The sequence below is a fragment of the Thalia democratica genome, chromosome 4, assembly GCF_965202585.1.
Source record: "Thalia democratica chromosome 4, ktThaDemo2.hap1.1, whole genome shotgun sequence".
Classification (NCBI taxonomy): domain Eukaryota; kingdom Metazoa; phylum Chordata; class Thaliacea; order Salpida; family Salpidae; genus Thalia; species Thalia democratica.
The window spans coordinates 40,605,837-40,750,015 of NC_139168.1; the positions used below are offsets into that span (position 1 = coordinate 40,605,837).

The 144,179-nt window shown below is 26.0% G+C and overlaps 6 protein-coding genes across 7 annotated transcripts; 5 read left to right on the forward strand and 1 right to left on the reverse strand.

The window, feature by feature from the left end:
- Positions 1-13,219: 13,219 nt before the first annotated feature.
- On the forward strand, positions 13,220-22,705 carry LOC145834954 (serine hydroxymethyltransferase, mitochondrial-like). Its single transcript, XM_082942482.1, has 13 exons — positions 13,220-13,346; positions 13,641-13,763; positions 14,614-14,686; positions 15,006-15,128; positions 16,235-16,319; positions 16,595-16,676; positions 17,724-17,846; positions 18,737-18,897; positions 19,071-19,215; positions 19,309-19,408; positions 19,772-19,927; positions 21,268-21,378; positions 22,021-22,705. The coding sequence occupies exons 1-13, from the start codon at positions 13,275-13,277 to the stop codon at positions 22,146-22,148; spliced, it is 1,482 nt and encodes a 493-aa protein (XP_082798608.1). The 5' UTR covers positions 13,220-13,274; the 3' UTR covers positions 22,149-22,705.
- A 22,803-nt stretch (positions 22,706-45,508) lies between these two features.
- On the forward strand, positions 45,509-47,446 carry LOC145834790 (histone acetyltransferase p300-like). Its single transcript, XM_082942303.1, has 3 exons — positions 45,509-45,692; positions 46,654-46,770; positions 46,905-47,446. Exons 1-3 carry the CDS (start codon positions 45,573-45,575, stop codon positions 47,106-47,108), a joined length of 441 nt encoding a protein of 146 aa, XP_082798429.1. The 5' UTR covers positions 45,509-45,572; the 3' UTR covers positions 47,109-47,446.
- Positions 47,447-51,910: 4,464 nt separating this feature from the next.
- On the forward strand, positions 51,911-64,828 carry LOC145833953 (peroxisomal bifunctional enzyme-like). 2 transcript variants are annotated; one of them, XM_082941233.1, is made up of 15 exons: positions 51,911-52,029; positions 54,434-54,538; positions 54,693-54,793; positions 56,864-56,991; positions 57,822-57,976; positions 59,273-59,435; positions 59,649-59,816; positions 60,186-60,352; positions 61,120-61,281; positions 61,460-61,588; positions 61,749-61,850; positions 62,177-62,322; positions 62,539-62,731; positions 63,844-64,003; positions 64,420-64,828. In XM_082941233.1, exons 1-15 carry the CDS (start codon positions 51,922-51,924, stop codon positions 64,578-64,580), a joined length of 2,148 nt encoding a protein of 715 aa, XP_082797359.1. In that variant the 5' UTR covers positions 51,911-51,921; the 3' UTR covers positions 64,581-64,828. The 2 variants fall into 2 exon arrangements, with proteins under 2 accessions (XP_082797359.1, XP_082797360.1); XM_082941234.1 differs by lacking the exon at positions 64,420-64,828 and having other exon boundaries at positions 62,539-62,735; positions 63,844-63,984.
- Positions 64,829-71,711: 6,883 nt separating this feature from the next.
- On the forward strand, positions 71,712-93,423 carry LOC145833363 (peroxisomal bifunctional enzyme-like). The gene is made up of 10 exons (XM_082940544.1): positions 71,712-71,775; positions 73,884-74,044; positions 74,218-74,379; positions 74,619-74,747; positions 74,894-74,995; positions 75,112-75,170; positions 75,698-75,896; positions 76,644-76,803; positions 78,122-78,200; positions 93,225-93,423. Exons 1-10 carry the CDS (start codon positions 71,712-71,714, stop codon positions 93,421-93,423), a joined length of 1,314 nt encoding a protein of 437 aa, XP_082796670.1.
- An 8,280-nt stretch (positions 93,424-101,703) lies between these two features.
- Positions 101,704-111,819, reverse strand: LOC145832909 (solute carrier family 15 member 2-like). Its single transcript, XM_082940111.1, has 15 exons — positions 111,711-111,819; positions 110,576-110,660; positions 110,044-110,278; positions 109,646-109,745; positions 107,695-107,884; positions 107,077-107,237; positions 106,436-106,570; positions 105,683-105,886; positions 105,221-105,337; positions 104,805-104,960; positions 104,203-104,357; positions 103,840-103,954; positions 103,518-103,634; positions 102,393-102,571; positions 101,704-101,866 (listed from the first exon to the last, which is right to left on the reverse strand). Exons 1-15 carry the CDS (start codon positions 111,753-111,755, stop codon positions 101,713-101,715), a joined length of 2,148 nt encoding a protein of 715 aa, XP_082796237.1. The 5' UTR covers positions 111,756-111,819; the 3' UTR covers positions 101,704-101,712.
- A 17,302-nt stretch (positions 111,820-129,121) lies between these two features.
- LOC145834965 (uncharacterized) lies at positions 129,122-138,427 on the forward strand. The gene is made up of 4 exons (XM_082942494.1): positions 129,122-129,219; positions 136,265-136,447; positions 136,993-137,077; positions 137,831-138,427. Exons 2-4 carry the CDS (start codon positions 136,265-136,267, stop codon positions 138,325-138,327), a joined length of 765 nt encoding a protein of 254 aa, XP_082798620.1. The 5' UTR covers positions 129,122-129,219; the 3' UTR covers positions 138,328-138,427.
- Positions 138,428-144,179: the final 5,752 nt, after the last annotated feature.

Here is a 144,179-nt window from a genome sequence, read left to right on the forward strand (position 1 = left end):
TTATTTTATAAATTAAAACAACTTTCAAAAAAATATAAAGAGGTAAAGTATACACATTAACTTGTTACATAAAATACTAAACTAACTGCTTAGTTATAAAGAACTCAATTATTTACTTAAACAATGAACACTTTGATTCTAAAATTATGCTAGATAAACTTTTGTGTATATATCAGTTTCACTATGGAAGTGTCCTTGCTACAGATCATCAATAATAAAAAGCTTACAAAATCTGCTTGTTCAAGAAGGGTACTTGTTCAATATGTTAATAGAAAATTTTTGCAGTTTTGTAAAGGATGTTTTACTAATTTATATCAGATGAAGGCATTGGAAATAAAATTAAATACTTTTGTAAATTTCTAGGAAAATTTTAGATTTTTTTTCAGACATTAAAGGACTTTTAATTAATTTTTACCATTTGAAGGCTTTGGAAAACAAGGAATTTTGTAAATTTAAACAGACAAAATCTGAATTTTTTTTTTAATTTTATCAAATTTCCTGACTTTTCCTGACTTTTTTTCAAAACCCCCCATATTTTCCTGACTTTTGTCATTTTTAAAAATTTTTCTGACTTTTCCTGACCGAGTGGCAACCTTGCTCCTCTTATTTAAGCAACCTTCTTTTTTCAATGCATACACAACGGCTGTTGATTCTTTAAATTCACCATACATGAATAACTAATTTGCATATTATGTTTCTTAAAGATTAATGATAATGGGCTATTTTTGTTGAAATGTTTTTTTTTTCAAGATTTATAAATTCTCTACAGATATTTGTTTTGACTGAAGTACAGAATGGGGGATAAATTATGTTTAGTTTTCTCTTATTTTTATTGTAGGTTTAAGTTCTTTGCTCCATTGTTTCAAAATTAAGTTTATCATTGTAACCGAATTTTTTCATTATTAATTTGTAATTGTGTTTTGTCTTTAAAAAGATTTTCTTAGCTCTGTTATTTAAACTTTGATTAATTATATTTGGTATTTGTTTTATAATATTTTATGGGTGGCTAAAACATTTCTTTATATATATAATTTTTGTGTTTTGCTTTTTTTTAAGGCATATAGGAGAAATAATACAAGTTGAGCTTCACATCCAGGTTGTAATTTGTCAACATTGGTGATTCAACAGTAACTCTTAACCCATAGACTTGAAGAAGGCGTGCGTTTTTTTTTTAATTATTCAACAGCAAACAAAACTTTATATCAATTACACTACTGCAAAATAAAAGTAATTAAAAGTTTCATTAGTTCAAGTTTTATTAGTTGATTATAAATAAATTTAATTCTGTTTATGAATTTATATAGCTTGTTTAAGAAAAGTATCTTTTTAGACTAAACCTATTGTTAGGCTTAAATCATTGAGTTTTAGCATAAGTTTATGATTAAAAAACATCAAATACAATTTCAACTTGATATTGTAAGGGTAGGAAGTACTTGGGTGGTGTTTGCTAGACTTATGAGTACATATGATTTGGATGTGTTTTTTCTTCATTAAGAAAAATCTGAAAATAAAAAAATTCAAAAAAAATGTTGCTGCCCAAAAAGTGTTTCAACCCCAAAAATCACATATTTTTGGATTTTTTGACTTAAACAGTAATAACATTACTTATACATGTCCTAGATTTATAGTTTATATCTTAAATAAAAGCTTATAATTATAGGCATAAATTAAAGACATTTCAACTGCATTTCTCATATTATGACGCAATTATTACACTAAAGATGCAAATTTTGTTTGTAAAATTATACTTTATTTTCTAAAATAAAAAATGTGCTAAGTCAGCTAGGCAGAAAGATATTACTGATGTAATGTCATTTCAATTGCATGTTGATATATATATATATATAATACATTTTAATTCACTTTTCGTTATTAGAAATTATAATTATTGAGAGCATTTTATATAAGTAAATTCAATAACAATTAACTGCTATGAGTTTAAAACTAAAAAAGATTTGATAAAAAGCTTTGAATTTAGAGAATTAAAACATTTAAACAGACTAACAAATTAAGTTTTTTTTTTTCAAATGTTCAATACTTTATATACTTTAACTAATAGTAATTTGAAAACAAAAACGTACTTAAAGCTAAAAATAGTTAATACAGTTAAAATTTATTTTGGTTGGAATCTGTTTTTTGGGCATCAACTTTTTAATTTGCAAAATTATCATATTTTCAGATTCTTTTTAACTAAGCAAAAACACATCCAAACCATATGTACTTATTTGAATTTTACAATATGACCAAAAAAATGTGCTGTACTCCCTACCCCTACATTGTACAGACAAATTTTGCACATTTATTGATAATGACGTTACAATACATCAAAAGCAGTTAATATATTCTTAAATATATGTCAATAAGTATAAGCTTTCATTTAAGACATAAATTATAAGTCTAGGACATGTATAAGTGATTTTATTACTATTTTTGTCAATAAATCAAAAAGTATGTGATTTTTGGGGTTGAAATTAGTTTTTTGTCCTGGACATGACGTTAAAAGGACGTTTCTATCGTTAGCTGAATATTTGCAACCTTAAATTCATATTTATATCCTAAGGCACCAAACCTCAAATTGAGGTTGTATTGTTTTAATACTTTAAATATATGTTCTTGTAAGTCTTCTAAACCTTAATTTGAAATTAAAATAAAAAAAAGAAGCATTTCTGACATCATAATCGACACTTGAAGACAAAAAAACCGTAAAAACCGTCTAGTTATGAATATCTTAAGGCACTAAATCTCAAATTGAGGTTGTATAGCTTTAATACTTTCAATATGTGTTCTTGTAAGTTGTCTAAACCTTATCCAAGTTGTGTACAACTCGATAACTGAAAGGTTTTTTTGTGCACCAGGTCCTAGGACCAAATATTTTGAGCGCTCTTTTTTTGTTGTTCAATAAACAATATTTCGGGCGGCTAACTTTTTTTTCAAAATTTTTTTTTTAGATTCTTCTTAATGATGCAAAAACACATCCAAATCATATGGACTTGAATGAATATTACAATATGACCAAAAAAATGTGCTGTACTCCCTACCCCTAGATAATGGTGCAACATCATTCTAGATAAATACCTAATCTTCTTATTAGCTTAAAAGTGGGTTTAACAAGCAAATGGTGGGCAGCTCGATGGTCAAAGATATTTTAGCACACCAATTGACAGTTTCGAAGTTAACATTTTTCTTTATTTTCTGTAATGTAAAAGATAGTATTTATGAAATTTATCCCGCGACTATAAATGGGGGTGTCCCTAAGTAAAATTACAATTTGAAAATTTTTAGTAGTCTTACTGGGCTCGTAACAATTATCCTGAAAGTATTAGTTTGAATCAGTTAAGAACTATTATTTTAGAACGGGCACCTTTTATTTTCGATCTCTATTCAAGTTCTATTTCAATTTACTGAATTCTACATAGCTACCGTCTAACAAAAATTTGTTTATCCAAGTATTTTCTATCCATTAAAATTTTGAACGTTCTGCAAAATCAAGGCGTTTCTGGCTTGCTAAAAACTTATTCTGTTAAATTAGTTGTTTTGTTTGTTATATGCTTGGGTAAAGTTGGCGAGGGGAAATGTCTTAAGTGTAAATTTTAAGTAAAAGTTGTTAAATAAACGGGTATAAAAGTTTTTAATATACTGCTGAGTGCTGTGTTATTATTTTGTATCATTTACATATTACTATACATATAAGAAAAAAAAAACTAAACCCTATTACTGCAGCTGACACGATAAAATTTGTACAAACTTTTATTCACTAGATCAATTCATATTTAAGTATTTATTTTATCAGTTCATTTCTTATTCAAATTATTTCCTACCCGACTTATTTTCGTACAAAATTTTCCATTTAAGTCAATTACAATTTATTAAACTCTACTTATGTACATATTTCAATAAAAATTGGAGACAGAAATTCATTTTGCAATTTATTTTTGTAAACTTAAAATTTTTCGATCTACGCTTGTCAAAAGATTATGTAGATAACTAAACATATTTTATAAAACAGTAAACTTAATAAAATTGTTACATTATGCGTCATAATAAATAAATAAAATTATAGGTAGAATACAATGCTATTATAAAGTAATTTTAAAACTATGAATGGAAACTTAAACACATCCATTTATAGAAAACCAACTTTTGTAGGCCACTATACTCTTTGGTAGTCTTTTTGTCCCACCTTACAAAAAACCAATTTAATGTCATGCTTAGTTTTTCGAGCTCATAAAAAATGTTACAAGTCGAAACTAAATGAAAAAATTAATAACATTAAAAGTATTTTTGGCTCCGTAGGTTACCCTTTCAAAGTTACCCAAAAAACAATTAACATCACTACAGAAAAATTTGTCAGCCCTATGAAACACGGCCTAAATAAATACTTAACATATTCAAGACTTCCATGTTTAGGAAAGGAAGCTAATCTTTTGGAAAACCAAATTAGAGAAATTTTAAATAATACTTTTGGGGCAGTAAATTTAAGAATAAATTATCCCACCAGAAAACCTCTTAATGCGATTGTTAAAGATCTCACTACTGATCCGAAAAAATGCATCATAATTTATAAGTACAAATGCCACTGTGATAGTGTGTATATTGGGAGAACTTCGCAACGGTTCCACATAAGAAAGGACCAGCATGTTACCAACGCCTTAAGAAACTGGATGACCTATGGGACAAACAAGCCAATAAAAAGTCAATCGGCAAAAGGTGAACATCTGTAACATAACTTAGAACGCTCAAAAAACTATAACAATAATATGTTTTCCATTGTTTGAAAAGGACGTAATATGTATCATTTAAGTGTTTTAGAATCTTTATTTATAAAAACCAATAAGCCAAGTTTATGCAAACAAAAATTTGTTTATTATTTTATTTTGTTTAAATTATTGTAATTTTGTAATTAAGTTTCGTTTTTGTTGTTTAATTTTTTTTAAGTTTAAATAAGATTGTTTCATCTTATTAAAACTATAATTAATGCTTTTAATTTCTATCACTTTATACTTTAAATTTTGTTAAATAAGTTTCTTTTTTTTTTACGCCGTATTAAATCTTTGTAAAGCTCGTATCAAGGTTAAACTATAATGTATTTTTTATAGATATTTTCCTCACTATATAATTTGTTTAGTAGCTGATAATTTAGTCTTGTGGCTAAAATTACTTTACAATAACGTGCGTCAACTTGGCTTAAATGGATTTTTTTGTAATTTTTTTTAACCAAACTTTTAAAACCAACTATTTTTAATTTCTTTACTGCTGACTTGGAACTTTTTTTTATTCTCAAGAACGTTCTTTTACTTAGTTTTTCACAATAATTTTCATAGAATTGGGGTTTTAGTTTTGTAGTAGGGCCCCTTTAAAAGTTTTCATTTTTATACTTTACAACGTTCTTCTCTAAATCTTTTTTTTTTATGTTTTTATTGTTAAGATACTTATTAAATTAAGTTTTAAGACGTTATTAAGTTTTTTCTTAAAATAATTTATTTTATATAACATATGCTTAAATATATTTTTCAGAAAAGTTCCAAATTTGCACTGCTTTGGTTTTTTTTTTACAAATTCTTAGCATTTGATCAAGAAATCCCTCAAATTACGTAAATAAAAAAAAAATAGGTATAACTAGTATAGAACATATATTTGAAAAATATTAATAATATGGGAAAAAATATAATAACGTTATAAAACTTAGTTATATAAGCCTGTTAAAAACAAAAATTACTAAAAAAGTATTTTACTTTTGCTATAAAACCATGTAAGAAAAAAACCCAAAACCGTGCAAATTTGGAATTTTTCTGAAAAATTGATTTAAGCATATCTTATATAACAAAAAAAATTTAAAGTAAAAATTTATTAACGTCTTAAAATTTTATTTAATAAGTATATTAATAATAAAAAAAGTTGAAAAAAAAAATTTGGAGAAAAACGTTGCAAAGTGAAAAAAAAGCAAAAAAAAAACAAAAAGTTTTAAAGGGGCCTCACTACAAAAGTTAAATCCCAATTCGATTAAAATTATTGTGAAAAACTAAGCAAAAGAACGTTCTTTAGAATAAATAAAAAAGTTTCAAGTTAGCATTAAAGAAATTAAAAAAAATAGTTTAAAAGTTTAGTTTAAAAAAAGATTACAAAAAAGCCATTCAAGCCAAGTTCACGCTCGTTTTACAATATCATTACATTCTGCATATAATTTTATTTACCTATTATGACGCATAATATTACAATTTTATTAAGTTTACTGTTTTACACAAATATGTTTAGTTATTTACATGAACTTTTGACAAGCGTAGATCGAAAATTTTTAAGTTAACAAAAAATAAGTTGCAAAATGAGTTTCTGTCTCCAATTTTTATTTAAAGTTAGTACCGAAACGAAGTTACTTGTGTATTTACTTTTCATTAATGAATATAGTCAAGTTCAGTTACAAACTTTAAAATTTTATCAGTAAAACAAAAAATTAGACATTATTAAAATAAACAAAAAAATTAAAAACTAAAAAGTTTTTATTTCAGAATTGACGGTTTTTAACTACATTGATAAAAAATTAAGTATAGGTTTTTTATATGTCTCTAACTTATTTTTGGTTTTAATAGTTTTAAATCTTATCTAGTAGTTAAAATTTTACATATCTAACGTTGGAGCAGCTACTAGAAAACTAATCTTTAACTTTTTGTATCCTTAAAAAGTTTAAAAAACTTAGCTTTGTTCGAACAGTATCAACTACAGAAAGGTTTAACTGTAACAAAAATTGTATTTAGTTTTATAAAGTAAAATAGTTAGAAAATATTAAAAAATCACTCGCCAAGTAAATACATTCTTTTTTTAATTTGGAACTACATAATCTTGTAAAAAAATTTACGAAAACTTTATAAGTGCATAAAGAATAACATCAGGAAGAACTTTAAAGTAAAATAGTTAGAAAATATTAAAAAATTCACTCACCCAGAAATAACATATTTTTTAAAATTTGGAACTACATAATCTTATAAAAAAATTTACGAAAACTTTATAACTGCATAAAGAATAACATCAGAAAGAACTTTTAAAACTAATGTGACATCATATAAAGCAAAAAATTTTAATGAAAATAGTATGGCATAATTAAAGTTTAACTTACAAAAAACTTTATATACTAAGATGTTTTAGTTTTGACTTAAAGTTATAAAGTATGTGTTAGATTAGATATCGACAGCCTTTCGTAATTCGTCTGCTAATCAAGTTGGAAAAATTACCCACGGGCCGTGTCGGTAGTAAATCGAAATAATCGTTTTAAAATCACTATTTTATACCGCTAATATGATAAACTAAGCAATAAGAAAACACTAGTGATTAGTAGCTTTTAAATTAAGAGACTATATGCAACTTTTTGCTAGATTTTTTATTAACTACAAAAGTATTTTATTTGCTTAAACGTAACTCGCGGACTGCAGGTTTATTGTGCTTTGTTAAGTTTGTCGACTAGTGTATGGTTTAGGAAAATTCATATAAACCCTAAGGATCAAAACATACAGAACCCGTTTAATTCAAAACAACTTTTTTTTGTAGGCAATAGACATTTAGTTTACTTATTATTGTGACGTAATGTTCATTGTAACTTATATACATCTCAACTTTTAAAAGACTTTAATTATTCGAAACTTACTTTATTGTTGTTTATATGTTTTTATAAGTCTTTATAAACAATAGTACTTTATTATAGTGAACATACAATAACTTTTTACAGTAAATATATTTAGCACATAACTTTGCATTTTTTTCCTAATGTACATTGTACATTAATATTTTACAGACTCTGTAGAACTGTTCATATATAAGCAGCATATTACGAAATAATTATAAAAAATCATATACGTTGTCAGTCAATAAACATTTTCACACGAAAGCAGTTATTAAAAAAAAGTTAGATTGTAACTTTTTTTTTTCTCCTAATTTAACTTTTATTACTTTTGTTTGCCTTACTTCTATGTTTGAGGCTGGTTATTTGTATTCCTGCCGACTGGGGTTAAGCAGCTATTTTGTTATGGTTTAAATAGCTTCTATAAATTAATTTGAGTAGTATAGTTGCATTTTCACAAATAGTTCGTTAAACTGAAAGAAAGTTTTGTGTTTTATTTTTTTATTCCAACCATTTTCATTACTTCATTAAGAAGTTTCGGTTGGTTTAAGTATATTTTTTTAATATTTTCTGCATGCATGAATTATTTTTAAACAAATTTTACAATTAAAATTATATTAGCATTTGTAAATTTTTAGGCGTAAACTACTTAAAGCTTTACTTATTTTGCTTAATCTTTCTCATTAAGATAGAAATAAAATAAGCTTTAATTTATTTTTTATTTATAGCTTACTGACTACATACGTGATTCGTGAATAAAGAAGTTTGTAGACTTTATCGGACGAAAGTTGAATTATTAACTACATTTTGCCATAACTAGATGTACTTGTTAATGAAGATAAACATAAATTTTTTATGAGTATTTATATAAAAATTGTTCAATGGTGACTAAATTACAATCATCTTGTTCAGTCTTATACCAAAAAAAAGAAATTTTATCAAAGGTTTTATCAATAAAGCTCTCAATCGAAATAGTATAAAAAAAAGGTATAAAAAATGTATAAAATATTATTTTCATTTTAGCTTATCACATTGGTCTGAAATGTTCTAAAGATTTAAAAGAAAAAAAAGTAAAACAACCCAAAAGATTCGAAAAAACCTTCAGTGAATTAAAAAATGCCGTAAACTACCAACCAGATCTTAGAGAATTGATATGTTTTAAGCTTATACTTTAACTTTTCGTTCCTGGTTAACTATCGTTAGAATTTTTATCGTTTTGTAATTTTTTTTTGTAGTAAGAGCAACGTTAAGTTTTTTCAAAAATTTTCAAATAATTATTAAAATTGCAGCCCAAAGAATTCTCATGGTAGCTTGCGGTTTTTACAGCCTGTATTGGCCGTTAGATACAGAAAAAGAAATTAGCATTAATCATATTAGTAACATTTGTAATACTCTGAATAAACTATTTTATTATTATAATTATAATTCATTGAACGAAAAAAAAAGCGCTCAAAATATTTGATCCTAGGACCTTGAGAACGAAAAAACCCTTTCGGTATTCGAGTCGCACATCACGGATACCTTTTAACGTCTTGTCCAGGACAAGTTATTGTTTTCAGGTGCTTTGTCCTTTTTTATAAGTTGTTATTGTTTTAAACGGTTTTTAAACCCCAATATTTTTTATTTAAAATGTGGCTGTATTTTTTTAAAGATGGAGTTTGAGTAAAGGCTTAAGGAATGCATTTGTTAAAATTTAAAGTTGACAGTTTACAAGTTATGCACTAGGTCTGAGTCTGACTCTTTAAGTTTATTTAACTTCTGCATTCTATATGTTGGAAACCAGTTTTCAGTACAAAAAGTTATAATTTGTTCTGTTATCATTAATGGTTTCTTAACAAAGTAAAAAAATGTGTTAAAAAAACACTTTGAAGCAATTAGAAATGCTGGTTAATTTAACAAAAGTTTTGCTGATAAAAAATATTAAAGGTCGTTAAAGCTAGATGAAATTTCGAAGCTCAGCAAACCGTTTTTCTTAAACTACTAGTTCAATTTTTAAATATAGCAACTGTAATTGTTTTACAATGGTTTAGTGAGAGTATTTTTTTAGAAAAATTTTGTAAACAACTATTTTTACTTTTTAAAATTTAAAGGAGTTTCGAAGTTGAAGTAGGCAAAAGAGGGAAAGATTAAAAAAAAGTTACGTTTTAAACTAAAAACATTATTACTGTATTTTCTTTTTATTACCACTTTGTGGTAAATTAATGTCTTTTGTTTTAAAGTTTACCTAAACAATATCTCCTTTATTTTTGAACAATACTTAATTATGATCAAAAAAACTCAACTTTGATTATTTTTTTAAGGAACTAGTTGTTATTTTACTTATATTTCTTATCAGTTGTCAATAAAAATTATAACAGAGTTTTTTATTATTTCACATATAAATTCTGACTTCTTAAAAAGTTGTTAAATATTTCATGATTTATATCTGTTTTAGTAGTTATTAAACTTAAAGTTGTATACTTTAAAAGTATCTAGTTTCAGTTTTGCTAGTGCAACATAATTTTGTCAAAAATTTGCATTTCGATGCTACAATGTTTGTTCACAAAAGCAAGTCAGCAATGGGAATTTTATTTTACCAGTTTCATTGCAGCAGCTGTTGTAGTTAGACATTATGATATTAGTAACTTAGTTAGTTCTATTCACTGTTTAGTATTACAATGTAGATAACATAAATTAAGATGTTCATGTAAAGTAACAAAATGTTAATGATAGTTTTATAATTACATTAATTTTATTCTATTGTTCAATTAATGTTTATTGCTGTAGAGGGAAGAGTAAGTCTGATGTTTTTCTACCAAAAAAAGAAAAGGAAATAAATTTACTTTATTAAAAAAAGTTTATTATCTTAATCTAAGTTAATTTTTTATAAATCAGATATCTAAACTACTTAATTGTGTTTTAACACTTGTTTGATTATTCATTAAATTAAAAATATATTGTAGTAGTTAAAGTTAGCTACAAACTTTTAAATTTTATGTTTTTTAAATAAAAGTTTCTGTTGTATATATTTTAATGGCTGGGCACTAGAGTGCTTAAAAATACACAGTTTCTGGCCAGAAAAAATTATGTTTGGAAATATCACGAAAACATCGTTTAAGATGATTTAAATAAACTATCACCTTGGCAGAATTCAATTTTTTAAAAACCACTCCAATGCAAATTGTATTGGATCGAAAAATGCAACCTAAGAGTTTTTAGCTGTTTTTTTTACACTTGGCATATTTTTGCATTAAGATGTTCAATTCAAGTTTTTTAATTTTATTAACAAATCAATTTTTTTACTCAATTGAACTTAATCAAACAACATCATCAGTTGAATAAAATCTGTATTTTTTAAATATGAATATGCAATGAGACATTAGGCTAAACTAGAAGTAAAAGTAAAACTAAAGCCGGCATTTATGTGTAAAAAAAAAAAATAAAACTTATAGGTTTTCAGAAAAGCCAACTCTGCCAAGGTTAAAATTTCTTCAAACCATCTAAAATTATGCACAGGGTGTTTTTGTAGTATTTCCAAAACATAACATTTTTCAAGCAGTAAACTTAAAAGTTGCTGTATTTATAACCACCCTAATGTACACTTTAGCTGGCTCATGTAATCTAACCGCTACCAGGAAGCCTGGTATGGTGGATGGAGGGTGGAAACTGTTCCACTGCTTGTTCTTAATTAGGTTACTGCAGTAAACGACCTTGGTATTGGCGCCCCTTTCAATAGAGATACATGTTTCATTAATAAAAGTTCTACTTAAAAACCAATGTCACAGTTTTTATGAAGTAAAACAAACTTAAGTAGTAAAATGAAATATTTTTTTGTTGAACTTTAACTGTATTCTATTAGTTATACTTTTTTACAAGTTAAGTAATATCAACAAGCTTATAAAAAAATAATATGGTTTATTTAATGAATAAAAAAGATTTTTTTTTACACTTAGTAACTGAAACAAAAAAAAACAACATCTAGATAAAATGCTCTTTTTTGTTTAGAAAATCTCATCAGAATTTTTCCTCAATTGTTTGTTTCCTATTCCAATCAATATTTATCCAAATCAGTTTTTACCTGATTTACTCCCATCCAAAACTTATTCTCATTTGTTCAGATTTCATCAAAATTATTTCTTAACTAAGTATTTCTGTTCTGAATGATTCTTATATAGAGAGTTACAATTGAAAAAATTGTATATGTATGTTAGTATTGAAAAATAGTTTATCAAAACAAAAATAAGACTAGATATATTTTTTGTGATGTCATAATTATTAAATGAATGATCTTAAAATCAGGCAATTTTTTTAAAATTTTCTTTAATAGCAATTTTCCAAGTTTTAAAACTTTATGAGCAGTGTTTTTGCTAAAAATAAAGTTTTAATCAGAACTGTACTCTAACTTTCCTCCAAAAATAGTGTATACACTAATTACCATGTTATACAAATATTCAGTCTGAAATTAGCAAAATATAGCATTTACTATTATGAAGTATTATTTTATGCATTTAAAGTTTTTCAATTTTATGTTAAACGTCAATTTACCAAAGTTAAAGTTAGACCTTGAAGCAGTTATTGTGAATTAAACTTATGTACCTACACAATGTTTATCTCCCTGTTTATTCTTCTTTTTAAATTATAAGTTTAGTTAAAAAAAATCATATGAGTTGAGTTAACTTTAAAAAACCTACTAAAATTGGGTAGAAGTTATTTTGATGGATAATTAATTGCATTCAAATTGTTCAGGTGGATTTTTTTTTGGAATAGAGTTGATTAGATATAAAATGTATATAGTTAAGATGTGAAAAAAAAACTTTAATTGGAACGGTTTCAAATGTAAACTGTTTTAGTTGGAAATGAGTTCTTTTTTTTTTTTGCTAAAGTATCTAGTTGCAGGGTTGTCACACACTCAAAATAACTCAGACTATTTTTAAAATCTCACGAAAACTCATGAAAGCTCAGAATAACTCAATATATTTTGGATTTTAATTAAAACTCAGACTGACTCAGGATAGTTTTGTTTTCATGAAAAACTTAGGATAGTTTTAGGATTTATTGATAATCCCAAGATATATTTTTTCTAGATTTGATGAGACTTAGTTGAATTTAACATTTTGTTATTTTACACCAAATTTTTTTTGAAGAAATTGATAGTTAATTAATACTGAAAAACTTTTTTTAAGATTTGAAAAAACCCAGGATGACTCAGGTCAGTTTAAGGTCACTCAGGACAGTTATTTTGATTCAAAGAGTGGTAACCTTGTGGCTGGAACAGTTGTAATATTTAGTAATTTGTACTTATGTTGTATAAACAATATAAATAAACACTTTGTGAAACTAAGTTTTGCTCAAAATATCTTTTACTATTTTTAGAAAATTAATTATTTATTTTCTATAAGGCTGCGTAAATAAACTTTTTACCAAATTAACAAAAATTATTAATTTGTTAACTAATATTAATTGTTAACTTGGAAAGTCTAAATAACCTAGTTTTTCAACTTTCAAATCAGTTAACTTTTTGTTAAAACATTAACTCTAAACATAAAACAAGCAAATAATATTAATTTTTTTATTTGATTATTTAATCAGGTTAAGTCTAACCTTTTTAGTGTTTTTCTTATTAGAATTATAGATCAGCAATTAAATAAACAGCATTTTATTTTAAGAAAAATTAATCAAATAAAATAAAATGCTCAAAAAAGCTTTGTCTTCCGTTTCTAGAAGCTCTTCAAGCTATGCATTTATAGTTTCAGCATCAAAGGTATTTTAAAATACTTATTATATGTGTTTTAGTCTAAAGTTCTTACTTTTGATTTCATTTAAAGTAAAAGATATTTTTTAGTGGTAATAATATTTCACTTAACAATATAAAATGTTTTAAGTTTTTTATATTAAGGGTATAATTGGGGTCTGGTTTTTTTTTTTACAAAAATTAACATCGGCTCTTATAATATATATATAATTAAAATTAAAAGGGTTTAAAACTATTATAGTTGTATTTTTAAAATAATAATCATTTGGTTCAACTTATTTAACATTTTTATTCGTTTTACAGCGTTGTGCTTCTACCAAATGGACAGGAACTGAGCCTTTGGAGCAAGAAGATCCACTTATGCTCTCACTTATTCAACAGGAAAAAGATCGTCAAAGAAGAGGATTGGAACTAATTGCTTCTGAAGTTTAATTTTTTCTTTGTTGAAACTAAATATATCAATAAACTTTTTTTTATTATTACATTGATTTTAGTTACCAGTAAATGGTATGTAGTTAGAAAATAATCTAAACATTATAAAGAATACAAAAGTTTTTGTAAGAGTTATTATCAGTAGGTGCATAATGATTTATATTCTGAACTTAAAATTAAAAAAGTTTTGATAATTCTGAGTTTTTGTGAATCATATTGTTTTATTTAAAATTTTTTTATCAATGATATTATTAATTTATTAAATTATTCTTCTGCTACTTTTCTCTTTTGTTCAATTTAAAGTTTATTTTGTGATATTGTACCTTATAAAAATTTGTAAGAATTCGAATTGTAATGTATCCACTTTAGTTTGCAGTCTAAAACTCAAAATAACTTTAGAGAAAAAGACAGTATTGTGTTGAAATAATTGATATATCTAATTTAAATGCTTCAGCAATTAAAAAAATAGTTTTTTATACTTTTTTTTGTAAAACTTATAGAATCCTAAGTTATATGATATAAAATTTCAAGAAAGTGTAGTAATATTTAGTTAAAGTTTTAATGGTTTTGTAAAGTTTTCAGATTAATATCACAGGTTTTGTAAAGTTTAAAAAATACTTCACTACACAAGTCAAGGCTAACTAATTTTCTTTCAACACTACTGAGAACATAAAAGTTGTTATTGTTAAAATTTTTGAAGATAACTTAATATAAAACTAATATTTTTTTGTCTTTTAAGACATATATAAATTTCTTTATTATTTCTTAATACTTATAATAGTATCATAGTAGTACTTGAGTTTTGAAAAGCTCTAGAATCATGAAAACAAAAACAAAAAAACAGAATTTCTGCCCAAGAGCACCATTAGAGGTATCAGGATCGTGCCTTATCAATAAATATTCTGAAGGGTATCCAGGTAGTTATTTTAATGCAGTGTCTTAAAGTCTGTATTCAGTTTACGTTTATCAAACTATCATAAATAACATGTCTTTAAATCAGTGTTAACATTTCCTTTGAGTACTTTAGTATTTATCTATTAATATATTTTATCATCAGGAGGTAATAAAATTAAGATACTTGTAAAATATTATTTATTTTTATATTATTAACACTTACTAAAAAATGTATTTTAGCTAAATAATAGACAACTTTTGAAAAATATTTACTTACAAGCATTTTATTAATAATCGAATTTGTTATATAGTGGTATCTGTTATAAATGAATATAAAAATAGGTCAACGTTATTATGGAGGCACTGAAGTAATAGACAAAGTAGAGCAATTGTGTAGAGCTCGTGCTCTTGAGCTGTACGATTTAAACCCTGAAGAGTGGGGTGTCAACTGTCAACCTTATTCAGGTAATGTTATTTTTAGTGTGACAATTTTTCACTAATCAATTAACCTTATCTGTTAATAAACTAGTACGTAGTCAAAATATTCTACTTTTTTAATAGTCATTCTAAAATAAAAAAGTCTTGTTTTTTATGTTAGACACTAAGTTAAATAAAATAACTGAAATTAAAGTACTAATACACTTGGTCACACTATTTCTGACAACATTTTATAAAAATTACAATCGTATTAGTGACATTTCTACTTGTTGGCACTGTTAAATAGCTTGTAGTTTTTATACAGGTACACACTTATTTCTGATAAATGAAATGTATGATAAGTTGTCTTAAAGTATAATTTCTTATTACTCATTTAATATAATTAGATTTCTTTTAACTATTTTTGTGTTTCTTAAATTATTTTCAGCTAAATTTAGTCAATGATATTTGAATTTTTTGAAGATTTTTCGTTAATAATATTTTAGTAATAAAATAACTGGTGCTTAAATAATTGTTTTAATATAGTATTTATATTACAAGTAGGAATTATCAAATGTACAAAGTATAATACAAATATGGTTAAAATTATTAGTCAAAACATCAATAAACTAATATAATTAAACTTTTAGTTTTTTGTATAATATCTAGTAAGATAAACTTTTCTAGAAAAAAGTAAGACCTAAGTGTTTTACAATGAAATATTAAAAACTCATTAAAAAAAAATTGAAATTTCACAAAAATATTTGTACTGTTATTATAAAAAATATAGTAATCTATGAGAAAAAAAAGTTTTAAACCAAAAATTTTATAATATAAACAATATTAAAGCATTAGTAGATACTAATTATTAGATTAAGAGCCTAATTGTAAGTTTTTACTACAAAGACCTCTTTTTTTTAATTTGTGTAAAAAGGTTGTTTTAGCTATAAAGTACACGTTATTGTTGCAAGTTGTATTGGTTTACAGTGGACTATTGTTGTAAAATAAATCCAATGAACACCTGTAAGTAAACAACTCAATGAAAGGCAGCAGTTTTTATGTGTATTTTGTGGTTGTAAATTGTAAAACTATGTAACTTTATAAAAGTAGACAGAAGTTTATGTTTAACTATAATACAATTTTGTAACTAACAGGATCAGGAGCAAACTTCGCAGTGTACAATGCTTTGTTGCAACCTCATGACAGGTTGATGGGTCATGATCTACCAGATGGTGGACAGTTAGTTGCATTGTTTCTGTTGTTTAAAACATTTTACCGTCGGTATTGATTTGTTTACCTTTGATATTTAAATTGCCTTCAAATTTTTTGTTTAAAGTAAAGTTTTTCTTATAGATTACTACATTTTTATGATAACAGTAAAAAGAATACATGACAAATGTTTAATAAAGGAAATTATTTGAGACAAATGCAATGTTGTAAAACATTTTTTTATTTATAACCTAAATGTTTAACATGTTTTCTGGATATCAAATAAGTAATTTAAAATTGAACAGCTTAACTCATGGATTTAGAACAGACAAGAAGAAAATTTCAGCTTCTAGTATTTATTTTGAAAGTATGCCATATCGCCTTGATGTAAGTGTTACATTTTAGTTTATGATGTAAACTGTTTTATATCAAGAAATTATTAAGTAGAAGAAATATGATACATTTTAACAAAAAATTATATTGGTTATAAAAAATATAGTATTTACTTGAAATGTTTTTCTTAAACAAAAAAAGTAGCTATGCTATTTTGATTTGTATTTTTATTAGAAAATTATCTTAAATTTATGAATGATTATGGTTTAACTTTTGATTAAAGTTTGAATATTTTTTTACAAACGTTAAGTTTATTTTTGAAATAAAAAAAAAAACTTTTTTTTTACTAAATTAAAAATTACTGAAATAAAATAAAGATTCTTGTTAAAAAAAACTATTTTGTATTGCTGTGAATGCAAAATTGTGCCCATTTTTTTAAGTATTAAATTATAACAAAAAATTGACAAAAATTTTTTCTAAGTTTTATTTACGACCTTGCTTTTGTGGCTTTTCACAGACCTTTTTAAGTTTTATTTTTAAACTGTTTAGTTGTTTATAATTAAAAATATTGCTATGGTCTATTGTACCACATTTTAAATTTATATTTATTTACTAATGTAATACAAACTCGTATTTGTTACAATGCTGCTATAACTTTTTTGTCTTTGTAGTTTGTATTCAACAATAAAATTTGATTAAACTATTTATAAAGCTGTATATAAAGAGAGAAGTTTAATTCTAATATACATATAGTTTAAAACTCAGGAGAACTTGGTGCATAAAGCAGCCAGTTTAAAACACTTGTAATATAGTGAATGTTTTATTTAATATATATGCTTAAAAAAGTTAGTATTTAATTATGTCTTTAAATTTTTATCATGTTTGTTCGCCACGTTTTGAAGATTAAATATGTTTAGTCAGTTCAAACTTTTTTTTTACTAAACTAACAATAAAACAAACTAAGTTCTTTAGAAGATAAGGGTTAGATAATATTTAAACCAAAGTTTTGTAAAAAGTATTTAATTTCAATTTTATAACCTTTTATGTTAATTTTTTCTTAATATGTTAGCCATGTGAAAATACTTTTTTTAAATTTTCTAGCAATCAACGGGCTTAATAGATTACGATACATTAGAAAAGACTGCAAAGTTGTTCAGGCCTCACTTGATAATCGCAGGTGCAAGTGCTTACTCCAGAAAAATTGACTACGCAAGATTCCGTCAAGTTAGTGTTGATATGAAAATAAATCTATCCTTTTTTATAAAACAATTGACTATTAAAAAAATTGATCTATTGAGTTATCCATATTTAATGCTAGTGATATTGAAAATTTGCAATTGTTTTTGAATTTTTTTTCTTCCTTAAAAGGAAATTCTCAAGATGAGTGAGATACAGCCTTTTTTGCTTATTTTCTTAGTCGTCTGCTGATCTCACAATTATTTTAAAGTTTTTTATTTATGATAATCAATGTTTAATCGTTTGTTACTATGTTAGTTATTTTAAGGAATGAAATAAATTTTAAGTATGTTGTTTTAAGTGAGTTGCTTAATATTTTAAAAGAGATACTCTTTTATACGTTTAATGACTCATGATTTTAGTAGTTTTGATTCAAGTTATTCAAGGTTTTTGTTAGTTTTGCAAAGTTTTTTCTTTTAAAAAGCAATTATTTTTATTTTGTATTTAGCAAACAACTTAGTTTGTAATAATAATAAATATAAAAGTTTTAAATACTGTGTAAAATATCTAAGAAAACTGTATTTATATACTTAGCATTCCCAATATTGATCTGAATTCTTACCTGAAACAGCAAAATTTATTAAGCATTTTGAATAAACTTACCATCAAAAAAATTTCAAACAGTTCGAATCTAAATTTGTTAACTGTGCAGATTTTAGACAATTAAATTTAGTATATAAATAAGTTTCTAAAACTTAAAACATAAATATTTCAAACAAAACGTAATAAATTGTTAATACAAATATTAACTATTCTAAAATCTGTTTCAAACGTAGTTTTAGTTTATTTAAATTAATATGATTTTAAGAGTAGTGTTTTCTAAAAAACATATAAATAGTTATTTTTGCTATTATAAACACATAATTAAACCAACACAGATAGCAAATGCCAACGGTTCGTACCTGATGACAGACATGGCCCACATAGCCGGATTGGTGGCAGCTGGCCTCATTCCCTCCCCGTTCGAGCACAGCGATGTGGTCACCACAACCTGCCACAAAACCCTCAGGTGCCCCAGGCTCGCCCTCATCTTCTTCAGGTATTCTTTTATTTAAAAAAAAGTTAAATTTCACTTATTTGTTCAAGTAATTTTTATATTTTCAATATAATAGATGAATAAAGTAAAAAAAATATCATGCTATTATTTTTATAATGGAATAAATGTTTTTACTGGTAACAAAGTTTTTTTTTACATATGGTTAATTATTACAGGAGGGGACAAAAAGGCGTAAACAAGAAGACAGGAAAACCGATCATGTATAACTTGGAGGAAAAAATAAATTTTTCAGTCTTTCCAGGATTACAGGGCGGACCCCATAACAACAACATTGGTGGCGTTGCTGTTGGACTCAAACTGGTATTTTTTAATATTAAGTTTTAAAACTTATGTGTCACGATTTGTCAATTTGGTATAAATTATTAGTAATCTTATCTGAGAATTGTGTTTCAGGCAAACTCTCAAATATTTAAAGACTATCAAGTACAAGTTCTGAAAAACTCACATGCCATGGCTGAAGCTCTTGTCAGAAAAGATTACTCGCTAGTGTCAGGTTCGATTTATTAAAGTAAAATTATTAAGACGCTAAATTCTAGAGATCAAAACAAGAAAAAAGCTTATCAAAAAATTGAATTAAATGTTTTTGTAAAAAAATACTTAACTAGACTGACGACGCTTCGCTATCATCAAAATATTAGCAGCCCTACGTTCAAACTTATACCCAGCGAAACGTTCTCATTTTAGTTGAATACTTGTGTACAAAAACAGTTTAATACTTTTTATTTCAAAGACAAGTTTACCAAATAAAAATGACTTTGTATTATTGTAAGAGCATTAGAAATTTTTTTTTGTTGAATAAATTATTTCAAAACTGCAAAAAGACAAAAAATTAAATATTGTAAACCTTTACAAATAGGAGGTACTGACAACCATTTGGTGTTGGTGGATTTAAGACCTAAAGGTATCGATGGAGCGAGGGTTGAGAAGGTACTCGATCTCATGTCAATCACTGTTAATAAAAACTCCGTTCCCGGTGACAAGAGTGCTTTGGTTCCTGGAGGGTTGAGACTTGGTTATTTTTTGTTTACGTCTGTTACTAATTTGTTTTCAAATACTGTTTTAAGTTTTGTTTGGTTGTAATTGGATAGTTTTAATTGAAATAGTTTATTGAATGGAGTACCGCTATTGTGTAAAGTAGAACATCAAAACTGTAGATTGGTTACGCATAATATAACTGATATATTTTTTTTGTACAAAACTAAATTTATAATTGGAGTGTATCTACTTCAGTGATTAATATTTATTATTAATAACTTTTTGCTATAGTTATTGACTTATAAAAGCTTAATGAAAAGAAATTATTTTTGTTGATTTCAGACCTACGTTAAATTTTAAATTATTAGTTTTTTGTAAAGCTTTTGGTTATATCTATCTCAGAATAATCTGTTACTTAGTTCAAAAGTAAACTCTCTGAAATTACTATTTTTTTAACATAAAATTGTTTTAAATTATACCAAAACTGAAATTAAGCAGTATGTACTATTTTACCTCTTAAAAAGCTGAAAACTTGTTTTCAAAGAAGTTCTCAAAATATGTTAGAGTTAATTATAAATAAAATTTATTAAGTTGATAGTATTTTTAAATAGTTTCATAAATTGTGCTACACTATATAATATTTTTTTATGACATAAATTTTCGTTTTACGTGTATAAGAAGGTGTACAAAAATACTTAACATTATTATAATAGTTTCGTTGGTGAACTATATTTTATTATTAAAAATAATTATTAGATTGAAGGTGTAATTGATTACAAATCTCTTGGGTATATAACAGCTTCTTCACTGTTGTACACGCGTTACTTTGTTGTTATTAAGTACTAACCGTTTTTCGTTTAGCTTATTTAAAACTGTGTAAAGTGAATTTTAAGTGAACATTAGATGCCGATGACAACAAATCTATCTTGTTTTTATACTACTTAAAAAAAAAATTAGTTAAAGACTTGTTTTTTTTTTGTTTTTACTTAAATGTTTCTTAGCTTAGAATACTTTTAGACATATTACGTGTGTTTTTATTATAGCTTTTTTGATTGTTATATAACTAATTAGTTTTTTAACACTCGTTTGTTGTATCGAAAAAGCAATAAATTATTTTTATACGTAAATAAGAGTTTAAATACAAAAAGCAAATATACTATCTTAATCAAAATTCAAAATTTGTATCTGTGACACAGTTTATTGAAAGTATTTCATTGTACCGTTCTAAAGTAACTCATTCATTCTCTTTTAATGAGTTTAGGTTTAATTACAAACAATAAACGATATGTAAAGAATAACTAAACATATGAAATTTACAAAATAACTCTAATAAATGGAGCTAATAACTATACAACAATCAACAATTTTCTTGTTTAGGCGCACCAGCATTGACTTCAAGGAGTTTTGAGGAAGCGGATTTTGAGAAAGTGGTTGAATATATTGACCAAGGAGTGCAAATTGCTGTTGAAGCCAAAACAAGAGCTCCTAGTTGGTTTTGTAGTTTTATTTATTTTTTGTTAAGTTTTATTAGTTTTGTAAAGATAAAGTGATAGTTACCAACTTAAGATACTTGGTTTCATAGAAAACATCAACAATGCTTAACTTTAGCTAACAGTTTCTGTTTGAAATTTAACTATTTACGATACTTTGTTTAGTTTTTAAACTATTTGTATTAATGAAAAAATAATATTTGATAACTCAAGTTTTTATTTATTTCCTTTTTTTGTGATGTAGTAGTTTTGTATTTATAAATAACTACATTCTATTAACTTAACAACGTGAAAGAAGGGAACAGTAAACAAAAAGTACAGAATACGAACTAGTGATTATTTATATTTAAATTACAATTAAAGTTTTTAACAATTTAGTAGAGCTTAATATAACTAAATTAAAAAAGCACTGTTTTATTTCAAAAGTAAATCGTTTAAAAAAATATACGTAAACCGTTTGAATAATGAGTTTTTGAGTAATTTGAGTGTTTAAAAAAATATTGTAAGAAAAAGAATTAACAAGTTACACTACATTTAGAATTTAAATACAGTTTTTCACTGTAAGTATCAATTTATTATTATAAATATTTAAACAACAAAATAGCTTACAACTCTAACTCAACTCATAAATTATAAACAGAGAAACTAGCAGAATACGTAAAGTTCATCAAAAGCGACCCAGAAACTCTGGCAAAAATTAAACCAGTACAAGAAGAGGTCCAAAGCTGGGCTCGCTCTTTCCCCATTCCTGGATTTGAAGAAAAATAAATTGTCAACAGTTATGTTAAATAATTATTTTCAATTGTTTCTTTATTAGATACAATTCGATTTTTAATAATAAAGTTTAAGTTTTTGACATTACAAAAAAATATATTGTATCTATAAAAATACTTTTTTTAATAATTGTTTGATTTCATGATAAGTACGAATCCTTCAAGATAGTTTATATGTTGTATGATTTTATCATCAGGTTTATTATTTTATTTTGTCCTAATTGTTAAAATACTTTTTTTTTGTTTTAGTCAAGTTAATTCCAATTCTTTAGTGTCGATGCTTTTGTAAACAATGTCTCATATTTACACATCATATAAACTTAGGCGAATCAAAGTACACATTGAACTTATTGTACTACTTACACAATTTTTTTTTTTTAGTTTAATTTGGTAAACGTATAATATACGAAAATATAATGCGTGCCAAACAAAACTAAAAAAGTATTTATGTGAGTTAAAGTTTTTTAATGTTATTTTAACTGTGTCTGTGTTTTTTAATGCACATATGTTGTTTTAGCTCATCACATGTCATCAATAAAATCAATTAGTGTTTCAAGATAGTTTTTTTTACTGTTTGATTGGTTTTACAAAACTGTTAAGTTTTTTTTAAATATATTTGATTAGCTCTATACGCAAAAAAAGTTTTATGTTTAAACTGTTAGCTATAGTATGTTAAGTTAAAAAAAAAGTATAAATATTGAAACGTTACTTTTATATTTTTTAGCAATGTTTAAAAAAAAAATTTGGAAAAATCTGTTTTAATAAAAAAAAAGTGATAAATTAGACGCTCCCAAAAATTATTTGAGGTTTTTATATGCAGTTTTAGAAAATATTCATAAAGGCATACAAATTAAATAAATAAAAGTTTTAAAAAGTATTTGTTTAAGTTCTTCAAATATTACGCCTTACAAGCAAGTTGAAAAACTTTTGTAAACTTTTACTAAGAGAACGCATAGTGGAAAATTACTTAGACAATTCTGTGAGCATATTATGACGTAGCAAAGATATATTTGTTTCATCACTGTGATGCAGTGTGTTGCAAGTGCTTGTCGTTACGTAAATTGTTTTTAGCATTTTACAAATTCTAACCCCTAAATTTCATGGATTTACCTAAAACTTGATGTTTCTTGTAATATATGTGTACAAAACATTCATAAGCAAATAGGACAGTCTATGAAGTTTCGTTAATAAAGGGTTTGAAATATTTATTTGCTAAGCAATATATAAAGACAGAGAATTAAAAAATGTTTGTCTAATTTTACTTAAACATACTTCTAACAATTTTATTCGATCTATAGTTACAGTACAATTTTTAAAACGAAACATAAAAAAACTTGTCAATATGAGTATATCAGATAAGCTAGTCAGTAATTTGTCGACTCCTGCTTTAAGTAGTAAAGTATAGAGATTAAATGAAGTCAACTGGGCTAAAAATTTTGTTCAAATTATTTTTTGATAAATTTAAAAGTAATTTAAAATTCAAGGTCAAACATTTAAGCTTTTGAATTTAAATTAGTTAATTTTTATTGATTTCCACTTAGGCAATAAATTAGGATTTTATAATTAATTTTTATAAAAACTTCAAAACTATTTAAAATCTTAACTTATATTATTTACCAAAAAAAACTTTGTATTTCAATGTAATTGTTAACGAAGTTTGATATTTAGAGATTTTGAATTAATATAAATATAGCTTTTTTCAAGTTAACTATTTTTGTTTTACTTCTACAAGTTTAGTAAATGAATTTCAATTGTAGTTTAGTCTTTATGTTTATTTCTTTAATAAAACTACTAACTTTACACATTTTTAGTTCGCACGTTTAATGTAATTCGATAATTCTTCACTATTTTATTTTTATTTTTTTACTTTAAATTAAGCTTTTTTTCTAAGTATACATAATTTTTTATTGCTTTTATACTTTAATTGTTAGCAATTAATATTAATGCTACATTGTACTTTATGTACTTAGAATCGTTTTTAAAATGTTTTTTTTTACGGCAAAAATTTTGATCTAAAATGCGAGCAAATTATTATAACTTAGTTTTTATATATTTTTTAATAAACTTATTTAGTTTCAGGGTATTCAATAATGGAAAGGGGTCATTTTTGTATCTAAAGTGCGGAGATTATTACATGATTTTTGTTTTTGAATTTATTTAATGTAAAAAGTTGTACCAAGACCATTTTACAAAAACATGTAAAAAAGAAACAACATTTTATTTTTTTAAAAGCAGCAATATTTTTACAACAAAAAAAAAACTGTACAACAACATTTTACTATTTTAAATATTTTAGAATTTTACGGTTACTTTGTTTTTAGCTTTATTTTGTTTACTCGACATTAACTTTTAATTCTAGAAACGGTTTATTCTATATCTTCTTGTACAGAGACTTTTTATTTGCTTTATTTTGAAATTTTAGTTTTAGTGTACATTTAGATCAAGGGTTTTCCAAACTTTATTTTATAAGACCCCCTTTAAAGAAATAAAAAAGCTAAGGCCCCCTCCGACAAGATTTCTTAAAAAACAACTCTTAAATACACCTAAGACCTTTTTTTGCTCTTCATCATCAACTCAAGAATGTATAAAGTAAGTTTTAAGTTATGGTCTTGTGGCTCCCCCTTTTACTGCTCATGGCCCCCTGAATCTCTGAAATATTCTTATAGTATCTAGTATAAGTTTTAAAACAACTCTTAAATAAACCAAAGACCTTTTTTTTGCTCTTCATCAACAACTCTAGAATATATAGTTTAAGTTTCAAATTATGGCCTCATGGCCTCCCTGTGGCCCCTTTGCTGCTTACGACTCCTAAAGTTCTGTAATGGCGCCCAAGGGGGCCATATGGCTCACTTTAGGAAACACTGATTTAGACACTTGTTCTTATTTAAAGATGTTGATTAAAACTTGAAAAGTTAATGTAGTGCGCTATTTCCGTTCAACTTTTAATAAAATTCTTTGCTTTTGTTCGTTTACGAAAGATGAAATGTGAACTATTGACCCGATATAGAACAAGTTTATATTATTGATCTTCTATTTTTGCTTACGGTGTATATACGATTAAGTAGGAAAAAATTACTATTTATATAGCTGTGTTACTATTATTGTTTTGTAAATACAAATGTATGTGCTACTATATTTACTTTTAATTCTTTAAATATTTGTGAAGTTATATAATATTTATACTGTACTGAGAAAATTGTTTTATTCAACGTAAGTATTTTTAATGTTAAAAGATAGTTTTGCACGGTTTAATACCATCTTAGATATTAAAAACAGGTTTAACGAGGGTTGAAAAATAAAATATAGTATTTTTTTGCTACTTCTCATTATGAAAGTTTTATACTAAACTATATTCATTATCAGTTGAGTGATAAGTACTTTCTATACTTAATTTTTAAATTGTAAAACGATTCTTTTTTGTTAGATTTTTTTAATAATTTTCGGTTATTGGTTTTTTTATTGTTATTTACGATGGTTAGAATTGTTGAGAGTTTGATTTGTTGTAGAGTCGATAGCCCAAGTCTAAAGTATTACAGGATACATCCTAAAGAAAACACAAAAATGTTATTAGAGAAATTGTTCCAACTTTGATGAAAATATTTATACATTTATGGAAATATAAAAACATTGAAAATATTTCAAAAACCCATTTTAAACTACTTTTTTATCAAAGCAAAAAAATGTTATTATATAATTTTTAGCTTTACTGTTAACGATACTAAAAGTTTTAAACTACTAACGATTCGTCAGTGAGGTGTATAAAATCAAATTTAATTTAAATAGAATTATTTTAGTATGATTGATAACTAAAAATTTCAATAGTTTTATGAAAATTTAAAAATATATATACAGCTAGTTTACATGCAGATTTATAAAACATTTATAAATAAAGATTACTCGTATATGATTATTCGGTATGTTTTGTGCCACAAAGGTTTGAATACAAATTTTATATGAAAAATAAGAAAAAAAAAGACAAACAGAAATAGTTATTTTTGTTTAATTTCTATAACTTTATAAAACTTTAAAAATTAAAGTCTTTCTGTATGATATTCATTTAACTATATAAAACATTCCTTGTTCGAAAAAAACATTATAAAAATAATAATTGTTTATTGTATATTCTTATATTACGGGTTTTACTTGTATAACTATATAAAACTGAAATTTTATTTTATGTAACTTTGTATTTTAGTTGAACAATGTTTAATAAAAAAACGAAGTCATAAAAGATTATCATGTATGGTGTTACATATTAGAGAAAACTTTTTTAGATTGAGCAAATAATATTTTGATATAATTGAAAAAAAAGAGATAAATTGGCACATATGAGTTTTGAAAAGATAGATATCTGATAAACATACAATAAAAACTTTTTTTAGAGATACTATACATGCTGTTACACCTGCAATCTTGCAACTACGCTTTCTAATAACGACCTCATTAAAAAAAATAGACTACGAGTATTTAATACTGAACTAGCTGATATCTTTTGAAAAATCCAATAAACTAATTACAAGAACCTAATTTCTTTCAAGTTAGATACTATAAATTTGTTAAGAGAATAAAAAAACGGTTGAGTATTTAAAAGGCTGGAATGGACTCAACTTCGTTTGTGAATAATTAAAAACTAATTTATAATTTCTCACCTTAGTTTTTAGCTCATTTTGAAATGAAACAATCGGAAGTTAATTTTAAGTTTGTCAACCTTTGTTTTCTAAACAATAAAATTAAACATATATTAAAAAAAAATAAACTAATATAATGAAATTTTTGAGAACTTATCCTAATGCAAAAGTGTTTAAATTATCATATCTAACTAATTTTAACTCATTGAATTTTTTACAAAATGTAAAAATGCTTGTTTCCACAACTTATTATTATTGGTAGCAAAAAAAGTTATATTTTTTAACAAAAAAAAAAGAATTAAAAAATTAAGTAACACTTTGTTTTTTGTTATTAAACTTAAAAGTTAAGAAATACTTAAACGCCATTGTGATAGATTAAATTAAGGCCAAAACAGTTTGATTCGATTAAACAACTTTTTAATAAAACGATTATAGTTGAAATACTAGCAACACTTTACATAAGCAGAATAGTATACATTTTTTAGATATGTTTTACCTAGATCGAGATGAAAAAAAGAACCAAAATGTCATTAACTATAAAAAAGTAAGCTCACGATGCCAAAGGATGTTAATAAAACAAAGTAAGCAACTAAATAACTAAAAAGGTAAAGTTATAAAATAAGTACAATTTATCAGGTACAATTAGTACAATATTCGCTACAATAAACTAAAAAAGTATAAGCTGTCTGAAATTTCTAATTTTTTTTTGTTTTTAACCCCAGCTTTACGGCTCTATAATTTTTCAAACAAAGTTGTACATTTTTATGGTTAATAAATCCGTTTAGATAATAACCATTTTTCAGAGAAATCGCTTAAATGACGCGTGGATTTTGTTGATGGTTGTGATAAGCTTACTGTATGATTGCAAAATCATCTCAATTTTGCTGGAGATAGTCGAAACATTACTACTACTAAAACGAGTCTGAAATGCTACAAATTTCTTAAATTGTTGCCTGTAATTTAATTTTTTAACTTGTAGTATAATAAGTTATGAAAACTAAATACAAGATCATCCTAAACTAAAAGTATAAATCAAAAGTACTTTTGTAAGAAAGTTGTTGAGTTGCAAAACTTTTTAAGTTACGTACGTGTTTGTAGTACAGTTTAAGTTTAAGTAAAAGCTCTAACTTAGACACCGCAAAAACATGTTGACAATACGTTCATTATACGTTTTAAAAGTAATTTTATAGTTATTAAAAACATTCTAACTTACAAAAAAAGCATTATTATTTTTTACTTATGCACAACCTTATGTAGATAACAATAATAATTATAAAATAAAAAAAAACAATAATAATAATTTACGGATCAATCCCAGTAGAAAATATCTTATTATTATCAGGAAATTTAGTTAGCTCGCTGAAGTTAGTTCTTTAACTTGTCGAGCAAAAATAAAACAACCCTTTTTGATCTTAGAGGTTTCAAACAATAACTTCCAACCGTGCAAAAAAAAAAAAACCGTGCAGACTAATTTTACAAATGGAAATCAGTTTTTTTCAACAAAAGTGCGGTTTATAAGTCTAATGAGATTCTTTAATTGGTCTACGGCTTTGTTTAAATATTTTAAGAAGCCTTTAGTAGCTTAGACGGAAATTAAAAAAAAAAAGAGTATTAAATGCAGCTCTAAAAATTAAGAATTTTTTCCCTGTATAACAAAAAATCAGCTACAATAAAATTTTTATGGTTCCCGCAGTTAAAATATATATTTACTTAACTAAATAACCCTATAGATCAATTCAAAAACGTACAAGCTGCAGGAAAATAAGGCTTACTACAATAAACGTGGAAACAAAAAAAAAAAAATACAATTACAACGATTCATGCATTGTAAACTTCGTTGTAAAAAAGGTGCGGTTACTCGTATATCAGAAATGCAGTCATAATCAACCTCTACAAAAGAAAAAAACCAAAAGGATGACTGCTCAAACTAAAAAGAAGTTCTCCAGTTTTTTTGTAGAAAGCACAACTCTCACCAGATTTCTTCTAACTCACTTAGCACAGTAAATTGTAGTTAACATCTTTATATCAAATTAATATATTATGAGAACAAGTCTAGGTACTACTTACTTACTTAAGAAGACCCAGATAAAAACACAGATAATTATTTCTCTCTTTTCGATTTTACAATGTTGTTCGACAAAGTCATTAAAAAGGTTTTGAAAAACTGTAACATGTTTGAGAAGCTAAATGTTTGCAATTGAAAATGCATGCTAAAGTCATAGCTGTGCTTGGCTAGACGTTTAATGCGCCTATAGTATAAGACTAACGGTTATCAGAGGTCGTACTGTGTGGATAGTTGTTTAGCCATCTACGAGAAGTTTTTTTTTAGAAAACTCTCTCAAACTGATTACCTCGAGTGTGCAGAAACTGTTTACAACCATTTGAGTCGGAAAATTTACAAACTACAAACTTAACCGGGACAAGACGTTAAAAGACATTCTTGGCGTGCGAACCTATAATTGAAAGGTTCTTCGTGCACCAGGTCCTAGGACCAAATACTTTGAGCGTCTTTTTTTCGTTCAATAATAACTACCACTTTATTTTTTTCAAAGCTACGTTTCACACTTTGTATAGTAAAGAACAAACAAGTATATACAATTTTATATGTAATGTATTCATTGTAGCAAGATATGTCTGTCATGCTTTTAGTCATTAATATTTTGAATTGTCGTAAAGTTGTGCGTAACAGTTTTTTTAAGCATAAAATTTTAATTATTTATCCTCTATTTGTATCTTATTATTATTATTGCAAATTTATTCTTCATATGATGGACCTAGGCATCAAAATTTAGGCCACTTAAACAGAAAGACACATAACGAAATAAATCAAAAGTAAAAATAACACAAAAAGTTTGTTGTTTAAAACAAAGACGTAAACATATTTTAATAAAATATACACAAACTTATATATTATCATAAAAAGAAAACTTTTTAACCACAAACTTATACTTGTTTACGCTTTGATGTAGAACGATCAATCATGAAACATTAAAAAAAAAAATAACAACAAAAATAAAAACCTAAAGCCCCAAGCACATTAAAGATAGACTAGCCAGATAAATAATAACTTTGCATATTGAAAAAAGACTCATCATTATTGATTAATAGAGGAAAGGCGCTGCTTTAAAAATTGAACTATGGAATAAGTTAAATCTCAAAATTAAATCAACGGTTGATAAAAATTTCTTATTAACTTTACTAACAAACATTTTATTTGAATCAAACTTTTCTAATTTTAATCGAAATTTTTCAACTTTTTTGGAAGAAACTAATTAATTTGGAAGTTTGTTCCATATTTGAACTGACAAATAAAATAACGAATTATTACAAGCCTCATTATTGAAATTATGTTTGCATGTAAACTTTTTGCTATTTCCTCTTAGTAAGTATTTAGTTCTATAAGGTTAAAAAATGATTGCATATTAATTGTAGTAACACCACCGTTGGCTAGTTTAAAAAAAGTAATGAGGTCAAATTCAAGTCTCTTGCATTCTAAAGATTTAATATTAAGTTTTGTTAGTCTATCAAGGTGAGACGTATAAGAAATATTGCAGCAGTTGAAGATTAATCTGGTATATTTTCTTTGAACAGATTCTGTATGATTAATATCTTTTTTTAAGTCTGGAGACCAGATTGGTGTGTTATATTCCAACTTAAGACGAATGTGTATAAGAAACAATTTTTTAAGGATGTTTATATCTGTAGACTTAAAGCTTTTTTAAACTTGAAAATATTTAGTTGATGCAATTCGGTAAAGTTGATTAATATGGTGTTTCCATTTTAAATTTTCAACAACAAAACTTCCGAGATCTTTAAAGATAAGTTTGTATTGTTTATTTTAAATTTAAAAGTATAGATAGTAGCGTTTTTTAGAACTTGATATTTACTAGGGTTTAAGTTTAATTTTCTTTCCTTTAGCCAATTGTCAATTTTATTTAAGGAACTCTGTAAAGTTGTGTTCGATTGGCTAAAATTTTTTGTGTCAACTGTGAAGAGGTTAATGTTGCTGCTAACATCAACTTCTGAAGCTATATCATTTATGTAAATAATAAATAGAAGTGGGCCAATAACCTCTCCTTGAGGGACTCGAGGTAAAAATTCTGAAAATGTGTTGTTAATTACTACTTTATGAGTTCTATTATTTAAAAACTCTTTGAACCAACTAACTAGACTGCTATGAATTTTTTATTACGATAATGTTTTAATTAATTTAACAAGGGAGACAGTATTAAACGATTTTTTTATATCTGTATAGATTACTTTAGCATACTTACTGCTTAAAAAGACACCAAACAAGATTGTAAGCAATCTAACAATTGAAAACAGGATGTTTGGTTAGGGAAAAAATAGATTATTTAGGTGAAATAAGGTTATTCAAAAAAAGATGATCAAGTATTTTTATAGAAATTATATGTTCAAAGATTCTGCAAAAGCTACTTTTCAAAGAAATTTGTCTGTAATTTAAAGGGTTGTATTTGCTACCTTCTTTGTGTATTGGTATTACTTATAAAATTTTTCATTGTTTCGGTACAGAAGATATAGCCAAGGAACAATTAAAGATTATTGATATAGGTAAGAATGTAGAAGAAATAGTACGTTTGATAAAAAAACGAAGGAATATTATCTGGTGTTCTTGTTATTTTAAGTTTTAAATGATTAATAGAGTTAACTATTTCATCATTGCTTATAAAAAAAGTTTTGAATTACTACTTTTGAAAATTTCTAAACGTTCTTTATCAACAAGTTCATTTTTTTTTGTTTTCATCATCCTTAAAAAAATACCTTTTGAAAGGCACTATTAAAAAAGGAGGCTTTATCAAAATCAGATACTATTGGTAAATTGTTTTCGTCTTTCTAAATAGAAAAAGCAGGTGCTATCTTAAGCTTAGAGTTTACATAACAGTAATATTTTTTGCATTTATGTTCTTATTTTGCATTTCATGTTCCACATCGAAAATTTTAACTGCTTTTTGATATTAATTTGAAACTTTTTTTGTATTTCTGTATCATCTGCTTATCTGATTTATATTTTTTATAAAGTTTTAGTTTTTATCTCAACAGTTTTTTTATATTAAAAGGATATATTTTTTATTTTCTGTGATGTTTAGTTGAAGGCACAAATTGTTTGATTGAAAAGTTTATTATGTTTATAAACTCATCATAAAGTTCTTGTAAGTTTTTTGAATTGTTATATTTAATTTTCCTATTTATTTCTAACAAAAATCTATTAATGGTATCAAAGTTTGCTCTGTGAAAATCTTGGTAGAGTGACCGAGAAGTTTGCTTTGTACCACTATCAACACTAATGCCAAACGAAATAACGCTGTGGTCATTAGCATCGGTCATTATTATCTGTAGATTTAACATTTATAATTTTTTTTTGTCGTATAGCTCTTACATATTTTCTTTTTAAAATTATTGACTTAAGTAACATATCTCAAAATGTGCACTTGCTTAAACATTTGTTTGAGGTACAAGCATCTCAACGTCAATATAGTTCAGCTCTATACTATAAACTAAAGTAAAATTGTACAAAAATATAAAAATTTACTTAAGTTCTAAAATTGTATAGTTCTTTGCTACAATGTAAGAACTTCTGAGAAGTTATAGACTTACAATTGTACGAAGCAAGTTGTTAAGATCTGTTTACTGATTGTATTAATATAAGTTTTCAACGTGTATTTATATAAACAAATTTTGCTATTTCTTTAACTAGTTTTTAAAGAAAAGTGTAAAAGTTTTAATTATGTATAATACATTAACCTACCATAATTGTAAATTAAATGTACGCATCTATCTTAAAAAATAAGTGTCATTATACTCAAGTTTCTATTTATACTGGAAAGGCTGTTATCAAGACACATTGTATTTAAGGTATTTTGATTTTAGAGAGAGAAATTTATTACTGTTGACAATAATTAAATAAATTAATTTGTTGGCAGGTATTTTTTTATTATTATCGTTTCAATACTTATAATGCAGTGTTTTAGGGTGTTGTAAAAACAGGTTACTGAATTTCTTAAGTTATTCTAGTCTTAAAAAAATACTGTTTTTAAATGTCAATAAAGAAAACAGAAAATGCGGGATAATTTTGCAATCTTATACAATCTAAAGACTTGGAAAACTTTTATAGACTGTCAATCAGAGTAAGCACTATCATCAGTGTATGAAAGTTAACGGGTCCTGTAACTACGATCACTGAAATAGGCAACTAAATGATCGTATAGTGGTTGAATCGCACAGCAGAGTCATACAAGAACAAAAACCAAAAACAATAACTAAAAGAAAAAAGTAACCTAAATATTACTTATCCGATCTAGACTTGTTTTGTTTAATTGCAGCAGCTTTTAGAAATTTTAATACTTTCAACTTTAGATTATCAAAAAAAGCTTATTTTGTTCTTACTTGCTTTGCTTAGGCTTTTGATATGCTTTTTGGTGTTTATAACTTTCTGTTATTGAAAAATACTACTTAGTTATTAAAAAAAATGTAATCTTATTTATCATAAATTAAATTTATAAGTTTTTCTAATCATATAAGTGTTTATTTAATAACAAACAGTTAGATAAAAAGATTGTATGATGATTTTACAAAACACTTATTTTAGTCTTAGAATTTGAATTTTTAATCAAACGAAGATATCCATACATTGACTTTGAGTCCTCAGTTTGAATAAAATAATAGCAATCTAGAAAAAAGTGTTGCATATTAACCGGTATTATAAAGAATATATTTGCATAATTTTAGATTTTTTGAGTTATACGAAAATATTAAATACAATAAACTATTTAAAACTTTTGTTTAGTTATAAAAAATTGGATAAACTAATACAATAAAAGTTTAAAAAATAAGTTTCGTTTAGCAAATTCTTTTAATTTCCAAAAGCAGTTAAAAAATACACATGTAAAGTGTTAATAATGTAGAGATTTGTATTCGCTGCAATATTTTTTTTTTCAGACGATACAAAATATGTAGACAATCAAAAACATAAAATAAAGTTCAAAGATAAAATTTATTAACGTTAAAAAAAGGAAACTTTAATTTTGATAAATAAAATGTTCTAAATGTTCAAACAAATAAAACCTAACTCTACTGACTTAAATATATATCACATTAAACGACTCCGATTAAAATATGTTTATGCCTAAAGTTTTATATAAAAAAGAAAAAAAAACAATCGTAATAAAAAAGTTTACAAAAAATCTACTTACTGTAACGTATTATGTTTTTAAATGTTAAGCAATTTGTAACACAAATTTTAATGGATAATATAATGTACTTTTAATACATTTATCCAATGTTAGAACCAAAAGTTAAATCTGGTCTTCCTATCAAAAAAAAAACAAATAAATTTTTTACCATAACACCGGTTGATATGCAACCTTTTTTTCTAGATTGCTGTTGTTTTATTTAACCTGAAGACTCAAATTCTAAATTTAGATGTCCTTGTTTGACTAAACATACGAAATAAATTAAATAATACTTTCAATTTCTAACAAACAGTTAAAAAGTAAGTAAAATGTTAATGTAATATGTAAAATATTAATAATGTAGAGATTTGTATTCGCAGCAATATTTTTTCTTCAGATGATACAAAATATATAGACAATTAAAAACATAAAATGAAAATCAAAGACATTTTTTTTATTTATATTTAGAAAAAAGAAAAGGTTAGTCATAACAAATAAAATGTTCTAAATATCCAAAAAAAGAATACCTAACTCTACTAACTTAAATGTACATAACACTAAAGTGACTCCTACCAAATTATTTACATGCCTTAAATTTTATATACGAAAAAAATTCAACAATCGTAATGAAAACCTTTACAAAAATATATTTACTATACCGTAGTATAGTTGCATTATAGTTTATTGAACACGATAAAAAATCAACGCTCAAACATTTTGGTCAAAAGACCTTGTGTACAGAAAGACCTTTTGGTCATCGGGCTACACGTCAATTTATTATTAGTATTGTACAGAAATCTAAGACAATATTCATTCAAAAACATCTTTATTAAAGCAAACAACAAATAAAATCGATTTCGGCTAACGCTTTTCAACTACTTTTCTTAGCAACTAATTTTAAGATTAAATTTTGAGTAAATAAATAGTTAGAGGTTAAATCAGAAAAAATCAATTTACACTAATTAGCATAATTGAGCAAAAACTAATTAATTAGACATTCAAAATTCATAAATACATATATAAAACAGTTGATCAGTAATTTAACTAAGATAAGCATATCAATAAAAATAAAAATAAGCGACAAAATTCTAATTTAATCCACTTGGCCCTATTTTAGCAAACATTTTTGTGGGATACTTTGAAACAATGCTCTTTTCCAAGTATCAAAAACCAATAAACTATAACAGATATGTACATGACATTTTTGTGTCTAACAATGATGAATATAACATTGAGGAATTATTTAGCAAAATTTCGAGTTTACACCCAAATTAAAAATGTACTATTGAAAAAGAAAAAGACAATTGCTTACCTTTCTTGGATGTACATCTGTTGCGTACATCTTCTGAGTTGCATACTACTGTTTATAGAAAACCAACATTTGCTGGCCAATATATTCAATTTCAGTCATTTTGCCCTTTATCTCAAAAACTCGGTTGATTTCCTGTTTAGTATTCAGAGCACACAAGGTTTGTTCGAAAAAGTTGTTTAAAGAAGAACTAGATAAAATAAAAAATATTTTTGAAGCCCTTGGTTATCAATCGCATATAATCAAAAAGAAAATTAACAATACAATCTCAAAGTTTGAAAAACCTGTTAAATTTGGTCCTAGTAAATGCCCTGTTTGCTCATGATTGCCATATCTCGGTAAAGTAGCAGCTGCTCTCGAAAAGACTGTCAAATACACTGCAAACTCCTATTTTTAATTCAGTACAACTAAGAATCAGTCATGCTACAAGAAAGCCCTTAAATGGAATTTATAAAGACCGTACTGCCGATCATGAAAAAAGCATAATAATTTATATGTACAAATGCCACTGTGACAGTGTGTATATTGGCAGAACGTCCCAGAGATTCCATATAAGAAGGGACCAACACGTTGTTAATTCCCTCAGAAGATGGATGAACACTGGTTTAAAAAAACCATCTAATAGATCATCAGCGATTGCCGAAAACTTATTAAACAATTCAGATTGTGCAAAGAACTAAAGTGATAGTAACTTTTCAATTATAAATAAAGCTCGTAAGGATTATCACCTAAGTGTTTTAGAATCTTTATTTATAAAAACATGCAAACATAATTTGTGTAAGCAACAATACATTTATAAATCTAATCTTAATAAATTCTTATAGATTAAGTTTGAATTTAGTCGCTTATTTTTATTTTTATTGATGCTTATCTTAGTTAAATTAATGATCAACTGTTTTATATATGTGTATCTATAAATTGTAAATGTCTAATTAAATAATCTTGCTCAATTATGCTAATTAGTGTTAATTGATTTTTTCTGATGTAACCTCTAACTATTTATTTACTCAAAATTTAATCTTAAAATTAGTTGCTAACAAAAGTAGTTGAAAAGCGTTAGCCGAAATCGATGTTATTTGTTGTTTGCTTTAATAAAGATGTTTTTAAATGAATATTGTCTTAGATTTCTGAACAATATATGTAGTACTAAAAAGTTATATATTATTAGTATTAGATTTTAAAATGTTTAAAACTATTAGGTACACTACTTTTATTGGATAGTATACTATAGACACTCATCAAAAATTAAAATCTATAAGTTAAATCTTCAACAAGATATTCATAAATAGTATTTTTTAAAGAATAGATGCTAAGAATAAATATTATTTAAGTTGCCATGTTTTGAATTTTTTTATTATAAGAGAATTAAAATTAAGTTACAACTATTAGAATCTCAACGGTATAAAAATAAGTTAGTTATACTACTTAATGAACAAATGTTTTTACTAAAATTAACTCAATTTTGTAATTAAAGTTTATTTAAGTAGCTACTCATTTAGAGTAAATACTAAAACAATTACTTGCAAACATCAGTCAGTTATTTGTCATTGATTTTTTTAATAAGCTTTTATTTTTTTAAATAAGGTTCTACATAGAATAGTTTTATATAATAAAGTAGTAAAAAATAGTTACAATGTCGGGCTTAAATAATACGTATTTTAGCAAAGTTTGTTAGGTAACAGAAAAACCAAAACACTTTCAGCCAATTTAAACAGTCACTTTTTCAATCTAAATAGCCGTTATACATTTTTCGTTACTAACTACTTCTATATTTTTTCTTTTGATTTAAAATAATAAGTCGTTTTTATGATTTTATTTACACTTTTTTTATCATATAGGGTTTGTCGATAATTTTCGCCTGGTCAACTTATAAAGCTTGTTTGTAGATTTTTCCCGTATCGTAAAGTATTTATCTACGTAAGTTTGAAAAATTTTGTGTGCCCTTTAGTTCCTCTTCACTTAAAGTTTGTTTATTTATTTACAAACCATTTTAGTTATTTTATTAGTTTATGAGTTTAACATTTTTAGCTACCAAAATTAATTAATGATTGGTTTTTGTTTAGTTGACCCTAATTTTTACAGTCCAGTTTTAGAGGATAAAAAATACTTATGAATAAATAAATCTGATGAGTAGAATTAAAAACCAGTTTTTTAAAGTTATATAAATAGTTTTGCCGTAAAGTAACAATCATACTAATATTAGAATATCACCAGAAAAGTATTGTATACGTAGAGCTCTTGTTAATCAAACTATAAATACTTATCAAAAATAAATATTGAAAAAATTAAATTTCTTAAGTTTCGTTTTAAAAGGGCTTGTCAGAAGTTCAGAGTAAAAATAGAATATTACAAGCCTTAAAAAATTGAACAAAAAAACACAAAAGTGTTTGTTACGATTACGTTTCCTTTTGTAAAGATGTATTTCATATTTAGTGTGAAAACTTACTAGTTTTTCTTATAAAAACCCAACACTTACATGGCAAACGAACATTTGATAATTTTCTAAATTAAAAATTATTTATGTTGTAATAAATGTTTTATATATGTTGACAATCAGATATATTTTTCCTTTTTTATTAAGGCAGCCTTATAACTTTCATGACCGTCGATTTTTTAAACAGTCGGCTGCGTTGTTACGATTAGTTAAATGTTGTGCTTTTTCAATATTTAACAAGTGACTTGTAACAACGTTCTGAATATCGTAGCTTTAAGCAACAAGAATACTTCAAAAGCTCAGAGCAATTTTGATAAAAAAAAAGATATTTATGGCTTGCATATATTAATTTAAACAGAATTTAAAACAAGCAAAGTTTAAAAGATTCACAGACTCAAAAGCTTGTTTTAACTCAGGCTTAAGTGTAGCTTGAAAAAATACTGAACAGCAGTTGCCGACTTCGAAAGCTACCAGTGCAATTGTGATGACTCTCGTTTTGTGTTTTCTTGTCTAGCACTTGTTGGTTTTGCGCTTAAATGATTCTCTGTAACTATCTAACGCCGTGTAACACGAGTAACTATTAGGTATGTGATGTTTATTAAAACTTTTGTTTATGGTTTTGTTTTTTTAACAGAGGTTATAAAATTTTTAAAAATGAGTATTTTAGCTAAATTGATATATGAAAAGCATTCTTAATTGATTTTTTTATTATTTTGGGGTTTTTGTTCATAGTTACCCTATTTTTGTTTAAATGAAATTGCAATACTTTTATATTATATACATTTTTTGTTATAACTATACTATTATTATTGTTTGTTGAACGAAAAAAAAGACGCTCAAAGCATTTGGTCCTAGGACCTGACGAACGAAGAACCCTCCGGTTCAGACATGTTAAAAAGCTTTGCTTTGTTTACTCGAGCGTGAAATTACTAACTTAAAACAAACCAAAGTTTATACGCTTCAATGCTGAATGACCATAGTAACTATTAGCATTTTACCATCTCTGCTCCGGTTATCGAGTCGAACACCACGGACACACTTTTACGTCTTGTCGTTTAGGACGTTGTTTTCAGTTGTTTAAGATTGATGTTTATTCAGGACGCTGTATTCATTTTTTAACGATTTAAAAATGAGATTCAGAACCTGAATACACATGTAATCCTTAAATAACATGTAATCTTTAATGTATCAAGATTTTTAAAATTTGTTTAATATAATTTAACAATGAAGCTTTTTACACATTTGTTAATAAAAGTACATTAGAAAGATAATTGGTTATAAACATTTTATTTCGTTAAAAAAAAAAACACACGCTTGTTAGCTCAATTTAAGTTTTTTTATTTAACAAGTAAGTTAAAATATTTTTACAACTAACATAATAATTTAGTATTAATTTGGAGAAGAACAGTTTTTGTGGTCTAGTGCTCCCCTCTGGCGTAGTCACTGATGTGCAAAGTTTTTTCATCTATTAAACATGTGTACGTAAAAAGAATTAAACAAGTTTATCACTTAAATGTAACTTAAAATACTTTTCGATTTAAAGTGACGGTTTTAATACTAAACTAGCAAAATAAAAATGTGTAAGAATATTTTCATAAATTTGAATTTAAAAAATACTTTTATACAAAATATTTTCGTAGACATTTCAAACTTAGCTGTTTAAATCGGTATATTACACAGAATTAAATGTTTTTGAGTTATTTAAGTTTTTATAAGAATTAAAAAATTAAACTTGTTAGCTGTTTTTATTTGTTTATGATTTAAAAAACATAAACTTAACGTTTTATAGTTTTTGAACATATAGCATCTTTAAAACTTAACTTAAAGCTTGTATGGTATTTCAACAAATAGCGTTTTTTTACATTCCAAAAAGCACTAACAAAAATTAAGTACTTAAAAGTAATCACGTAGCAAAATCATGCATTGCAGGTAATTAAATTCAGCCTTAATGAATTAATAAGTTGTTAACAGTAAAAATCTAATATTTTTAATTTTCACTTGAGCCTCAAGTAAACTGTACCAAAAATGAAAAGTTTTAGAAGCCAAGTGATTTTCTCCAACAAAAGTTTTGCTTTGCTACAAAATAAGTTTAGAAAGGCAGCGTAATTCAAATGTGCGTGTGCTTTATACGCGTGAGCTAGCTTATTCTGCTATAATGTTTGCCTTGGTTTAATATTGTTATTTTTTTTTTGTTTTAAACTAGTTAAATTGTTTTAAAATCTAAAAAAATATATATAGTTAATTAAAATATTCTAATAAAAAAAAACATTATTTTTCCACATATTTAAAGAATAACAAAACTACGTTAATAGAGTCAATCTAATTTGTTGAGATTTTTCATTTGTAAATAGTTTTTTAAATTAACTAAAGTAAAGTATTGTTTTTTTTTAAGTAATTTTAGTTAAAATTAAAAGATTTTGTTTAGCCGAAAAAATAAACTAAGTATAGAAAAGTTTCGAGTAAGATTAAGCTAATCTGAAAGGTATAGTAAGTATACTTAACTGATTATAACTAACAAAAGATAATACAAAAGATATAACTTTGTTAAAAAGAATAATAAAATTTTAACTAAACGGTAAATTTACTAGAACTGATAACATTTGTAATAAATAACAAAACAATAAATTTATTAGTTTTATAGGTGAAAAACATATTTACAGTTTAGCATACTAGTATAATGAACAATAAAGTTTTCTTAATCTAAATTCCTTTATTTCAGTCTAAAAAGAAGTTTCTAAAATTTTGCCCAACTTTATCAATTTTTTATAATATTTAAGCACAGAGTATGTAAATGTTATTTAAAAAAAAAAACCTTGAATACCTTGTTTTAACCATTTACTCTTAGCTAACTAAGTAAAAATAAAGTATTTTCATTATAACTTTTTAAGTTTAATTTTTTTTAAATGTTGGTTCTAAATTCAAACTCATTAATAATGCATCTTCTGTAAAACTCTTTTGATTTTTATTTGATATTGGTTTTAGTGTTATATGATGCTTGTATATATATATGATATTTTGTTACTTTTATATTCTTTTTTTTTTGTCTAGTTAGTTATTGTTTCTTTACTTTTAGCAACAGCAACTTTCTTTTTCAGAAATAAATTTTTAATCTAGCTGAGATATGATAAAGTTTGTATTAGTTTTAAATAAGTAAATTTGTTTATGTTTTTGAAATACTAACTTCGTTTACGTTTTGAAAGTAGTTAGTTAACCTTAAAAAAATTATATAGCACTTTCGTCGGTATATATTTTTGATCTATGTAAAATAGACTTTAGTTTTTTCCATAATCAGTAAGTCTCTTTTGTTTATTTTAATAAAAAAGAGTTTATATATAATTTTTTTTGTAAAAGCTGCAAATAGCTTTGCATTAAGTTGCCTCAAAAGTATTTTATGTCATAAAATTCCTTTTTTTTCTTACTTAAACAAGTTACTTTGCTTTAGTCAATAACTTCATCTTATGAACATTACTTGTTATGCTTAATTTAAGTCATTTATAATGTTTCAAAATCATTACATAAAACTTGATATTTCAAAGAGAATTATGAAAAATTTGTTAATTGACTTTATCACAAAATAAAAATTACTCTAGGCACTATGTTTTCTCAAGCTAAGCGGAAAAATAAAAACACAAAGGTGATTTATTTAAACTGCTTATATTTAAAGGGTCGGAATAATTTGTTTTTGACATAATGACTATAATACATTTTACTTGAGTAATTTTATTTTGGTTAAGAAACACGGTACTACTTTTCAAAAAATCTGTTAAACTCACTATTTTTTTCCATAGTTGTATAAATTTCTCTCGCAATATATACGATCATGTAATGGTTAGAGTTAAAGTATACTTTTAATAATCGTTTAGTAAAATCTGCTTGTAAGGAAATCAGTTCAATCTTTTATTATATATGTTTATGTAATTTAGAATTTAAAATACCCTAAATTGAGTAAAATGAGTTATTTTTCTTTTTAATTCTTACTATAAATCTAATCTTTATCTTATATATTCGCAATAACTAAATTATTACTACAATTCTTACTTGTTTATTAAAAACTAAAAGTATACTGTTGTTATTAAGAAAACTTTTTGTAAGTTATAAAATTATAATCTACATTAGTTACATCGAAAATTTGTACACAACTTTTACTGTGTACAGAAAACATTTAAATTTTATGTAATAATTTTAATCAATTATTTTTTAAATATTTTGTTTATGATCTGTTCTGTTAATTTCTTGTTGTTTTAAATGCCTTTCTCAATAAAAAGGCAAGTATTAATTGTCTATTGGTAGATTTTAAAACTTTTCAGAACCATTTTTAAAGTATTTTGTTTTTTTATTATCTTTCAGTTAAGATCATAAAAGTTGTACTCATCTAAAAGTTGTAAGATCATATGTTTTATCATATTTGTAAGACGGAGTTCATTTTACTTTAAAAGTATGATACACACGCTTTAATTTAAAGTACATATATATAAAGTTTATATAAAATTTTGTTATTTAAAACTATTTATTTAAAAAATGAACTGTAACAAATAAACTTCATAGAAGTTAGAATTTAAATTGTACTTTAAAATTTTACCAAGTAATTATAAAAAAATAAACTTAAAACTTTGAAATAGTAACGTGTAAAAAGAAAAATATTAAAAGATAAATTTATATTGGTGAATTTCGTCGCAATTCTTTGTATTTAAACTAAAATTATTTGAAATATAATTAAATTAACTAAATTAATTAAATAATTATTGTATAATAATTAAAAAATATTATTAAATTAGAACTTAAAACCAACCGAAAGTTTTTTTTAAAGAGAATTTTAGTAGCTATATGTTACTTTTGTAACTGCATTTTATTAAAATCTCGAATTTTTTTTTTCTTAATTGATTTTTTGTATTTTCATTAAATATATTTTTCTTTTTTCAACTTAAATGCATTATTTTATGTCTAATAAGGTATGCAAGTACAAAAAGTATATTATTTGTTAATACATACTTAGATATGCAGTACATAATGATATGGTACAATTACGACAGTAAGAGTTTATTTACTCAGTGTCTTTCACGAAAAGCATTTAAAAAGAAAAGACAAGTCTATGTAGTAAGAGTGTTAAGAAAACGACACTCAGTGTAGTAACTGTACGCTCTGTCAGTAGGAATAAAAAGTATTTAAAAACGTTCGTTATAACATTTTTTTCAATAACAAGTATGTTGTTAATTTTTTTTTTGAATTTAATAAAAATATAGTTGTTTTTTTTTGCATATAAAAATTTATCTGTAATATTAAATATCTATCAGTGATGATTAACTATAAAGTATAACACTTTAAGTACAAAAGAATAAAAAGAACCTTTAAGTATAAGTTACTTCGAAACCAGCTGTTTTTCTTCAAACTCCTAATTAGAAAAAGCACTTAGATTGAAATTAATAATGTTTAAACTTACTTAGTACAAGTCCAGCTAACGCATAATTTTCTTAGAAAAAAATTACAGTAACTTTTTTTATTATAGTTAAGTTTAGTTTAAAAATTATGTGATTTATACTTAATACTCAGTAAATTTCAATTATTTAAATATTTTAAAGTTCAGTTTCAAAATACATACCTTTGTTAAGACAAAGAATGTAAAACAAAAGCATACAAGAGTTAATTTATACCACTCTCTGTGTATTAAATCAATAACAGTGTCGTATCAAGTTACAGTCTAACATGTTTCTATCTATAAGCAATTTTTAAGTTATATTTAGCGTAGTATTTTGTAAAGAAACTGTGCTTTCTTCATTAAATACTAAAGACCTTTTTTTTATGAAAAAGTGTTTTAAAAATTCGCTTAAAATAATTGAACGCGACTGTTGAGAAAGTATCGTCAAAGCGAGTAGAAAAATATAGCTGAAAAGTTATAAAACGTACAAAGCGAGTTCAAACCGTTGCAAAGTAGTAAGTAAAAAGGTTATTAAATTTATATTTAATAAAAAAGTTTACTTGCAGAAGTTTTGCACGAAAAAACCTTTTAAAACTGTGCTAATAACCAATCAAAAAAGCTTGAACTAACTGTAATTTTTCTTTAAACATTGTACAGCTACTGAGAGGTTTATATGGTTGAATGATCAAGATAACCACGTGACCCGACTGCTGCTCAGTGCTGCGTTTTTTCTTTATTATTTGTTTTCCATCGCTGTGCAGCCAGTTATTTTTTGTCACCAATTGACGCTTGTTTCAGTTTCTTCGTTAAATGTAAAAGTCTAGTGTATAGTAAAAGTCTTTTGAAGAAGCTGCAAATTATTTTTGATTATAGCAACTTCTTTAAAAAAAATCTACTGTTTTTAATTTGAAGATTAATTCTTTAAATACTAAAAGATGCATACTTTAATAACTTTTGTATGGTAAGTTTTAAATTATGCATAATATTTAGCAGGATAAGTTTGTTAAGTACAAACAAACTATTTAGTTATACTAAAATTATTATAGTATATATAATATATAGAATAAAAATGTATACAATAACAATTGTTTAAAGATAAATGACTGCCTGAATGTTTGGTAGTAGATATCCGAATGAAAAAAATTTGTTGGAATATACAACAACGATTTGTAAAGTACCAAATTTATTGAAAAATGACGCATACTTATCTGTGTTAAACTAAGTAAGCTAGTTTTACTTACGTAGTTTTCAATAAGTTAAGTACTTAGCAAATTGTTTTTATTTATAATAATATATTTATTAACTAATAGGCTATTAGTGTATTTATGCTTAAAGATAAATTTTCATTAAACTATTTAGATTTAGGTTTAGATATACTTGCTTACTCTACTTCAATAGTTACTAACCTAATATTAAATGTACTACAAAAAATATTCTCTTTTGATTAGAAAATTTTTACTAGACAGTTTGTAAATTTAAATAAAATTTACTAAGTGAGTCAATATCCGAGCTCGTTAGAGACATTAAAGATTGTTTTTGTACAAATTTTGATCACATCATCTTTGTGATACTTGTTTTATCCAAGTTTATAGCATTATAAAATATTAAGTTACTTCACCTATGGGATTCAAAGTATTTTTGTTTTTTCGAGTAAAATGTAATCGATAAAAGCTACAAAAAACTTCTCAATATTTTCTGGTTGTAACAAGAAAACATGAGCTGAAAAGTCGCAGCGAACATCTGCACTCCTTATAACTCACGTGTTAATGGGTGATAGTGCGCCATGTAGCTGATAAAAAGTGCTTACTTGCAAAAAACAAAATTAATTTTATTTGTTTTTTAGTTCTCGCTTTGTTGTAGTTTTCTGGAACAGTGTTTACTAAAGCGTGTACACAAACTATTTCACTGTGCGCAAAAAATTTTTGTAAGTAAAATAAATATTCTCAAAAAGTTAAAATTTTGATACCTTAAAGACTTTTTGATAACTGTTTTGAGTGTATTCTGCTCTGTTTAACCAAAGTAAAAATATTTTGTTATAAATAGTATAAACTAAAAAATTTGTAAACACAGATAATAATTTTTTAGTAATATACTGTTAAAAAAATCAAAACTATATAAATGTAACTGTTTTAAAAGTCAGTTTAAAAGTATTTTACTATAAAATTCTTCATAGTTATTTAAGTACAACGACGTTTATTGATAATTAACAGGCACTAAACTATTTTCAAACCAAAGTTGTACAGCTTACATTAATAAGTATTTTTAAGAATAAAATAATAAACTAATTGTACACTTCTTTTTTATTATAAAACATAACTTGTTTATAAAAATCTATAAACAATATCTATTTTATAAAAAGGTGTAAATTTTCTTACAGAGTAAAAAATAATCTGATTTACTTAAAAAACTATAAAAAATTGAACTTGCTCTATTTAAAAAAATACTATGTCAATCGATGCAAAGAAAAGATTGTCTTCATTAGAAGAAAAGATTCAATCAATCCAGCATGCAGCATACTGCACTCAAAAATCTTGTAAAGTAACTACATGTCAAGCTATGAAAAAAGTAAGTGTTGTTTTTTAGTTTTAAGGATTCAGTCTAAAAATAATCATCTTATAAAACATACCTATACTTTACTGTAATTCTATATTGAAAAAAAACAAAAGTTGTTAAACTTAAATTATTTTCACTAACTATTTTCGGCAAAGATTATGCAAGCTTATACAACATTTTTGCAGTTTATTCCAGTAATACCAAAAGTTTAAAATTAGTGAGCTCAGCATACTCTTTATGATTGTGTCTTGAACTATAGAAACAAAAAAATAACACTAACTACACTTAACTGTTTGAACTTTATGAAAACTGGCTTAGATAATTAAAAATTCCTATGATTGATAAACTAAAAGCTATCAATTAGTAAAAAATAAATAAGTACAAAATACTTTTTTCCTTACTAATACGATGCATACTGCTTTTACTACAGTTTATAACGTTAGTATGATTTATTATTGCTAATTTATTATTTAGATTTTGTAAGTCAACAAAGACTTATAAAAAAGATTATTATTTTTAGAATTATAAATTCTATATTGAATTATCAAAAATAAAGTTTGCTGAGGTAATAACTAGGAGAGCTATAAAATACAAAAAAAAATATTATTTCAAATAGACTTACCAGGCAAAGTAAAAGTAAAATTTTTAACTGAAACTTTTTTTTTTCTGTTTGCATAATCAAAAATAAATACAACTTAAATGTTCTTAAAAGTCGCTAATTATTCTTACTGTTATCTTTATACAATTTCTTTAACACTTATAAACATTGTTGTATTTTTAAATGGAAATATTTTTATTATCCTAAAAAAGTTTGATAAGAAACAAAAAATGTTAAACAACTTAATAAATAAAGTAAGTCTTTAGCTAATAATAAATTAGGTCGTTATTCAATAAAGTATTTTCATAAACTATTTTGACGTTTTACGACACTTTATCTTTGTTGATTCTTGTAAACTGACCATTTTTTTTAAAGGTTTTGCATCACGTTAAAAATTGCCACAACAACGGTACAAATGCAGTTCAACCTAACCATTGCAAAGTTTGCCGTCAACTTCTACTAATAATCATGGGTCATGCAACTAAGTGCCAGGTATACTAGTCTGTCTTTGTATAATTAGTATATAATGTTTTAAATATAGTATCATTTTACTCTATCGAATGTGCTTAATATAATTATAGCTTGGTTTTATAGCTTTAAAAACTTAAACTGAAATAAAAACTCAGGTCGAAAAATGCACGGTGCCATACTGCTCGAAATTGAAGATGAAGCTACAAACCAATGCAAGAAAAAGAAAGAAGGAAAGTAGCGGTGAAACTCCAATGAAACAGAAACTGCAGCGTAGGTGTTCAGATGCAGAACGCACAGACAGCCCTAAAACTGAGAGTATTTCCCGTAGTCCAGACCAAAATACTGAAGTTTTTGCCTGAAGCTAATTTAGAAGAACAAACCTACATAGTTCAGCAGCTTGATTTTCCTATTACTTTGTCTTTTAAAATTTTAGGACAGAATAAACTTCTGTTGAGACTTTTCTATCGACGGTTAGATTACCATAATTTGAGACTGAATAAAATAAAACTAAAAGCTGGTTTTGATAAAACAATTAATGATAACGCAAAAAGTATGGCTACATGACTTTATAAAACTGTTTTTATCCAAACATTTTTTACTTTGATAGTTTTTTTGCTTCATTTAGTTATATATTGTAATTAATTATTTTTTAAATACTGTATACCATATTTTTTGCATAATAAATTTAGCTTTTCAACCTTGAAATTTTATATAACTTTTCTAATAAGTAAAAACAATACTTACTATGTAGTGTGTAATGTAACTAAAATAGTTACTTGAATTTTTTACACTAAAGGTTTTAAAAAAGTTACGAGTTTTTAAGGTTCTTGTGACGAAAAGTATCTTTTTATAATTTACTTTGATATTTTTCAACTTATAATAATTAGAAAAAAATAAATATTAAACTAAAAACAATTTTGTACATAAACAGTTTGCTTTATAAATTAGAAAAAAACTTCGAAGTTAAATTAAAATAGTTCATTCGTTTAAATTATAGCGGCTTTAAGATCAGAGTTAAGAATTGATTATTTTGATTTATTTTAGAAAGTAGAATAAAATTATACTTGCATTTCATTAAAAATTTGTTTTTGCCTAGCGCAAAAATTTTTGCGAAGTATATAAAATAATATATTTGAGGAAATTGTTACTATAAAATACGGTTTTAAGATAGTAAGGAAATTATCTGTGTTTATATAGCTTAACTTATTTGTGGTTTGGATAAAAAAAGTATTTATTTTTGTGTATTTGTGTAAAAACAACATTAAACTAAGAAAATTCTTAAATTTTGTCAATTTTATTACAGTAAAGTTTAAAACAGAATATAAATTATTTTTAAGGTGATAAAAAAGAGTTTGCATTAGTTAAAAAAACTAAATATGATTACTAGTTAAAACATATAGTTTAGTCTAACTCCTAAACTTTGAACAACTGTTGTTTGTATCTTTTAGATAGTGCATTTATGTTATTGCTTGAACTAATGTTTCATAAGTTTAATAAAAATTAAGTCGGAAGTTTTAAAAAGTTTTTTTTATAAATAAGAGTTTTAGAAAATTAAGAATTATTTAACTTAGATTAAAATAGGTCTGTGTTGAATTTAAAATTAAACTAAAACTTTTTTTTATTAATTTATTTGAAACAATCTATTATGATTTAGTTTCTTTATCTATATACTAGTTATTAATAATCATAATAATTAGGATTTTTTCGGTAGTATACTATGCCTAGGTTTTTAAAAACAGAGAGGCAACTGCTTTAAGTTCTAAGTAGTCAAATAATTCTAATCTACTAAAGTTTATTGTCATCAAACTAAAATCTCTATATGCATGCCATTTGAGAAATTAACAAATTATCGGCGAAAGTCTTTCAAAGCAAAAGTAGCTGTTTATTAACAAGATTACTTTTATGTGCCGTGAGACAAACTCAAACTAACATAAAGTATTATTCATACCAATTTAATCATCAGACCACAATTTTTTGGTAGACTGAGACCTGGGTTTGTCTCACGTTTAACGAAAACTTGTGGTCTGATGATCAGAATGATATAAACAAAAATTTATGTATACCTTTAAATTGATATTTAGTAAAAATTTTAGTTGTTTGAAAATAAAATACTAAATTTATGGTCACCAAACTGATTATTTCGGTAGTTGAGCTACACACTTTAACATTGTAAGGACTGTTTTGAGCTGTTTTAATATATTAGTAATACTACTTTTAATATTCACTGTAACTAAACATATTTGAAAATAAGAAAATAATAAATATGACTTAAAGTATAGTAAGCATTTGTAAAAACTCACTAGTGTCAATATTAACTATGGAAATAATAATCGACTCTGGAAAAAACTTCAATTTCCCCTCAGATTTCGATCTTTACTATAAACTATATTTAAAAATTTTCTTTTCCTCTTTCTACAACAGCAAACTTTGAAAATTCAACAATAATCATTATGTTAAAAAAAAGATAAAAGTCATGATTTCATTTTAAAGTACATATTTAAGGTGAACATAAAACTGTAAAATCGCAATTAAATAGTATATTGTTTAATGGAATTTATAAATCACGATTATATTCGCCTGTACTTAGGTAAAATTAATTAAATACTTCGACTGATCAAAACTTTCAACATATTTTGTTTTTAAATATTTTCAGTTGCAACAGTTTCTCATAAAGGTTTTATAAGTTTGCGAAAACGATAAACATTTTATTAAATTTCAGTATTTTGCAATCAACAAAACCTTAAAAAGTTAAACAAAGCTATGCTGCTAATTTAAATGTGTTAGGAAAATTTTATAGTTCTTAATTAGTTTGTAGTCTGTATTATTTGTTGTTGACACTAATGCTAAACAAAAATTTTGTTTTTCGTAAACATAACAGATTAAATAAACTTACTTTAATGCTATTACTTATTTCAATAAAATAGATTATTTCTTAAACTTTCATAGCTCCATCGAAGTGTGTTAGCTTGTTAAGAAACATGTATTAGCGCAATAAAGAAAAAGTACTGTTTAAATTTTAATTTGTTGTATTTGATATGAAAATTAAAGTACTAGCTAAAATTAAACTGCTGTTAAACTAAAAATATTTATTATTTAGTAATTTTATTCATTTAATAACCTGGAAAGAAACTTAATAATTTATTACTGTTTATTAAAAAGCTGGTATTATTTTTGTTCTAAAATAAAAGCTTATACTTTAAGTATTTTTACTTTTAAAATAACTTTTTTTGTGAATATTTCTAGCAAAAGTTAGGAATAGAATCAAAATTTTTTTTAATATTAGAAACAGTTTATAGCCCAGTATTATTGAATAAATATCGAAAGCATTCGTCAGTTTTAAATTTGAACGTTATAATTATTGTAAAGCATAATAACTGCACAAAACTTATGTAGATAGTTTTTAAGTTACACAAACAAAATTTATTTTGTAAAGGAACTGCAAACCTAACATAAGTTTTAGTCACATCAACGTTCACAACGGTAATTCGTTAAAATAGAAGTTAACAAATAAAAAATAAACAGAATTTTTTTCTCTCAGAGTAAGAGTGTGATAAGCATTGCTGCAATACAATTACAAGCGAATAGATAGTATAATGATAAACTAACAAAATTAACTAAACAGATTAAAAATCTATAAACATTAGTTCTAAATATCAAATAAAGTGTATAAACAATAAATTTACGTTCAAAATAGAAAATAACACATTGATTGTCTACAAACTCAGATAACCTAAAAAATTAATTAAAAAATTAATGATGAAACAATTTATTCATTTTTAAATTAATACAAAACTGTATAAAAGGTAGCTTTAAATACATATTGAATTAGTTATTATATGTTTACTTATTGCTGAGCTGCTGTGAAGTAATTAAATTCCTCGTTTGATCCTTTTGTCAGTGTTTAAAGTTTTGTTAATATTGAGCAAATAATTCAATGATTTGTTTTAGATACTATCAAATACTATAAATACTATAAATTATTAAGCTAATTAATACTGTTAACTCTAAAATTTTTACTTTAAAAAAATATTTAGCCTCCATTGACTTGGTTTATTATATCATATGCTTTCAATTAATTATGTTACACCATTGGCAGATTTATTTAATGTTTTTTATACAACTTCATTCACATAAGTTAACACTAAAGTAAAGTTCGTGACTAAAAAAAATTACTTCTATTAAGATTATTTAAGATTAACAAAAAAACTGTAGATAAGTTATGAAAATTTAGTACATTGACTTGCAGTTGCAACTGAAAAAAATTAATACTTATAAGTTTTTAAAATACTAAAAGTTAAAAATTAATATTATTAAACCTAAACTAAATACGTCTTATGCAGCATACTTTTTATTTTGTTAAGTCTTCCTGTTTTGTTAAATTCTATTGTTGAAAATTTCTAAAGAAGTTATTAACAGTTTTTAAAAAGCTAATTTTGTTACTTGATACTAAAAGCTTTTATAGCCCACTTTTTATATCATAAAATCAAAATTTTATTAAAATTTTTTTTTTATACATTTGTTTTTAGAAAAGCTATGCAATTTGATTAAACTTTATTTTATGTTATAAATAGTGACCATTAAAATATTTTTTATCAATTCAAATTAATCAAGTTAGTTTTTATCTAAAAAACTTATTTTTAGATAAAAAAAAAATTAAAACGTAAGCTTTAATTGCATGTTACGTTGTCTTAAAAAATATTTCCAACGTAGTAAAATGTTTAAAAATTTAATTTCAAATGTAATATAATACATTACGTTTACTTCCTGGTTATTATAAATATAAAATCAAGAAAACATTTATATGACATTCATCTTAAATATTAAAACCTGTAAAAGAATATTAAAACTTTTAAAAGAAAGCAAAAATTGTACCATTATGAACTAGAGTATTAAAATTTTTGCATAAAATAACACTATTAACAAAATGTTGTTCCGAAAACCATAGTACATTTTAGTTTAAAAAAATCTGCTATAAACTTAAAACATCTAAGATAGACTGAGTAAGTGCTCTTAAGTTTCAACTTTAAATAAATCCATAATAAAAAAAGCCAATATATTTTTGAAAAGTAAACAAATAAATGACTTGTAAACATAGTAAACAGTTGCTAATTGCAACTAACTAATAACAATAATTAAACATTTTATTGTGACATACATTTGAAAGTTTATATAATGGGATTTGTTTACATATATTTAAACAATCCACCTGTAAATGCTCTCTCTTCAAGCACCCGTCAAACATTACTATCACAAGTAAAAGCAGCTGAAAATGATGATGAGGTGTTTTATTTTAGATTGTTAAACATTTTAGCTAAACACTGCTTAAATGCTTTTTCTAAAATTCAGTTGGACATTTTAAGTTTTTTTAACAGTATAAGGTTTCATTATGTTTAAAATGTATCTTTTAAATTAAAATTTTAATATTATAATGTTATTTTTTTGTAGTGTTATAAGACACTTTTGTATTTGACTTAAATTTTTTAACACAATTTATTTTTGTTTTTGATTTTAAGTTATTAATAAATTTAATATTATTTTATATCAAGTTTAATCAATCATTATTTACCTATTTTATATCTACATACAAATTTATTATAATTAATTTTGATAAATCAAAAATCTAAGGACCTTTTCTGAGACATTTATTTAGGTAAGCTCAGTTAGTAATTATGATCTCCAACCAAAAAGAAAACAATTTCATAGATAATTTAGTATATTTTGATTGATCAATCTAAAATTAATAAATTAACGAATTTTCATAACTACATATGTAGTAATTTTGTCAAATTAAAAACCTAACTAAAAAAAATTAAGAGTGAAATCTGTTAATACAGAATAAGTTGTTGTATAGGTCCACAAAAAGTTATAAATTGTTTTTAAAAAAATATTTAATAGTACGTATACAAGTTTTCATCTAAGGTTAAATTTATTAAAAATGAAGTGCTTATTAAGAATTTCACTACAACTGTTCTTTAAATAGAAATGTATCATTTAAAGATCAATTTGAAAATACGCATGATACAAGTGTCACTCTTTGTTACAGAAAAAATTTCTTTTATTTTTAATTATAAAACAAAGTTAAGTATTAAACTAAATTTATTTTGTTTTTTAAATTTTAATAATTTAGATTAATTTTAAATCATGCAAACACTTTTAGAAAAGCTTTAATATACTGAAGCTTGTAAGTATGGTGCCTTAAAAATTCAAGCTAAGAATATACAGCTTTTAGAAACTATACATTTTTAATTTAAAAAAAAACACCTTGTTCAAAATTTTTAATGATTTGAAAAATAAATTGTGGAGGCAAGCTCAATTTCCTAAAAAAGTTAAAATAACCAAAAATGACCCCTTTGCTAAAAATTATGCACTAGATAACACAAAAAACTAAATACTTTTTTATATAGTATGATGTAATTACATTTTTACATTATATAGATGGATTGATGGTTATCAATTCATTAGCATGGTTTTTAAATTATAATTTTTTTTTTTTGACATCATAAGTGCAGAAAACACCAAATTTTGCAGCAAATTAGAAATAGCTTAATATTGCAGATATTCAAAAACTATTATTTTAACATAGATGTGCTTGAGTTATGAAGTATTTTAATAATGTTTTGTAATATCTATTGCTTCAGTTGTTTTTAAAGAAAATCGAGCTAATTTCATTAATCTAAAGTTTTGCACAAAATCTTTTATGATATTTCCATTATTTAAGTTTTCTGACAACTGAAGGTTGCATTTCTAATAAGTACCCTACTAGTGAAGTGTCATATATTTTTTGATTGTATATTGTTGGGTAAAATACATTTTGAAGAGCTGTAGGTTTTAAATAACAATAACTAAACTTTTTTTTTTGCAAAATATTTTTTTGTTAATGAATAAGGTTTTAGTAGATATGTATATTATCAAATAAAAGCTGAAATAAAAAATTAAAATTATACATAAGTTTGATAAAATTATATCTAAAAAACTTTTCTTCTAATTATTTGTAAACCAAATTACCCTTATAAAAAACTTGTTTTAGTTTTTAATACAGATAAACAAAAAAAATTAAACAAAACATTAGTATCTATTTTTTTGTTTTTTGGAGCTTTTTTTAATCATACTTTAGTTTTAGTTTTAACTTTAGTTTTTTTGTAGTAACTTACAAATACTTAAGTTCTAAGTATGTTTTTATATATAACTTTGTATTGATGAAATTATTTTGTTTCAAACAAAGAAGGGCACAACTATACAAATTCTGACAATTCAAATTCTATAAATTTTAGAATTTTTTTTATCATCTCAACATTAAAAAATATAACTTCATACTTTAATTACTTTATTAATCCACATACGTCAGAGTTTTTATCAAATAATTTTAAATACTTTTTGAAATATGAGTAAAATAAGTTTTCATATATAGTAATTTTAAGTAATTGTGAACTTTTTATGTAAATGTTTATTATTATTTTATTATTACCGTAGTCTTATTAATTAGATCTACATGAGCTCGAAATATATTATTTGACACCTAATGTTTTTTCAAATAATTTGAATTGTCATGTATCCTTAACAAAGTTATATTTTGCACTACAAAGTGCTGCTATAAATATTTTGTGCAAGTTTTAGTAACAGGTTTTTAATTATTTTTGTGGCTTTGATCTTTTGATCCTGTAGTTTATTTGACATAAAAAAATAGGTAAACGGAATTGTAGTGAGAGGATTAGGCCAAATGTTCTGTGGTGGAGCTGACATAAGAGAATTCGGTTCTACCAATGCATTTCAACAACCATTGATTCATGATGTGAGTTTTATTATTGTTAAGTTTAACCTTTGTAAGTTTAAGTTGAAAAAGTTGTTAGCCTTATGTTTTCTCTTATTGCAAAGTTTTATAATACAGACTTATTGTAGCTTATTATGCCAATCATTATAGTAAAAAAAGCACATGTACTTTACAGCTGGTTGAGATGCTCCAAGACTGTGAAAAACCTACAATAGCTTACATACACGGATTTGCATTGGGTGGAGGATTAGAAATTGCTCTTGGTTGCCAATACAGGTTGTGGTTTTTGTAGTAAATAGAATGTTGTTTTTATTTATTTACAATTTATTTTGTATTTATTATTAAAATATTTTTTAATTCATTTAAAGCCCAAATTAAAAATGACAAGACTATTTATTCTACTGCAGTATTTAAAATATTGATAGAAAAAGTTAAATGTAGAACAAAGAAAAAAGTAACTTTTGTTACTAATTGTTATATACTTACATTATGTACAATTTTTATAAATATTTTTTAGTTTTATTTTATAAAAAAACTTGAATTTGTGTAAAAGGATATACAAACATATATGTATTTACTTTTATTATTTTAGAAAAACTTAAGTATATATACCTTTTTACAGTATTTAAATTAAAAGTACATTAATAATGTACAAATAGTTTTTAATATTAGTAAACAGAAACCTCTAAAGACTTAAAAAAGTCTTGAAAAATAAATTTAAAGTAAACAACTTTCTTATATTTACATTTCGTATTAATTTACACCTTTTACAAACTTAACGATTTTAATTCTCTGAACAGATACTTGTATATTATAATAAATGTTAAAAGTTACAAATTTTTGATTAAGTGATATTAAAACAATTTAAAGTTTTTTCCAGAAAAAAAAAAAAACGAAAATCTATTACAAAAGTAGCTCTAGTATGATTTTAGAGAATATTTGTTATATAAATTTTTATCCAAAAAAAAAATTAATCTGATACAAAAGTAACACAAGAATTTTTGTCAGATAATATTTGTTTTATTAAAGTTTTTCTTAAAATTGTACTTATTTTTTACGCATCAATTAAAGTTTCAAAACAGTTTGTAGCATCTAATAATCTATCATTTTATTTACAAAATAAGTTTCAAGTAAAAAAAGAATAATTAGGTTTTTAGACTAAAATTTATACATTTTTACTTAAAGTAAAGTATATATTTTATGTATGTATATGTATATTTTCAATGGGAACTGGTCTAAATTGCACAAAGACAAAATTGCATAAGGTTACTAAATTGCACGAAGCCAAATTTGCACTAAGGGTCAATTTTGCACGAGTTGCACTTTTGCACGAGAATAAAAAAATGCAGAAATAAAACAGAAAAAAATATTTAAAACAAATTTGATAAAAAAAATGTTACTGACCGAGGATAAGGGTTAGGGGTAACAGTAGTAGTAAAAATAACTTACAAAAACAAAAATAAAAAGAAATAATTAAAGAAAAAAAACCTACCGAACGAGGGTAAGGGTTAGAGGTAAGTGTGATAATTAGAAAAATTTGAAAAAGTTAACATTAAAATATGAAACAAAAAATAAAAAAATAACTTACCGACCGAGGGTAAGGGCTAGGGGTAACAGTGATAGTAATAAAAAAAATTAAAAAAAAAATTAGTAAAAGAATTAAAAATAAAATAAAATTTAACCGTGCAAAATTGTCTGCTCTTGCAAAAGTATCTTTGTGGAATTTTGTCCGCTCATGCAATTTTGTACACTCGTGCAATTTAGACAGATACCCATTTAAAATATATCAAGTTTACCATGTTTTAGTTCAATACTTAAACATTTATTAATCTACTCATTATAATGAAGTTAAATGTACGTTAATTAAACAGTTGTTGCAAAAACAATTTTTTTTTTGCAAAAATTAACAATTTATTATATACATTTCTATTTATTTATTGATATAAATTTATGTACTAGATTAAATCGATCCTGTTTATGTAAAATTAGTTGGGTTTATGACTTGATTAAGAATAGCTAGCTAGAATGTAGTTAATATTACTTTATTACTCTACTGTAACGAAATTAAAACTAAATGTTTATAAGCATGCATCTATTATAAATTGTAATTTTTATTAACTATGGTCATAGATGTATAAAAAAAAATGTCATACAATTTTGCTCGTTTTATCTAATTTTCAAGTGTTCTTACTGATTTTTAAGTAAAAAGTTAAACTTTTATGTAAGTAAATTATCATATAGTATTTTGTTTTTGTTTAAAAAGCTTCTTACAATCTATTTTGACAGTATACTAGTTATATTAAAAAAAACTCAATTAACAAAACATGTTTGTTATTTCATGAACAGAGTCGCATTCAAGTCTGCAAAGCTTGGTTTACCAGAAATAAACTTGGGCTTGATACCTGCTGGAGGAGGTACGCAACTTCTGCCAAGACTTGTTGGACTTGATAATGCTATGAAAATTATGACATCAGGTTTATTATACTAATAATTATAACACTTAAGAAAAAATGTGAAAGAAATTTTTTGTATAATGAATTTATTAGTTAAAGTTTTTATATAAAAAATGTTATGAACTAATTAATAAAATTTAACTATAACTTTAGAATTATTCAATTTTTAGTGTAATGCAATATTGCAAATTTTTCAAGTTACTTTTTTAGGATTAATTTATAGAGAAAGTAGTTTTAGTAGTCAAACAAAATACTTGTGAAAACCTACTACAGAAAACAAGTAATTGTTGAATCACTACAATATATCATAAAAAAGTAAATTTTTTAACTATGAGTAATCTATATTATGTCTAATCATAGAATATTAACTTAATATTTTGCTAAACTATTATACTAAACAATAAAAATGATTTCCATCATGTTTTATTTTGAACATATTTGCTTTTTACCTATGTATCTAAGCACCACCCACACTACCCTGTTTATGATAAAAGTCATGATAAGTTTTAGTTATCTAGTGCTATTTAGTAAATTATATAGTTTTTTTTCCAAAATTGAATAAATAAGCAATGATTACGATCAAAGACCAAACAGTATTTTTTGTAATAATAATGTTGAGACTTTATTAGCGTGTGCGGTATATAAAGTTATTAGTTTATTTTTAAACTTAAGAAAATTAAATGGTTGTCCATAAGTTTTTATAGTTTTTAGATTGATAAAAAAAACTAAAGGTATGTAAATGAATAAATCTGAATGTAGTATAATAAATATTAGAAAATATTCTCAAACAATCTTTTAACTTAGAGTAGTTGAAAGTTGTTTTATTTACAGTATTTTTTGTTATCAACTAGGTAAAAACATAAGTGCCAATGATGCACTTAGTCTTGGATTGTTGGATTTCGTTGCCGAAAGTCATATGGATCTGCAAAACAAATGTCAGGAAATATGCTTACAACATTCTCCCCAGACTAAAATATGGAACCTGCCTGTACCAGATGCTGAAAATGTTAGTTTTAAAATAGCTTCTAGTTTAATGATAGAAATTACTTATATATACTTGAGAAAGTACACATTATTACAAATAAATGCTTTGGTTTTTCAATTGAATTTTTAACAAAAAAACATATGATGACTGTAATTCAAAAGATTCAATAGCATTTATTTCCCTAATTTTTGTGCTGAGTTTAGGTTTTTACAATTATTTTTAATACACAATCAAGTATTAAATTAACAAATATTATATTACAAAATCAAGATATATATTTATGTATATATTTTTATTTTGTCTCTTCCTTAACTAGTCTAGATTCATTTAAAAATTACTTAATTTATTATTTGAAATAAAATGTTGTTTAAATTCTTTATTAGGAACATTTATCAACTAACTTTAGTACTAACTTTTTAAAATTTAGATTTTTTCAATTAAAAACTATTCTTTCATTATGTTTTAAAACATTTTTTTCAAATTGTTATATTTTGTACTATTATTTCTAAGGTTAGGATGATTGATTATAATAATCAGTGTTTTTAAAATATTACTACATAACGTTTGAGATAGTTTAAATTTTATCATTTAGTATTACCAAATATGTAAAAAAAGTATTACATTATAGTATTATCCCTTTTCAAGTTCTAGCTAATACAGCAATCTTTGTTTGTATTTTTAGCTTTCTGTAACACATAGTTTTCTTATAATGTTTTAAAGACTTGTATTATAACTAAAAATACTCACTAATTAGGCATGTCATTGTTGAATGATTTTGGCTAAAGCTAAATGAATTTTTCTTCAAATAAACTTTCTCAAAGTTAAAAAGTTGTATATCTTCTTTTAGTTTTATAGCTAAGTATGCCTCAATTTTTTTTTTGTATTTTTTGTATAAACGTTTGTTCCTTTTTCTTTTTACAGTTTAAGGAAATTAATTACTTGTCTGATATTTTCACTACTTTAATTTTTTTTTTATTGTAAGGTTTCTGTAAATCTATTCCTTTAAGACTTAAAAATCAAATAAATAAAAACAAGTTAGTTTATTTTTGAGTTTACCATATAATATATGTTAGTATTTAGACGTTTTGTTTTAATAATAAAGCTTTAAAATATAAGAAAAGTTTTGATTAAAGCTGAAAATTAAGTTAATGTGTAAATTTTGAATCAGACCCAACAATTTCCACTGAATATTATGTAGAAAGTTCTTTTTAATATTTTGATTTTTAAATTAATTATTTTAATTAAGTTAACCAATTTTGATTGATTTAATTAGTTCAGTTATAAGTAATAAGTTTAGAAATTAAAGTTTTTAAATAGGCAGTGGAGATATACAATAAGCACAAGAAAATAACTGAAAAGAAATATCGCGGTGCTATAGCTGCTAATGAGTGCTTGCGATTAGCTGGCTTGTCATGTGAAATCGGTTTTGAAGATGGTAAAAAAGCTGAAACCGAATGTTTCTTAAAACTAGTTTCAGGAGGTTTTATTGTGCTTTTACTTTGTACTTTAAACGTGTCACTACAGTTTTATGAAAAATTAAATAACCTCTTATATAAAATACTTATTGAAAAAAAGCAGTTTTAGATTTTATAATTTGATATTATTTTTAAGACCTTTTTTGAGTTCAATTGAAAACTTACTGTTTGTATTGAAAACGACTGTACCACATAAAAACTGTTACTTTTTTATTCAGCTCAAGCTCAAGCCTTAAAGTACGTATTTTTTGCCGAAAGAATGTTGCCAAAGTGGGTTACTAAGGATAAAATATCTGCTGAATCTCCCAGCAAAAGTATCAACAGCGTTGCTGTAGTTGGACTTGGTACCATGGGATCCACAATAGCTATTGCTTTTTTACAGATTGGTTAGAAAATAAGCTATTTTTAAACTTTATTTTTTGCATAAAAACATACAAAGTCCTTATGAGGTAAAATACAACTAGTTAAATGTAACTTAGCTGAGTCTATTTTAACAATCTCAGCCTTACATAGAATAGAAATTAGTTGGTACCATTGAAATAGCTGAAATAATGCAGATACCTGTTTGAGACAAACTAAAATACCTTTGGAAACAAAGTGTTATACTTGACAAAATTTAATATAAGTAAATTTAATCCATTAAATGAATTAAGTAAACGGAGCATATAAATGTTTTTAATTAGAAAACAATTCAATTCTCCAGTTTTAAACTTTATAGTTAGGTAACTTAACAGTTATCAATAATTTTGTTACAGGTTTGCCAGTACTAGTTATGGACAATAATGAGGAAGCTACTACCAAAGCTGTTCAGTCCATGCACTTTATAATAAGAGGAATGCAATCAGTTGGAGTTGTCACTGAAAGTTTTGCAGATAAAATGATAGAAAATATAACTGTTTGTGCATCTTATAAAAAGTTCAAGGCAAGTTTTAATGATAGTTATATTTTTCTTGAAGTTGCTACCTTTCAAACAGTTGTATATTCTTATTAAGAATTAATTATAAACCTGTAAAGAAAAATAAGTATGGAGTTTTGAGCAAATAATTTTTTAAGTAAGTTTGTTAATAAAATATTATTTTGCATAAAAAACAATTTTGTTTGAATATTTTATAATGTACGAAGTTAACCAAATAATACATTCAGTACTCGAATTTATAAAAAAAACCGTATCTGTATAAATAATACCAAAACCAAAATTGAAAGACTTTTTATATAAAAAAAGAGTTTTCACGAGTATAATTCATTAATCCTGTAACAGTTATAGAATAAACAGTATATTTTTGATGCTTTAAATATTTTTTATATTTACGATTCTTTACTTAACCACAAGCAAGCAATAATTACAAAAATTTAATAACGTTATTAATTTTACCTTAAAAAAATTAAAATGCTACTTAAACTAAAACAACTTGTTTTTTTAATTAGGTATAAATTTGTTATTATTACATTATTTTTATGTCATGTAGTTGTACAGCTAATATTCAAAACTGTACATACTAAAACTAATCAAATTTATTGTTTCTTATTCCAGTCCTATTTATGGTAAGTATAGGTTACAACAAAATTTATATTTTTTTAAACCGTTTATTTATGTAAGTTAATGCCAAGTTTCTTTAATTATGGAATCTAAGTATATTGTTTCTATTTTAAAAGTTATTGACCTAAATACAAATTAAAACTTTCCAATAGAATGTCGACTTGGTGGTAGAAGCTGTTTTTGAAAGTATGGAACTAAAAAAAGAGGTAATGGTGAACTGTGATAAGTATTGCAAAGACGATTGTATCTTGGCAACTAATACAAGTACCCTTGATATAGATGAAGTTGCCTCTGTTACAGAACGACCTGATAAAGTAAGTTTTAAAAATTTTGACAAATAATTATGTGGTCAAGATTAGTACAAGTTTTTGTACTAAATTGATAAAAGCATTGCTGCTTACCCTTGGTATATAGAATTTCACGGATTAATCATTTTTTTCTGTTTCGGTTATACTTTTGTTTATTTAATTCTGTAAATTTTAAAATAAACAGGTGATTGGAATGCATTTTTTTGCACCCGCTCACAGAATGAAGTTGTTGGAAAATGTTAGAGGCAAACTAACCTCACCTCATACCATTGCTACATGCATGAATGTAGGCTTTCAACTGAAGAAAGCAACTGTAAGTGAATAAAAAAAATATTTAGTTTTTTGTGTTGTAAATGTAAACACTAATTTATTGATTAACGAACAAATTAGACTATTATACTTAGATCTTCATACTGTTACAGCTTTATTTTTTACACAGATTTGTAAACATTAATATTTAAAAACTTTTGTAGATTCTAGTTGGAAACTGCACTGGTTTTGTAGTTAACAGAATGTATGCTAACTTTTTACTTGAAAGTGAATTTCTACTTGAAGAAGGTGCTTATCCTCATGAAGTTAGTTTATTTTTCGTATAATGACTAAAATAATATTTAGTATTGTAATTTAGTTTTTATTACTAAGTTATGCATTAAAGTTCTTCACAATTTTTTGATGTAGTAATAAACACTAATATTTTGATGTAGAGCTGCAAGTTTGTATAATATAAACTTTTGATTGCAATAGTATACAAACATTTAAAAAAATATTTACTTGTTTAAAAACATTCTAAGCAACACAATAGAATTTGTTTGCAAAATTTCTTAGCAATTATTGGCATCATAAACTATAAACGTTTTTTGTTACTTTTACAGTATATTATACTACTAAAAATTAATAAAAGGTGGATGCAGTTTTGAAAAAGTTTGGCTTTCCAATGGGCAGGTTTGAAGTTACAGATGTTGCAGGGAATGATGTAGGGTACCGTGTCAGAAAATCTCAGGGTTTGCTCAGATCTCAACAAGCACCCGGCACTGACGACAGAATGCGGTCAGTCCACTGAATAATCATATCCACCATGATTAGATGATAATTTAAGAAATAAGTAAAATTAAAAAAAGTTTGACAAAACTCACAAATTTTAAATATAGAATAAATAGATTTTGACAAACTTAGTTACTTGTAAATTTGTCAGCATAACTTATTCTATGCCATAATGCTCTTGTAGTAATGTTTATAAGCCTCAGTTTTTTCAAATTTTTGCAGAAACGGATGTCGCTACTGTCCCTTGACGGAAGTTTTAGTCGAAGCCGGAAGAAATGGGTACAAGACAAACTTTAAAGGCTGGTTCAAGTACGAAGCAATGTTTTCACCCCCTATTGTCGATGAAGAAGTTCACTCGCTCATTGATGATTATAGAAAACAGCACGGCATAGAACCAAGAAAAATTTCTGAGCAGGTTGGTCAGTTTGACTTGTTTTTGTGGAATTGTTTTAACTTTGATTTTGTTTACAACCAATAAATATATATGGGTATTGGATACTTATCTATTCCATAAGTGTTAGTGCAAAAACTTTATTACTAAATTGTTTTCTAACTTTAAATGGAACCTTATTTGACACAGTGTTTTATATGAAATTCTTTAAAGTAATTCTTTACGATCAACCTTATGAATCAATAGAACTTTTTTATTTACTTCATAATTTTTTTTAAATATTGTTTATTTTTAATTTCTCTATCTTATTAACTATTAAACTAAACTAGTTTATTTAAGAAATGTTTATATACGTAATGATTATTTAGATTACGCTTTCACTTTATTTAGTATATTTGGACCTATCTAGTTTAAGTTAACCATATAATCGATTTTTATTTGTAGAAAGATAAAAATTTTTGTGATTTTCTTGTAGTCGTAAATCTTAACGTTTTTTCAAGAGTATTAAAAATTAAATTTATCAAGCTATTAAAGAACCAAATTTATATTGCTTAGGATAAATTTTTTGTAAGTGCTTTGATTAAATATATTTTACCACCTGCTTTTATAGTAATATTAATTTTTTTACTTTAGTAAAGTATATTTATGACGTATATTTTCTCAATAGTGCGCAGAAAATATTTTATATACAATTTAAGATTGAAAAAAATCTTTTAGAATTATAAGATATCTGCGATAACTTTTGCTAAATATGATACAACTCTAAATTGTTAATTTATAATAATTAAAAGCTTTTCAATGCATAAATTAGATTTAACTACTTTTTGCTTATATCGTTTTTTTTTCATCACCAAAAGGGTTACTTACTTTTGAATATGTATATTGACTATTTTTATAGAAATATCATTGATCATTTTAAATATACCACTACACTAATAATAGTTGTGTCATTTAACACAATGCGCTTTTTCTGTTTGCTTATTGTATTTTAGCAAAAATATATTTCGTTTTTATTTGTTAGTATTGTAATTTGAATTATATTTTAATGTTATTTTTGTACAACGGATTTTTAAAAATTTATTTAATAAAAAATAATTATTTTTGTTGTCGTACATAGTTTTAAATTTTCTCCTTAGGAAATCTTAGACAGGATGTTGTGTTGCATGGTAAATGAAGGTTTCAAAATACTTGAAGATAAAATGGCCATGTGTCCGGAACACATTGATATTGCCTGGATAAACGGTATGGGTTGGCCCAAGCATACCGGTGGTCCAATGTTCTACGCTTACACTTTAGGTTTGGTTAATTTAGATTAAGAATCCAAAAAGTAAGTTGTAACTTTGTAATATTTTTATTAAGATTGTTTTTTGCCTTACTTGAACATTCTATTGCTGCTTTCACTAATTAAAATTATAGTAGGCTATTCTTTTATTTGTGAAGTTTAGTAATTTTTCAAATTTGAGTACTCTAACTAATATAACAAAAGTTTTTTTGTAGTTCAAAAATGTTTTAATATTTGCAGTGATATTTAAAGGTGGTTTGCATCGTTTAATATAAGAAATCGAATTAAGTTCAGTTTAAAGCTTAAAATAAACTATTTATGTCATATTCTTGTTTATTTTATTTAATTTTAAACACATATATAGTATGGAGTTTCACGATATTAGTTTTTAATAATTAATAATTAAAATAGATTAATATTTAATCGATAGGTTTACCGCGAATATTGGATATCATAGAGAGTAGGTGGGAGCAGTCTAAATACAGAGAGATGCACTGGAAACCGGCCAATATGCTGGTTAATTTGGTGAAGCTTGGTAACCCAGATATGAAAGACTGGCAAGTTCTATCAAAGGGTACGAGTAAATTGTAGTAGAACAATTTTTATTTTTTAAATCAATTTTGTTTATGATTTATTATATTATAGTTAAACATTTTTAGCAATCCCGTTACGTGCAGTATTTTATATTTTCTAACTTGCCTTATGTTTTGACTTTTTTTTCTTTCACATGACATTTGTTGTTTTTAATATTTTAAAAATCTTCGTTTTGTTTTTGTACTGAAAACATTTAATGTTTATTTAAAATGTTATAGGATTGTAATTTTGCAATTTATTTGTTATCGTGTTACTTTTTAATGATTTTTAGATTAATCATATATATTTGGTAGTTTTTTTTTAATATGTTTGGTTATTGAAATATACAACTACTCTAATTGAACGCTAATTTTTTTTAAATAGTCTTTTTGTGTTTTACTTATATTTAAAAGAAATATTTCAACTTGTATGACTATGATCAACAAAAAATTTAGCATATTAAACGGATATTAGCAATTTAAAGTTTTGTTTCTTAAATTAATATTTTAAAGAACTGTTTATGTAGTTAGCTAGAGATTAGTTTCTCTAGAGTTTGTTACACCAGGTTATTTTGGTTACTGTCATCCAATATGATAAGTAGCAAGTTAAAAAAAAATAACTACGATTAAACAGCTTTATGCTTATGAAATATGTTTATCTTAACTTCATATTGGAAAAATAATCTGGTTGTTTTTAACTATTGTAGTTACTAGTTAAGCGGATTTTTATGAGTAATTGAATAAACTTATGTGGTATTTTGATTAATGAGTTGTGTTGAGAGTTTGTTTGATTTAGTTATTTTTGTTGTTTAAGTTCTGTATAGTTTTCATTTTACTGTTTATAGAAATACTTTCCTAGGCAGTTAAATTAATTTATAGTTTGGCAGTAAGTGTTATCGAAAGTTTAGTTCTAACAAGCACAGTCTTCTAGCCAGTTTATATTATTATTAGTTTGTATTTAATTAATTTGTAATTTAGTACTTTGAACATATATACTTTTCAAAATACTTCAGCTTAGTTAAATTTCTAGTATACCTACTAAATACTTAAGTTTTCTCTGTTATTCTGTTGGTTCTTAAAGCATGATTTAATCAGATTAATACAAAGTATTCGTTGACAGAGCAAGATATATTGGAGAAGGCAGAAAGCTATGTAAAATTTTCGCACGATAGTTTAAAAGATTGGATAAGTCGAATGCCAGAAGACTTGTACAAGTTCGATAATGTTGAGCCAGCTAGAATTAGCAAAGTTGCTATTGTTGGCGTCTCTCGCCAATCTAGTTCGATTGCTGTTGCTTGTTTCAAGCTTGGTTTGTTTTGCTAAACACAGATATTGTCACAAAATTTTTTTATTACAAAAACCTGTAACTTAAGCTATATTGTTCGCAACTGTTAGTCAGTTTTCAACAAAGTTTAGACTTATTAGAAAACTTTACTTAATAAATATTATATACACTAACTAAACTACTACCGAATAGTTTTGTTAAGTGGTATCCTAAAAACAGTTTGCCCGCTAAAAAGTGAATCTACACGAATTGTTGAAGTGAAAATTGTTTTGCACTTTAATTAGATATTTGTTAAACAGTTTATATTTCAATCGAATTCAATAAACATCACCTAGGTTTTGACCAGACTACTTTTTTAGCTACCTTTGTGTATGGAGAACTAATATCAATTTTTGTGGTTAATCAACTATTTTAAATATCAAACTTAATTTGTTATATGTAGTTTTTTAATTATTAAAAATACAAACACCCATAATAAATAAAACTATTACCAAGAACAAAAAAAATATTGTGTAAGATTCGTTTGTCAAATACATGCAGCTATAGAAAAATTAAGAACAAACTTTTTTTTTAATGTCCGCCTCAGTTGTTGTTAAGATGTTAAAAATTAAAAAAATGCACTGCTTTTTATTTTGAAACCCAGTATGCTGCTTCATTAATAATTTAAAAATAACTTTTATTCCTTATTGATCAACGATTTATAATAATCAAAAAGTTTATAACTAATTTTTGCAAACTAAAAGTTTGAAAAGTTTTGAACTTGTTCTGTAGAAGTTTTTAATACTTTACATAGTGGGCTGAAAAAAAAAGGGGGGGGGGTTAGGTTGCAATTGTCTAATAAAAATAATTTTGTTTAATAGAGAATTAAACCAGTTTTTATAGATAGTTATACAGAACTGGATTTATTGTTTTTAAAACTGGTTTTGTTTCTTTTTTGTTAGAATATTTTAAAAATTATGTAAGTTCAAATGCAATAAGTTTTTCCAATTTAAACTTCTATGTAATTTTATAAATTTTTGTCAAAAAACAAACTTGCAAGAACTACAAAGTACCTGATTAACTAAATAAAAACTGACATTTTTACCATTTTTTAAGTATGGCAAAGTGTACATCAAAAAATAAGGTTGTTTGAAAACTCAAAGTTTTACACCTTTTCAAAGGATTTTTTTAAAGAACGTAAATATTCTTCAAAATATTGCTTATAATGACTTATACCAAATCAGATAAAGTTGATAAAAAATAGTCATGTATTAGTATTAAAAGTATTCTTGTGTATTTGTTGCAAGCTTTAATCTTGACATTAAAAAAAATTTTTGGTCATATAGATCAAAATTTAAAATTTAATTCTTGTAACTTATCTTTTTTTACAATAAGATACACAAGACACACACTTTCAAAAACACTAAATATATTTCAAGCAATTCTCTTCAGTAGAGTACAATGCTAACAAAAAATAAGATTTTACACACTTAATCATAAAGTAATCAAGAGATAGATAAAAGACAAAAGCAATTAGTAAAAGTTAAAACCAAATAAGTCCATTTACGTTATAATTAATCTACAGTAAAACCAAACATAAATAAAATGAACAATTCTTATAAAATGTTACGAAAATAAAGAAACAGTATAGTCAAAATCTTTTTGCTTACATAAAACAGGTTTCCTTAACAAAATACAAATGGCTTCTAATTTAATCAAATCAAAAAACATTACTACAAATTTTAATAATTTTAAATCTATCTATATTATAATCGTGTGCACAAGTTGGATTATTAATTAAATGTTCTGAAATTGATGACCGTTTAGATGCGTTTACAACCTTAACCGGACTATCATCTTTCTTATCTGACCGGCAAAAAATCTCTGCACATTTTGGTATGTGTTCTTTTATTCTCTTCCTTAGATGTCTAGTTGTTAATCCAATATAACTTGCTGTACAACAGCAACTGTACTGGTAGATTACCATACTTTTATTTAATTTTGATACTGGATCCTTACCACCTGGTCTTATTAGTGGTTTAGAGTTAAAAAAAATTCTAGGGTTCGCTGCGTAATAAGTATTTCTTACTAATTGTCTAATTTTCTTTTCTAACATCTCTGAGCTTTTATTAATAAATGGAATTTTTAAAGTAACTACACATTTTTCCGGTCCTATTGTCTTTACTCTATCCAAATTTTTCACATGTAAATAAATGTTTTGTTAACTAACTCTTGTGGGTAACCGTTTTTGTTTAATAGTGTTTTGATTTGTTTGATTTCACCTAGTAGCAACTCTGGGAAACAAATTTTGTGTGCCCGATGACACAAAGATCTTATTAAATTTACTTTTCTCTTTAAACTGCAGTTTGATTGAAAATTTAAATAACATCCTGTTAAAGTTTTCTTTCTGTACACTGAATTTAAAAATCTAATTTCTTTTCGTTTAATTTGTACATCTAAAAATGCAAATTCATCATTGTTTTCTTTTTCTATTGTGAAGTTCATAGAATCATGAGCATTATTTAAAATATTAAAGAATTTGTCCATAGTTTTCTCGCTTCTAAGTAAAACAAAACAATCATCCACATACCTTAGATATGATAAATTATTTTTGAACGCAGGAACTTTTTTTAATTCAGTATAACCCATAAATATATTTGCTAATGTTGGTCCTAAGGGGGATCCCATGGCTATCCCGTCTTGTTGTGAATAAATTAAGGAATTAAAACTAAACTTGACACCAGAAGTTGCAAATTTCAAAAATTTTTTTTAAATTCATTCTGCTAATTGTAGGTTTACTTAACTTAAATAATGTATTAACACAAATTTCAATAACCTCTTCCAACGGTACGTTAGTGAAAAGACTTATAACATCAAAAGATGCAATAAACGTATTACTAGCTTCCATTTCTATAATTTTGTCTACAAACGTAAAATAATCCTTTAAAGAATATGACGAAAAGTGTTTTAAAACTGGTTCAAGACACGAGTTCAAAAACTTTGCCAACTTATGTTGTGCTGAATTAACCATAGATAAAATGGGCCTCAAAGTTACAATTTCTTAATAAATTTTTGGTAAGCCATACAAACGTGGGGTAACTGATCCAACCGGTTTAATTAAGTTAAATAATGATTCACTAATTTCATTTTTGAATAATAACTGTTTGAAAAACTTAATAATTTCACTTTCTACTTTATCAAAATTATTCAGTTCTTTAGCTTCTCCTAAAAGTTTAAATTTTGTTGAATCACCAACAATATCATTCGTTTTTTCCAAATAATCAGATCTGTTCATTAATACACAACCATTACCCTTAAATAAATATATCTTTCTTGGTTGAGTTTATTCACAAACTAATTACAAGAATGATAAAGTCTGTAACACAAAACATAACTAAAACTAGGTAAATACTTCTACATCTCCCCCCAGATTTTATCTACAAGGAGATAAAACGGAAAACTTACCTAGCAAAACAACATTTTTCTTTAAACAACTTGTTACAACTTTAACGCATTTTTCAGGTCTAAAATTCAACGAAATTAAACTAAAAAAAGACAAAAACATTTCACAAATTACGATTAACATAGTTCACTAATAAATGATTTGTTAACAAACTACAACTTAAACAAACAAACTGTAACAAAAAAGTTGAGACTTAATCTTTACTTTTCTTCACTTTGCTGAATACAAGCATAAACTTAATTGCTTCACCGATTTGAAATTTTCAGCTTTGAAGAACGAAACCACACGTCATTCATCTAACCATCTTGAAACTTCACTTCATTTGCTGATAAACATCTTTATCATATCTTCGACTTTAAACAAAGTAGAAGGTGCATTACTGATAGCATTGAACACTGACGAAATACTGCTACACTTATTTTCCAAATACTCGATACCAACCAACAGTTCGAATTTTTGAAAGTCAATCTCTGCGTCCTCATCCAAGATCACTTTGAACAGATGGCTGTTAAACTAGTCTGCTGCAAAGTCAACTACAAACTTTAGGACGTCACCATTGGATTGAAACTCATTCATTAGACCATAAAACATTAATTTACAGTGAACGTTCCAACTTGACAATAAATGAATATCAGCAACATCGGTGGCACGAAGCTTTTGAAAATTATCGTAAAGTTTTACACGGAAACGCTGCAAATAATCCGATAATTTCACACACTCATCCCGGACACATTGTTGTTCGCAGTAAACTTTGACTGTCTGTTGGCTTTACTGTAGAAAATATAAGTCAAGAAAATATAGATTAAAGCAAATCCGAGCCATTCCAGTTCAACATCAATTTCGAAGAAAACCATTAGTACAGAAGGAAATTACACAATGCTTCACAAAAAGAATCTTCCTTCTATAAAAACATAGAACATTAAAACTTTTCTTGACATCTTTTTCTCAACCTTACAGAAAAGACAAACTTTTACAGTGGTATGTTTGCCTTTCTCAGATAAGGGATACTACTTAAAGGAGGGGTAAATCTTCTCAGAAACTTACGATTTTGAGCAGTTAAGCGACCTGATCCATCAACTTTGACAACAAATTGATGGCAGTCCTTCACTTCCACCACCACTCCACTATTCCCCCACTTGCTAGGAAAATTACCTGTTCGATTTAGTATCACAACATGATCACCGCAATTCAGTGGTGGCAACGATTTTGTGTTCTCACTTATATTTTCCAGAGACTTAACAAAACAAATACTGATAGATTCTTCCTTTTTATTCCAAACGTCACGCCACATTTTTGAGATCTGCGGGTTATTGTAGGTCATAACACTTTTTCTGACGTAAGGTAATGACTTCTTTAAATTTCGTCGCGATCCAGTGTGTAAAAGTACGTTTTTTCGCTCGAACATATTTTTCCTACGACCTCGGCTGCAAAGGCCATCAAAGTTTTGTGTATACAATCCACCAACTAGAAGTGCATTTGACTCATCAGCATAATTTTGATGACTTTGATAAACTTTTTTACGGGACTTTATCCAGCATTGTTTACAGGCAAAACACTCAATATACCTCATATTTTTACTGCTCCAAACAAATTTATCAGTTGATTTATTACATATGCTACAAGTTGTTTTACCACTTGGTTTTTGTGTTGTTTTTTTTAAGGATTTGTATACATTTGGTGTATACAATCCACCAACTAGAAGTGCATTTGACTCATCAGCATAATTTTGGTGACTTTGATAAACTTTTTCACAGGACTTTAACCAGCATTTTTTACAGGTAGAACACTCAATATACCTCATACTTTTACTGCTCCAAACAAACTTATCAGTTAATTTGTTACATATGCCACAAGTTATTTTACCACTTGGTTTTTGTGTGGTTTTCTTTGAGGATTTGTAAGAGAAAACTGATGCTGTAACAGCGGGTTTCGACATTGCATCACGTGCCATCTCTTTTCCTTCAATAAAACCGATTGTCTCATTGACATTTCTTTCATCTAGATTTTCCCATCCAAGCACCTCTTTACGGATATCCTCATCGGCTAAACCTGTTACCATGACATCTTTTAGGATTATGTCTGTAAAATCTATCATTTGATTACAGCCATCCTTTGGGCATTTACATGTGTACGAGCATGTACTGGCTTTTCCCTTTAAACGGGCAGCAAATGATCTAGTGTTTTCAGTCAAATCCTGTCTTGCACTAAGAAAGTCTGATCGTCGTACAACAACTGAAACAGGAATAACTGCAAGCTGCTTGATCATCCTTAAAAGCTCTTGCTCACTTAAATTTACTACATCTTTATGCCCCTTAAGAATAGCATCGCATAAATCTTCCTCACAGCACTGGTACAGTTGACGGCGTTTTTCTACATCTGTCATCTCCATGCTATCTTTAAAAATAGTCCACTTTTGTACAAATATGTTCCAACCCTCTTCACTGCAGTCTGTCCCTATTCGAGGACGGACCATCTTTGGAAGCTTTGGTTTTGAAGAATTTGCATTAATGTGTACATTGTTGTGAATGATAAGCAAAGAGGCAACTACAGAAGCATCGACGTCTGGTGTTTCATATGTGCAACTTTCAAGAGGGCATTTAATCACAGGCATTGTTGATTCAATTCAGGTTGACTTTATCATAAATAAATATGTCTTTCTTGGTTGAGTTTATTCACAAACTAATTACAAGAATGATAAAGTCTGTAACACAAAACATAACTAAAACTAGGTAAATACTTCTACAACCCTTGTCGGGTTTAGAAGTTATCAAACTATTGTCATTTTTCAACTCTTTACTATTTTTCTTATTTCAGAATAATTCGACAAACTACCTTTTTCAGGTTTTGATTTACTATAATTATATGCCAAGGATGACAAATTAACTTTCATAGCAGTTTCTTCATCAGCAGATCTAGATTTCAACACACTTAGTTGTTTGTAAAAACACTCAAATCCTAAAAAAACCAATTCCTTATCTACATGTTTGGGAGGGAGCGAAACATTTATTCAAAGACTTAATGCAAAGCTCTCTTGTTCAGTCAACTGTCAATCAGAATAATTTAAGACATTATTTCTAGCCAAAGTACCAAACTTTCTCAGTATCAAATCATTTAATTTCTTGCTATTGTCTTTTATAGTTTTACTCTTTTGTTTAATTACAACTTCTTCTACATAATTATTAAATTTATCAAAGTTTTCTAAAGACAAAACTTCCTTTAATTTACTTGAGTAACGTACAACTGCAGATTCAAGATATTTACAGTTACGTTCAACTTTCAAAATTTTTATACTTAAGAACTTATCTTTTTATATATGCCCTATGTTAAGTCTGCTAAGGGTCTCTTTAGTTATATGATCCTCAGTATTCTTTAAAATTACCCTAAAAATACACTTGAGTTTTAAAACAAACTAATTATTTTGAAAACAAAAAAGATGTAAATGTAGTTTTTGCTTTCAAATAAATTATTTTTCAGTTTGAATTATACCATTTCAGGTAAAATAATAACAAAAATCAAAGTTTATAAATATTTTAGATATTTTTGTATACTTGTTGCAAGTTTAATTTTGACGTAAAATTAAGATAACTTGACCTTATTCAATCTTATTCAACTTTAGAATACTTAAAGAAAAAAAACATAATCAATTTTGTAAAGAAGTAACCCAGTTCTATTTAATAATTTACAGTACAGCTCTTAGTTTAATCTCTAGTCACGATTAAAGTCAATTACCGCTTGCCAGTTCTCTGTGCTTTATCAGCATTCGGCTTAAACTACTGTGATAGCGTCCTTTAGTGTCACCGGAAACCACGACATCTATTTGCTCTACTGTACTTAACAAAATTAGAATGACCATTAAGCTTAAAAAATGTTTCTAGCAACTGAGCAGCTAGTAATTTGAAAAAATAATAGTCAAACAAAACAATTTTTGACTAGGCAGTATAAATTTAATAAGTATGGTTTTATAATTTTAAAAGCTACTAAATTTTTAAGTTATAGGAACGAAGCGAATTATTTTAGTAGTTAAGATTTTGTACAACTTTTATTAATTGCAACTTAATTTTAACATTCTCACGATTTAAAATTTAAAACGTTAACTTTTATGTACAAAACTATTTCAACTTGTTTAAACTTTTAATATTACTAGTGTTTTACCGAGGATCCTGATCCAGATTTTTTCTAAGATCAGGTGGTTTACTATTTTTGAAGATAATACGGCTAAACACTTATATATTTATTTTGCAATAAAAATAGTAGGATTTATATAAAAAACTACATGTATTCCCACAGTTTTGTAAATCAAAAATTACAGATTTGGTAGTTCTGTTTATATCGCACTTACTTAAAGAATCTTAATATTCTTTTAATATTTTTAAGACACTACACTGTTTACATTAACTATGTTATTAATTTTATGAAAGCAAAACTTCACTAGCAAACTTAAAGTTAAATATTTTAATACTCAGTGTTTTTAATTACTATACTAGCTTTTATTTTTGATTTAGTTAAAAAAGCAGTCCGACATATTATACTTTTTTTTAAATCTAATTTTTAGGTTTACGTATTATACTATTTAAATACTGAATTTTTAAATACAGGTGTACCAATTCTATTGATTGATACTTCGAAAAGAAAATTAAACGAGGCAATTACCTCAATAATAAGTTTGCTACCGCAGTCAGGCAGAAGAGATGAAGCTTTGGTCAAACAATATGTTTTGAAAGCTGTTCATCCTACCGATGATTTCTCTAAACTTGAGGTTTACTTTAACTTAAAAGCAAAACTTAAATCAGTATTTTAATCTATAAGGAAATATGTTCAGATTTGAATTCTTATAGCTAATAACAAGCTATAGTTTTCGTAATATATGCTACTAATTTTTCTTACTTTTAAGAACTTTTGTTCAAAGTATATACAATAATACAACAACAGGGGTGCGACTTGGTTATCGAGTCTGCAAAGGACAATATCCAAGTAAAAAAGGAGATCTTCTCGTATATAGATATATGTTGTAAGCCTGATACCTGTGTGATTACTTGCACTAAACTCATGTCGATCGATCAGCTTGCTTGCCTTTTATCTAGACCTCAACAGGTGTTCATTGACTTTTTTTTCTTTTAATTAGTAAAACTCTTCAACAGTGTGATTAAAAACTAGACCTTTTTAAATTAATTTTTAAGTATTTAACTTCTTTTATAGACTCTTGAAAACATAATAGTTTATGACAAAACTAAACAATTTTAGTTTCTTCTTAAATATGTTTTATGCAAATTTGAATTATGTTTTCTTTTTAATTGTAACAAAGTTTGAAATATTATTGCTCATTAATTTAGGTGATAGGTATGCAGTTCGGAGAATTAGCTCACGAAAACAATTTTGTTGAAATTGTTCAAGGCTGCATGAGTTCCTCGAGAACTATTCTTTCCGCTATTGGTGTTGCTGATAAACTTGAAAAGTATTGTGTAAGCAAAAAAAAACGTTTTTAAGAATTGTTGCTTTGACTTATGAAAATAATTTAAAACAGAACCTTATATAAATTACTGTATTAAAGTATAGTTTTCCATTTTTAATTGAAAGCTTCTTTTTTTTAATTTTTACTTTTTTTAAGGTTTTAGTTAAAGACGAAGATGGTTTTCTAATGAACAGAATGACTTTAGTGATTTTCAGCGAAGGTGAATATTTGTTAGAAGAAGGCTGTTATCCCAATCAAGTTAGTTACAATATCTGGCTAAAATAAACTGATTTGGGAATTCAAATAAAGCATTGTTTTAACACTTTTGAATTTGAAAAAAGTTAGTCTTAACATTTGTAAACAAATTAAAACAGGTTGATGAAGTTCTAAAAGATTTTGGATTTGAGTTTGGAATATTTGAAATGCAAGACAAGTTTGGCATTGAAGCAAGTTATAAAGTACAAAAATCTCTCAATACAAATCCAAATTTGATCAATTTTACCAAATCACAAAAGTTATTAGTTTTATATTTTTTAATGAATTTACCAAACAAATATTTTAATATTTTACGTCTAAACGTATAGCTTGCAAACCACTATATATTTTTATTGAAGTTAGAGTTAAATTTAAAAAAATCGAAAATGCTCCAAAATCACCTTATTAAAGTAATGCCATATATTTGTGAAAAATTTGTTTAAGTATTTAAAACATAAACACTTAATCCAAGAGTATATTTTTGTAACTTTAGCACATAATTCACGGGACTAAAAAATTTAAATTTATCACAAAATACATATAAATTTAAAAAATGTTTTTCATAATATTGATTTAAACTTCGAAATAGGTGTTTATAGGTTAACCGTTGTTTACATTGTTTTCTAAGCACAATTTGTTACAATAAATTTTATAAATACTAACTGATATAGTTACAAAAAAAATTAAAATTTATGACCTTAAAAGAAGGAAAAGTCGATCAAAGAAACGGAGTAGTCGACTAACAGAGAAGTTGGTGAAAAAGGGGCGAAAAGGTTTAGAAACAAGTTTTAAAGGTTGGTACAATTTTACTGAGGAAGATTTTCAGCCCGACCCAGAAGTTAGAAGTTTTATTGATGAGTATCGTTCAAAAAACGGATTTACACCGAGGGATATTGAAGAAAGGGTTTGTTTTAATTGCTTTGTTTGGTGATTTTTTTGTATACTTGCATCGTATATTTGAAACATATATTGTAAAATTTTTATTACAAAAAAATAAAATATTTGTCTTTAGGCCATTAAAGAAGTTAATATTATTTTTAAGTTTTTCAAAAGTCATTGATCCGGCATCTATTGCAAAAAACTATAAAGAATACCTTAATTATAGCTTTTTTGACACCACTTTAAAATAAATAAATATTTATTTTACAAAAAAGTTTATTGCTGTCTTTACTTTGTTTGTTTTATAAAAATAATTACATTTTTATTTCTATTAATGAAAAAGTTTTACTAATAGTTCTAAAGCTTTGAAATTTAGGTCTTTTAATTTTATTACTTTTTCAAAAAACTATCTTTGAAAAAAAACATGAAAATATGTTTTGTAATAATTTACTTAATACTCTAAGGTAAACACTAAGCTTATAACTAAGCTATATTAAAACTGAGTAACATGTAGTATGCGAAATTATGTATATAAAATTCTGAAAGGATTTAATTCAGTTCATATTTTTTAACAATTATAGTTAATAAAAGCTTTTTTAATTATAAAAATCAACTAGCATAGTTTCTTCTTGAAATTAACTAAGTATAAAACAAGATTTAACACAGTTCTGTACTATATATATTCTAATATTATCAAATAGTCACTCTAGATTTTGACTTTGACTATAAAACTTTGGTACAATAGAGTAATATTAAAAATAATTGCAAACAGGAAGTATTCGATAGGTTGATATTTAGTGTAATAAATGAAGGATTCAAAATACTTGAAGACAAAGTAGCTCATTCTCCACAAGACATAGATGTAGCTTGGATTAATTGTATGGGTTGGCCGAAAAGATTTGGTGGTCCAATGTACTATGCGTTCAATTATGGTTTGTTTATTGTTGACAATTCTAATTAGTTATGAAGTGTTTTAACTTTAAACTGAAGTTTCAACTTTAATATACTTCTTAAATTGCTTTACTTATTTAGTCTTTCAGATCTTTTTTTTACACACCTTTACTTACATTATTTAGTTGTTGTTCACAAGTCAATGATTATCCTGCTAATGTTGTTTTTTTTAAACATGCATTTTCAACAACACTTATTTTACTACTAATAGTTGATAAAATTAATTGAAATAGTGTAGTTTTTATTGAAAAAGCATAGGTGAGTAAAATTAGTTACTGAAAATTGTTTTAGTTTAAAAAGTACATGTACAAGTATTAACATAACTTGGCTGAAAGGACTAACTTTAATACTACTGTTGAATAATAATTATTATTTTATAAACTATCGTTTGCTTTGTATAAATGGTGTACTCTCTAACTTGGTTAGGTGGTTATTAGTGACCTACTAGATCTAGTCGAATTCTTTTTAAAACAAATTATTCAGTACAGTTTTAACCGATTCGTGATTTCATTAAAAAGATCTTGTTTCTGCCGGATCTAGATACAGTTATTTGAAAAGATCAATAGCCAATTCTTTAAAAACATCCACATATAAAATTAATCACCCAAAATTTATAACTCAAAGTTCCTTGAAAAGATACAAGTAAACCATCAACCATATACAAATCCACAGCATTAGAATCTTTTACAAATTATGTAAATCGCTAAAGTATGCATATTAAGACCAAAAAAAAAAAGTATTACCATTTTCAGTCCAAATAAGATCTAATATTTACATTTTTTTTTTAATTGCTGTTTATTCTTTCTATTTTGGAGTTGCTAATGTTTTCAAAATATCAATTATGACACTTTTGTATCAATTATATTATGTAAAGTCATTGTTTTATCTATTTGAATTTTTATTCGTTCGATAAAAGATGATGAAAACTTATTTTTCAAAAAGTTTTTATTCCATTCATATCGGAGATTTATTAAATACCTTACAAAATTTAAGTATCTAGTTAAGGACGTACCTTATCGATGTCCCTTCTGTATTTATAAGTATTTTGTCGTTTTAAAAGAATTTTCAAAATTTCAATAAAAAATCGGAAATTAAAAGCAAGTTCAATATTGCCGTATGATTTCCTTAATTGGACGAATAAAAGCATGTTGACTGATTGATTTACAGCATTTTAGCTTCCTTATTTTTATGGTACACCATTATTTATTTGTTTTTAGTCTGGTAATTAATACTTTATTAGTTATATAGTTCTTTTTCGACATGTAATTTATAGTAATTACGCTTATTTTGTGCTTTTAGGACTTGGAGAAACATTGAGTAAAATAGAGTCAAGATACAGAACAGTCGGTGAAAATGAAAGTAATTGGAAGCCTTCAAAGTTACTTAACAAACTAGTCAATGTTTACAAATCTCCACCCATAAACCAATGGACACAAATTATTAACAATATTTTAAACAAATGATTGAACAGCTTATGTTATTATTTTAACTTTATGTTTAGCACTGTCTTTTTTTATAAAGTAATAAAATTATTTTGTTTTATAATAAAAACTTACACATCATATTTAAATTAGTAATGATGTATGGTTGTGGTTTTACAACAGTAATATACCTAACTTACACATGTTTTATTTTTGATTCATAAGACGAAGTTTGTTAATAAAAGCTTTTGTATTTGATTCTTGAATAGCTTTACATTGTAACTAAAAAGTGACATAATTTGAATCAATAGTCTCTAAAAAAAGTTTGAATATGTATAATTTGATGTGTCAAAATGTTAATTTACTTTTATTCCGATAGCTAAAGTATTTTAAAAGTAATAACAAAAATTTTATACTCTAGTATTAATATTTTTATTGAAAGCAAACCAGTTGTAAAAACGCTATTACTTACATAAAATTAATCTGAAGTCCTAATAAAATTTTATATTTAAATATTTTTTATTACAAATGTGATTTGTAGTAATGTTTTACCTAAAATTTCCTTAGAGTTTTAGTCAATTTAGGGTATCATCAATTTACCAATTTAACATTCATAAACAAAAGTTGAAATTCTATCAAAAACTATTTTTGACGGATGAATTTTATGTTACCGTTGGCACTTTCTATTTTTCTATGTGCATCACTTATAAATCTTTTGTAACTTATAAACCTCTTATTTAAGCTTGGTATAGCAAGAAACTCTGATAAAATAGACATCAAACATTACTGCTAGAGTTTCTCACGATGGTTTTTTTTCATCATATGTACTACAAGCGTTATTCATACAAATTTATAGATAATGACTAATTTTTCTACATATTTTAGATACAGATTTCTCAAATGCAAAAAAAATACATACATGATTTTATGGGTTTGTTTAGGAGCTCTAATATAATTAACTGTATATCTATTTAAAAAATCCACGATTTTTCCACTTAATGAAAAACTCTACCAATGCGCTTGATTAAGTGGGTATTTTTTCATACTACAACGTTAGGGTAAATGTTAAAAAAAAAACTCCGAGCACACAAGAACCAATTTTATTTTTACTGAAATATGATCCAATCATACCATTCTTATCATACTTTATCAGTTTAGTTTAAAAAAACTGACTAACGCTCAAGAGACCCATAAAAAACGAAAACAAACAAGAGTTTTCCTGCTACTGCAAAAATAAAGAACCGTGTCCTTTAAAAGAAAAAAATGTAAGGGAGAAAATGTAACTTACGAACCTAAAGTTAAAATAAAAATTGTAATCAAAGTTTGTTTAGGATATAAAGGTATTCACTTTAAGAAAAAAGTAGCAAACAACAGAACTATAACTAACTCTAAACATGAAAACAACAACTACTTTTAATGGGTACAAGCAACTGAGCTTACACCAGGTCCTTAGACCGAACTTTTTGAGCGCTTTTTTTAACGTTCAATAAACAATATTATTACAAAATAGCAAGATAAACTAAGAGGTGAGCTGAAAAATTTTATGAACAAATTAAAGCTTGGACTTAAATTTTGCACACTATCTTGCAAAAGTCATTTAAAAAAGATCCAAAAGCAATTTCATAAAAAAATAAGTTATAGAAACCTGCAGACACAGTAACAAATTTGTTCTATAAAATTTGAAAACAAAAATTTAATTAGTTGAGCTACGTTTTTAAACTTAACTATACTGATAAAAGTTTAGATTTTTTTTCATTTTTTTTTAGTTAAGTTTTTATTGTAATCAATGAAGTTTATACTTACTGTTATCTTTTTAAATTTCTTAAAAAATATTTTTTGTTTTATTAATGCTTTACTGATCGATTTTTTTATCAAACATTAACTAACAAATAGACACTCTATTAGGCATACAATTGTAATCTTTTTAAAAACTTTTCTGTTCAAATTTAAAATAAGCCATTAAGCGATGTAAGTATTACGTATAATTTACAAGGTCGGGTTGCCTCAGAAAAACTAGTTATATCAAAACAACTATTCAAAATAGAATTTTAAGTGTTCCTTAACAAAACATCTTAGTGAAACAAGTTCACTGGAATATATAATAATAGCAAATTATACAGTATCCATATGTTTCTGTGTTTTAATCCGTTAACACTCAGAAACATATGTCAGTGTAATAAAAGAAGGATACTGTATAATTTGTTATTATATTTAGACAATAAATATTTGAAAAACTAGTTGTGTAAGCCTTTTAACAGTAATATTTGTATTTTGAACCGTGTTTTGTGTAAAGTTTATTAAAATACTAATAAAAATCATAAGCATTTTACAAAAAGTAATATAATACGTTTCAACTTAAATACTAATAAATTATAAACTATTTGATTTCATGTGAGTTTAATAATTTATATATAAATTTGTTTTTCATAAACAAGTTAAAGTTTTTAGGCAGAAAACAAAACATTTATTGGCAATAGGTTCTGCTTAAAATCTGTTCTGCTGTCTTTATAAAATTTTAATAAACTTAGAGTCATAATTATTAGTCATTTTTAGTTGTGTCTAAAACAACATGTTCTTCTGGTGAATTCTTTGCATTTCTTTAGCTTTCTTCTTCAGCAAACTGATTTTCATCAACAAGTTTGTATCTGAAAAAAAAAGTTTTATAAACAATAACTTAGTAAAATTACAGGCGAAAATTTAAAGTAAAAATAAAAGTGGCTTTTACATAATTTATAAGCAATTAATAAAAAAATTCTTATAAAGATAGATACTTTGTATACATAGATTAGTAATATTTTTTTTTAGTATTTTAAATTTCTGATGAAATCATATTTTATTGTAGTTATTATTTAAATTAAATTAATGTAAGTATTTTTTTAAATGTCCTACACATGACGTTAAAAGGTATTCAAATGGTGTAGAGAAAGGTTTTTTGTACACCAGGTCCTTGGTCTAAAATTTTTGAGTGCTTTTTTTGTCGTTCAACAAACTTTATTTTTTAGGTTGACTTACTATCAAAACAAACTTTTATTTTAGTTACTTAATTTTAAGCTTTTATTTATCTTAAAGTTATACTTTTTTTTTTGTTTCTTGGAACTTTAAAATGTTAGATATATATCTTAAGTATTGATTAATTAATATTTTTTTATTACTGTTTATTAGATCTTATAGAAAGGAGTTTCGATTACTTTTTATACATTAGAGCTTTTTCATAAAGTATTATTACTTTAAATTTATAGCTTATTTTAAAGTTTTTCATAAGCATATTTATATTCTTTCTTAAAGTTTTTGCTTAAATTTACAAGTAGCAATTTTTCGAAGCTTGGGTTTTAATCATTCATTTTGTAAATTTAATTTATTCTATAACGTAGTCATAAGTAAATTATCTTTTAACATTTTATAGTTTTTAGCTGTTTTACAATATAATTTTTTCAAAGTTGAAAAAAATATTTCTTAACATTAGTTTTTTTTTTTGAACAAAAATTAAAACTCACAATATTTCCGTCAAGCTGAATAGATTGCCATTTCCACTTAGACCCTTGTTGGTTATAAAGGGCCAAAAAAATAGAAAATTAGTAGATTAAGAGTAATTCGTAGCACATACTTTGTATCTCGTTTCATTTTTTTTCTATAACAATGAGAAAAATTTCTTAAATAAAATAACAATATTTAAGTGGAAAGTTTTAACAGGGTTGATCATACTAATTCGATCATCAGACCACAAGCCATCGGTAGACTGAGACCGGTTTCGTCCTGATTAGGACTCATTAGACAGCCTCAACCGAAAAAATTGTGGTCGTCAATCTACAAACGGTCTATACATGCAAGCATGAAGCAACCATTTGCTTCATGCTTGCATTTATATGAAAAAAAAGTAAGTCAAAACTATTTACTACAAAATAGCAAGAAACTATTTTTTAAATTAAGCCTTAGTTTTTTACTATTTGACCTCAAAAAATACTACTGAGTTTATGTTTACAAAAGTTTGTTACGCAACGACTGAAACTAAATGTTAAATTATAAAAAACTTCCAAAAATACATTTTGAACTAATTAATTTAATTCTTAGATTACAAATTTGTAATACTAAAGCTAAAAAACTCCTTACATAGATATATGACCATAAATGCTCCTAGTACACCAAAGGCCATGGAATAACATTACTTAAATCCTGGGTCAGTCTCACCAGGGTAACAGTTTGAATCTGCTCTGAATATTGGAGTTATGTACATAGAAAATATGCATGCTGCATTGATTGCAAAACAATATATTGAAAAACACTGTCTTCTCAAAAGCCACTGAAAAGTATTATTTTTCTTTTATCATTTGTAATCAAAATTTGCAGATGGCTTTTTATTAGCATACTTGTTTTAAAAATAGTTTTTTTTTTGTTTAATCTGTAATATATTACACAATTGAACGTTTATGTTTTGGTTATCTTATTTTAAATTATTTTATTAATTGAGTTCTGTTCGAACAAGTTAGTTTAGGTATAGATAATTTTGTGTATGTTATGCTGGTTGTCATTTGAAATTAAATAAAAGTCATACTTTAAAACGAAAAGGTATTCTACTTTCTAGATAAGCAGGTAGATAGTTTTTAAAAATAAGTGTTCAATTACTATCGTATTTTTGGTTACTGAGTTAGAGTACTAAGAACAGTTTTTTGGAAATGTAAAATAAATATGTTCGTAGTTTAGTATGGTTTTCTTAAATTACATGTATACATGATTTTTAACTAACATTTTAAATATATCTAAAAAATTGTAACTCATTAAAAAAAATTCTTCAAAAATTTTAAGTAAAGATTTAGTTTTGTGTTTTTTTTCAATCCTTTTCTTTTAATTATAGGTATCAAAATCATTAAATACTAATTGTTTTTGTTAGAATAAAAAGTACATAAACTGAGTTCTAAAATTACGTTTCATTTAGTTTAGAAAACATAAACAAGTATAATATTTGGGAAGCTTTATGAAAACATTTTGTATACAGGAAAAAGTGGTTTCAATAATGTTTGGAAAACTTCTCACTTTTGTAATATATCAATTGCTTTTAACTATTACTGCGGTTAAACAAAACAATTAAACATAAAATTTTAGCTTCTAGTAAAAAGTGGTAAAAATGTTACTTTTATCAACTTTTGAATAATTGCGTTCATAATACTTTGCGAGAATTAAAAAAGAATACCAGTAAAACAGGTAAATGCATTTTGTTTTATAAAGAAAAAAGGGAAGTTTTAATAATCAAAATATTTTTTTTTTTAATATAGAATTTATCTTGTTTTAGTATATTTACTTTTTTGTTCTTACTAAATCAAAAAAAAATAGAAACAACGAAATTGCTTAGTAAAACTATAACGTTTGATAGATATATCAAAGTAAAAAAAAGTTTTTAAGTGCACTATTTTCAAACAGCTGAAATTAGTTTTAAACTAAACTTTCTTTATTATGTCAAAATAAATGTTTAACTTTTGACAGCTCGTTTTTAAAGAAATATCTTAATAATTTATAATTGAAAGTTCTAGTATGTAACAAATCAAGATTATCTTTAAATTAGTTACTGTACTTTTATTTCAAATTGTATAGTAATGAAAGTTGAATTATACTTGTTGATTTGTGAAAAATAAACTTATTTGAACCAAACTTTTATACTTTTTAATATATAGCAAAAGAAAGTCGGGTTATAATAAAGCAAATCTCTTCACGTCTTTGAGTATGACATACATTTTTTAATTTTTTAGAATTTTAATTTTAAAATTTTAATTCTGATAGTTTACTTATAAATTACTATGTCATTTTAACTACTTGACCACGACATTAACATAGTGATATTTATATAATTAAAATAATTGACATTAAACCTATAATATTCTGTGCTGTTTTAATTTTTAAATGTACTTTAATGTTACTAATACTAAAACTAGTAAATTTTGTATGGAAAAACTTCAAATTTTTATATTCAAGTTAATTTATTTATAAGTAAACAATTTTATTTTACAAGGTTTATAAAAATGTATTATTTACTAAATTATAGATTTTTAGTTTTTGTTTCAAACTTTTAAGTCGTTTTTATTGTTAATTTTAAAATTCTAATCACACTATCTAAAAGCTTAATAAATATTATATTTTTATTTAGTTCCTTAGTTCTTGTCTCAAAATTACACATTCTTTTGCCTTTAAGTTTTATTAGAAATCAATTTTTACTTCAGTCTTCATGTTTATATATATAATTTTATTTAAAACTTTAGCTCTTTTTTAAAGTTTATAACGTGATTTATTGTATTTACAAGTTTTAGCCAACAGTTTATGTCTCAGAATACTATCTTGTCATGACTTTATTGTTTTTTCAGATTTATTTATTTTAATGAGCTCATTGAGCGGAATACTGGTTGTATAAAAAACTTTGAGTTAACTATAAACTATATATAAATAAAAGTAAGTAAAAATTGATAATAATTTTATAACAACTTTATGAATAAATACTTTTACTGAGATTATTTAAAAAATCAAAGTATTACTTTTATTTTAATTCAGAAGATCACAAAGGTATTTCATTTGTGTTTTGCTTTAACCTATAAAAAAAGTAAGTTTTAAGCATATCGAAACAGTTCGAACAAAGTTATGATTATTAAGTAATAATAACTTACTTACGTTTTTGTCAAAAATTTTTTAAACTTAAACTTGTTTTTAGTTAATATAAAACCCAAAATTTGTAATAATAGTAAGGAAAAGGTGGTAGCCTGTGATTAAGATTTTTACTAAACTAGACTCAGTGTTTTTAACATTTTATTAAACTAATATCAACAGGAATTTGGTTGTCGCTGATCATATGAAAAAAAAAATGCAGGCTGAAGTGGTTGTTTTAGTTTTAACTTTTCATAACAGACTCAAATATCTTGTGTAAATTTTGAACTTGACGTGAAATGTACACAAGACCTTTTTTTGCTCTTTAATTCAATCCCTAGAATGTCAAGTTATTACAATTTTTTATCGCGGGTCAAAATACGTGAGTCGCATCAATTTAAAAATAAAAACCTACTCTCCGGCCGCAGTTTCCGACGCCGAATAAGCTTTTGCTACACTAAAAACCTGAAAAATTAACAATCTAAAACACAAAAAACTTTTCTTTATAATTAAAAATACTTTTTCTAAAATATAATAGAAACAAATATACTTTACAACTCGAATAATGAAACTCAGAGCTAAGTATGAATTTGTATTTTGAAATACTTATTTATTACAGTAAGAGAAAAAAAAAATAAAGTTAAGAACTAAAATAATAGAACTCAATTATAAATATAATTTTTTTTAAAGCATGATTCCCACTTTTCTTTTGCTATTCATAATAATCTTTTTTTTCAATACTTGATAAACAAAACTATACATAAAACATAATCAAAGTTTTCCATTAAGGTAAACGATCGCTTTGTTACATACTTTTACTAAAAATGCTGTTTTGAAAATATTGTTTTCCAAAAAAATGTTAGCCTAAAGATATAAAAAGAGCCTCTTAAACTTTGATTTACATAATAACAACTTTTGTTAACACTTTTTAACGTTATTATTTTTTTTTCTAAGCTAAGTTGCAAGGTTATAAAAATATAATAAGATACTACGTAACAAGGTGTTAAAACCAAAATACAAACAGCGAAACGTCGTCAGTAAAAATAGTATTTGCGTACAAAAACGGTTTTTTATAAAATAATTACTACTAAAACTGCTTCCTTTTTTACAGCTTTACCATATCTAATTAATAACGTAAAACACACTAGTAAAAATAATAAGTTTAATGCTTAAGTTTAAAAAAATATTGTTCTTTATTGCTACTTTGAAATTTAAAATGTGTTCAAACTGGTTGTTCTTAAGTTGTCAGGTTAAAAAGCATTTCTTCATTTGTAGGGTTAAAAGTTTTACGGAAAATCATTTTTGTAGAAAGATAGCTTTTGCATGGATAGCAGTTAACATTGATTTTCATACTTATATGATTGTACTTCATTTTGACTTTTTTTAATAACTTTTATAACACGCAATGTTTTTAATATTTATTGAGCAAAGGTTCAGTTTTTGATTAAAATCTTACTAAACTAGACTCAGTGTTTTTAGTCTTCTACTAAACTTATGTCGGCGGGTATTTAGTTGTCGCAAGCCAGATTTCGAAACCAAAAATATTCGCAGACTGCAGTTGTAGTTTTTACTTTTAGTAACAAATATACTATATATGACCAAATACTTTGAGCGCTTTTTTGTTGTAGTTCAATAAATAATAATAATATATTAAGAAGTTTAATAGAGAAAAAGTTAAACAATAGAGGAATAAAATTTAAAGCATATTATATGAAATTTTTTAAAGCATAACTTCTTTTTTTATTTTGTTACCCATACTAATTACTTTCTAAAATATTGAAAGCACTAAAATATTTATAAAAGAAACCACAGTTTTCCATGAAAATAAGCTATCGCTCTCTCCATAATTTTACTAAAAATGTTGTAGTTTTAGGAAATTTAAATTTACAAGGTAGCCTAAAGGTTTAAAAATAGCCTCTAAAACTTTGATTTACACAGTATTTTTTTTTTATAAATACGTACTAACGTTATACTTTTTTTTTTGCAAGCTAAGTTGCAAAGTGTGAAAACTAAAAAAATAAAATAAAACGTGAAAAGCGTAATAGGAAATCAGCAAAACTTTGTTAGTCAGTAGAGTATATGCGTACAAAACAGTTAAAAAAAAATAGTTAGAGTTCAATTGCTCCTTATTTTACAGCTACAAAATCTGTAATTAAAAACGTTAAATAAACTAGTGAAAAATGTTAAATTTAATGCTTAAATTTAAAAACGAATTTATTGAAAACATTTTGAGTTCTTTAGTTGCTATTTTGAAATTTAAAATGAGTACAAACTAGTTTGTTTAGTTGTCAGAATAAAATGCACTTCTTTATTTCTAAGGTAAAAAGTTTCCACAGAAATTATTTTTAGTACAATGATAGTTTTTGAACGAAAAATGATAATAAATAATTTAGTTTTCAGATTTAGAATGTTGTGTTTATTTTTGCTTTTTTAAATTTATATAAACCGCAAAATTTTTATTATCTTTTTAGCAATGGTGATAGTTTTTGATTAAAATTTTAACTAAACTTGACTCAGTGTTTTTAGCCTTTTATTAAACTAACTTCGGCAGGTATTTAGTGGACTCAAGCAAAGTTTTGAAAATAATAATGATCGTGGGCTGCAGTTAGAGTCTTTGCTATTCATAACAGACTCGAAATATCTAGTTTAAGTTTAAAGTTTTCCGTGAAATTTACCTTTAGACCTTTTTGTTACTCTTCATTTTAAACCTTATAATATCTAGTGCAGGGTTTCCAAAACATTTTTCATAAGACCCTCTTTGAATAAACTAAAAAAACTATGGCCCCTCTCTCAAAAATTTATGTCAAATACATCTAGAACCTTTTTTTCGCTCTTTACCATCAACTCCGAAATATCTAGTATAAGTTTCAAATTATGTTCTTTTGTTTCCCCGTTTTGCAGGTTATGGCAATCTAAATTTCTTAAAATGCATATTTTGGGAAGCTCGGTCTAGTATAAATTTCTGAACTACCTTTAGGCGTTTTTAAGACTTTTTTTTTGCTTTTCATCATCAACTCTAATACATCTGGTTTAAGTTTTAATATTAATTTTTATTAATGCGTCTAGGACATTTTTTTTGTTTTTCACTGTCAACTTCAACATATTTTGTTAAGTTTAAAACTGTGGCCTCATGACTCCCATGTGGCCCCTTTACTATTAACGCCCTCCCTCCTTTGGCTCCTTTGCAACTTATTGCCCACGTTGGTAAACCGTGGTCTAAACTATGTCATAATCATAACATGACTATAAATTTACGATCAAACCTTTATTATATCAAATCAATCACTAAAAAATGATAAGGAAAGTTATGTAGTCGGTGAGCCATATTTCTCAGGCTGAAATTATGTAAAAATATTTTAGCGTATTGCTTAATTAAAAATAATGGGGCTAATAAAAACTTGAAAGAAAATTTACAGTTAAAAATGTAATTTAATAAGCACAACTTTATTTTTAAGTAAATGAGTGTACACTTTACAAATTTTTTATACTTTTTAAAAGCTGTACTTGTAATACATTAGATATGCTTTTACAGGAGCAAACACTTTTTGTGAAGTCTGCACTGAAACACTTATCATTGCACTGCTCACGTAAAAATTCTTTTTCTTTAGGATGTCTAGGATAACCCGACGTCAGAACTTCAGTAATTTTGTTCGCTTTAGTTCCATGTAGATAAAGTTTTGTGTTAAGAAGCTTATTTTCTTGATTTTAATCAGTTGGGTGAAGAACTTTTGGGTTTTTATTGCAGGAGTCGTCAGTTACTGCAAGGTAGAAGACGAAATCAAGAAGATGTCATTTGTTTTCGCTGTAGGCGGAGAAAAAGAAAAGCCATATTATGGTTTTAAAAATCTTCGACTGTCAACTCCTCAAATTTCAGATAGTAGAGGTTGTACCGTTAGATATGGTTCTTTTAGAAATCCTAAATTTAACAGCTGCAGAGGTTTCCATGGCATGGTACCAGCATATTTGATTGTTTAAAATTATTGAGAGAAAAGCCATAATATAAAAAGTAGATAACTTTCTAAGTTTAATATACTAAATGTTGGTAGAAAGTAGTTTGTTTTTAGATTTTAGAAAAACGTTCAAGTTCAACTCTATTGTGCATTCTTAGCATGTTATCTTAATGAAATACATTTAACAAATAGAAGATTTATAAAATTGTTTTATATAATAATGAAGGCAATGTTTACAGTCGTTGTATGATTCTAACATTTCACATTTTTAAAGTTTACTAATTTGTTTTCTTATAACTTATATATACCTATACCATTTGATTTTACCCCTTTTCTTAATCTAATTAATATTTTATATTCTCTCAAGAAATTTTAGTCTATTTACATATACTTTTCATAATTTTTTGTATAAAGTTAGGTTATTATTAGTTTAGTGAACGACAAAAAAGACGCTCAAAATGTTTGGTCCTAGGACCTGGTGCACGAAGAACCTTTCGGTTATCGAGTCGCACACCTCTTGGATACCTTTTTACGTCTTTTGCAGGAATTGTTTTTCTTTTTTTTTATAGTTTAATTTAGAATAATTAACTAAATATTTGTAGTTTAATTATTTTAATAAGTCTAGTTAGAGATTTACCCTCAATCATTTACTATTTCACTGATTTAGAATGTTGTAAAAATACAATGTTGAAATTGATTACTGTACAGCAGCATCATCACAGTTTATATCTTTTATTTTGAACTAAATGTTTTTCTATACTTTTTGATTTTCATATATCTGGTGTAACTCGTTATGTACAACGATTAAACGTTTATACAACTGCAATCTTAAATTTTCCGCCTTTGAGTATATCATTATTTGATATTCATCTGATATATGCAGCTCAATAATGTTTATTCTATCTAGCAAAAAAATCAAGAATAAAAATATTTTTAAAGTTTTAATACATATAAGTATAAAAACTTGTATACTTATTATTAATAACTTTTCTTGACTTTAAAAAATTACAGGTTAATCCGTTAAGTATGTATGACGTAGATAAAATTTGTTTCTCGCCAAAAACTTTATCATTAGCCACAGCGTGTTCTATTGTTTAGCTAAATACCTGACTATTTTAAAAGTCAAACAAATATTTATAAAAATTTGTTAATGTAGTACGCATTATCTTACAGAAGATACGTTCGATTTTTAAGCTAAATGGCTATAATCTAAATTAAAGTTTTTATGAAGGTAACTTTAGAGACAAAACTAAAACGTTTAAAATAGTTTTTTTGTGCAACTTTTTAGGTGGAGGAACTGCTCCAATGCCCTATTCATTTAAAACCCTGTAATATCTATCTAGTGTAAATATTATTTTTGCGGACCGCAGTTTTACCTTACACAGGCTGCATCTCATATAAAATGAAATTATGCTCGCGGGACGAAATTTACCGACCCCTGAAAATATGAAACCAATAAAACTAAACTTTTGCTATATTCACAATGTGAAAAATTTATAATCAAAAATACAAAACAAATTTTATTTATAGTTAAAAACAATAATTTAAAAACAAATAGAATAGAAGTAAGATAAGAATTAGAATAATAAAATTCAGAGCTAAGTACGAACTTTTTTTTATTTGTTATTCATACTAATCAATTTTTCAATATAAAGTGATCAACACTAAACAACAAACTAAAAAAATAATAATGTTTCCATTGAAGAAAGCGATCGCTTTGTACATAGATTTACTCAAAATGTTGTTTTGAAAAAGTTTAAATTTTCAAGGTAGCCTAAATGTATAAAATAGCATCTTAAACTTTAATTTACATAATAAAAATTTTTATTAACAAGTACTTATGTTGACTAGTTTGGTCAGTTGTCAGATTAGCATTTCTTCATTTGTAAGCTGAAATTTTCCACAAAAAGTAAATTTTGAAGAATAATAATTTTGCATGGATACACCATGGTTTTCCAGGCTTAAAAGGTTGTTTTTTAGATTTTGTTCCTTATAATTTATTGTTGGGTTAGCTAAGTATTTGAAGAACTATTTAATCTATAAAATTAGTATATCACAAGTACTATCGTTGATTTTATTTTTAATTAGCTTATTTAATTTAGCCAGTATTTATTTCGGCCATCATCAACGAAGTTGAGATGTTTTATGCAATCGATAATAAACAATGAACTTTACCGCAAGATCAACAACAACAGCATCCGAGACAATCCTACGACCGGTTTCGTCCTTATTAGGACTCATCAGGCAGGAATAGTCGCGAGAAACCGCTATTGTGATCTTAAACAAGCGGGCTTTAGTACGAAGTACTGAAGCGATCGTTTGTGGGTAAAGTTGAAAAAATGACACAGCTAAATCATTCACAGCCCAACGTCTCAGACATTGTCAGCTTGTTGTGAGATTGTAGTCTGCGCTCGTTTGATCAGTTTTAGCCAGTATTTATTTCGGCCATCATCAACGAAGTTGAGATGTTTTTCAACTTTACCCACAAACGATCGCTTCAGTACTTCGTACTAAAGCCCGCTTATTTAATTTAGTAATGTTTTAGCTAGGTTTTATACTTTTAACTACTACAACAACTAGTTTTTTTTAACTTATGGTAATTTAATCGACTTCTCTACTTAGTTTTTAGACCCTTAAGTATATAATAGTTCGTACTATTTCACTAGATTGTCTAAGCTTAAAAGTTTAACTTTAAACAAAACTAATTTACTGAGTTGAAACCATTATTAGAAAACTAGGTTATGGTAACAATGTTATTATTATGTAATTTTCATAGCAAGTTATTTTTAATTCAAACAAAAAACAGTACTGTTTAAAACAATTTTTTTAAGTTTTCTTAGTAAAACAAATTATTTAGATCTTAACTTAATGTCAATGGAACCTAAGAGTGTTGGTACCTTTGTCCGCTCGGAGGGCCTGGTAGCACCGGCGGAACAGGTACTGCCTCAGAGTCACTTCTAATAGTTGCATGGCTCTGGCCAGTACCCTTCTCTTGACTACGAGTACAGTGTCTCTTACTCATATTCAAGTACATATAAGAAGTAAATAATATATACAAATATGAATTAAATATAAAATATGAATATCAATATGTGACGAATATGAATATAAGAATATCAATAAGAACAGAAATATAAATATCAATATTTTAAATAGAACTTAATTTTATTTAATAACTACAGAAACTTTAACCTTAAATATCACTAAAAATCAATAATAGATTATACACAACTATAAAACTACTAAATGGCCCAACTTTTATAAATATAGAAAACTTAAACCTTAATTATCACTAAAATAGTACTGAAAATCACTAATAAAATATATACAACAATAAAACTACTAAATTTATTATCAAACAAAATAACTATGAGGTTGCAAATAATAAAATGATGAAATGTAAGCAGAAAATAAATAAGGACTAACAGTTGCTTTATTTACTAAAAATTCTTTCTTGCAGAGAAAACTAAAAAAACTTAACTTTGGCAACACACTCTCCCAAAAATCTCCAAACTTAAAACTGAAGACATGTTTTAGCGTTCCTAGAGTTTTTATGACTATTTTGGCCTTTTAAGAAAAATAGCCTAACATTACACTATCTTTCCTAAAAAGCCTATTTTAGAATTACTGCTTAGGTTTTCTAAAACATTTCATGATCAACCAGAAGGTTGGAATCAATTAGAAAACCAAACTTTAAAATATGTGTTACTCTTGTACACTTTCTAAAATTTAAAACATTTAAAGCAACATAAAACTCTGAACTCTCTATACAGCAAACACTTCAAACAAAAAATAAAAAACAAAAATATGATCACTAGCACCAAAAAAAGTGGTGCTGTCAATCAATTAAATCGCTAGGGCAATGAAGTTTAAATAGCAATACACTACCTTCATGTACCAAATACTTTAAGCAACATTTTAACACTAAAAACTCAAAGCATAAAAAATTTAGTTTCTACAATTGAAAAAAAAATCTAATAAAAAACAAAAAAAGTGGTGCTGTCAATTAATTAAATCGCTAGGGCAATGAAGTTTAAATATCAATAGACTACCTTCATGTACCAAAAAATTTTACTAATTAATTTCATACTGTTAAATAACTAGTATGTACCAAAAAAACATGTCGTACTAAATGTAATTAATCAACTAACCTGTCATAAAAGTTAGTTTTAAAATAGTAATACTTTACACAGGAAATAATTGAATGAGTTGTAATACTATTTTGTATCAAAGTTTTAAAGTAAGATATTAGGTGTAGTCTCAAAATTAAAAGTTAAAGCAAAAAAATTTACAAATTTTACAAAATATATACAATTGAATTTAAAAAAAAAAAAAAACTTCACAGCAAAAAAATTAGTACTATCATTAAGTTACAGTGTTAAACTTGCAAACTGTCATCGTATCCTGCAGCCGATCAGGATTTCCAAAACGCTATTTCACTGACGCTCCTCCTCAGATCAGTAACTCGCCGCCGGCTCCAACATCTTTGCTCCTCTACAGGACATCTCCACGGTATTTGCCAGGTTGTCTTCCACTACTAGTAGTTTCGATTACTGGACTGCTGCCACCGACTCGAAGTGAACTGCTTCATGACATCGCAAACGGTTGATGAAATGTTGTTTGGAACAGTGTTGCAAAATAAACCAATTGAAGAAATAAAACAACAAAAAGAAAATATATCAGCTGGCCAAAGCCTACTGCAGAGGAAGTTGAAAAGAAAAATATATATGAAAGCCAATAAAGAATATATTTTCATTCAATTCCGACTAGACCCTGAAGGAAGATGGGGTTGAACAAACTTACAACTAATATTCCTCTACCTAAACATTAAATGTCTTTTTATGCTGTCCACAAAAGAAGAAAAAGCAAAAAAAATTGTAGGAAAAGAAATAAAACAAAAAGACACAATGAACAAGCAACCTCATAGCAGTAGTATAGAAAAAAATTATTCGTCTTTTTAGTAGTAATAAATAGTAATATTATAATTATCTAATCATATAAGCAATTTCATAATAAGTAATACAACTTAGCAATATTATCATTATTTAATGTTCTTATGTTAACCTAGTTGTCATCACTACTAGTTTCCTCTTCGTACCTTACTACCGCCCGCCTTTCTCGTAGATTGTATCTATCTCCTCTGTTTTTATTATCGTCTCCGCCCTCTAGGTCCTTTCTTGAAAAATATGCTTTAACATTGCGAATGGAAACCTTCACAACACCACCATTTTTCTGAATATACATGGAATGTTCAGAGGCACTAAGAACTGTGTACGGGCCATGATAAATAGAGCTGAGTTTCCTCTTGTTCTCACGTTTGACCCACACTTTTTCACACTGAAAAAGAGAGGGTTCATAGTACACATTCCTTTCCCTATGTCGCTGGTGTTTGCGACAAATGTCGGACATTATATTTAGGAATAACATTGTGTCCAAAGGATCACAACCAAAATTAGTTTCCCTTATGCTATCATTGAAAATTTGGCCTGGTAAGTTTGCACACATCCCTAGGGTATACTGGGAAGGAGTATAGGGAGAACCTTCTATGGAAGTATTGTTTATGCTTGCAATGATAAGCGGTAGTCGCCGTGCCCAATTGGTTTTTGTCTCTACGGCGCGCAGCGCCTGGTTTATTGTTTTATGTTGACGTTCAATGAACCCATTTGCCTGGGGGCTGTAAGGGGGTACAAAACGGTGATCCACTCCCAGTTGAGTGAAGGTGTCGGTCAGCAAGTGATTTGAAAATTCTTTTCCATTGTCGGAAACGACTACTCGTGGTGTTCCAAAATAACTGCACCAACTCTGTACAAAGGCATCCCTCACTGTCATTGCTTTCTTGTCCGGTATGGGAGTTGCCACAAGAAAGCCCGTTCCTCGGTCTTTTATTGTCAGTATATAACGGCAGTTGTTAGAAACTACGTCCATAGGGCCTATGAGATCAATGTGGACAAAGTTTAATCGTTGGGTCTTCTCTGGGAAGAACCCAATTTTTGGCCTGTTGTGACGAATAACCTTGATGGCCTGGCAATCAATACAACTCTTGGTCCAAAATGTGACATCCGTTTTCAAAGTCGGCCACCAGAAGTCTTTGGCAACCGCATCAATAGTTTTTTCAACTCCAAGGTGTAGAGTTCGATGTGCCGCATTAAAAGCTGGCAACCGCAAGTGCTCTGGCAAAATTATCCTACGGTTACCAACTTCTATAATTTCAGCCACGTTATCCAGGTCGTTAAGCTTGACCTCCTTCTTCAACTGTCGGGCTGTTTCAATCAAGTCTTGTTCTTGTCTTTGTAAAAGAGCCACAGAGTTCCTGTCAATCTTCCCTTGATCGATTATCTCTTCCTCTACCTCAAATAACTCGCCCTCTGAATCTTCATCCTCAGTATCCAATATCTCTTCGTAATCTGGGTCCGTGTCATAACTAACCGGGCCACGAACATACATAGTTGCAGCTTGAGGTGGCCTGCTAAGAGCGTCTGCTACAACGTTCTCAACTTCTTTGATATGAATTATTTGAGGATTGTACTCTTTTATTCTTTGAAGGTAGCGTTGCACTAGGGGGGTCTGATCTGTAAGACTGTTTCTTACAGCGTTACAAAGAGCTAAATTATCAGATCTTATAATCAATTGCCGGCCATAAATCCGACTGTGAAAGTGCTTAATACTCATGAAAAGACCTCTTAACTCTTTGTAATATGTGCAACGTACCCTCTTAGCAATTGGAATACTTCTTGAGAAAAAAGCTAGTGGCACCATTTCTCCTTTTCTTCCTTCCTGTTCCAAAACTGCACCGACATGAGAGTCTGATGCATCGGAGAACAGTACTAGGGGTTTCATCTGATTTTCAAAAGACAGAGTGGCTGCATTTGCTAATGCCACTTTTGTATTCTCAAACGCCTTGACTTGGATGTCATCCAGTTTCAATATAGTGTGGTTAGTCTTTTTGGGGCCACCAGATATCCCGCTCAGAGGTGATGTGATCTCAGCCAACTTTGGCACAAAAGCATGGTAGTAATTTACCATACCAATGAACCTTCTCAAATCCTTACGAGTGATTGGCATAGGGTACTCCCTGATGGCAGCAACCTTAGAAGATTGTACGTCGATGCCATCAACACCAATAATGTGACCAAGAAACTCCAACTTGGATTGTGCAAAGGTTGTCTTACCAACATTCAGAAAAAGGCCATTCTTTGACAACACTTTTAACACCTCATTTACATGGTGAATATGCTCTTGCTCATTGTAAGAGTATATGAGAATGTCGTCCAAGTAGACGTATGTGAAGCCTTTGCATTCACTCAGTAAACATTCCATCATCAATTGGAATTTCATAGGTGCGTTTTTTAAACCAAAAACGCACCTATTCGGAATGAAGACACCACTGTGCACAATAATGGCAGCACATCTTCTAGAGGCAGCTGACAGAGGTAGGCTGTAGTACGCCTCTTTCAGATCAAGATTGGTAAAATATCTTGTACCTCCAGGGATAATTAAAGATAGTTCGTCAATCCTCGGCAAAGGGTAACAAAGTGGGCGCGTTGACGCGTTTAGCCTGGTATAATCGACGCAGACACGCATGGTGCCGTCTTTTTTCTGTACACAAGTGACAGGGGACGCCCCTTGACTTCCCTCACCCCTCACAACAACGCCCCGCCGTAGCAAATCGTTGAAATGCTCCTCAATGGCTGCCCTCCGGCCTCCTGCTCTTCTTGGCTTAATCAGCGCGGCTTTGTAATCATCGAGTAAAATTTCTAGCTCATGGTTGTGCTTGGGTTCAGTATGGTAAGTTGGCTTTTTTGTGATTTCTGGAAAATTCAATAACATTCTCTTGCATCTCTCCTCCAAAGATGGGTTTTCGTTGTAAGTTAGTTCGAGTTTGTTAACTGAGGCGACTATAGGTGTAGGTAGGTCAGCTGCTGCAAACATCTTTGTAGACCTACCAGACCCAATTTTGCACAGTTGTGTGGAGGAAGGAAAAATGGCTAGCTGATGTGCTACCAGCAAGTCCAGACCAATAATCCCATAACTCCTTGGTTCCTGCGTCACCCAAAAGGAGTGATTGATGGGTTCCAACTCCCCAAGTCGGACTTGAACATCCACGCTTCCAATTGGATGAATTGTTTGGTTACCAAAACCCTGTATCTTTCTGCTTTGGGGTGGAAAATATTTATTCACCCCATTAGTCAATTCTTTAGGCAGAATGGAAATTTCTGATCCGGAATCCACAAGGAAAAGTACATTTGTGTTCAAATCTGACACAAATAGAAGGTTCTGAGGTAGATTCTTTGGGTTCACCCCAGGAAATTTTGACAATTGAAAGGCCCATTTCTGTACTCCTTGCATATCACTGCTATCAACCTCATCCGTATCTAAACCGTCATCTCGACTGGTTGAACTTCCGGGTTCATTGTTCCTTGGCAAGACCTTTGCTTTAGGTACAACAATACAACTTTCCTCAATGCAATTTTTGGATACGGTTTCTTTTTGCAGCTCTTCTGCCCTTACACCGTCATCCCTGTTAACTAATCTTCCGGGTTCAATGTTCCTTGGCAAGACCTTTGCTCTAGGAACAACAATATTACTTTCCTCAATGCATTTCTCGGATACGGTCTCCTTTGACAACTCCTCCGCTCTCTCACCGTCATCCCTAGATTCAACTAATTCCTCGTTTGATACATTGACTGGATCTGATTTTTTAACTGACAATAAAACTTCTGTTTGGGTATGCAGGGTTGGTTTCTTGATTTGGATACTAGCGACGCGATTACTTGCGTCTTGGCTTGGCTGTCCGGGGGTGGTGTTAACTATTGAGTGGACAGCTTTAATGTGAGATGGAATGCCCCCAATCACTCTCCCTCTCACTGCGGGGAGTTTGGGTGCCCGTTTTTTGGAGGATAACCCATGGTCATATGACGCATACTGCATCTTTCTGTGTCCGCACAGTAGTGGGCTCTCTCGCCAAAATTTAGGTGCTTGTGGCAAAGGAAACCCTGATTCCTGTAATTGTTAATAGGCGGTCGATGCTGATGAGTTTGGGTTGGTCTGTTGGGATTTCGATTTGTTGCAGCCCCCTGGTTCGTATAACTTACATTCATGGCCCTTGTCCTTGCTTCTTGGCTAGAAGTGTCCATAATAGTTCTGACGGCAAGGTCAAACTTCTTTACGTCTAGATGGAGTTTTTCTCGAATCTTACCCTTCAATCTAGGGGGTGCCAAGTGAATTGTGACAAACTTTTTTAAGATTGCCACATCCCTAAACTCTGCCATATACTTTCCAATTTCAACATTTAGTTCTTGGCCAGAGGCAAAGTGTTTCTCAGCTCTATGTAAAAGTACATGATTTAAGCGCCCTTCACCACCTATGAGGTATTCCTTGAGGGTAAAATAGTTTTGATGATCCCGATCATATCGATTTCGATAATCTTGTTTATCCCCCCAAGCCATAAACTTATCAAGCAGCTTGTAGCGATCTTGATCTGATTGTACATTTCGTTCCAAGCATAAGTCTTCAAAAGACTCTAGCTTAAGGGCAATAAACTCTTCCTCACGCTTCAACTCCCCTATCCCGATATGCTTCAGGAAGGGGTCATTCTGGTTTAAGATTTGGGAAAACTGGATAGGGGCCACATGAGGTGTCTCACCATATTCTTCTGTAGATCTGCCTTCCTCTGGCTGGAAATGACAGTTGTAACTTGGGCTGGCAATTTGTGGTCCAGATTTTTCATTCACACTATGTCCTAATGGGCGCCTATCTGGAGAAATGTGGCTCACCATTGGATATGATGGTAAGTTATTTGGTGTTAAACTTTTAGAGGAATGAATTGTTGTTGGGTGTATGGGTGAGTTCAGTTGGGTTTTTAGTTTGCTAACATTTTCCCTTACCTCCTGAAGCTCAAGCTCCATCTTAGCTAGTCTTTGTTGACGTGCGAGATCCTCTGCCTCTTGCCTGGCTTTCTTGAGCTCAAGCCTCATTTCAATTTCTAAGTTTTGACGGTCAATCCGCTCCTGCTCACGCCTTGTCTCCTCTCTTTCCAAGATCTCTCTTTCTAGCCGCTCCTGCTCCTGCTTTGCCCTCTCGATCTCAAATGCCTTCTCATTTTCTAATCTTTCAAGCTGTTTGTTCCCCTGTTTAGCTGCCACAAGATCCCATCCCTGCTCTATTGCTGAAGAAGTGTCTCTTGTGACTATTTGGTGGTCTGTTGCTAATGGGTTGCCGTGTTCCACAATGACATTGTTGCCAAGTGTTTGTGCTGGGTCACCATGTCCGCTCGGAGGGCCTGGTAGCACCGGCGGAACAGGTACTGCCTCAGAGTCACTTCTAATAGTTGCATGGCTCTGGCCAGTACCCTTCTCTTGACTACGAGTACAGTGTCTCTTACTCATATTCAAGTACATATAAGAAGTAAATAATATATACAAATATGAATTAAATATAAAATATGAATATCAATATGTGACGAATATGAATATAAGAATATCAATAAGAACAGAAATATAAATATCAATATTTTAAATAGAACTTAATTTTATTTAATAACTACAGAAACTTTAACCTTAAATATCACTAAAAATCAATAATAGATTATACACAACTATAAAACTACTAAATGGCCCAACTTTTATAAATATAGAAAACTTAAACCTTAATTATCACTAAAATAGTACTGAAAATCACTAATAAAATATATACAACAATAAAACTACTAAATTTATTATCAAACAAAATAACTATGAGGTTGCAAATAATAAAATGATGAAATGTAAGCAGAAAATAAATAAGGACTAACAGTTGCTTTATTTACTAAAAATTCTTTCTTGCAGAGAAAACTAAAAAAACTTAACTTTGGCAACACACTCTCCCAAAAATCTCCAAACTTAAAACTGAAGACATGTTTTAGCGTTCCTAGAGTTTTTATGACTATTTTGGCCTTTTAAGAAAAATAGCCTAACATTACACCTTCAATAATAAACTTAACCTTTACATAATAATGATACTAACAATACTTAAGGCTACTCTATATAAAACTAGGCATGACAATGAATGAACATGTTGTATTACAGAACAATTGCGAACACTAATAAAAATATAAATAACATCATACTTTAAAAACTGCTTTAGATGTAGTCAAAACTTTACACACGAATCAATCTAAAAGGAATATACTCTAAGAATGTATAAAACTAAATAAGATTCAACTACTTATATCTTAAACAAAAATAAATATAAAAAGTAACATTGTTAAACAAATACTTTAAAAAACACAAGAAAACAATATAAGTGTCTATTCAACATGAACAACATCTTTTCTGCAGCAGGCTGTGGCTAGGATCTCTCACTACTTTCTGTGGCTGGTTTATATAGCAGCGTTCTTAACTTTTTGCAAATTACATCAGTAATTTCTTGTCTGCATTTTATTTTCTCCTTTTGTTAACTGTATTAAATTTGCATCAGTATAAAACTTGACCTTGCGAGCTTTCTTTTAACCGCTTGAATGAACAATGATTTAAGCTTAAAATTTTCTATCAAAGCTAAACAGTAATCAAGTGCAACTTGATATCCTGTTACATCAATTTAGTAATTTTTATTTCAAAATAGTCAATATAGTCTATATATGTCAATTATAAATTCAAAGTTTAGAATTGTAAAATGCTTTTTTTCTTTGAAAACTATATAACTACCTCATTAGTTTTACAAGGCTCAAGTATTTTCTTTGCAAAATTTTTAATAGAATATTAGCTATAAATACATCTTTATACAATGGGTGCACGACGATACAAATTATGACAATTCAAATAACAACATTTCAACTTATTATAATTATGAGTTGTTTTAACTTATCTCTTTTAATAAATCTTTTTTTTTTTTAGTTTTTCACCATCATAAAGTTTTTAATTTGACCTTCTAGTACTTTTTTTATTTAAAATTTAAAATAATGTTTGAGATATGGCTAATATAAGTTTTGCAACATACTAAAGTGTGACTGTTTTCAGTAATTACGAGTGAAATAGTGGCTGTTGGCGAGTCAACAACTAAAGGTTTAGTTTGGTCTGCCTGCCTTTATGAAGACAGATTGTCAGAAGACATTTTTGCATACATTTTTACTGCAGACGGAGTGACACTCTAGAGCAGGGTTTCCCAAACTTTTTTAAAAAGGTCCCTAAAATTAAAAAAGCTATGGACACCTCCAAAAAAACTTCTCAAAACTACCATTAAAAACGCATAAGAGCTTTTTTTCTTGCCCTTCATCATCAACTCCAGAATATCTAGTGCAAGTTTCAAATTATAACTTCGTGCCCATCCCCCCTTTGGCCCTTTGCTGCTCATGGCCACCAACATTTCTACAACGGCCCAGTTTAGGATGTTTGGGAAACCCTGCTCTAGAGTGTTTCAATTAGGCAAGTACTTATTCTAAATACTTAGATTCTGCATAACAAAATAGTAACCTTTTATGCTAACTTTTAATCTAATGGTGTCTAAATAATATGAGCTTATCAAAACAAGAGGCTACTTAGACATGGGTTTTCTCATTACATAAATATTATTTTCTTTTTTTTTACAATCCTAAACCTAAAACTAAATCTTCTGGTGTACTAAAACATTAGGCTAGGAATATGCAAGGGGTTTTGGTTTTCCCTTGTATATAAGTGTTTTTTTAAAGAACAATAAATACAAAGCAAAAGTGTCGTTGTAACAAAAAGTTTATTAGCCAAAGTTTAAGAAATACATAGAAAAAATATATACGGAAACTTGTTTGTAAAGTTTGTTAAACCAAAAAACAGTTTTTCAAGTTAAAAATCAAAAAACAATCTTTTGTATTATGATTCAAACGTTTAGATTTCAAATATTTTTTTCTAATAACGTTAAATTTTGTTTTTGTACAAAAATTGTGTTAATTTTATAACTGCTTTTGAACTTTTACAGATTCATTTAATAACTTTTGACGAACTGTGTCTAAAACAATACGTTCTTCTGGTGAATTCTTTGCAATTCTTTTGTGTTCTTCTTCCATTACTTCTTCAGCAAACTGATTTTCATCAACAAGTTTATATCTGATACGAAAAAATTGATATAAAAAATAACTAAGTCAAATTACAGAGTAAAATCAAAAGAAGCTTTTACACAATATTTTAAGTAAGAAATGAAAAATTCTTAACAAAATAGATATTTCTGTAGTTATAAGTTTGATTAAAGTTTTAATTTAAGCAGATTTAATTTTTTTATTAGTCAAGATGCCAAAGTCTTGTAATGTATGTTTATGTTTATACTAAATCTTGATGAATTTTGTACCTAGTCGTTATGTTAATTTTTTTTTTTTGGTTATGATTGAATTATTAGTTAACTTACACATTACAGTTTATGTTTTATTTGTAATAAATTTTTCACAAATGTTTAAGTCTAATTATCAAGCTGAGCATCATAGACAAACATATTAAAGCTTCACAGACAGACAAATAGTTAAAATCATGTTAGATTACTTCTTAAACTCATTGAATAAATCTACCTCAGACCGTTACAATAATAAATAAAGTCTAGAAAAAACTTAAACAAATATATAAAGTAAATGAATTATTTAACCTGTAAGCTAGCCAAGCAAAGACGATACCAGCAACGAAGACTAAGCCAGCAAAAAGAAAAAATTCGTTAGATTGCTTATCAATAAATTTCGATTCGGCAACAATTAGTACAATGACATTACCAAACGAAACTGTGAGCAGCCAAACACTTGCAAGTACAGATTTCATAGAAGGCGGTGCCTGAAACAAGTAGTAGTAGTATAAAAATATTTTACTTGGTTCTTATATTTATTTACCCATTTATAAGGTTTTTGTTACATTTTTAAATAGTAAATTTACATTTATTGTAATGAAACTAAGTTTAGCAAGAAAACTTAAACTGTTAATTAATTGCTTACTACTATTGATAATTAAATATTTTCTAATATTTATAAAATACATTTAAGAAATGTCCGTAAACGATCGCAGTTTTAACTACATCAAAGATGTTATCTGTATAATTAGTTTATTAAATGACAAAAAAACGCTCAAACATTTGGTCCTAGAACCAGGTGCACGAAAAACCTTTCAGTTATCGAGGCGCACACCACGGATACCTTTTAACGTCTTGTACAGGACATAAAGTTAAGGTATTTAAGCAAAAAACTATTAAGTGTTAAAGAACTTTTATGATTTAAACTAACATAACTGTATATCTTATAATTACAATTACAATGTACCTAAGTAATTACTTTAGCTTATTACAAAAATTATTTGCAGCTTATTTAAATGCGCTACCTATTGTTTTAATTTTTCTTAATTTAGTATTACTAAATATTTAATGAACGTGTTCGTTCTATTTACTTAAAAACAGTTTTTTGAAAATTTACTGTAATACTAATCTAAAAACTACTTTAGTTTTTTTTGAAGGATAAGCATTAATAAAAGTTTTGATTTACTAGTAAACAAATTTCAACTCAAATTTCAATGAAATAGAAAAAAGATTATTTTTATACTTTCCTAAAACTTTAAGCACGAACCTATACAGTTTACTTAATATTTATTTTGATAAAAGTAGTAAAATAAATATTTAGACTAAAGAGCAATCTTTTATAATTTTTTAACTTTTTCTGAGTTGTAACAAATTTAGCTGAAGAAATAATATTTTACTAGAAAAGATTAACTAGTTGTAATTATTAAAGCATACTTGTGTATATGAAAATTCCAATCCAGTGATTGAGAGAAAAACCTCGCCGATTGTTATTATGATAAACTGAGGAAATATCCATAAAACATTTATTGAGTTTGGATTAATGTCTTGAACCTTTAAAAATGTACACATATATTTTTAACACGCTTTTTTCTCTAATTGGTAAATAGTTTTTTATTTAAAATCTATATAAAATAATCTGTTTTATCTAAAAATTTTAAAACACATTTTAAAAATCAACTTAAAAGTTTTTAGAAATATAAAATCAAGCGTTTTTGCTGTCACTACTATTAAACTATATTTACCTAGGAAACCATACCTGGTATGTATCTAGCTTGTCTTTACCAACCACTATAGTGTAAACAGCACCAACTTCTACTTCAGATGTAAAAGTAAAAGCAAAAGTTTCGTCTACATAAAAGTCAATTTCCAGCCTTAATACAGTTGACACATATTATCAACACTAAAATGCATATAATTTATGTTTAGAAAATTTTAATACGCGTGAAATATCAACAATAATTATAGATAAAATATATATAACGTCAAAATTATTTAAATCTGTGAACAGCATGTTATTTTAAACTTTTTTTTTATTTCGACTTTAAGTAGTTAAAATTTTAAGAAGCTTTTACGTTATAATACAAAATTTTTAAATTAAAATGATCATTTTATATCTTACTTTCCGTAGGGAACATCTATGCTTCCTGTTTTTAGACCTAGTAAAAGAATTTTATTTGATAACTTTTTGATTTCGTACTTAATGTCAAAAGGGGATAAATTTATCAGTGAAATACGGGCACCTCCACTTTCAGATTTCTCCGTTTTCATTAAAGACTACAAACATATTTTGACTTAGTTATAAGTTTGTTTTATTAAAACACATAAGATTGATATGATTTTTTTTATTAAATCAAGATTTTTCAATTACTAAGAAGTTCGTTCATAAACAAAACTCTAAAATTTTTAATATTATAAATGCTAAGTAACCTTTAAATCGTCATTGTTAAAATATACTAACTAAAAAAAAATCAAAGTTATTAAAGTTTATTGACTTTCATATTTTTATTAAAAAAATGATTTCATTTTTTTTGTAAAAATACATAATAGTTTTATACAAACAAACTTATTGATCTAAAACAAAACTTGTAAATTAGGGTAAAACTTAAAGTTTAAATCACTATTCTTCATTTAAAAAGAAATGTTGTAAGTATCAATTTAAAAAATCTATAAGCTTCTCTAAAACAATTTATAATTAACAGAAAATATTTGAAAGCAACTTACAGTCATCAAGTCAGATGGCTTCATTAAGAAGAAGTCTGTAACTAAACCATTTTCAATTTTTTCTGCTTCTACTACAATACTGTTTGTATCGCCGTCACATTTTTTATACTCAAAACTATCAAGAATGTTGTTTTCCAAAATAACAATTTGAGATGCCTAGTTGGAGAAAAAAAGTAAAAATTTAAGGAAGTTTTAAAGTTACGTAATCTAATAAATATAAATATTTTATTCTTAATGTTTTAAAATGAATTTAAGTAGAAAAGGTTTTGCTTTTAGTTTGTTTAAAAACTATAACTATCTTTGATAAATTTAAATAAATGTTTCATAATTCATAAATGTTTTAAATTTTGTGAAATAATGCAATATTTTTATTTATAATATGTTAAATTGACCATCTGGTTCATTTTTTAGCTTACTGTATGCGTTGGAATTTTAAGGTGTTTTGATGTAATGTTTAATGATACGTCACAATCTAAAGAATTTATAATTCTAATTCCGTGCTGATGCGTTGTCGGTAAAACAGTCAACCCTTTCTAGAAGAATTATAAAAGCGATTAACCGAAATACAATAATTTCTGATAGCTATAGAATAAATACTACAAGCTTTATTTTTAAGTCATATGAATCTTAATATAGTTAGAAATGCGTTTCATGCTTAAAATAACTTTTGAAATGAAAAATATCATCAATTGACTAATAAGTTTTATAATTTTAAACTCCTAATAAAAAGATAATCATATTATGATATGTTGACTAAACTAAAATTCAGAGCGTATAAATAGTTATTAAAACTAAATAATAAAAAATACTTAGTCAAAAAACTCTGTTAGTTTTAAACTTGTAAATTTTTATTACTAAAGCAAAAAAAAAAAACTTGCATCTATCTGTATCTGCAATAAAGCAGCAACGATAAATGAAATTCCTGTTAGTACGAAGCCTAAAGTCATCTTACGAAGTGATGAAAAGTTTATGTTATACTTTTCTAGCAGCGGGTACAATACTAACTCAAAAAGGGGTATCAGGATCAAAATAAGAAGAGGGTTTAGAACTTCTATCTGATCAGGCTTAAAGTTTACTCCACCCTTCAAAAACATTGTTTTTTTATTTAAACATATCTTAAACAGTATATACTTATGTTTTAATAGTTTTAAGTTGCCATTAGTGTTTGATATAACCACTTCGATCATCATACAACATTCTTACGGTAGATTGAGACCCAGGTTTCGCTTTTAATAAAACTCGTCAGTCAGTTAAACCGCAAAAACTTGCAGTTGTCAACCTTCGCACGGTTTACGGTTATTGGTTGCGACTGACTGACAAGTTTCATTAAAAAACGAAACTCAGGTCTTAGTCTACCGAAAGCTTGCTGTCTTATAATCGAAGTGGTGTGATACAACCTTTATGTTAACTTGAGCTTGTCTCACAGCTTAGTTAGTTTTAGACCTGATAGACTTAGATCGATGTTTTCTTTAATGGTTTTTAAGGTGAGATTATTCTAAAAAAAATAAACGTCCAAAATTAAACTTAAAAATTTAATTTTAAGTGTATTAACTTATTATTTAAATCGATCAAAAGTGTTTTTATAACAGAATAGTTATTTGAATTTAGTTTAAACAACAAATAAAACTTACAACATTTCCATTGAGCTGAATAGCTTGCAAAGTCCACCTAGACCCTTGTTGATCGAAAAGGGCCCAAAAAAAGGGAATTGGTAGAAAAATAACAACAACTTGCAGCACATACTTTGTATCTCGTTTCATTTTTTCCTTCAGTTACAAGAACTTTTAAAATAAATAAAAATATTTGGAGAAAAAATTTAATCTTTTTATTGCTTACAGATTTTTTAAATAGTTTGAAAATAGACAAAAACGAATGAAAGTATTAAGTTTTACTAACTTAAGTATGTAGAAATGTCTAAGTCAAAAAAAAAAATTAAAAGAGATAAATGTTTCTAAAGTTCCCATACCAATAATTTTATTGCATAACGTACAATTACTTTTTAATGTTAAATGATTTTTAAATTTTATAAACATAAAAGCCTCTCAAATACTTGTTTCAGCCTTTAAAGAAAAAAAATATCCTTTGTAGTATATTAAAGTACATTACACCATTTTATACTTTCACTGAATTTTTTTAAAGGTGTCTGAATTTAATATAAACAATTTGTGTGTATTGAACACTTTTGTCATTTTTGCAATAGTCCTTTTTTATTATTTTTTATGCTGGAAGAACACTTAACTTTGTAATAAAAACTAAATTGGGCTTTACTAACAGTAGCGTTGGCATAGTCGATCCAATGTTGTTCAGTTCTATTTTCTTGTTCAGCATTCCATTTGTTTTTAATGGCAGAACCAATACATTTGCACATTTTGATAAATACACTTCCTTCGGGTTTATACTTTTTATACCACTTACTTCCCACAATGAACAAAACTTTTAAAATAAAATAGCTCTAAGTATTTATCTCAGAGCAGTAAAATTAAAAATATGATAAACATTCTATTTATAATGTAATAACTTTTTTAAACATTTTTCTTGTATTACTTAGATTTACTTAAATAAAAACTGATGAGTACCTGTTAAATTAAGTTATATTACTAACAATCTCGTTAAAAATGTATGTACTAGGTAAAACTGTAGTATTTATTTTGCTTTAAATGTAGACTATGTATTTTTATTATGTTTTACTTCATAATTAAATCTTTAATAATTCACGCTTTAAGCTTAAAATACATCACAATAATATGTTTACACAAAAATGTTAGACATCGACTAATCTTCACTAAACTTTTAAAATCCATTATCAAATAATTTGATTAAAGTTTTATGATTAAAAGACATTTAAGACCTATTTTTTTTATCAAACTGTTCTAACTAAAAAATAACTAACACAGTGCTACAACCATTAATGCTCCTGGAACGCCAAAAGCCATGGCATAACATTCCTTAAACTCTGGGTCAGTCTCACCAGGGTAACAGTTTAAATCTGCTCTAAATATTGGAGTTATGAACATAGATATTAGGCTTCCTGCATTGATTGCAAAGTAAAACATTGAAAAAAACTGTTTTCTCAGATGCCACTAAAAAATATAACTTGTTTTTTTCATTTGTAGATTTTAAATAAAAATAGCAGATAAAAGTTTTATTAACCATTATAAACTAAAAAGTATTAAAAAATTTCGTTTATGTCATGCTAGCAACTATTAGAGATTACAATAACGTCACACTAGAAACTATATTCTTAATTTTATTTATACATACAAGTAACAATTAATAAAAGTTATAAATTACTACTGTTTTTTTTCATTGTTGAGTTAATGAATATAAGTTAATTATTTTTGGAGCTATTTATAAATATGTCTTAGTAGTATGTACTTTCTAAATAACAAGTACACTTGATTTTAAACTAAACATTATTGTAATATCTAAAAATTTTACTATAGACAAAAAGTTGTAAAAACTTCAGCCTTCAACCAATTAATTGTTCACTTTTAATGAATTGGTTATATAATGCATGTTAAACTAATTAACATTAAACTTTTATTTTCTTGTTCAAAAAAAAAACCTATTTAAACTTAGATGTGAAATTAAGTTTGACTTAATTATAAATATGTAATAATCATAGATTTAAAAAAAGCTGAAAATAAAATGAGTTTATAGTAGAAGAATCTGTTTGAACGACAATATAAAAACCAATCACTTTTGTTTTTAAACCATATGTCTTTGAGTACTTTTGCTTTTAAATATTAAGTATGAACATAAATATCAAAGTTTAAGAAAAAAATTAAAAACAAGACATTTTTTACTTTTAAATAACTATGTATAAATTACTATGCGAGCAAGTGAAAAGAAAAGTTAAAAAGGGATTTTTAATTTTGGTAAAATATGTTTGAAGTGAAACAAAGAATAACCTGACTTTAACTTAGATGTGTCTGCTAATACTTAATTTAGAAAACTATTTAAAAAATTAAGTTAGATAAAAGACTACGTAAGTAGTTATGAATGTTTAGCCTGATAAAAGTTGTTCAATAACTTTAGTTCAAATTTTGGAGAAAAAAATTGTTGCGCTATATATAAGTCTCAAACTTTAATAAACATAATAAAAACATTGATGTAAAAATAAATCAACTTTTTAAAACCAAAAAGTATTGATTAAATCAGTTTATTCCCTTGTTGAATATTTATTATCATCAGATCTCAAGAAAACCTAAAGCTCAAAGCAGTTAATTTAAGTATATTTTTAAATTGGATACTTACAATATAATTTAGTAACTCATTATTATTTTTTGATCACAAGTTATCATTCTAATAGTTAATTTATTGATTAATTTTTCTAAATACTGTATGACAAAATTTTTTTTATCAATTAATAATTAAGATTTTGTAAAACGGCAAGTACACATTTAACACTACATTTATAATTATAAATTAATTCTAGCTCAATTTTATTTCGTAATGCAACAAATTATCTAGGTCAAGTTGAACATACATTATTGTTTAGTCTATATTTTTACGATAAAAATCATTAATAATAAATTCCCTTTCTCTTTTGTAAAGCATAATATATGATTTTAACCAAAAAACAAACGAGGAAACGCACGCTTTTTAATATTATCTCATTACTTTGGTTTTAAATTAAAAAAAATAGTATAAAATAAGTTAAAAAGATGTTCCTTACAGCAAAATTTTTAATATCAAGTACTACAAATTCAAATGTTTAGTTACTTAACTACTTTTCTTAGTAATAGACTTCAACTTAATTTTTGCAGAGTCTGGTAAAGTATTTTCAATGCGTAATAAAAAAATATATTTCACTTTTAATAAAACTTTTATAAGTTAACCTGATTTGGAAGAAACTGATCTCCACCAAACGATGATACGCAAGGTTTAATTCCTCCAGTACCAATTGCTATGAATAAAAGTCCCAGCATTGAAAGTACTCTAAATTATTATTCCGGTTTGAAAAATATCCAAACAGACTTAAGTTGAAAAAATTTATGCAGTTTTTATGTAATCTTTACTCTTAGCTTTTTAACCAACTCAATTTATTACGTTTTTAAAGTTGATAGACAAACAAAGATTGTATATAAAATTACTAAAACTTGAATTTTTATAATGAAATAGTAATTAAACAATATACTATTTAAAACATGTTATAAAACTAGAAAAAAAATAAACATTTTAAGTCAATTATTAAAAACTAAAACCGAAATAAATATGTATTAAAACAAAAGCTAACATATGAGTTGTATGACCAGGAACATAAGGAATAGATCCAATGGTTTTTAGAGCATGTCCAAAGACGTACACTATTGATAACGAAACGATAGTCCAATATCGTCCGAGGTATGAGTCAGCAATTATACCTCCAACTAACGGAAAAAAATATGCAAACATAGTAAAGGCATGATAAATAGAAGTTGCTTTATCATCTCCAAACTTTAGGTAGTTGCGTAAATACAAAAGGAGGACAGCTAGAAAAGATGTCTATCTTAAGTTTTATTTTAACTCCTTAATTTATTGTGCTTACATTTTTTAATTAAATTGTCTTGTAAAAGTTTTTAAGTTAAGATACTTTTTTTGTTAATAAATTTAGTAAAAAATGTTACAGGTTTAACAGTACTTGATTTTTACCATAACATAAAGTTTTTTTAACACCATATATAATAAACACAGTCTTAATACTTTCGATGATATAATAACAATTACTTGGTTAAAGTAGTTAAAGTATTTTTTAGCTACTATTTTTTTAATTATAAATAATTTCTCACATCGCATTCCGTAGTAAGAAAATCTTTCACAAAATTCATTTCCGATAATTAAACCGATAACTTTAGGGTATCTTTTCAATTTATCCTAAAAATATTTAAAACAATTAACAAAAGTAGTTTTAAAAAATTATTTTATTAATAAGAGTACTTAATAATATGTTTATTTTCTCTCAATTTGTTTAAATTTTGTTTTATAGTATTTATTATGATTACTTTTTTACGCTTGATTGTTTTAAAAACAACTAAAGATCTTTAAGTTTAAAAAGAGAAACAATTCAGATTATATAGTTTTAAAAGCACTGACGAGCTCTTTGAGCGAAATATTGCTTTTAAAACAAACTTTTGAAAAAACAATAATATAAATGAAGCTACTTTAAGTTTTTCTAAAAAAGCGACATTCATCATTTAATTTTTTTATAATATTTGTGCTTTATAACAGTGGTTCCTAAATTAAAAGGTCTTCACAGTACATCACTTATTATCAAGCTAGTATGTTTAAAATTTATTATTTCAAAAAACAACTAGTTTTGTGATTTATTTGTTTATATTGGTTAAACGAAATGAACTAAAAGTGATTGAATACTATTAAAAAAAAGGTTATAGAATTTTCATATTTTAGTTTAAACTTTTTATTTTCGTTAGATTGCAAACTTTTGTTAAAAACTTTACATGTATTCCTCTTATGAAATAAATCTATATGACAGTATAGTATTAGTATTTAAACACTGTAACGGGATTCTTGATCTTGATTTGGAAACATTTACGATCAGTCAGTAGTTTTTACTACTAAAAAATTAAAACTTAGTAGAATTTTTATATAAAACTGTTTATAATTCGATAACCTAGTATTTTTATCAGAAAAATAGGACTTAAGTAAAAATAGGAGCTTTAAAAAAGATGCAATATGGCCTGACCTTATTTTGAAAAAAAAAGTTAAGGTCTGGTGGATTACTATTTAAATGGTATGTTTTTTAGATTTTATCTATTAATTTTGAACATATTAAAAAAACTGATGCTGTTGTAGTGCATTTTAATATTAGTTTAAACTTAAAACAGTTTCATTGTTTTATAACAGCTACTTACTAAAAGCATGTAAAGTACTACATATATAGATAATTTATACTTTTTAACTTACCATACAAGATAAATTGGTTTGCTTGTCCGACTCCACTAAAGACATTTTGTGTGTCGTACCGAAATAAATATTTATTCTAACAATTTAAAAAGAAATGTTTATAATTTTTTTTTATAATAAACAAACAGTGTTGAAATTTTACCCTTGATTCTTTGAAATTGTTTTTGCTTTTTGTAATGTTTCAATCTTTTCCAGGTATACACTGTTATTTTCTTCAACAATAAGTAAAAATAATTAGTGTAACTAAGCTGTAATTATTTTTAGTATTTTTAACTATTTATTATTTATTATTAATTCGACAATCTTTGTTTTTCGATTACAAAAATTACTAGTTTACAATTTGACAAAAAATATAAAACATATGTTGGTTTATTAAACTTCTATCATGCTATAAAAGTAAGTTGATAAAAACTATAGTTTTTCACTAGGAATGCAGTACAATCTTTAAAAAGCAAATAGTATTTCAAGTATATTCAAGAAACTAAGTTTAAGAAAAATATTAGTGTTTGCCTCTGACCTCAAGCTTAATTTTTAATTCCATAACTAATTCCTTTTCTTTCTAGCTAAAGTAATAGTACTAAATATCAAACGTCAGTATATGTTAAAGTTTTTAATTTCTTAAAAATATAACAAAAAATATGTTTTAGTTTTTGTTCTTCTTGAAGCATTTAATTACTTACATTCAAAAAGTTTTCAACTTTTATTAAAAATATCTAAGTTTATTTATGAGCATTTACGGTTTAACAGATTATTAACTAAAACCATTGTAAATATATAAGTAGAACCTATTTGAAAATAAAACCATTAGTTTTCTGTTTAGTCAGAATAACTCTAAACTACTTCATTGAGGTACACGTTTTGCTTAAAACCTTAATAATAATAAAACAAGCATACTGAAAAAGTTAAAATAAGTTGAGTTTATAGCTTTTTTTTATAAATAAAATACATTGTTTATATTTTTCTTAAGTCTTTTAAACAAAGATAATTTTTTAATCTAATTTAAAAGCAAACTCTTATTCAAAAGGTGTGTTTTTAACTAAATTTTAACTAAGCTACGTTCAGTATTTTAAACATTTTATTATACTAGTATAATAAACCAAGCTGTAAAACAAAATGTTCGCTATACTCATAATACAAAAACAATAAAAGAAAAAAATTCTTTATTATAAAAAGTACTTATTCTATAAAATATAAGTTTTAAAATTAAAAAAAACAACTTAAAAATAAGAATAATAAAACTCATAGCTTAATTTTCTTTTTGTGCATTGTATGTTTCCTCACAAAAGTGTATATGATCATAAATGAAAACTACAGCCTGTCCATTAAAGTAATCAATCGCTTTGTATATAGTGTTACTGAAAGTGTTGTGGTTTAAAAAAAATTGTGTAGCCTAAAGGCACGAAAGTATCCTCATAAACTTTAACATACTTGATAATAACTCTTATTAATATGTACTGATGCTACGTTCGTTTTTCGAATATTTATTTTTGTAAGCCAAGTTGCAAAGTAAAATAAAATAATAAGTATTGTTATAGTTAATTTTTTTTACCAGTAGTAACATCTCTATGTAAAAAAAAAGTAAAAATACACTAATACTAAAAATTAATATTAAAAATACTTTTACTGGTCTTTTTTTAATTTCCATTTTCAATTTTAGCCGATGTAACGCAACCTTCTATTAAAACTTTTTCTTCAAAACCAAGTATAACGTCTATCTTACTTGTTATTAAAACTAAGTTTATCATGCTAAATATTGTAGATTTGTTAGTTTTGTTAGTTTTGTTAGATTTTGCTGTTTTCGATTTTTCTGTTGAAGTTGATTTTAATTTAAAGTGGAAAAAAAAAGTTTAAGCTTAAATTTTGATTATTTTTGCGTTGCAAAAACTTGTTGAGGTTTACTAAAAATAAAGTGATAGGTTAAACTTAAAATAAAATCAGCCCTTTGGGTTTAAAAAGGGAAAATTGAAATACGAGCTTGGTTTGCGCCAGTCCGGTAGGTACCGTTCCCTACCGTATAGCGGCACTTATTCCCCTCAACCGGCGCCGAAACAACGGACTTTGGTAAATTCAATAAAGAAGGAGCAAACGTTCCGATGTTCTCCGTGTCTACTACAAAACGACATCCCGACGACTGCCAACGAGGGGAACAGTTTAGTAACGGGCTGCTCAGAGGGTATAGTGTCCAATTCCGGATAGGTACTGTTTGCATTCCAGTGGTGTCATGAGGTCGGAAAGCAAGCCTGACTCTCACCGTTTTTGCGACTGTAGAGTCGTCGCTAGCTTCGCGCAAGCCTCGTTTCGTTTAAGCACGTATGCCATAATTTAAGCACGTATGCCATGATTGCGCCTCTCCGGAGCGGTCTCGACCTTGGTGCGGCTCGACTTGCGTTCTTTATAAAGTGGAAGTATAAAATAATACTTTGTTTTTACATCTAGTAAGTATTTACGACTTGTTACAACAAAAAAGTAATTAAAATATAAGCTTAAATTACTTGTTTTTCAAGTTTAAATTTGTCATATCATCTTATAGTAAAATCAGATGCTCTAGACCAAAAAATTAAATGCTTATTCTAATATTAAATTAATACCTTTAAAACTATAGCTTTTTGATAAAATTTTAGTTACAAACGATTCCTTGTAATGTAATACTTTTGTTTCACTATATATTTTTTTTTGAATCAAAATAAGAGGTTTTTCAAACACTTGTAAACTTTCCGCAAAAAAAAGACCATGCGTCGTCACTGTTGTCTACTATGTTTTTTATCATTCACATATTTCGTAAAAATTATTTTCTACTCTTTTTTATGTTGAATTTAGTTTATCTTAAATTTACTAGTTCTCGTTAAATTTTATCTGAAATTTGAGATCTGTATGAGTAAGAAGTTTTGACTACTGTCACCTACTAAAACTAAAAAAGTCTATAGTACAGTAGTAGTTTTAACTAAATATAATTTAACTGTGAAGTAAATTTGTTTTTTTTTTGTACAATATGATTACCATCTTTTTTCAATCGTTTTACCTCAAAACAAACAGCTTTCAATAAGTTTCATTTAAACGGGTTAGCAAACTAGCAGGTTCTAAAACAAAATGTACTATTTTGAACAAACTGACAAACTCTTCTTTAAACAAACGACTTGAATTTTTTATAACCATCAAAAAAAGTAATTATAGATTTAACCAAAGCTTGGGATTTTTGAAATTTATTAAAAAAATAGGTATTTTGTCAACTTAAACATACTTTTTTTAAAATACTTTTTAAAACAAAAAGTTGCAATTCACAGAAAAACATTATTTTCATGTTTAAAATAAATAGATCTTTGTTAACTCAATCATTGTTTTTAAATAAACGTCACAAATTAGCTAGAGGAAATTTATAAGGCTATGTTATTTTATTTTTAATCTGTAAGATTTTTTGAATAAATTTTAATAAGTTTAATTATATGATGCAAAACTTCTTAAAATTATTTATAAAACGTTTAAACTTGAATTTGTCAACTATGTTTTTTAAACTTTTCCTAAAAATTTGTACTTGGGAAATTAGTAATATAAAAAATCTTTTTCTAACACAAGCACTTTTACTAGCATAAAAAATTGGTATTTTATTATAATACATTGTTTTATGTAGCTTTTATCAAAACCATCTATTATCAATTTTCTTTCAGTTATTAAAATCTAAAATAAAGTAGATAAGTTTTTTTTAATTAAGTTTTTGTAATACAAAAAAGGTCGAATCACCAAGTTTATTATCGTAGTAACAATAAAATTGTCTATTTTTAGATAAACACGACCCTAAACATTAAAGTTTTCAGTTTAGTATATATTGTTTATTGAACGACAAAAATAAAAGAGCTCAAAATGTTTGGTCCTAGGACCTAGTGCACGAAAAAACCTTTCAGTTATCGAGTCACACACAACTTGGATACCTTTTAATGTCTTGTCCAGGACTGTATGAATAAAAGTACATATATTTTTGTTATTTTATAAGTTTTATTTTTTATTTAATTTTTTTTTTTTTGCTTTTGGCACCGTCAAAAAATTTACATATTTGGCAACTTTTAATTTTAAAACAACAATTTTTTAACAATGCAGTTGAAAAATCTAAAAAGTTTAAGTCTATGTATTTTGATTTGAATTAAAAGTACAACACCAGTAAAAAAAAACGTCTTGTTTTAAAACTTTTAAGTGTAACATAGCTTATATTGAACTACTTTCTATTATTTTTTCATAAAGTTTTGATGTATAAAGTTGACAGAAATTCCTTAGTTAAAAGTTTTAATTTTTTGTTGTGTCTACTTAACTTCAATAACAGCTAGTTGCTCCATTGCAGCTTCTCTTTTCAAATAGTTTAAGTAGCTCCTCTGAAAAAAAATTAATTCGATTTTAATTTTCTAACTGCCTTAAGTTTTGAATTAATTTTTTTTTTTAATTTTTACTGAATAAGTAAACCAAACAATAACTAAACGCTTCTTTTAAAACTTAGTGCAAATAACGATAACACTTATGACTTTTTATGTAATTAACAATTATCTGTAAGTAGTTTTTTTCCTTGATTTATTTCTAGCTACTCACCTGTTTAATCTGTGCGCCGTCGTGTTTTCTGCATAGATAAATAGCAGAAATGGTGAGAAGAACTTGGAAAACAGCGAATCCACACATAATAACATGGTAAGTGAATTCCAGCGACTATTTTATGCAAGTGTAATATTACAATAAACAACAGAAACCGTTTTGAAATTAACAACTAAAATAAAATATTCAAATAATAATAATATAATGATTGGAATGGTAGAAAAGCTAAAGATTTTATTAACAATATACACAAAGGCTTTTTTCCAATACTTAAGTTCTATTTTTACAACTGTTATTAAATCAAAGCTACGTGAAGTATGATTTAATTTATTGTAGTTATTTCTAAAATTTAGTTCTACATATATTGATGGTAAAAGATACCTTTACTGTGTTTTTAATTAGAATACTTGAGAAACAATTTTTATTTTGAAATGAAATAACGTTTTTAAAATATTACTTAAAATAGTATTTACAAGTACCTTTCTAATTATTTTAAACTTTTAGTAAAAAAAAACAACTTTGTATGTTTTTTTTTTGAGTTATACTTTGAATATAGTAATTTTAAAGTTAATAAAAAACATTTGCTTAATTTTATTAATATAAAAGTGTTTAAAGTTTAAAAAACGAGCTATTCGTTAATATTCGTAATATAAATAGTATTTGTCCCTTTTAAAAAAAAAATCTTGTAAAAATTTACAACTTTTTTAGTTTGTATACCTGTTAAATTAAAGTAATGCGTATATAAAATCAAACTAAAAAGTAAAAATTTATCTAAAATAAAAATCATTCTGAATGCAACACTACAAAACAACGAATTCTACCGACATAAGACTAACATTACTTGCATTTTTAACAAATTTAAATTTTACTTAAGTAGATAAACTTTTGCTTATTGACGTAAAAAATGATACGATCTTTCTGTAAAATTTTAAAAAATAAAAAATTTATTGATGTTCATTAATCTTTGTAAAACAAGAGTATAACTTTAGAAAGATTGTTTTACTAAAATTTCCTCCCTTTAATCGTTTTGCTTTTTAAAACCGCGTGAAAAAAAGTAAATCAATAAAATCATGAATTTGTGAACGCTATTCAATAAACTGTTTGAACTTTTCTGAACTTGAAAAGTAATAATGACTTAATGAAGTAATAGTTCACTGAAATACGCGAATAAGTTTTTACTTAGACTTATATACAGACTGTTTCAAATGCAGGTAGATTTAAATTTTACAGCCTAATCATTTAATTTGTGTTTCAGTAATTTAAATCATGTTAATTAACTTCTAAACTTAAGTTATAAATACACAAGTAATAGGTAAATATTCTGAAAAACTTTACCTACTTTAGTTTTATATTTATTTAAAATTTCAGCTATTATACATACCTGCATACTTTATAAAAAAGTTTGTACACATTTATATGCTTAGTGTAACTTAAAAACAAATTTAGTTTGTTCCGAAACTTATGTTTTTCTAACTTTTAATAAATAAAGTTCCAAGTAGAGCAACTTAAAAAATCAATTTTCAGCCTTTTTTATTGTGTTTAGATTATAAATACAAACTTTAAAAAAAACATTGTTTTACATGTTATATTAAATTTACAAAATTCTGAATAAACCATGAGAGCAAGCGTCAGTACTCATTATCGTTAATCAAAAGCATTGTCACAAAACAAAACAGATATTTGGACTTCTAACATTGTATTTGGTTTTGCTAACAAACTTGCGACGTTTGATACTAAATAACAATTTAGGTAACATATGTATACAACTAAATTAAGCAACCTAAATTAAAATTATAATAAAGTAAATGTAAAACGGTTTAATTTACAAACTAGTTTTTAGATATTATACGTTTATATCATACATGGTAATAAAACAATATTCAAAATATTAAGAAGTCGTAACAATATTTTTGAGCCAGTCAAAGTTAAAGTATTTTACATTCATTTGAATAAGCCAAAATTATGTAAGCAGAAAGAATTTTATTATTCATTATCCTTGTTTAGTTATTTTTGGTTTTGATTTATTTACTCTCATGTTGTATTTAATTATGTTTGTAACGAATTTTAATTGCTTTTTGTTTTGTTTTTTGTTTTATTAACTAATTTATGGTGAGTTATTAGGCTATATAAGTTAAAAAAATTCTTTATTTTATTACAACTGCATCACACTGATGAAAAGTGTTGAAACATTTTGTGTAAAAATTGTTTGTGTTGAAGACAAAACTTTGTTTCTTTTAATAAAGTATTTCAAAAAAAAAAACAGATGAGTTTTTGACTAAATAATAAATTAAAATACTTTTAAATTAGTAACATTTTTTGTTAAGTTACTAATATAACTATTCTTATTTTTAAAAACGTTAATCGATTACTAAGTACAACGGATAAATTTTCGAAAATATAAAACTGTTTTTAAAGTCATTTTTATCAAAACCAGACTAAACACTAAAAAATAAAATCAAAATATAATTTATAACTGCATAACAAGAAACCTTAACATTTACACTTATTGAAAAAGTGTTAGTTTATTTCCTTAAAAACAGTTATCTTTTAAAATTATATATGTTATTTTTATAACTTAAACAAAATTTATAATTTAAGCTACAAGTGCATACGATAGTATTTAATCTAATGATAAATTAACAAGCCTAATATAGTCTCTGATAATTTTTTAGAAGTTATAAATACTTAAACGTTTAAATTCAAAGTTTAAAAGTATTTAAAACAGATAATGGTAAATAAATACTTATACAACAATAAAAACTATAAAACAATGAAAATAAGTAAAGGTTAATCTGTAGGTACCTTCTATTTTTTTTTTTGAAAGTACCAATGTTTATAAAATGTACCTAACTACAATTTTCATATATTTTTGAACATTGAATAGTACATTGAATTTTGTTTTTCTTTACTTCTTTACTTAAGCATTCTAAAAGTTTTTATATTTGTATTTTCATTCAATTTATGAAGTCACGAGCTAAAAACTCTTCAGATAGTCATTTAAAACCATTTTGAATATGAAAGTAGGAAATAATATTAATAACATACCGATTCAAACTATTTTTGATAACAATATAAAAGAAATCAATGCATTTTAAACTGTATAATGTTTTAAAATACATATTTGAAGTATAATTTACTTATGAAGTGTTGTACTTTTTTTCCAAAATATAGTTGTAATTAAGCATTCAAAATAATATTATTTCTATTTTTAAAAAGTAAGAAGCGTTTTATACATAAAGAAAAATTTGATATCTACTCTATTAATTTATTAAGTCTCAGTAACTTTTATTGTGGAGTTAACTATAAATAATAAAATAGTCCTTTAAATGCAACAACCACATTAAAACATATATAAAAATATGAATAATAATTAATTTTCAACTGTTTATCTGTTTTTATAAATACATATACTTTGTTCGACTATTTTTGTTGTTAGTTTTAGTTATTGAAGGTTTATTATGTTTTTTGCAAGTAAGATTATTTGATAATGACATAAGTTTTAGAAATTAAAGTGTTATATAGAATTAAATTTTTCTTCTATATCATAAATTTTAAAATTAGAGTGCGTAGGTACAAAACTTGAGTTCTGCAAGTTATTACGTCTTGTAATAAAGTTTTTTTTTTTTTTTGAGCAATTTTGAAGTTTTGCTAGTTTGATAAAGTGTGTTTTTAATCTTTTAACATATATAAATTTTTAAACTTCTATCAATTTTTTTTAAAGATGTTGATACAAAAATAGTTGTTAAACATTATAAAAAAAGCTAACAAAAAAGCTTATTACAAAATTGCTATTATAAAAAGTTTAAATTAACATGTTATAGTTTAATTTACAAATTTTATCTAACAAAATTTATTTTAAAATTTGTTTCAAACAAGAATTATAAAAAAGAATACGAGAACATATATAATGTAGTTTTGTTAAAGGCATTATAGAAAAATCTGAATATTTTAAAACGCATTGTACATTGGTTTAAAAAATCAATAAATAAGTATAAAAACAGTTTTAATTTTTGGATATTTTTTGATGTATTATTTTTCTTTTCAGGATAAGAATTTTTTTGCTTAACTAAAGTGTCTTGTAATGTACTAGTATTTTACAATTTAGTCAATTTAGTTAACTTTATTATTTCTAAATAACTTTTACTAGTTTTAATAGAACATCACATATATGTATTAAATAAAGCTTTTTGTCCTAAACATCTTAAAATTATATTTTCATTAAAAAAATTTAATACTTACTAGCTGAACTTTGTGTTCGACATTAGAACCGACACCTGACTCAACAAACTCCACAAAAAACATCAAAAACCCAAAATAAATGTTAGTAACTCCAAACGTTACCATTACCTGAAAGTATTAAACTCGGTTGCTTTAGCAAACATCTAAATACGTTTTGGAAGTATAACTTTTATTAAAAAACCTTTAACTGTTTAAAATTTTATTTGTTTTCGTAGTTTTGTTGTGATTTTAGGCTATGCTATAAAATATTAAATAAAATAAAAAATTACGTCAATGAATTAAATAAAAACTACTTTTAATCAAATGCTAAGTTTAAAATAGAAATTTTAGTAATTCATCGATAAAACAATATTATTAAGAATAACTAAGGCTAAAAGAAAATTATTTTATTAAAATAAACAGTACTTTAACTTAAAAGCAGTAATTGATTCTTAAAAAAGATACTAAATAAAAAGTATAACAGATTACGTCCGCAGAAACACAGACTTTGATTAATAAATTCAGTGCGATTTAATTATTTATTGTAAACATTTTTGATATGTTTTTATCGTTTTTTATTAACTTCCGAATTATAGCTTTTTACTAAATCATAATACTTACTAACTTTTTGTTTATATCCAACAATTGATTTAAAGTTATGCTTGATTTTTCCTTAAATATTTGAAAGTGTTTGTTTTAAAGAAATACTAGTTCAACTAATAACAAGTTAAATTTTATTTTAAATTTTCAAATAAAAATAATTGTTTGGGAGGACTTTTATTTCCTTATTAATTATTTTTATTTTATTCAAAGGTCGGAGTTTCAGTCAATGAGCTCAAGAAACCTATATATAGATAGAGCAACTTAACTTTATAAAAAAATAATCATTTTAAACAGTTTACATAAATCCAGTGATTGAATTTTTTATCTGTGACAAACTAGATTTAAATTTTTTACCATAACACATATTAAATAATTTCTTGATTAGATACTTTGTTACAAAACTTCGAGAGTTTATTCTTTAAGATGTTGTGAGATAATTAAGTTATTTTGTCTTTAAATATAAAAAAAACATTTAAGAAAAATTTAGCGGTTCAAACTACATTATGTTTGTTTTTCAATTTATACTTATATTTCTATCCTTTACGCTAGCATTTTAAAATTAACTTCTTGAAACAGAAATTAAAGAAAAAATTAGAAGATTTTTTTTTTATTATTAAGTTTTAAATATGCATTAATGATCTAAATAATTAAATATAAAATCATTTAAAATGTTGTTTTATTTGGTTATTTTCAATAGACAGAGTTTAAATCGATTTTAAAATCAAAGCGAACTCATTATCATTGAGTAGTCGCTATTAACGTTGTTAGTTTTACGACACTAATCTAAACTGAATCCGCCCTCTCCACATTCCAAATGCTCGAATTTTCCTCGAATTACTGTTATATTGATTTAGGTTCACATATAGCTAGCATGTTTTTCGTTTGGAGAGAAAGTAGTTCAATTTGCTCCGCACGCTTAAACGTTACAATAATAAATTGAACTTTAATGCTAAATCAACGCGTGTAATTGATAATTTAAAGATAAAATATCCGTGGATATTGTTTTTGTTTTTTTTTCAATTGGTTTGACGTAATTATTGTACATAACACTACTTTTATAAAAACAATAGAAAGCTTAAGTTTTATGTCATGCTAACCCTAAACGAGCGGTTCATCTTTGAAGCTGTGTGAACTAAACCTCCGACTGCAGCAAACTAAAAAATGTGTTTTTTTAACGTATAAATGAATGTATAAGAATTTATGTTAAAGGAAAACTATAAAGTAAAGATTTTATAACTGACATAACTCAGAAAGCTTTTTGTTTTAAAAAAGTAATTGCTTTATTTGCTACTTATAACCATAGACTTGATAACTATAAATTATTAAACAACGTTAAACTAGTTTTACGCACGTATCGTTGATAGAAACATTTATGACATTTCAGATTTTCATAAACTTATAATAAACTTACAAAAAAAATCGAATTTTTATCAAAATAGTGGTTCTACTTAAGTTTTACTTTAGATAGTAGACTGTTCGATACTGTTAATTGTTTTTAAACTTAAGATCTATATATATTTTTTTTTTTAAATGTCCAACAACATTTAACGATACAAGAGCAAAGTAACTTAGAAGAAGGTTATTGATAAACATTTTAGAACCTACAAGTATGCAATCAAACGTAATCAATAAGCTAAACATAGCACTTTTATGAAAATAATTAAAATTTTATACAAATTCTAGAACATCAAATAGACGTTTAAGTATTAAAAAGGTTTATGAGCCAATTAACTAACAATAATCGAGCACCATATCCCAGTAGCTGGCGACTCCTTAAACTCGAAAACTGTAATGACGAAAGTCACTAGAATGCATACGATTGCTAAAATAATCTGCACCAACTGTGGATATTGATTCTCATATACTATTCGAACATAAAAATATATAACACTTATACAAAAAGTAAAAAGTTAAGATTATGATCATAAAAAACCGAGAAAATAAAATTCATAGCAAGAGTCATGTTACAATAACTCAAAGTTTAATCAAAAAGTTTTAATGTTTGTATATTCTTACCCCAATACGTTGCATTCTGACTCTGTATAGAGTCCTGATGCGGGACCATTGTTGGTTGTTGTGTAGCTTTCTACTAACTTTTTTGTGGCGTATTAATCGATCTTTTGCTAGTAATTGATTATGTTGTGTTTTAGTCACAGGACCGTTTGTCGTAGAGAGTGATGCGTAACTCATGTTAAAAATATTTATTTAAAGTAAAAATACAACTTCTAAACTTTAGCATTACAACGAAAAATAATAAACATTTTAAAATGACAAATATAGTAAAACTTCAAAAAAGCTTATTTTGTTTTTAGTAATAAAAACTTATAACTTTTATTAAAATATATTTAAACTTTTTACAACGTAGTTCAATACTTTTGTTTCTTAAATTTGCATACAAAGTTTAGTTTTCTGTCGATTTTCTTTGGAATTTCAACTATTAACTATGAAACTATTTGTAATATTTAAAATACTTGCTTATAATATTTTTTTCTATAAAATTTTAAGTAAACAAAATGAAAGTTGTGACTTACAGTATTTCGGTACTAAACACTTTACTTGTTCTCAAAAAATACGTATTTTATAACAGATACTTTTCTCAAAACTCTATAAAACTTATTAGTCAACTCACTTTTTATTCACTTCTTGGTAGTTATTTTCTACTGAATCTTTTACTTCTAGAAGATCTGGCTTACTTTGTTTTACAGTTTTTGGAACGCGAATCATTACAGGTAACAACTCAAAATGTTTTAAACTATTGAAAAAATACTTGAATTTTAACTTTTGTTTTTTACTTTAATTTCACTATTTGACTTACGGCATTTTTTTTATATATTTAGACTTAGTATCTAGTCAACAAAATATTTTTTAGTTCACTAAAAAGTTGGAACAAAGTCAGTAAATTTGAGTCGTCTCTAATCCTTATGCATGCCAATCAAGAATTTAGTTTGATGTGATAAATAATAAATAATTCTTCCCCTGATTGTTGTTATTAACAAACGATGCAAAAGAACAAAAAAGCATTATGATTATTTTTGGTGGTTTTTAGTTTTAAGCTAAAACTAAGTTTTATTAATTCTAATTAAATACCTATGCTTAAAACCATCTGTATCAACAAATAGATTTATTTTTTGTCTTAATTCAAAACAATGGCTAAATTATTATTAACTAAATACTTACCAGTAAATAAACAAGAACTAAGATATAATTAACTTTTAAATTTGATACATGTTTAAAAAAACATATTATTTCTTTTAGGTTGTACGTTTAAACTTAAAACAAAAAGTATCAAATAAAGTTTGTTTAGTACAATTTTAAACTTTATTTTGTACAGTAAAGTAAAAGAGAAAAAAGAAGTTTAGTTTACTCTTGTACGATAGTATACTTTCTTTAATTGTGAACTGTGATAAGCTAAAACTCTTAAGTGTTTAAAACAAAATCTGCGCAAACAAGAGTAAACTTTTTTTAAGATATTTAAAAGAGTTTTCTAAAAGTAAAAAAATAAAGTTTTTAAATACCATTTTTGATACCCAACCGTCTTATTTTGTAGTATATGTTTTTCTTGTATTATATAAACTAATAATTGAAAGAACTTAGTTTTTACCATTAGCTAAGGTGAAAAAGTATTTACATTTTTTATGTACTAGACTATAGGTATAGCTGAGTAATATTTAAACTTTAGCTAGTTTACTAAAAACCATTTTTTACATAATTCAGTTATAAAAATAGCCAACTCATACTATGAAAAAAGTATGACTGTAGTAAAACAAAACGCTAAAAAAATATATTTAATCAAAGTAAGTTTGATTACTTTTGTAAATTTGAAAAGATTCTTTTATAACTAAACTAGTAGCAAAATAGGCAAAACACATTGTTACAATCTGTATATATTTTAACTTAAAGTTAACTTAGTCTTAATCTAATGTTTATCAAAGTAAAACTTTAGAACAACTTAACTCTCGTATGTTAAAAAAACGTTTAGCTATTCGTACAGGCAGACATTTAATCAGTTATTTATCACCTTGAAAGGTAACTTGAAATTATACTTTACAAAAATAGTATTTTAATACAAGTTTCCTACACGTTTTACATCCTTTTTGTTTTAAAGTATTTAAACAAAATATAATTAAATACTGTACCTATTAAAACTTATGTGAATGATAAAAGATACAGGTTTAAACTAAACTCTTGTACTTTTTTTTTCTTATTCATTGTTTATATAACTTTAGTTTTAATTTGGTAAAAACCTTATGAAACTTTGTGTTTATTTGTTTGAATTTAAACTAAAACTAACACTGCCGAAATATAAAACAAACAAAAAATAGAACATAGTAATAGATAAGTTATGATTTAATTATTTTTAATACTAAACAGTTTCTAAACCAAAACTTGATTTAATGCTTAGTTTAAATACTTCTAAGAACTTAAACAAAAAAAATCATAATGGTTTTATCAAATTATAAAAACTCATCAAAATCTATAAAATCTTTAACGGCACTTAGAAATATATTCTATAACAAAATGTACATAAAATAGCCTTTAGGTTGACCTTTTTTTTGACTAAAATTTAGAAATATTCTAACGGGAGCTCAATACTCAATTTTGACTTATTTTCTCTACCATGTATCAGTACGTAGATTTGTTAGCAAATGAAATTTGCAATAAAACATGCGATTTTAAATTGATTTTTTCTGTGCATTTTTGCTTTGTTTTGCGCGTAATATTGGTATTTTAGTCAATTTCGAAAACTTATACAACAACATCAAAACTTAATCCATCAATCAAACCACTAGCTGTTTGCGTAAAAAGTAAGTTTATTCTTTTAATGTATAATATATTTTAGATATTTTTCTATGGTTTAAGTTACATAATTTTTCTTGTACTTCTTCTAAAATTTAAGTCGAGTTATTCGTTTCTAATTACAAAAAAAATCAGAATCTTTTTTTTGTTAATAGTTTAATTCAAACATTTTTACAGATAATTAACGCAAATGATAAAAACATAAGTAAAATTTTAAGAAAAACTGACACAATAAAAGTTTTTTTAAATATAAAAGTTATAGTGAGCCTAATTTTTTATACTTAGTCCTATAAAAAACTTCATTCGATCAAATTTTCTAATGTTCCCTACAATATGCACGAAAATAATGACAAATATGCACGAAGGGACAATTTTGCACGAAGACAATTTTGAACGAAGGGTCACTTTTGAACGAAGGAACATGTTTGCACGAAGACACCCATGCACGATGGGTCACTTTTGCACGAAAACACTTTTGGTTGAGAAATTTTTGAATTTGTTTTTTTTTTTTACTATCACTGTTACCCCTAATCCTTACCCTCGGACGGAAGCTTTTTTTATTCTTTTTTGTTTTTTAATTTATTCATTTGCACTGGTTTTTTATATTCATAATTTTACTTATTATTTTTTTTATTTTACTATCACTGTTACCACTAACCCTTATCCTCGGTCCATAAATTATTTTTTCTTCTTTTTTGTTTTTTCATTAATTTATCTTTTTTTTTACTTTTGTGCAAAAACTGCTTTCGTGCATATATGACCCTTCGTGCAAAAATGTCTTCATGCATATTTGACTCGTCCCGTACAATATAGTGTTTTTAAGGTAGTATAATATTTTCAGTTTATTTACAGTATTTTTTGAACATATTTTATAGATACATCCTTAAACAGTGAAATTATTCTCAACTGTTTTATCAAGGCGGCTTTTTAGCAAACGTAATCTTTTAATATATTTTTGTTTTTGTTTATAATTGATTTAGTAAAAATATAATTACACTTTTTTTCTACTTAATTTTTAAATTAATTGGTTTCTTAGATTATCAAAACTTTATAACTTTTAGGTATATTCGCTTTTTTGTTCATATAATAATTAAAATAAAGACTTTTTTCTTAGTTTAGTATTATAATCACAATTTTTGTTAAAATTTATGTTTATATAAGAGCATTTACACGTTTTTAATAGTTAACTTGATAGAAATTAATTGATTATAAAAAATATTCCATTGATTAAACATGTAAAATGTTGTTGTTAAAACAGGTTTAACTAATTTAAATCAAATTACGTCCTGATATGTGTTTAAGGTTTTTGTTTTTGCTAGACAACACAAAGTTTTTCCAATTGCTTTACAAGTTTCAGAATAGGGAATTAAAGAAAATAAGAACTGTTTCTTTTTTTAACTTCCAATTTTTTATGTTAATCTGTAGTAAAAAATCGACGTTTCCTGTGTAGATTTTATAAAACATATCTTTATAATCATAGTTTGATCGTCGTATAATTCAAACTACTATACAAATTATTGTTTTTCCTTAAAGATTATTTATTGAAATTAGTTATGATTGGTAAAAAGCAACAAAGTCCTCTATATTCAAAGACACTTATATACCTATCAAAATTCGTAAAATTCTAGTGAAAACTACCAAGCAAGAGCTTATGATTGTATACTAAGTGTGTCTGTTAGATTTAAGCCGAAATTTGTATTCCTGATGATATTAAAAACAGATAAACATATAACAATTTATTATGAAAAATAATTACAATAATAAACTTTTTATTAAATAAAAGCTATGATGTACATCAAAACGCCAGTAGCTTATAGTTATTTATTACAAATTTATTTAAAGTTTATAATGTAGTGTAGCTGTTATATTTACACAATATACAATAAATTTTTCTGAGTATTGAGAAAATACTATTAATGTTTACAACAGCTTAAACTTGAAGAAAAGTTTTCAAAACTTAAGCTTATTTAATTTAATATGTTTTAAATAAAACTTACACAAAAAAATGTAAAAAACTTTAGAATCTAGCTGATACTTTTTATTCTAATGAAATCGTAATAAACTTTTGTTGTTAGGTTAGGTATACTAAAATACTGTTAATCTTGTTGTGGTTTGCTTGCTTTATTATAGTAAGACCAATCATAAAAATTGCAAGACAATATTTGTGAATGAACACTGCTTTAAAAAAAAAAACAATTACAGTTTAAAGATAAAGATCAAGCAATACTTGTTTCATCTACAAAACATTTTATTCTTCTGCGTTATTTAGTTTTTCTATAATAATTTATAAATAGGTTTAAAATACCTACAGTATTTAATTATATATCGTAAGTTTAATTTTTAGTTTTGTTTTAATAAATATAAAACTTAGTTGGGACGAAATATTCATTCAACTGTTAAAAAAATCAAATTATATGCTTAAAGGCCTTATATACTTAAACGTAAACCTGAACTAAAAAAAAAATATTTAAAAAAAAGCTGAGTGAGCAAAAAATACTTATGTTATTTTTATTTCTAATTGTTTAAATTCCACTTTTTAATTAGTTATTAAAATTTTTGGGTCAGCTGGGTTAGGGATAAGGGTCTTAAAAAATAAACAAAGATACTTTAAGAAAAAGTTCTGACTCAGCTTTTTTTAGCTCGGACTGACCCATAAGTACACTTTCCTGCTAAAATTTCTATTTATAAAATAATTTCTAGCTTTGTTATCCTTTAAACGCTTTTTTTTTTTAATTTATATAATTGAAATATAAATCGATAGTACTATGTGTAAACTTAAATAAATACAAATAATAAAACGGTTTTAGCAATTTAGCATAAAAAAAATTTTGACTTAAAGTTTGCAGCTGACAGGTTTAAGTCAAAAAAAGAACAATAAATAGGGTCGGCTGCATTTGTAAGTTTTTGGAAAAATTTTCATTCATAACATTATGCAAACTTATGCAAACAAAATAAATTGATAATAGTAGAATACTAAGAGCATTTATAGACTTCTCCCTAACCCACCTTACACAAATATATAAAAAATAAACTGAAAAAAGAATATTACTCACAAAACTTAAAATAAAGCAAAGTAAAATATTAGCCAATCAGAAGCGACCTTATAACTGCAGCCGACGCTAATAGGTAAGCTAAAATGTAATCTGCGAGTTAGGGAAATTTATAATTTTCAAACTTTCTATGTTCACTTAACTTAAACTCTCTAACTTTACTTTGAATTAAACTATAAAGGTAAAAACAAACTGGTGATAATATATAGAAAACAATTACTTAGACTGAGTCTCTAACTGGGCAAGTATTTAAAGTTCTCAAACACAAAATAGTGAGTAGTAATAACAACAATATTGTTGTTAAATTATAAGTTATAAATGAAAGAGATGCATTTTATAACTGCACAAGGCGTTAAAAGGTATCCGTGGTGTGCAAATCAATAACCGAAAGGTTTTATCGTGCACCAAGTCCTTATACCAAATATTTTGTGCGTATTTTTATTGCTCAATAAACTGTAACTGACTTATTTTTAAAATTATTTTTACTTATTATTTATACTGTTGACTATCAGTCGTAACCATGGTTTTCCAAAAAGAGCAATATGTCTATTTATAGATGATTTTGATTGTTAGGTGTAAAAAAAAATAATAATTAACTAACTAATTAAAGGAAGATATTTATTAAAGCGAGATCTTTTAATTGTGAAGAGAGGACAGTTCTAAAAATAAGTATGGAAAGCAAGGGTCTAAACTCTAAACCTTTCTTAAATACCATTCAAATACTAGCTCAGGGGTCAGTAAACTGCAACCTGCAAGCCTTTTTTGATTTTTAATGAGTTGATAGTTGTTTTTTCACTTGACAAAATTAGACTAGACTGAATAAGATTAAGGCCATAGGGGGGGTAGAAGCCATTTTTTGACCAAAAATGACATATAGACTTATATTATAGTAAATTTCATAATCTTTCAGATGCTTTTTTTAGATTTTAAAAATATTAAGTAACTTTTTTTTTATAACCGGTTATATAAAGGGTTGTCTTTATAAAGGGTATATAAAAGGTAACTTTAAAGCCGTTTTTCTCGAGTTTTTAAAAACGGGCTTTAAAATCTATCTTCTCCTTCATTTTTCAAGATATCTTCTTCAAATTTTCAGGAAATGTTCCTTACATTATGAGAAAAAAACGTTATTTGTGAATTTTTATAGTTTTAAAAAATAAAAATTTTATGACAAAAATAAATAAAAAAAAGTGATTTTTTATCAAAAAAAAATTTTTTTTTTCAAAAAAAAGGTATTTTTACTTGAAATTTTTTAAAGTCACAAATAACGTTTTTTTGTTATTGTATAAAGAATAGACTGTGAAAGTTTGAAGAAGATTGCTTAAAAAATGAAGGAGGAGATAGATTTTGAATGCATTAGTCTTTTTTCGCCGTTTTAGTTTTTCCTTCCCCATAAGGAACCTGTTATGCGGCCCGACTTTGGCCGGTCATATCTCAAAAACTAATTCAAATTTTTTAAAACGGTAAAAAGCAACGTGAAGCTTAGTAAAAACTCTATAAAATAAGATCAACTTGTAAAAAACATGGCCTACCCCCCCTATGGCCTTAAGTGCTCAGAATAAGATAGACAATTCTTTATCAAAACTGTTGTAAATTTTGCAGAGCTGTTGTTAATTGTACAATCTAGTATATATATTTTTAAATTCTATTTAATGTATTATAACAGGGTTGCCACACACTCAGGGAATCTCAGGGAATTTTCAAACTGTAGAAAATCTCAGGGAAACTCAGGGAATTTTGGCATTTTTCTTTTAACTCAGGGAAGTTTTGATTTTTTCTCTAAATTTCAGGGAAGTTTTTGAAAATCTCAGGGAAATTTTTTTCTAGATCTAGAATGAGGTTTAGTTCATCCAGTTTCAATATTTTGGTCAAAAGTAGTAATTTTTATTATTTAAGTGGTTATTTAGAATTTTTTTAGCCTTGCGGCTAGTTCTTCAATATTCTTAGTATTAACATTGTAGTTTTTTTAAGTTTTAAATTTATATTTACTTAAGTAAAATCAAACAGTTTAGAGAAATGAAAGTTGTTGTTAACTATTAATTGAAAAGTTCTAATAAACTTTTTATTTTTAGTTACTTATGTAGTTTAAAAAACACTATGTTGTACTATTAGTCCTTTATCATTTTGCGCCACAAGATGGTTAGAGTCAAAGCAGGTAGCTGACAGAGCCATTTTAATTTGGCCTAATGTTGTTAAAATGGTACAGTACTGGAAAAAACTGCCTGGTTACAAACAGCCACCAGGTCAAGATTTTATAACTATAAGCAATGCTATGAAGGATGATGTATTAATTGAATTTTTTTAGCTTTGTTGCCTTAATTTTGGTTCTATATTTAACAAGGTATCAGGAAAACAGCCCAAGCATTCCTTTCATGTATGATGATATACAGAAGTTAGTATACAAGTTAATGAATATTGTTTTTACTACTTCTTTCATGGAAGCCCATTCAAATGGAAAAAAAACTACTTGAACTAAATAATGAGCATTTTCAAAATAAAAGTTTTCACAAAAAAAAATGTAGAGTTAGGATGTGCTGCTTCTACTTTAATTCAAGATTTGCTAAATCAAGGTAAAGTTTCTAACATTTTGTTTAAGTCATTTCACAATGAATGTAAACTTTTTAAATTTGCTATAATAAAAAAATTAAAACAAGAATGACTGTTGGTTTGAACTTTTTAAGAAGGGCTGCTGTTTTAAATCCGGCATGTCTAATTGGAATTGGTAAAGACCGTTGTGTCAGAAACTTTACAAGGTTGGTCCAACAACTTGTCAGCATGAAGATACTAAAAGCAAAAGAGGGTGATGACAGCATTAATCAATACATTGATTTGTTAAGTTCTTCTAACACTCAAATACTTTTTGAAATTTTTCTTGAAAAAAGTCACAGTTTAGACACCTTTTATTTTGACACACTCGATATCCCAAGCAAGTATAAAGATTTAACAAGAGTCCTTGAGGCTGTTTTTGTGCTTCACAATGGCCAGGCAAGTGTTGAACGGGGCTTTAGCTTAAATAAGGAAGTAATATCAACTAATATGGGAAAGATGACAATAAGGTCCCGAAGAATGATCAAAGATCACCTTGTAGAAAGTTAACTAACAAGTTTACACAAAGTTGTGCGAAAATTTAGTTTTTAATTTTTAATTGGTTTAAACCTTTTAAGATTGAGTTTTTGAAAACTGTTTAATAAATTTAATGCAGAAGCATACACATACAATACAACCTTCCTTTTATTATTAAAGAAGAAAAATGAGAATGAGGTATTAATAATTTGTAGAACAAAATATATTTCATGCTTCTTTCATCAGTTGTATACTAAGCAATAAAAATAAAGTTTGAAATTTAACTTATATAGTGGAAATGCAATCAAAGTAATTAATAATAATAAAGCAAAGAGTAATTTTTTTTTTAGTTGCATTGTTATTATAATTACTTATGTATTGTTAATTACTCTTTGCTTAATTATTATTAATTACGTTGATTGCATTTCCACTATATAAGTTAAATTTCAAACTTTATTTTTATTGCTTAGTATACAACTGATGAAAGAAGCATGAAATATATTTTGTTCTAAAAATTGAGTCTCATTTATATAGTTTAAAAGAATTCATTTTAATGTCAAATAATGTTTAATTAATAATTTGTGTTAGAAGAGAAACATTTTTTTTAAGATTTAAAAAATACTCAGGGAAACTCAGAGAAATTTAAGGTTACTCAGGGAAATTTTTGGTCACTCAGGGAAGATTTTTTGGCTCAAAGAGTGGCAACCCTGTTATAAATTTTCAAACCATTTGAACTTAACTTTAAAAACACTTCTATTTTTCTCCAGTCTGAAAAGTGATAAATTGGATGCGACCAAAGATAAATTATGACCTATGAAAAGTAAGTACAACCACTACACTAGGTATTCTGGGATCTGAAATAATAAAAAAGAGTCTAAGGTACATCAGATATTCTGTGAATGTAGAGAAGAGAAAAAGTAAAATTACAGCCGTTAATGCTTTTTTCAAGCTATTAAATCATTCCACCCTCTGTTCTTTTTACACACACAAATTTGAATCTCAGGCTAGTTTTTTTCTACATTTTGAATGAGATTTATTTTGTTGTTTTATTACCTTTTTTTTTTAAAGAGCTTTATTTTAAAAGATTCTTTTAAAATTTGAAAAAAACCCAGGATTAATTAGGACAGTTTTTGGTCACTAAGGACACTTTTTTTGACTCAAATAGTGGCAAACTTTTTTAAGTTAAAAACAAAACTCTACCATATTAGTTTGAAGCTACATGGGAAGTAAAATTGTCTTTTTACAAAAACTAAATACTATGGCTTTTGTATAAATTCTACGTAATGTATAAAATACTTATAGAGAGTCTTTATAGAGAAAAAAAAATACTAGGTATAAAAATATAAGCTATTTTGTAAAAGGGTTTTTAATTCAAATGTGTAAATTTATATTTGTCATTGTTAATTTTCAAAAAGTTACCATAAATCTATCTACTTTTTGTTTTATAAGCTTTCTAAACTTTTGCTTTGGCGAGTCTACAATATTTAGGAAGCATCCATTAAACAAATTTAAGTTTTTTAAAGCTGATTAAAAAAAAAACTTTTTGAAATAAAGTAATTTAAAAGGTGTATTTTTTCAATATTTTTTTCTTTAATTTGAATTTCTTAAATTAATTATTTCATTATTAGTAATGGACGCACTGTAACTATTTACGAAGATAAGTTTAACTATATGAGAGAAGATTTTTTGTTAAATAGTTTTTTTTTTTTGTTTTTTTTTAGAGCCTTTAATTAAAAAACAAATCAACTACCAAATCTTATTTTTTTATTTCTAGGGTTACTTAAAGTTTTTCAAAGCTATTTAAAGTATCTGATACCTGAGATAAAACTCAACTAAATAAGATATGCTTGTAAAAAGTGATGGGCTTATCCTCCTATGTCTTTAGTCAAAGCTAACTTATATTGTAAAGATTTAAAAACTATTTTTGTTCATATCTTAACGTAAAACCAAATTTTTTTAGCAGATGTTTGTTTTGTTTATTTGCTATTGTAATTGTTTTTTTTAATATTCAAGCTTGGTTAAAGTACATTTTTCAGTTTATAACTTATACTATTTTTTAATCAACTTTCTCATAAACTCAGGATAGTTTTTGGTCACTTATGCTAAGTTTTTTCCTCAAAGAGTAATAAACCTATTTTTGTTCAGACACTACAGCTTCATTTTGTGTAGTTTCAAAGATATACTGTTCCTGGCAGACTTCCCACTTTCCTATATATTTTTTAGTTTTTATGAAAAATAACTAAATTTCAGTACTTTTTTGGTTAGTGCTAAAAAATGTTGTGGTTATACACCAGATTATTTTTGTATCATAAGTATTGTTTATATTTTAAAGTTACGGTTTAAAAACAAAGTTTTAAAACTATACTAAATTTAAAATTATGTTACACAGCAATTTTTTAGATTTTGCTAGTATCCTTTTTTTATGTGGAAGAAATAAAGAATAGAAGGTATAGTATTTATGGTATAAAATCTCATAATTTTTTATACAGCGGATAGTTCCTTATCTTAGATCATTAATTAAATACTGTTTTTGTTTGAAGATTAAAGCATGCTCTAAAGTAAGACGTTGTTTAAAATATATAAATGTTTTAAAAGTTAAAGAAAAAGTTGGCTTTTAGTAAATGATTCTACTTTGTCCACTACTAAATAAGTTACTAACTAATAACTTCAACAATATTTACCTGTATATTAATAAGTAAATATTATTTGGAAAATAAAAAACAGATCATTAACTAATTTTACCAATAACATTATTTTAAGACTATAGAGGAATTTTTTTTTTACTAAACCTTTCTTTTACTTTTATTTTTAAGTTCAAACCAGATACTATTAAGATATTTTTAATAAAAAATGATGTTTTTGTAAGTTTTGTCAATAGTTTCTAATGCAATTATATGAAGAAGAAATTTTATTGCCAGCCTGGTCTAAATATCATCCTATGTTTTCTAACAAATGGGTGCACGACAATTCAAATTCTTAAAAAAAAATTGAAATGGCCACAACTAAAAATTAATGTATATTTGTCAAGTATAAAAAAATACATATTTAGTTCCTATTAATATCTACAAGCAATTTTTTTCTTTATGCAAAATGTTAAAAAATTTTTGAGATATGGCTTAAATAAAGTAAAAAATATAGTTATTTATATTAATTTTAAAATAGCTCTAAAAATATTTAAGATTTTACAAAGATTGTGGCTTGTAGATTTTGTTTAGATCTACATATATATTTTTTATTAAAAAAAAAATTATATTACTTTTTGAGAAATAGTCTTTTAAATTTTTGTTTAAGATTTTGAGTTGTCCTAATTTGAATTGCCATCTTATCCTAACAAATTAAGCTCAAATTTTAAGATAATGCTTCTTCTAATATTTAGGAAAACTTTCAGGTGTATGAAAAAATATAATTATAACCAAATATGAAATGAATTTATTTTTATTAAAAAACTTATTTTCTTTAAGTTGACCATAATTTTATTAAGAAATAGTATATTAAATATTAAAATACTGAGAAAGTTTTAAAACAGTTGCTCAAAAACTGGAGGAATAGGTAGATTATTAATAAAACTATTTTTCTAGGTAATCTTAGTTGCCACCTTTCATTAGGTAACGTTTAAACTCTTTAACTAAGAATGCCTTAATAACAAAAGTGTTTATGATAAAAACAACAAGTAGCTTGGTTATTAATGTAAAATATAAATATACTTTTGTACAAACTTAATTTTAAGTATAGTCAGTTTTGTAAAAATTTTCTACACAAATAGCAGAGTCGCCACTCTTTTGAACAAAGTAAGTAGGTCTGAGTGACTATAAACTAGTCTGTGTTTATCGTAATTAAAAAACATTTCTCTGAGGCATTTATGTAGTAAAATTACATTGTACTTATGGTCAATACAAGAGTGACTGTAAATGCACAGCGCACTCTATATTTATAGAAAAATAAATTAAAGAATCAAAACATTAAACGCTTAGTAAAATGTTAATTAAGAATTGTATGAAATATGTTTATTTTTTATCTCTATACTCAGTTTTAAAGCAGAAAATTATTGTTTGTAAAAATACTGCTGTAAACGAATGTTTAATCTGACAAAAAGATATATACAACTATATAGTTAACTATCATTAAATTAAAAATATTTTGCAGATGACTAGTATAAATCATACTAATATAAATCATACTGTAAACGAATGTTTAATCTGACAAAAAGATATATACAACTATATAGTTAACTATCATTAAATTAAAAACATTTTGCAGATGACTAGTATAAATTGTGTGTTCTGTCATTTTCCAACTTGTTATAAGAACCTTGGCGATTTATTGGGTCCTAACTATGCATCAACAACAGAACTGATAAAATATGCATCACAGCTTGAAGATACTGAAAACTTTTACAATGATAAAATTTCACAAGATCTTTATCATTCTAAACAGCCTCAGGTTATTTAATCATGGATTATTATTGATTTTTTCAAATTTAAGTTTTATATTGATGTCCTTAAAACTATTTACAATAAACGTCAATTTAAAGTTATAACTTCAATTTTAGTAAGTTAAAAAAATGTTTTTGTTGTTTAGTATGTATTTCTGCTTTTTTTAAGATTTAGTAACATTATAAATTAATATACTGTTAAAAAGTTAAATACTCTAAGTTGATTTTTTAAATAGCTTCTTAATAAAAACAGGTATATAGATAACATATGTTTACATACTGTACATAATGTTTGTTTGTTTTTGAATAATTACTTCCACTGGTCAATTTAAGGTTAAAGTTTTTATAACTTACACAGACTTGCTCTTCAAAATTTTAATTTTAATTATAAAAGTATGGAAAATAAATCTGTACAGTGTTGCAATTGTTTATTTAATTTTAAAAAGAACTAACTATTTTATTTGTTTTTAGTCAAAAAAACACATTTTAAGTTGATTAATATAGTGTAAAATTATTTCAGTAATCAATGATGCATTTTAATTTCTTTTAACAGGTTTTAGTTGACAAAATATCAAAAATATGTTACTTACCTATGCCTTATTTAGACACATTAAATTCAAACTCCGAAAAATTTAAAGGTAGTTTTTGATTATTTTAAAATAGAAACTTTTTTGTATATTTTTATTAGATTTTATACCAGGTTTGTATAAAAGCATTTATTTTAGGATTTCCATGATAATTTAAATTTCAATAATTTAAATTAATTTATAAAATTTTTATAAGGCCACAAAAAAAGAATTTTTATTTAAAGAAACAAAAAATTCTCTTTTAGTTCTAAATAATAAGATAATAATAGTAAAAAATAAATTGAATTAAGTATTTATAAAAAGAGGAAATTACATTTTAATAAGTTATGAAACTTATTTTAGTCATATCGCAAAAAACTAATAAAGTTTTTTAGAATATGAATAAACTCTCATTTAGGTATAGTTAATAAGATTATGATATAAAATACGTTAAATTTTTAAGTATCTAAATCATTATAGCTTTTTTCACTTTGCTTTTTGCATTAATACTGGCAATGCTTTTAGCATTTTTATTTAAAGTTGTTTATTCTAAAGATATAGTATTTATTTTGTTCCATTCACATTTTATACTATGGTATGTTAATTAGTTCAAGTGTAGCTAGAGGTGACGTTGTCTTAAATAAACAACATTCAACTTAATCATCTTGTACTATTAAAGAAAATTTCTTTAAGCTTGTTATGTAAATTAGATAAGTGTTTTAAAAGCATAAGTTACTGAAGTAATTTATAACCTCTTTAGCCTAATTTTTAACATTAGAAACTTTTATTTTCAAGCTATTTACTGTATGAAATTACACTTAATAGGCGAAAAAAATATAAAAGAAACGTGCTCAACTTCTAAAGTAGCAATGCTAAACTTAGAACTGATATTGGATTTTCTCCTTAACGAAAGAACACGCCGCAACTCGTCCAAGGAAATGGCCCAAATCCCTGGTTTTGTCGGACCCATCACCGTAGTTTCAATGACCGATGGGAAACTGGACATCAACGCAAGAGTGACAAAAGAAGGACTCGCACAGGCGCTGTCTTTCGTAGAAGATTTTGTTCTGGTGAACATGAAGGAAGAAGGGAAGTCTCTTTACCTTCCGAATGGTGAAATGTGGGCACACGGGGACTGCCTGCTACACGCCCCAGGTGTGTATTGTTACGGAAACCAAGTAATGAACCTGTACACTTGCGTCAGAACTCGAAGTTTCTGGCAGTGCTTTTCATGTTTGAAAACCGGTGCTACTATAGCTACTGAAAGTCCCAAGGCTAACTTTCATTACCCTTGCGCTGTAGAATTAGGGTTTATTAATTGAAATTAGGTTCATCATTTATTTTAGGCAATAAAAAAGCAACAATAATAGCTCAAAATTTTTGAAAATCATTCTAACTTACCACAATGATTTGTAATAATTTTTTTATTCACTGCTTTCAGATTATAAAGTAATAAAGCAAACATCAAATATTTATTTCTTGTATTTAAAAAATTTTAAACATTGTAAACAATATTTGTAGGCATAGCTATGATATATAAGTTTCTTAACATATTTAAGCACATTGAAGTTAATTTTATTTTTGTTGTTTTTGAACTTAATGAAATGTAAAGGGATTTAATAACATAACTGAGCTTATTAATTTTTTTTTTCATTTTCATTCTTATATTTTTTAAGAGTGTTCTTTGAAGAAGCTTAAAAAACTATTTTGGTCCACAAGAAAAAATAAAGCATCTTTACTGCAGAAGAATACTAAATTGTTAATATGTCATGCTTTTGTTAAAGTATATAGGGTAGTTTTATTGCAATTTGATTTTTTTTGAAAGTTAATATACACTTTTATAAAATAGTTTCTATACTCTGCTTATTTCTTAAATGAAGATCTGTATTTCTCCCAAAATTTAACGGTTAAATGACAATTCAAATTCGGACAACTTAAATTCCGACAATTGAATTTGTTAAAAAAATATTTAAAAGACTATGTCCTAAAATCCGTTAACACATAGAAACATATGTCAGTGTAATAAAAGAAGGATACTGTATAATTTGTTATTATTATATATTCCAGTGAACTTGTTTCACTAGGATCTTTTGTTAACAAACACTTAAATTTTTGAATAGTTATATCCCAGAAAGTAATATAAATTTGTAAAAAATATATATGTAGATCTTATTAATATCAACAAGCCACTTTTTCTTTTTTGCAAAATCTTAAATATTTACTAAAATTAGCTATGTTTTTTACTTTATTTTAACCCATATCTCAAAAAATATTTAATGTTTTGCAAAAATAAAAAAATTGCTTTTAGATATTAATAGGACCAACACATATATGTTTTATATTTGACAATTACATATAATTTTTTTAGTTGTGGCGCTTTCAATTTTTTTGAAAATTTTCAATTTTGAAAAGTCGTGCACCCAAATTTAACTAAGCTTTAAAGTATACGTTTTACCATGGTTTTTAAAGAAATAAGTGAATTAAAATTAGTGATGTACCGGACCCACAATTTTGGGTCCGGCCGGACCCGGATCCGGACTTTTTTTTCAAACTAGAATCCGGCCGGAACCGGATCCGGACTTTTTTTTCAAATTAGAATCCGGCCGGAACCGGACCCGGACTTTTTTTTCAAATTAGAGTCCGGCCGGAACCGGATCCGGACTTTTTTTTCAAATTAGAATCCGGCCGGATCCGGATATCAGACAAAAATGGCAATATCCGGCCGGGCCTGGATAGTGAGTCCGGTACATCATTAGTATAAACTAGCCTGAGTCAGAATGAGGTTTTTAAAAACTGAAAAAAAGAACTTTAATCTAATAATAAGTAGAACAGCTAGCCACATGGTTTACAAATTTAGATGTTATTTACAATTAAAAATCTGAAATCAAATTCTTGAACAAAATACACTAGAAAATTACAAAATATTGAAAACTGGATTATCTCAAACTCATTCAAAATCTAAAAGAAAACTAGCCTGAGTTTTTATAAAAAAACTAAACTAGCCTGAGGCAGTCAAAGACTTCTAAAATTCCCAAAAATTTTCAAACTAGCAGGGTTGCCACTGTTAAGTCAATAAAACTAGCTAAAGTGAGTATAAACAAGCCTGAGTCAGAATAAGGTTTTAAAAAACTGAAAAAAAATTACTTTGATCTAATAATCAGTAGAACAGCTAGCAAAGGTTGACAATTTGGTAGTAAAGTTGTGCACTAATTCTGGTACACTTAACTTATTAGTACTATCCATCAATCCTACCTTATTTAATTAATATCTAACAAATACTAAATTCTAACTGAGACTACTTTCTATAATCAGACACGACAGTTTTGAGTTATAAATCTTTTATATAAAACACAACAAGAAATACTAGCATATACAAAATTATTAATTACTTTGGTAACACTTTAAAAAACTGGAAGCTACTTAAATCTATATCAAAAGACTTAAAACAAAAAACTAAAAATTAAATAAAACTTTTAGTAAACAAGAAACTGTAAAATTTTTAATAAACTATTAAACTATAAACCTGGCTTAAATATTTAAACAATTAAACACCTGTTGAAATATTCACTTATAAAATAAAACACTACTTACAATAAGCATTCACAAAAACGTTCAAGATATTTTGTTGCTTCAAGCTACACACCAAACTAACTAACTGCTTACATATAAACTGCCTGTTATGTTCTGATGTTTTGTTGCATCAGTATTTAGTTTGAAACATTTCGTCATATGATTCTCATTGGCTCGTACATTCAACCGTATTAACTTTAAATATTCTCTGAGCTCGACTTTGAACAATAAATAATGCAAGTATTCATTCCAAAGTTTTCAATTTTACAACATATGTAAAGAGTTGCATTTCATGAAATGTGTATTTATAGTTTAAATGTAAACAAATGTAAATTAGTCACGTGTACAAAATGAGCCAATCACGGTAGGTGTTTAATTCTAACTGACGAAAATGAATCTTATTAATTTTCACAGGGTTTTTTTTGAAAAAAATACTTTTCAGTATGCTCTTTTTTACTAACTAGATCCGGGTCCGGCCAGATCTCTGTTAGGATCCGGCCGGACCCGGATCCGGACTTAATTTTGAAATTAAAATCCGGCCGGAACCGGACCCGGACTTTTTTTTCAAATTAGAATCCGGCCGGAACCGGATCCGGACTTTTTTTTCAAATTAGAGTCCGGCCGGATCCGGATATCAGACAAAAATGGCAATATCCGGCCGGACCCGGATAGTGAGTCCGGTACATCACTAATTAAAATACGGTTTGCTTAATTTTTTTTTCAGCTAATCAAACTGTGTTTATAAAAACTTAAATTGTGATTATGGTACGATAACGATGTTGAATTGTAGAAACAACATTATGACACTATAAGTAAGATTTTCTAATATATGCTGACGTCTTATATGTAGCAAACATTCCAAATTAAACCATAATTATTTAAGTAATAAAAACAAAATTTTGGGTAAAATATCTTTCAATACTTATTAATTTCTTAAATTTCACTTGGTTTATTAAAGTTAGGACAATATTTTAGAAACCTTCGTTAAAAATTAATTATTAGTAACTTAATGTTATAAAATATTAAAACAGTTGTAATGGACAAATATATTGATAAAATCTGTTTATCTCGAGTCTAAATTATTAAAATGCTTAACTTATTACAGGTAATGTAGAGTAAAAATTTAAACAAATTAGTTATAAAAGAAACAAACGATAAACATTTTTTTTGTTTTTCAACAATGGAGTTTGTTTGAAAGACTAAAAAAGAAACGTCGTAAAGTAAGCACAAACACTTTAACTAAAAAAATAATTTTTCATTTGATTATTTTCAAAAAATAATACTAAGAAGTACTACGACACTAAATGAAACTTAAATCGACTTCTACGATTTTTGGTTCTCCACAATTTAATTTTCTAACCTCCTTTCATCAACTTTTTATTAAATTCATTTCGTCGTTTGCATTCGAAGCGGATTTAGACGTGGATGCCAGCTTTTCTTAAAACATATTTTGCACGTATCGAACGTTCCTCTATTATGTATTTGAGCCAAATTTCACCCGCGTATAGTACTTCAGCATCCAAAAAAAATGTGAAGTTCAGAACTACCGAGTTTCTCAGTTACAAGCTCTTATTCTAACTCTAGAAAACCTTCAGTTTTGACAACCTTGCAGAAACAGCGGTTGATGAAACTAAAAATTTCTTCATAGAGATTCTTTTTCAAAACAAATGGTTTACTAAATGGTTGTAAAAAGCTTCATTTTTGTTTGAGACTTTCTTCTTAAAATGCTCGAAGATTTTATTTTCCGCATCTATCACGCTTTTGTTTTTGATTAGCCGTAAAAAAATAGTTTTCTTTGTTTGTATTATTAGCAATAAATGCACTAGTTTCAGCTGATATGTCCTGGACTTTTTCTGATTTTTTATCCGCTTTAGTTTATTATAAAATGTCTAAACTATAACTAACTACGAAATTGAGATGTATAAAAAATAAACTGCAGTAGCGTTCAATAAAAACGCGTTTGTTTAACAACTTTAGATACAACTTTTAGTTTGACAAATAAAGAATTATGTTAAGTAAGTCAAGGGTCAATAACTAGTAGGCGAAAGTGGGTAGGGCGATTAGTAAATTCAGGGCGATAAATGGGCGATAATTTTTAAGCGCAACAACTAACTTAAACTAGATGTTAGGGCAATTACTTATTGTTTAAAATGCGATTATTAGAATGAATATAAGAAGCCTTGATATAGTTATAATTAAAACTTTAAAGAGTCAAAAACTAGTGATTGATAAATTTTTATACAATTTAGCTTAAATCAAAAAAACATGCTTAACTATTTTTGCTGTTAGAGCAAATTAAATCTTAAAAATAAACGTCTCTTAAACGTAAAGTTATTTTTATTAAGTATCTTCTACTGTACTAATAATGCATACAGCATAGTGAATGTTTTTAATCTGATCTTTTCTTTAAAATGTAACTTAGATTAATTCATATTTATGAGTCATATATGATACTAAAACTTTAATTTTTGTCGTCGTTATTTTTATAATTAGGCCTAAATTAAATACTTCTAATCAGATTGATATTTTAAATTTTGTAATCTTTATAAACTTAAATTGGTCTTTTTGCTATCTATTTTTAAAAAAGGAATAGGACAGGGTTGTCACGGGTCAGGCTAAGTCAGTTTTTTTGGGGTCAAAGTGGCAAAAAGTCAGCTTTTCTAGGTTAAAAATTCAGAATTTTCAAGTTCTAATTTACAAAACTGCTTAATTTTAAAGCCTTAAAATGATAAAAAATCAACAAAAATCTTTTAGAGTTAGACTAAAAATGAAAAATTTTTACTCGAAATTTTCTTACGAAATCATTAAATTCTAAAGCCTTTCAAATTAAAAAAAAAATTAATTCTATTTAAAGTAAGACATAAATTGCAAAATTTTCCTAGAAACATGTTGAAAAACTATTATTTAAATGGTGCATGAATCGATAACCAAAAGGTTTTTTGTACACCAGGTCTCAGGACCAAACTTTTTGAACGATTTTTTTCGTTCAATAAACAATAATATTACCCAGTTTTAACAAGTAATTGTTTTATGTTATCATTTTAGCATTGATGATCTGTGACAAGGGGAAACAGATCAATTATGCACGAAGAGGCACTTTTGAATGAAGGGTCACTTTTGCACAGAGGGTCAACTTTGTACGAAGGGTCATTTTGCACGAGAGTAATAAAAAAATAATAAATAAATAAAAGCCTAAAAAAACAAAAGAAAAACTAATAAAAAAACGAAAATTAACAAAAGATAAGTTACCGACCGAGGATTAGGGGTAAGAGTGATAGTAAATGAAAAATAACTAATAAGAATTATCAAAAATAAAATAAAAAAAAGTTGTATATAAAATAACAAAAAAGAATAAAAAGTTACGAACCAAAGCTTAGGGGAAACAGTTATAATAAAAATTAAAAACAACTAGTAAAAACTATTAGAAAATAAATAAATAAAAATAAAACCGAAAAAATACCAACTGATGGTAAGGGTAAGGAAAAGAGTGTTTGTAATAATAAATAATAAAATAAATTAAAAATTAAAAAAATATAAAATCAACCCTTGCAAAAGTGTCCCTTCCTGCACATTTAACACTTACCCGTGGCAAGGACACTTCCAT

Bases quoted from the DNA above. Each gene is read 5' to 3' on its own strand.
- LOC145834790 (XM_082942303.1), top strand. From the start codon at position 45,573: ATGTCAATCGATGCAAAGAAAAGATTGTCTTCATTAGAAGAAAAGATT. The intron at 45,693-46,653 runs GTAAGTGTTGTT...TTTTTTTTAAAG, and splicing joins CATGTCAAGCTATGAAAAAA to GTTTTGCATCACGTTAAAAA. The intron at 46,771-46,904 runs GTATACTAGTCT...ATAAAAACTCAG, and splicing joins GTCATGCAACTAAGTGCCAG to GTCGAAAAATGCACGGTGCC.
- LOC145834965 (XM_082942494.1), top strand. From the start codon at position 136,265: ATGACTAGTATAAATTGTGTGTTCTGTCATTTTCCAACTTGTTATAAG. The intron at 136,448-136,992 runs GTTATTTAATCA...TTCTTTTAACAG, and splicing joins ATCATTCTAAACAGCCTCAG to GTTTTAGTTGACAAAATATC. The intron at 137,078-137,830 runs GTAGTTTTTGAT...TACACTTAATAG, and splicing joins AAACTCCGAAAAATTTAAAG to GCGAAAAAAATATAAAAGAA.
- LOC145833953 (XM_082941233.1), top strand. From the start codon at position 51,922: ATGGGATTTGTTTACATATATTTAAACAATCCACCTGTAAATGCTCTC. The intron at 59,817-60,185 runs GTTAGAAAATAA...ATTTTGTTACAG, and splicing joins TATTGCTTTTTTACAGATTG to GTTTGCCAGTACTAGTTATG. The intron at 64,004-64,419 runs GTTTGGTTAATT...TTTAATCGATAG, and splicing joins GTTCTACGCTTACACTTTAG to GTTTACCGCGAATATTGGAT.
- LOC145833363 (XM_082940544.1), top strand. From the start codon at position 71,712: ATGTTCCAACCCTCTTCACTGCAGTCTGTCCCTATTCGAGGACGGACC. The intron at 74,748-74,893 runs GTAAGCAAAAAA...ACTTTTTTTAAG, and splicing joins ATAAACTTGAAAAGTATTGT to GTTTTAGTTAAAGACGAAGA. The intron at 76,804-78,121 runs GTTTGTTTATTG...TTGTGCTTTTAG, and splicing joins GTACTATGCGTTCAATTATG to GACTTGGAGAAACATTGAGT.
- LOC145834954 (XM_082942482.1), top strand. From the start codon at position 13,275: ATGCTCAAAAAAGCTTTGTCTTCCGTTTCTAGAAGCTCTTCAAGCTAT. The intron at 13,347-13,640 runs GTATTTTAAAAT...TTCGTTTTACAG, and splicing joins TTATAGTTTCAGCATCAAAG to CGTTGTGCTTCTACCAAATG. The intron at 19,928-21,267 runs GTTATTTTTTGT...TTTCTTGTTTAG, and splicing joins TCCTGGAGGGTTGAGACTTG to GCGCACCAGCATTGACTTCA.
- LOC145832909 (XM_082940111.1), bottom strand. From the start codon at position 111,755: ATGTCTTTAGTGGAGTCGGACAAGCAAACCAATTTATCTTGTATG. The intron at 110,661-111,710 runs GTAAGTTAAAAA...AAATATTTTTAG, and splicing joins AAACCAATTTATCTTGTATG to GATAAATTGAAAAGATACCC. The intron at 105,338-105,682 runs GCAAGTTTTTTT...TAATTCTTCTAG, and splicing joins TATTGCAGATACAGATAGAT to AAAGGGTTGACTGTTTTACC.